This window comes from Vigna unguiculata, chromosome 7 (assembly GCF_037176805.1).
Source record: "Vigna unguiculata cultivar grain cowpea cultivar isolate G323 ecotype 2 chromosome 7, ASM3717680v1, whole genome shotgun sequence".
NCBI classification, from domain to species: Eukaryota; Viridiplantae; Streptophyta; class Magnoliopsida; order Fabales; family Fabaceae; genus Vigna; species Vigna unguiculata.
In genome coordinates, this window is record NC_140798.1 from 2,852,956 (window position 1) to 2,997,134 (window position 144,179).

The 144,179-nt window shown below is 31.3% G+C and overlaps 9 protein-coding genes, 1 long non-coding RNA gene and 2 pseudogenes across 24 annotated transcripts; 4 read left to right on the plus strand and 8 right to left on the minus strand.

Annotated features, from left to right (window-relative positions):
• Positions 1–8,580: 8,580 nt before the first annotated feature.
• NRPA1 (nuclear RNA polymerase A1) lies at positions 8,581–24,568 on the minus strand. Its single transcript, XM_028078809.2, has 21 exons — positions 24,382–24,568; positions 24,121–24,290; positions 23,152–23,311; positions 22,764–23,036; positions 21,686–21,901; positions 21,359–21,529; positions 20,238–20,400; positions 19,584–19,768; positions 19,052–19,315; positions 18,618–18,706; positions 18,329–18,476; positions 17,277–17,495; positions 16,748–17,068; positions 16,505–16,649; positions 13,268–13,476; positions 12,494–12,696; positions 12,030–12,228; positions 11,684–11,943; positions 10,817–10,957; positions 9,928–10,708; positions 8,581–9,440 (listed from the first exon to the last, which is right to left on the minus strand). Exons 1-21 carry the CDS (start codon positions 24,397–24,399, stop codon positions 8,844–8,846), a joined length of 4,932 nt encoding a protein of 1,643 aa, XP_027934610.2. The 5' UTR covers positions 24,400–24,568; the 3' UTR covers positions 8,581–8,843.
• Positions 24,569–27,714: 3,146 nt separating this feature from the next.
• LOC114191689 (1-acyl-sn-glycerol-3-phosphate acyltransferase 2-like) lies at positions 27,715–36,362 on the minus strand. The gene is made up of 11 exons (XM_028081035.2): positions 36,130–36,362; positions 35,728–35,850; positions 34,967–35,006; positions 34,718–34,791; positions 34,384–34,443; positions 34,070–34,147; positions 33,608–33,766; positions 30,295–30,420; positions 29,231–29,323; positions 28,925–29,011; positions 27,715–28,278 (listed from the first exon to the last, which is right to left on the minus strand). Exons 1-11 carry the CDS (start codon positions 36,199–36,201, stop codon positions 28,039–28,041), a joined length of 1,152 nt encoding a protein of 383 aa, XP_027936836.1. The 5' UTR covers positions 36,202–36,362; the 3' UTR covers positions 27,715–28,038.
• An 11,871-nt stretch (positions 36,363–48,233) lies between these two features.
• Positions 48,234–60,941, plus strand: LOC114191821 (exostosin family protein). Its single transcript, XM_028081229.2, has 15 exons — positions 48,234–48,595; positions 48,875–49,310; positions 49,506–49,599; positions 51,765–51,951; positions 52,043–52,298; positions 52,868–53,083; positions 53,185–53,271; positions 53,362–53,496; positions 58,438–58,551; positions 58,663–58,910; positions 59,026–59,106; positions 59,336–59,567; positions 59,862–59,960; positions 60,082–60,267; positions 60,379–60,941. Exons 2-15 carry the CDS (start codon positions 48,957–48,959, stop codon positions 60,475–60,477), a joined length of 2,388 nt encoding a protein of 795 aa, XP_027937030.2. The 5' UTR covers positions 48,234–48,595; positions 48,875–48,956; the 3' UTR covers positions 60,478–60,941.
• A 3,608-nt stretch (positions 60,942–64,549) lies between these two features.
• On the minus strand, positions 64,550–66,245 carry LOC114192789 (dehydration-responsive element-binding protein 2F pseudogene; annotated as a pseudogene).
• Positions 66,246–66,748: 503 nt separating this feature from the next.
• LOC114191711 (uncharacterized) lies at positions 66,749–74,352 on the minus strand. 12 transcript variants are annotated; one of them, XR_014996657.1, is made up of 8 exons: positions 73,992–74,350; positions 73,709–73,899; positions 72,970–73,077; positions 70,738–72,869; positions 68,787–68,874; positions 68,651–68,696; positions 68,237–68,485; positions 66,749–67,178 (listed from the first exon to the last, which is right to left on the minus strand). XR_014996657.1 is itself a non-coding variant. In XM_085675822.1 (7 exons), exons 1-7 carry the CDS (start codon positions 74,083–74,085, stop codon positions 68,457–68,459), a joined length of 2,688 nt encoding a protein of 895 aa, XP_085531948.1. In that variant the 5' UTR covers positions 74,086–74,350; the 3' UTR covers positions 67,402–68,456. The 12 variants fall into 12 exon arrangements, 3 of the variants coding, with proteins under 3 accessions (XP_085531948.1, XP_027936868.2, XP_027936866.2); XR_014996656.1 differs by lacking the exon at positions 66,749–67,178 and adding an exon at positions 67,402–67,708; XR_003606003.2 differs by lacking the exon at positions 68,651–68,696 and having other exon boundaries at positions 68,237–68,481.
• Positions 74,353–76,966: 2,614 nt separating this feature from the next.
• On the minus strand, positions 76,967–80,289 carry LOC114190471 (putative disease resistance protein RGA3). The gene has a single exon (XM_028079368.2). It carries the CDS (start codon positions 80,192–80,194, stop codon positions 77,657–77,659), a length of 2,538 nt encoding a protein of 845 aa, XP_027935169.2. The 5' UTR covers positions 80,195–80,289; the 3' UTR covers positions 76,967–77,656.
• Positions 80,290–81,628: 1,339 nt separating this feature from the next.
• LOC114189803 (protein DETOXIFICATION 42-like) lies at positions 81,629–91,816 on the minus strand. 2 transcript variants are annotated; one of them, XM_085675530.1, is made up of 15 exons: positions 91,677–91,816; positions 91,436–91,562; positions 85,826–85,960; positions 85,533–85,654; positions 84,935–85,150; positions 84,639–84,808; positions 84,101–84,236; positions 83,776–83,872; positions 83,552–83,652; positions 83,213–83,376; positions 82,972–83,043; positions 82,770–82,886; positions 82,581–82,676; positions 82,182–82,303; positions 81,629–81,993 (listed from the first exon to the last, which is right to left on the minus strand). In XM_085675530.1, exons 3-15 carry the CDS (start codon positions 85,855–85,857, stop codon positions 81,933–81,935), a joined length of 1,506 nt encoding a protein of 501 aa, XP_085531656.1. In that variant the 5' UTR covers positions 85,858–85,960; positions 91,436–91,562; positions 91,677–91,816; the 3' UTR covers positions 81,629–81,932. The 2 variants fall into 2 exon arrangements, with proteins under 2 accessions (XP_085531656.1, XP_027934302.1); XM_028078501.2 differs by lacking the exons at positions 91,436–91,562; positions 91,677–91,816 and adding an exon at positions 86,086–86,292.
• A 13,583-nt stretch (positions 91,817–105,399) lies between these two features.
• On the minus strand, positions 105,400–107,288 carry LOC114190194 (uncharacterized). The gene is made up of 3 exons (XR_003605775.2): positions 107,199–107,288; positions 107,034–107,105; positions 105,400–105,608 (listed from the first exon to the last, which is right to left on the minus strand). It is a non-coding gene; the product is annotated as an uncharacterized LOC114190194 (long non-coding RNA).
• A 3,584-nt stretch (positions 107,289–110,872) lies between these two features.
• On the minus strand, positions 110,873–114,541 carry LOC114192783 (putative disease resistance protein RGA3). Of its 3 annotated transcripts, XR_003606146.2 has the most exons (3): positions 111,859–114,541; positions 111,385–111,443; positions 110,873–111,307 (listed from the first exon to the last, which is right to left on the minus strand). XR_003606146.2 is itself a non-coding variant. In XM_028082596.2 (2 exons), exon 1 carries the CDS (start codon positions 114,457–114,459, stop codon positions 111,895–111,897), a length of 2,565 nt encoding a protein of 854 aa, XP_027938397.1. In that variant the 5' UTR covers positions 114,460–114,541; the 3' UTR covers positions 110,873–111,443; positions 111,859–111,894. The 3 variants fall into 3 exon arrangements, 2 of the variants coding, with proteins under 2 accessions (XP_027938397.1, XP_027938398.1); XM_028082596.2 differs by having other exon boundaries at positions 110,873–111,443; XM_028082597.2 differs by lacking the exon at positions 111,385–111,443 and having other exon boundaries at positions 111,859–114,540.
• Positions 114,542–118,351: 3,810 nt separating this feature from the next.
• Positions 118,352–121,367, plus strand: LOC114190424 (putative disease resistance protein RGA3). The gene is made up of 2 exons (XM_028079299.2): positions 118,352–121,076; positions 121,164–121,367. Exon 1 carries the CDS (start codon positions 118,510–118,512, stop codon positions 121,072–121,074), a length of 2,565 nt encoding a protein of 854 aa, XP_027935100.2. The 5' UTR covers positions 118,352–118,509; the 3' UTR covers positions 121,075–121,076; positions 121,164–121,367.
• A 7,119-nt stretch (positions 121,368–128,486) lies between these two features.
• On the plus strand, positions 128,487–129,791 carry LOC114190086 (disease resistance protein RGA2-like; annotated as a pseudogene).
• Positions 129,792–139,238: 9,447 nt separating this feature from the next.
• Positions 139,239–142,168, plus strand: LOC114192387 (putative disease resistance protein RGA3). Its single transcript, XM_028082093.2, has 2 exons — positions 139,239–141,883; positions 141,975–142,168. Exon 1 carries the CDS (start codon positions 139,316–139,318, stop codon positions 141,863–141,865), a length of 2,550 nt encoding a protein of 849 aa, XP_027937894.1. The 5' UTR covers positions 139,239–139,315; the 3' UTR covers positions 141,866–141,883; positions 141,975–142,168.
• Positions 142,169–144,179: the final 2,011 nt, after the last annotated feature.

The following is a 144,179-nucleotide window of genomic DNA, read 5'->3' on the forward strand; positions in this document are numbered from 1 at the left end:
ATCCACTGTGACACTGTTACAAGTATCGATTTCACATTTGAGATGTACTTATCTAACATATTGATTTTTGTGATGACAATGAGTTATGTTTAAAATTTACTTAATACACATTTCCGATGTTTTATGTTTTTCTCAAATAGATGACACAATATAATTACACACTTCTCTTCCTATACTATGATAAATGTATAAACAACATCATTCTTGTAGCATACATATATATTCTACAGAATTTGGTGTGGAGTAGTGATGACATGGCATGAGATATGTGTGTCAGTGAGACCATAAATCTAGGCTTTATTTATTCATCTCTCTATTCACTCGATAGCGTGCATGGCTGTAACATTCAGGACCACTTTCTTCTTTCTCATTCTTTTTTTCTTCTTTTCTTCTCATGTTTATCAGAGTTCCAACTCACAAATTTATACTCAATTTTCCTGTTACATTCTCTTTGAGATCAACACATGCATGCTATGACCCTATGATTCTCTTGTGTTACACTGCAACACAATCTTATCCTTATAGGAAATGACATTATTACTATTCCCATTCAGACCTAATAAGAGTACAATGTGTGTCCACGTGCAAATTCTCCAAGTGATTAATATATGTGTACAACATTTGTACCCAATAAATCAAGGAACAAAACCTTATTTCAATGTTCTTTATTGTTTAATAACTATGTTAAGTAGAGATTAATATGTTTAATATTATTAACACACACAAAGCCATAATATGTGTACATAATTGTGTTTGTAAGTATATGTTGGTTATTGTTTTAATGGGTCTATGATGTCAAACTTTTACATCTATGTGAATAGATGTTGTTTTTTTTAAAAAAGATTAGAATACTCCAAAAGTATTTTTCTTTGATTATATTTATTCTTTGCTTATAAAAAAATAGTGTGAAATTATCAAATTTTGTCTTCAAGCACTCTTTCTCTTTAATTATAGTAGTACATTGTTTCAAATCATGTATTTTGTTAAGAATTTAAGTATGAATCGAAAAACAAAAATTTTACAAACATTAAATTTCTTATATAGATAATTTATAATTCAAAAGTAATAAATCTCTTCGGTCTATTCAGTAAAAAAGAAAAAAAAATCTCAAGTGTTATAGACGGTGATTCTTAGTATCCGATTCAACCGAAAACATCATTATGGTATAAACCTCTTGAAGGTGGTATTATCTCAATCAAAAAAATCAACACCTATTAATTTATAGAAGCTTGAAAATCTTAATCATAATTGTAGATATAAAACTTATATAATTAAAGTGATCTTTCACATTTGTTTAGAAAAATAATACAACGTTTATTTCTTCACGCTTATAAAAATATAGTGCCAATGTTTAGAACTCTTTTTATTATAAAAAAAATGATGTGAAATAAAAAAATTCACTCATTGGTGAAGGTACAATAGATGGCGTAGGAAGAGAAGCAAGTGAAAGTTGAAAAGTGGCTATCACCATTAATGATTTGGTAAATATACCACTGTTCTCTTATGAACATTCAATATTTTGAATTATGATGTGCACTTTCAATTTCACACGCATGGTTTGATATGCAGAGTCTCCAAAATAATTGATGCATATGAAAGAGTTTTTCATCATTTTCTACCAATTTCTACAAACCCTAGTGACTACTTATTATAGTGGAAGTTCTTCATTTTACACTAATTATGGTTAAGGTAACAAAAATTGTCACTGAGCAGTATTAATCTCATATTAATTATATTCAGTGTAAAAAATGACTTTTTTTTTCTAAACATTAATGAACAAAACATTCCTATAAGACAATATGATTCAAAAGTCTTACATCAAATAAAAAAACGAAAAAGTCAAGTGGTATATAAAGTTTTATATATCACAAGTGTTAAGTTTTTTTTTTTTTTTGGTTTATTCTAGTGAAGAAAATTTAATAATATTTAAATTAATAACTCAAATGTCACCTTCACCTAGTACACTCTTTCCCTTTCCCAACATTATTTAAAACAATGCATATTATTTCTGTCTCTCTCTTTGAGAGGTGAAGATAGCACCACGATGCTCAAAACTCTTAGAAAGTTAAGTTCTCCAATTCAAGTTAGGTTTTTCTTCTTCTTTTTTTTCTTGTCGAAATTTGAGAACACATAAAAATATTTTTGAGAAGAGAAAACATGTAAGTTGAATTTTATACTTGGATAACACGAGTGGGGAAGCACTATACATAGGTTTGTCACTCATGAAAAAAATAATGTAACAATGTAGAGTTATAGCATAGTTTAGGGTACCTTTAACATAGATAAAAGTTAAATTTTTGTGTACGATGAAGGGGACACAATGAAACATTTTATAGGAAAAGGGGAATTTGTGTTGACCAAGATCCCATGCATGCTTTCTTTCGTCCTTTGTATTTCCAAGACACCACGAGTGACTTCATAATATTATTGCAATAACATTACAATAATAGTTAGTAACCAATTAATTAATCAAACATCATTTCTAGGTTATGCTTATGTTCCTTGTCTTCTGAAAGAGAATTTTCTCACTTAATTTATAGAAGTTTCATTGTAGAGAGTGAATATCGATAATCAATTTAATTGTATGTCCCTGTCTTCTCCTCAAAACCTCCAAAACTATTAATATATGCATATATATATATATTTATATGTTCTGAAATGTATAATCCCTATGATCATTGCAAAGCATAAATTAATAATAGTGTCCATGATTTAATTTAATTTAGTTGTCCTTAATTCCTTGATAATATTCTTTGGAATTTCGTGTGGTCCCGTTGGAACTTATACGTACTTAATTATTAGTGGTTTGAATCTAAATGAAGCATGTGATGGTAGATTTTGAAAAGATATGGTGTAAATTGAAAAATATTCCAATGTGATTCACAAAATGATGTATCTTAAATATACGTAGTTACAAGTTTTGATCAATGGTTTGTTTGTACTTGTGGAGGAAAAAAATGTATGTTGAAAGAGACCATTCTCATAAGTGAATCTCAGATAATTTTAGTTGCTATCTTTCAACCAATAGTGAAAAAAAAATAACACATATTCCTATTGGTTAAATCAACAGCATATAGTGCACGCATAATAAAAAAAATGCATGTACTTGCATAAAAAAAAAAGGTGCATGTACTTGCATAATAGATTGTGCAAGTATAGTTGAATATTTAATTTTTAAATTGAAGACTTCGATTTTTGTTTTACTTTTTAGAGTGGATCTTTTCTTTGGATTTGGATATTTCTAATTTTTTTTCAACGTTTTTTATATGAAAGACAATAATGTGGTATACTTCACCTAATAAAGTTGTAATAGAAAATTATAATGTCAGGATATAGAAAAATGATATTTTAGGATGATGGTGTTTTAAAAATACGAACACTCAATTATTTTAATAATAAATATTTTAGTATAAATAATTTGGTTATAAATGAGTTTCATTATTTTAAAACACATTATCTTTTTATACACCACTTTTCTAAAATTCTCTACATCCTCTTTTCTATATATCATTTTTTGTTCATTTCTTTGAAGATGTGAGATTATTGGAGTGATTTTCTCAACGGAGTTCTTTCCATCCAATCGTTTAGTTTCTTTATTTGAGTAAGTCCTTTTTACTACCCTTATGTAGGACAAATTTATTTTCTCCTTGCATGCGAGTTTTCTCTACTTGCATATGTCATCTGAGTCTTTAATGTGAAAATCAATGATCATAATGGTATAGCCTGATCATTTTTGTGATGTTTCTATGTGTAGATAGAGTATCTTGTAGAGTTGAAGGTATATTGGTTCTTATAGCAATTAGAGTTGTCTAACAAAGAATGGAAGCTAGTCTATGTTCTTAAGTTTTGGTTTTCTTGACTTGAGTTGAATAATGTATGTTGGTGGATGAGATTTGAATTGGTATGGTACTGTTAAATTTGTGATCAATTAGTATCATGTGTTGAAATAATGTATTGTTTTATATGCTTAATTTTAATGTGTTGTGATCATGTGATTCCTTGAATTGTGGATTTCAATGTATGATTAAACGAGGAAGTTGGGAATTGAGCAATTGACAAATTGATACCAATTAGAAATTGTTTTTGAGTGTTGTTTGAACTAAGAAAAGAGTGGAAAATACCAATTTGTACCATTTGTGCACAAATATTATTTGATTTATAATTCATTAGGGTGTGCATTGAGGTAAGGACTTTTTCATTTTGTGAAGTTATCATGAACTCTACTAATCATTTATACTTATGTAGAGGATAATTGTTAGATGGTGAGAGTGGCACGAAGTCCTATCATAAAGATGATTTGAGTGTTCTTATGACTGTGACATGGACTAATATTGTGTGTGGTGTCTCAGTAAAACAATGTCATATATACAATTATTTACTATGTATTTTAGTTATAAAATGTCTTTATTTTGAAATTTTCACTATTTAATAGATGTTACATATAGATTAAGAGAAAAGGAGAAAAATGTCTTAACTGTTTGATTTAATTTACGAGGTTAATTTGAAATCTGATTTTAGCATGCCACTTAAAACCTAAAACATTAAAATTATCCTCGTCATCTATTAATAAATTATTTACATCCAAAAAAATCGAAAGACAGAGTATAATCATTTAAAAAATTACTAGTTTTTCGTTAAAAAGAAAAGTAGCTATGATTATTTTTAAAATATATGAAAATTTGTTTTAGGCTGAAAAATACATTTGACTGTTGAATCATAATTGTTATTCATTTATACACTGTTCGTGTACGTAGTGAATAGAATAATGCAATGTTGTATTGCATTTTTTTTTCTCATATTTCAATTTCATTCTCATACATACAACAATAGTAAAACTCATCCTGAACTACAACTTCTCCTCTGAATGAATATTTTAGCTTACAAAAGCTTAACTTATAATCAATATCAAAACAAGTGTGTGAAAACTCTAACTTTTCATTAGAAACTAAATTTGTAAATTTAAAATAATAAGAAATATTAAATTCATATTTTATGAGTGAACAAAGAGAAAAATGTATATAACGAAATAAAGTCTTAACTACAAAAGAATAAAAAACAATAGATATTTTTAAAAAGAGAGAATATATTTTAAAAAAATTGATTCTTTTTTAAAATTTAAGAATTTAAAAAAAAAACATTATTAATAAGGTAAATCAAACTTTTAATTAATAAAAAAAATAGAAATCATAGTTAAATCGAATATAATCTAAATCCCTTCATTATTACCTGAAATTTTTTGAAATTAAATATCACCGAATTTGAAATTAAAGATCTCATCTTCATTCCTCTCTTTATTCTCTCTTCTCTTTCTTTCATCTATACTCTTCCAAATCTTGCTATAGACTACCGAAAATATTTTTTTGACACTTAAATTTTGACAACTTTCACTTATAAAATGAGATGTCATTTTTTAAGTGGTTATACATTTTTATACATTTTTTCATTTTTTCATTTTTTTTATATTTCAAAACCACTTAAAAGATGATATATCATATGGTAAAAAAAAATTGTTAAAATTTAGTAATCAAAATATAGTTCTCAGCTATGAATTATTACTATATATGGAGACAATATTCATTCATTGAATATAGAAAAGTAGACACCATATCTAATATTATTGCATATAATTAATATTTTTTGTGAATCACATATGTTCTATCTTTCTTTCTAATACACATAAGTATCTGAAAATGCACTCTCCAAAATTAAAAGGTATAACTTTTGTTGTCTACATATATGATTGGTGTTAAATAAATAAAAAAAAAAAGGTTTATTATGTTGAGCAAAAGAATAAGTAAAGAGAGAATGGAATGGAACAGATCCTAATTAGATTGTGTGGTAGGCATAGATTAGGAGTGTTGGTGGCACTTAATCTTGGGAAGTTTGAATGGCCATAGATGATTGAGAGTCACTGTAGACACATACTTCTGACATCACCTTTCTCTTTCTCTCTCTCTGTAAATCACTGTTCTTGAGAGAGACATTCACTCCACCACGCATGCATGCATCAACCAAAATACACACCTACTTCATCTATTATTATTATATATCTACTTTATCACACACCGTTGCACATTACATTCCTGTAAATCTATTCTCAAAAGAGCAGAAAAATAAATAAAAACATACAGAAAATTTTATATGGTTCTACACTTTTATTTTAAGGTCTACGTTTACAAACTCAACAAGAAATATTAACAAACTCAACAAGAAATATTATTATATAAGTACTTATCACTCAAGTGCAATTTTTCATGCAAAAATTACAAACTTTTTTACAATTTTTATATAAGTCAAAACTGTAAATCTTTTATAGTGTAATTTTTTTTTAGACCAAGATTGCAAACCCTTCAAAGTGCAATCGTTTTGATAAAAATTACAAATCTTCTAATAACACACAACTACTCAAACCCCTCATACACCTAAGAGATTTATTGAGTTGTGATGACAACTCTAAAACCAACTCTTTATTTTTATAGTACTTTTTTTGCTGTTCTCTTCTTCACATTAAGTAATATGAAACTTTGATAAATACTCATTTGATAACCAACACAAACAATCCTCATGCATTTTTTCTTTGTGTTAAGGTTATTGTCCATTCTACGAATTAGCTGCTTTAATCCTTTTCAAAGACAAAAAAAAAAAAAACATTAAATATTGAACAGTTTCTGTCAAAGAAAAAACTATTATCAGAATGTTTCACATAAGTTTGTTGTTTTGATTTGACATATTTAAAATAGCAACATTAATTGTTTTGTGATGTTTAGAAACGAAAGATAGAAGATGATGAAGAAGAAAAAGGGTGTAGAGAAGGTTAGATCGATAGAGAATGAGCATCAAGAGTGAAGAGATGTAGAAGGAAGGACCCTACTGAGTTAGTGATAAATTATAAATAGAAAAGAGAGAGAGTTTGATGCATTTTCTCCATCTGAGTTTCTGATATGATGATGAGAAAGAAGGGAAAATCATAAATTAAGGGACAACAGTTTCGAGTGTCATTACTGCTCTCTCTCAACAGTCCAAAAATAGTGTCATTTTCATTCGGTGGCTTTGGACAGACCACAGTTTACCTGTTTTGAGACCATAATTGCTAACTTGTCACTTTGTGTTCAATCTTCCAAATGTTTTTTTGGGACCTGTAATACACATGCACACTTTTTATTACACACTTTTTTCAATAAACGTGTCTCTGTGTATATATATATATATATATATATATATATATATATATATATATATATATATATATATATATATATATATATATATATATATATATATATATTTTGGTTCATGATGGGATTTTTAAACTTTAATCAATTCTTATCATGTTTCAACACTAGACGAATTGACTTGACAGTTCTCAACTTTTGTTGATTATATAAGTAATGATGTTTAACCGTTTTTAATGAATAGTGAGACAATCATAAGACTCGTTTATTTTATGTTCTTAAAAATTGCAAGGAGAGATAAATTATTAAATATCATGCATACCATAGAACTAGCCAAACTGTTCTAAGTATCAGATAGTTTCTAATCATAACCATTAGAGAGATCATAATCTCTTTTTTCTTTTTCATCAGAAACAGAGAGATCATAATCTGATATGCCCTAGCCATGACCTATGTTAATTATTACGAACGAGCTTATTAAACGAAACTCTGGAAAAAGACTATATCTTACACAAGAAAAAAAATCAAGAACCAGGTATTTTGAATATAAAATCGATTTTGCTTGCCATTAACAAAAAGCCTAATTTCTATAAACATGTTAGCTTGTTCTAGAGAAACATTTTGGAAGCATGTTCTAGAAAAATTTATTATGGAGATAATTTTATAACCATGTAGAAACATTTAAAATACTTAAGTAGGTTAATATTTACGAAATTCTAAGGAGTTATTTTTAATCATAAAATTAAATGTGTTAGTAAACTCCTAACCATTGTTTTGTGAGGAGCCACTAATATAAATAAAATCGTGATGATTGTCCTAAAATTTGGATCAGACAGCAAACACAATTATCAATTGTATAAATACTTCCTTCCTCTAAAGTTCTATTCTTTCTCATTCTCCAGCTAAAACCGCATTCCAACAATTTCCAAGCAGTGAAAAAAACTGATGCTCTATTTGATATCATTTAGAACAATGGATTATGATTAGAAGGTACCTCGGTTTTTTGTTCATTAAATTTGATTTGACTCATTTTAATGAAATCAATATTTATTAAATCCAGTGCCTTGAGGAAATATCTTCCTTTCTTATTTACAGGAAAAAAATATATACACAAACATTTTGTATAGTGAGTTAACATAATTTTCCTATAAGAATATCACTATTTTGGTAAATGTTTACCACAGGAGGTAATGATTCTCTAAAATCAGTTCACATTACCAAATTAATTATCCCCTCCATGATTTTTTTATCAGCCAAAGCAATATATATTAAAAGGTACCGGAAGTACCAAAAGAACAATTATACCCTCACTGATGTATATATTACCATTGAACAACGGAGTAAATACTAAAACCATGGCATCATGTATTTGTCGTAAGTTGTAACCTATTTCACTTGGTAAGACATGTTGAAGAAAAACAATCAAATTATATTAGACCAAGCGGAAAATCGAGGCCACAGAAACACTAGTCATTATAGCAGCTAAGTGTACATATGGGACAATGAATGGCATTTCAAACTATGCTAATTTTACCTCAAACAATTTAATTTCGAACCAGACAAAAATGGACTCAGAAATTGTCTTAGTAGTACAGATATGGTATCAAAATTTGGCATGACCTGCAGGCATGTGGGGGCCAAGGTCTGGTGCTGAAGAACATGCCAGCTACATCATATCTCAAGCTTCTGTATCAAATCATGGCACCCAGTTCCCACCTTCACTGGCAAACCAAGACAAATTCTGGAAGATGGTGTCTCTAAGTTGTCCACCTGTCCATGATAAGCTGCCTCAACAATAAATTTGGAAGCTGTCTCAAAGCACATCTTGATGAAAGGGGATGTGCAGTCTGCTATGCTCCCCGTTCTGTTCATAGGACGATAGCCACCAGAGTGAGTCATAAAGTCAGCAATGAGTGTCAAGTGCCGGATATTTACTGATATCCCATAAGATTTGAAAACATTTTGTACTTCCCTAATGATGGTCTCCCTGGCTGCTTCCACCCCATAAGCAGTTAGCATAGCATGCACGCTGTTCGAATAAATATACCTAACATCAAGATCATCTTGCAACTCCCAGAATGTTTTAAAATGTATCCCTGATGTCTGCAGTGCTGGTATTTTTTCTTTTACAGAGGCTGGAATATCATCCCTACTCCTTCGTTTTTCACCATAGTAGATTACTCCACTTTCTTTGCATGTAACAGCTTTACATTCACCAACCCTTCCAAAATTTTGAATGCAAACCTTCTTGGCTGTTCTCTGAGCAATCTGCATAGAGTTAAGTTGAAAACAGTTAAGTTTTATAAGCAAAATAGGGAGTGACATATATATACTCAACAGGCAACAGCAGCCCTATTTGCTTCTAGACCATAGTTCACTTCACAATTTCCTTAGAACATATACATAGGATAAGAAAAAGATGGAGGAATGGCCACGTCTGCTAGCACATTTTTAACATCGCCAAGATTTTGAAATGAAAAAGTAACCGACACTAGCTTCGAAAAACCATAATTTACAAAATGGCAAGAATATAGTGTTGGTAGAAGAAGGTGCTGTTTTTCTAGGCAATTATAATGCCCAAGGTACCTGACCAGCGTTGAAGGTACTTTGCTTTTAGCATTTATATTACCCAAGAGTATAAAAATAAACTATTTTTAGTTTTAAGAAAATAACAACCTAAACTTTGATAGCAGTATAGAAAGGCATCAACCCTAAAATTTATATAGCATAGTAAAGAGAAATGAGCTAAAAGTACCTGAGCTAACAAAATATGAGGTTCACCGGTAAATTTAAAGTGGATCTCGAAATGCTTCTTTTCAGCTTTCACAAAAACTGCCCTGTCATATTTTTTTATTATTGCTCTAGATTTTTTCTTTTCCTGTTTCAAACTATTTTTTTCAGCAATGGACTTGGAGGATTTTTCAAGTCCTTCAGAATTATTAGCATCAAGTGTCATGGCATTATCATTCTCATTAACATCCACATCACTGCCATCCTCATCATTTTCAATTTCCTCTGACAGCTCACCATCATGTACTTCCTCTTCCAGACCATCCTCATAATCAACCTCATCAGTACCTTGCCTTTTTCTTTTTTGTGCATCTGATCCAAGATCTTCGAACCCTTCAGTGTCTTCAACAACACCATCTTCATCATCATCGTCATTATTTTTACCTTTTGTCTCTGATTCTGATCCATTGTCGTGAGCATCTTCTGAGCTGTTTGAATAATTTGATTGTGGATCTGTCTTGAATTTTTTTATGCCACTAATTTTAGAAAGCAATGCCATGTGACTTTCAATAGCATCCTCCAACTCTCTCACAAAGAAAACTCTTAAAGTGTCCTCCCAATCTTCATAGGTAATATCAGTGTATCTTGGATACTGTTTAGGTTTATATAGCTTCATCACAAGTTTATATATACTGCAAACCTGACCACCATGAACGGCTACTTGCACAACAGAAACCTTCATACTCTTAATTATGTCAGCTACAGTGATTTTCTTCAATTTGTCGGCAAGACAAATAGCATCTTCCCTGCAAATAACAATCGCGTCAAAAACCTATACATGTCTGTGTACAAAAAGCAATAAGTTTTCAGGAACAAAAATAATATACACAAAAACAATAGGCAATGTATCTCACATAGATTTTTCCGTTCTCAAGGGGCATGTCATAAACGGCGTTTTGATATCACGTGAAGCAGCCATAACAATTTCTTGCAAACGTGGAATTCCAAGTGTCACGTTCATTTCACCTCGACCAGCAAGGTGGAAAGTATTCAAACTGAAAAAAGAAAAGCCAAAAATACAAGTAATCGGTCACACACCGGTCAACAAATCAATCTTACTCTACCATTAACGCGAATTTTGTAGATAACAAAAACAAACCTATATAAACACCAGACACGAATAACGTCATTGTTCATGTTAGTTTTGCTTACTTTCACCAGGAATACATACTAAAAGTTGTCCAAATCTCAAGATTTTGCTACAAATATTTCAATATGTGATCATCAGAAAGCACAGCAGCTTCTCTAATACCATAAAGGTCAAACTTATACTTGTTAATTAAGATATAATTAGTTTACCTCATGGCCAAGTCATTCCATAAACTCATTACACCCACGTTGAAACCCTTTGAAAGCTTTTATAGAGTTTATATCAAACACAAACCATTAAAGAAAGGAAAAGACTTCACAAATGACTTGCTTTGTCGAATAGTTATCCCGTTATCCTATGTTTAGTGCAGGTGAAGTTGTAAGAAGGTATTCCAGTATTCATCTTCCACAAGTGCTCAACTAAGAATTTCGTTCACCCACTTCCAACCTTACAATTAATATTAATTGTGTGTTTGCTAACTCTGGTTCAAGTATCGTTCTGCTAACAAATTCATACTCCTCCATGTGTTTTAATATTGAAACAGTTTGGCCATAAAGAGCACCCCAAGGGGACAACGGATTATATTCACATAGTAAGGATCAAAGTCCGTGACAATGTAAAAGAATCTTACGTCATCTGTGTTGCAGGTTCGCCAACAGACTGAGAAGCTAATACACCAACTGATTCACCTGGCTGAGCAAGACAAGAGACATACTTATGCTCCATCAACTCTAAGAATTGTTCTTCTTCCAAACCAAGATTTCTTCTCTGTTTTAAGGAATCACGAAAGAAATTCTTTGCTTTTCCTTTGAGCGCATCTGGTAATTTGTTAACATATGGACTTGATCTGTCTAGCTCACGGCGACCATTGCTATAAACCAATCCTTTATTCTGAAAATAAAAATAGTTAAACATATGAACAAGCTACAAGTTGTAGATGTAATTTATGGTTTTCTCAAAATAATAAACACTCGTACACTTGACAATGCTTCAAATTTGTTGATAAAGCTAGTCTGATGGACGTCAACACCATCTTCTCCATAGTGAAACTGAATAATTGAACCATCAGCATCTCGGACAGTATGATCATAACAAACTTTAAGACACTCAAGGTTCTTCATCAAGCATCTTTGCAGGTACCCACTACGAGACGTTTTGACGGCAGTATCAACTAACCTGTGGAGCAAAAAAGAGATCATCCGCTAGGATCTGAACAGTCTTTCAAGGTTGCCATAGTATTATTACTCACGTAAATTATTGTTCTAAAAATGCAAATGACAATGACGAGAAATGATCTAATCATCATTTCTTAAGAAGCATACATATATGCATCTTGAAATTAGGAGGCCATTATATCTACTATGTCTTGAATTTAAAAAATGAAAAATAGACAATAGAATGAACTTTTTTTCTATCATGTAATCCAAAAGTAATTTTATACCCCTCACGACCAGCCATGCAATGAAAGTAATACTCCTGCGGATGAAGGCCTGTAAGAAACCGGTCAATAATGAACCCTCCTGCTCTAGGGGAACAATCCCAGGGAGCAAAGCAGGGCAAGGTCTTTCCAGAAACCATGCGTGGGACACGTTTTCCTTCCAACTCTTGCTGACCTAGATGAGAAGATATCTGCTGGAAATTGACCTGTTCAAAAGAATATGAAATCAAATTCAAATCACTAAAGCCATGAACATGGTGCATAAACAATTTACCACACTAAATTTACAATCTTGTAAACTGCCAATGGAAATGAATGAAAACATAAAGAAATAATAGATAGAAGAAACAAAAAGATAAAACTTCAAGCTATTCTTTCTATAATTTGGAATGTTGAGAATAATCTACTTACTCTTCAATAGGATCTTGTATTTCAAAAACTGTAAAACACATAATAATGGTTGCACTCTCGTCATAATTAAAATATGTAGCACATAATAATGGTTTCAATAGGATCTTCTAATGCACAAACATAATTAAAATGTGTAGCCCATAATAATAGTTTCAATACGATCTTAAGGCCAAAATTTTAGGACTTTAAATGTGTGTAGCATCTAAGACACTTGTGCCAAGCTCCATTCATAATATTCACAGAAAAGTCATAGTTTTTCTAACAAATCATATGCAGTATCTACAGTGCTCTGAATCATACAACAATACACCCACAACTAACAAAAAAGAGTTATGCAGACAAAAATTTAGACAACAGTGCACTTACCATACTACCCTTAGCTCCAGATGTAGTCATAAGAGAAATACAATTTTTTCCTGAAGGTTTCAATATTCCTTCAGATAGTAGCTCCTTTAATATTCCTGAGCTTGTTCTTGAGTTAAGACTGCTTATCATTTTCCTATCCAAGTATGTTAAGGCTGCTTCTCCATTGCTGCGTACCTTTTTCTCAATATTCAACTGCATTGTAATTGTATCTGAAATGAAAAATATACTAAGCCATTACAATTTCGCACAGAAAAAATCAAATGGCACACTTTTTCTTCAGTTTTCTAGTATTGCATAAGCATGTATGCTTGAAAACCTATTATATGAAACGAGTATTGTCACAGCTGATTATGTCATGAGCAAAAAAAACAGCCCCAACCGATGATGGTCATTCAGGGCACATTTGGAAGACATGCTTCATTCAGAGTAGTCACCGAATACCAATGCTTGCAAATTATATTGATAGTCAAACACATGCACCCATCTCCATATTCCAGCAGTTACTTTTGCTCGTGAAACAATAGGTAAAACAAAATAGGCCAATTTTAGACAGTGAACATTCTTCCAAACTTCAAACTTAATCCAAAATAATGAACCTCACCTCAAGGATGGCAATAGAAATTTCTTGTCAACTTATTCTAGATCAGTTAAAAGTTATCTTCATTTGTAACTGAAGAATATGAAAATAATGATTCAATTAAAAAATTGCAAGTCAATTTGAGAGAATACACCTGAAGGAACACAAAAAGATCCCTTAAGACTGATAGTATAAATACATCCTTTTTTAAGAAAAAAGAAACGGTAATGATAATGTGATAGTATGCATACAGCTCGTCTTAGTTCATTATGTAAAAATGCTTTCTACTGCCAGCTCAGAAAAATTATTACTGCCAGCTGCTCTTCTATTAACAGTTGTAACAGATCTCAACCTACAATAAATCCTGATCTCTTAGTTTAGAGATTCATAAATTCAATAACAAACTTTTCAGTTTACTATCTTCCTGTCAAATTCTCTGAATTTTTTATATACTAAGATATATAGGCACACAAAACAAGCCAAAGATGAATTAGATTCAGCTAGAAGATATATGGTAGTTTGCCAATAAATGCATTAGAAGATACTCTTCTGTAGAAGACTAAGCTTTTTAAAAACTCAGGCATCTGCAAAACAACAACCCATCCGTCTACAGTATTATTAACACTAGTCCAATTCAGTATGTTTTACTTGAATTTGGATGTGATGAAAAATCAGTAACTAAGCTCAGTTTATGTATATTTTATAAGTGTTTATTATTAGTACTACGACCTCCTCTTCCTATTAGTGCAACCATTCCTTATGTTTTAATAACTTCAACTGAATTTTCATCTTGTAACAAGGTGACCTGAAGAAGTCTAGCGACTAAGTAATCTATTGAATGAATCTGACCACCAGCTAAAATTTGGTCTCATACATGATCAAAATCTGAGTGTAGACTTTTCAAAATTAAAACCATGTATAACTTATCAATTTTTTTGTTGATATCATCCAATGCATCAACTACAAGAAATCTCCTTAATTCTTCTATTGCAACTAAACCCTTTGCTACATGTGAGATCATATCATTACTAGCTTGTGTGAGATAGGTTAGTCTTTGATCTGTATCAAAGAGACACTAAGTTTTTAGCCAAAATATTTTGGGCCTTTTTTCCAAAAAGAAGAGCCTGTCTTAAAGGATCAGAATATTTCTAAGACATCTTATTCAACTAACTATTATAAAACAACACATAACAGGAAGTCTTGTTTCTACCATGGACATTTATCTTCATTCGAAACCATATTGACTTCCTTTTACAGATGATCATGGTATCCATGACCAAGGAAGGAACCATAACTCAATACTTTTGTCTTGGTAGTAGAAGCAGCAGAAAAGGGTGCAGAAATGGTAGAAGACACAGATTTGAGAGAGAGAAAACAATAGGTCATGAGGGGAGAGCCTTGACCAGCTATCTAAGTGCAACTAACCATGAGGACAACGGCCGAAACTTACCCTGAAGATGTCGACAAGAGGAACAGTGATGGTCCGATGTGATTTTGACATCAAGGCGGCGGCTTGTTAGACACTCGTGCCTGGTGAAATGCTTTGTGCTGCACTTCTCGAGGCACACATATACCTGACTTTGTCAGACATAACAGTGGTAGGAGACACAAGACATTAATGGTCAAACGATGGGACTTTGATACCAACTTGAATTAGATGTGATAAAAAATCAGTCAGTACTAAGCTCATCTTATGTATATTTTATAGACATGATTAAGTTTTAAGTTCTACATAAATTTGAATATGTATAATTGAGTACTCAAACTTTTTATTTTCAATTGACATCTACAATTTAACTTTTTTGTTAATTGAATGACGTGATTGTTATCTTGCTTGGTAATCTTGCTTACTTGCCTTCACGTACAGATGATGACATGTAAGCCATTAGGAAGTATGACCATCTCATTATCCAACATATTTTCAAATTTTCAATTAAAGCAGTAAAGTCACTTGTTTTATATTAACTACATCACATTTCTTAATTGGAGAGAAATAAGCAAGATGACAGAATAAAATAATAATCACATCACACAATTAACAAAAATATTAAACAGTAGAGATTCAATTAAAAAATATAAAAATTGAGTACTAAATAGACAAAAAAAAATAATAGGAACTTAATTGAAAATATTCAAAATTATGAGGGACTTGAAACTTAATTAAACCTATTTCATATATATGGAAAAAGGAAGAGTGCATTACAAGGAAACAGTATATCTTATAACACCCAAATTTTAGACAAGGTACATACACCCAAAAATGCAGCTTTATGAAAGTTGTACAAATATAACAACAGTCATAATTTTACCTGTTTCAATTCAAAGATATGTATTCTACAGCACTGAAGAAACTAGAGTCGTGACGAGCTCAAGGGAATATGTTAAAGGAAAGAATAATAATTCAGAAGACAGAAGTTACTTCTGCCTGAGGAACTTCACTATATCAGGAGTTGGAAAGCAAAGAATTATATGAGAGTTTAAGTTGCAGACATCATAAAGTCAAGGCACTCAACATACTATAGTATTAAATTCGGGGGTTAACATATTAAATACAAACCAGCAATTCACAAATTAAAACTATCTAAAAAATATTATCATATCTTGAAATAGAATATTATTTTAGAATCCTTTTTTCTATAAAATTATTTTATTTCAATTACCTATATTATTTTCATCCAATACTCCAATGAATTCCCGATGAACAATGTCACCAATTTCCTCACAACTGCTGAGTTGATCCATTCTTTCAACATCCTTTTCTTCTATTATCATAAGATCATCTACTCCACATGTGAACCCATGCATCTGAAAGACAAAAACAAATCAGAACCATGCAAGGATGCATGCTAAATAACTACTGACAAAAATATAACAACAGAAAAACGAATAAATTTATCGGGAACCTGTAAAAAGGAAGTAAACAACCGACTTAATGCTGAGAGTAGGTTACCAGCAACATTCGATCCATAAAATTCTTGCACTGTATGTATTATACCATAGTCACCAAATTGAGCCTTATCAACCACACCTCGCACCAAATTATTTTTATATATCAATAATTTATCCTCATCAGGCAAATCCTTGTTTCTTGACTTATCACGACGTGTATATCTTTCTCCCTCCCTGACCTGAGTTTTGAAAAAATTTGATGGGATTTTTGCATTCTTCTCAACTGTAAATGGTGGTGCATCTCTGGTGATATAGTATAGCAATGCACTGATAACCTAGAAAAAACATAAGAGACCAAATTTATAAACCATTATATCATTCAATCATACTGATTCCTTAGTTTAATATATCATAATGAAATAATACACGGGGAAAAAAACATTAAATGAAAGTGAAAAACTTTCTGCCCAGTTTATCCAGAAAGTAATTTGCTAAAACATCAAAAGAGTGAAAGTGTTAAGCATAAGATTAACGGATAGCAACCTGTTTTCCTGTCCATAAGGGTTCAGGCTTCCATATTGCTGGAGGAAACAAAAACATGTCACACTCAGAATTTGTCATGAAAACTTTCTGCCCGTGTTTGCCAGAGAATGAGCCCACCCCAGCCATAGATACACCAGAACTATAGAGTAATTGATTGAACACTTCATAAGTTATGAAAGTATCCTTTTTGGTAAGAAGAGAAGCACTCACAATATGGTCCTGGAAAAATAGTGCAAAATTGGAGGAAAAAAATATTAGGAACCAAAAGAAGAAAAGTTTTGTAAATAATGTAAGAATAATTAAATAAGCAAACAGAAGGTGATGAGGCTCTGAAACAATGTTGTTACATTGAGACACTTAAGAAAAGTGAACAAAACTTTAGAATGAACTGAATTTTACTATCACATCTCACACAATAATAGGAGTACATAATTGTATTTATAGGCATCTCTTACAACAAAGGCTATTGTTAGAAATAGCTAACAGCTGTACAAATTATCTTTTTCTACTAATAAAGTCTGACAGTTTTACCCCCCACCCCTTAAACTTGAGGACAAGATTTTTTAGAAAAACAAGTTCTTCACATTGAGTTTGCTTTGAAAAAAGTAAAACAAGCCGAAGATAGAGGCTTGGTCAATACATCCTCCCACTGGCCATAACCTTCTCTCTAACAAAGAAAATATCAATCTCCATGTGTTTAGTGCGATTATGAAAGACCAGATTGTTTGCAATAGACACAGCACTTTGATTGTCGCAAAGAAGAATTGGAGGTGAAGAATTTGCAGTCCTGTAAGCAATGCAGAAATCCATAATAGTTCACTAGAAATTTGAGCCAAACTTTTGTACTCTGCATCAGACTAAAAGAAGCAATAACTTGTTTCTTTCAAGACCACCAAGATATTAAATTAGGTTTAAGAAAACTGGCTGCTCCTGTAGTAGATCGTCGATCATCAACATCAATGTCCAATCAGCATCACAAAAAAGCTTAAGGACAAAGGATGAGCAAGAGATGCAGTTAAAGGTGCAATCCGTGAATAAATTTATGCAAATACCTGAATTAAAGCTCTGATTGGATCCCCACTTGTAGGTTTCACATATTGATTGTTAGCATTTACAATATTGTAAGCTTCAGCCCGAGAAATTTCATCTTGTGGAAAATGTACATTAATCTCATCGCCATCAAAATCAGCATTATAAGTACTGAGATCAAAAAGGAGAAAAAACAAGAAACAAAAAGTTATTGACATTAGCTACCCTATATGATTGTCAGATATAGTCAAATGTATTGATACATAATTTATAGCACAATCACACAAATCTCAAACATAAGCTACATATTACCTGCAGTTTGCATAGTGCATCCGTACAGTTTTTTCCCCCTTCAGAACACGAACTATATGAGCCATTATACTAGGTTTATGGAGTGTTGGCTGCAATGGAATATAAAGTTCAATCAACGTCAGAGTGTTGTTCATATCACACATTTCCTAATATTATCTTTACAATTTTTCCATGTTGCAGAATATACAAGTAATACAACCAATGCGAACTTATGATAAAACAGAATTTTAACTCAAAAAAATCACACATTTTCAAGAATCACATCAACTTGACAGTTTCCAATAGTGGATGAGAATAATCAAAAGCATACATCCAGCATTCTGGTGTGATACTAGATTTTCAGTTTTTTCCTTACCTAAAAAATTCATTAAGGGTTCCACAATAAATATAAATTGCATTATTTCTATACAACATCAGATGAGAAAATGCATTACCTGTCGATTGACGAGCACAACATCACCATCCCTCAAGTGGCGATACACAACTTTCCCTTCAAATTCCTGATCAGAAATCTTCCCTTGATCCAAAATAACTCCTCTTGATGATGGTAACTTTCTTGATATCATAGAAAGCACCTTCCCATTTCGTGGAAGCTTGACTGTTGCTTGTTTATCAGCATAGTGTGTAGCACCAGGATGGGATTCAGGGCCATTAAGAATAGCATTTCTTAACTTCATGACATTCCAAGGAGTCACTCTCTGAAAGGTATTAACATAAAGGCATTGGCAGGAAACAAAATGAGATATGAAGGTAATGGCTAGTAATAACCTACTCAAGCTAACCACATCACACCCAAGCTATTCCATCCTGTCTCCCTCCAAATTAAACATAAACACTTCACAAGTGTATACAGTAAACATGTGATACTATACGCTTATAGCTAAAATGAATAACAGTATAACAGTATTAAAAAACAAAGAATATAACAAACAGACATTGAATGATACCCCTTGTTCCAACCCTTACCTCAGGATAGGATAATCTTAAAGCAAAATATGGGGGTATCCCAATTTCATTGACTGCCAAATAAGGATCTGGAGATATGACAGAACGGCATGCAAAATTAACCCTCTTTCCCATCATTTTCTGGCGAAAGATGCCTTCTTTCTTCTCTAGCAATTGACAAATGCCAGCAGCCACATCTCTCTGGCCTAGACCAAGCAAGAAGAAAACATAATTCTACGTATGAACCATTAACAACATTATTCCATATTTGTAATGATTCCTTCCTCTGTTTTATTGTAAACTATTCATCAAAACACAAAGAAGATTTGCTTAAGATATGTGAAGGGATTAATATGTTAGAATAGGTTAACTCGTCTTTGTATTACCTATTCGACATATTTTTAGATCATTATATTATTTTATTCATGTAAGGATCCATATAAATGAATAAATCAGGCAAGAGAAAATTAAGCTCTCTTTGACCATTGTTATCACAAATTAACACTTATAAGATTAATTTTATTTTCATTTTCTGCATTTGCTTTATTATCTATTAATAACACTATTGGTCAATGATTTTATTGACAAATTACAACCAACCCAAACACAGGCAGTTCCGAATTACCATTCAAATCTTTAACAGGTAAAGAAAACGAAACAATAAGAAACTCTTACCAGAAGCAGTTTTACTGTCGAATAGCAAGTTAACAGATTGCTGAAGATCCATCCACCGGCTTAGCACTTTAGAGGGATCTAACTTATTTATATGGGCATCTCCTAAGGATATGTTGCCTTGTAAAACCTTAGTCAGCAAAACAGTTTGAGGATGTTCCATCACCTACATAAGCATTGACTACACAATTAAAACAAGTATAACATAAAATAGAGATACATAAGAAAATAAAATAAATCAAAATCAAAAGCTACAATCCTAATTTCTGCAACCAAGTCTCACTAGGTGGATTCAGCTCCATGATAAATTGGCCGATTCGAAAAAGCCAAATTTTCAACAACCCATGGACAATAGGTCTTTAAAAATGATATTCCCTAAATTTGGTAGGGTTCCATCCCCTTTAATCATACTACTCTGCATTTGATCCACTTTACACATAGGAACATTTACAGACCTTCTTTTGACAAGACAAACCACCCCAAGTGAGTTTCTTCCATCCTTAATTAAACAAATGCTAATCTAAATTTCACTTGCACATAATCATTATCATCCCTACTCTTATCCTTCCCCGTATGCCCACTAATTTCCATCTGTATTATCATTTTTACTACTCTATTTGTCCTCTTATCTATTACACTCAACTATACCATTAAGCAACGCAAGCAAATTCTAGGATATATTAGAATTAAAAGTTAGTTAATCTGTTGGGTAAGATGTCAAAGTGGTTTTTTCACCAAAGACCAGTATGAAGATGATTTGGAAAGAGAAGAAAAACACTTAAGAATAGCAATTATAGTAAACTATTGAGGATGTAAAGGAACAGAATGAACAAAATGTAAATGCTCTATTTTCAAAAGCTGGACTTTCCCAGCCATTCATGTCACCATATGCCAACTGCTGAGGAAAAAAAGAACAGAACAAAAAAATAGAACATAAACATCCTAAAATAAAGAAACATCCATAAAACTCATCTCCTCTACATGTGTTGTATTTTTTCTCATGAAACAATAATCAGAATAAAATATAACATAATGAAATTTATTCTCAAACCAATGTTACATAGTTATCAGAGACAAAAGAAATCTATAAATTCTTGTTAACAGTATATCTTAAGCATACTTACGTCATCACCTGCTCTAGCTGGGGGTCGGAATTTTATTGGTGGCACAAAAATATTCTCTAGAAAGAACATTGAGTGACCAGCTTTCTTTCCAAACCCCTGATCTTGAATATCAGTGATATAAGAGCAGAGTTTGGTCTCGTTTTCCCACAAAAGCTCTAAAATACCTTTAACCTGAAATTCAAAAAGAATTATATGAAAAGATCCACACACTTTTTCAAGCAACATCTATTATTACATTAAACATGTCATTAGCAATCAGACAATTGTCCTACAAAACAGAATACGTTATAAAAGACGGTCTTAGACCAATATGTACATGAAACCAACCTGTGATGGTAGCAACGACCCGGAAAGTTTATTTTGTGCAGCTAGCTTGTGAGACAAATTCCCCTTTTTTATTTTATCTCTTTTAGCAGCCCCAGCAGACGATATATCTTCTTCATCTGTAGTCTCCCCAACACCTAAGGACATGTCATCATTGTTTATTTCACTTTCCACAGCTCTGAAGGTATTTGCTCTAGCCCCATCAGCAGAGAGGACATTCTTGAGTCATCAACCACAAACAAAAAAAGGAAGAATAGAAAGGAAATGAAATGAAAGTAAGAATTAGGCAATGCAGCTAGAAATACCAACAAGAATGAACCTTTTCTTATGACATGAGCATAAACATAAATACTTCATATAAAAAAAATGCAATATCTACAGTAGAGAGATATGGACTTTGTGGTATTCATATTTCAAGCTATCAAGTCATCATTCATCTTAAATACAAAAAAAAAAATCTAAACTGTACAAAATTGTTCTTTTAATATTTGAAAAAGGAAATCATTGCAAGAAACAAAACCAAGAAGTGGAAAAAAACATGCCTATGAGAAAATGCAATATCCACAGTAGAGATATGCACCTTATGATATTCAAATTTCTAACTTTACCAAGACATCATATTCCAAAAAAAAAAGAGAGGAAAAACTCGCAGTTGTAAACATAATGATTGAGTATGGTAAAGCACAGCTAATCAAACCCAGCTATAGAGCAGGCACAGTATTGCAAGTATGTAGCTCTATTAATAATAATGCTAAAAAACAAAACAAATTGTCATCTATTGAACTCTAAGGTAGCATGGTAGTTGTGGAATCATATAGACAACCCACCAGCTTTACAATAAATGTGGGTGTGGATATACATAAAAGAATATATGTGTAATATGTAATATGTAATATATAATATTGAAAGAATAATATAACAAAAGTATTATTACATCTAAAGAAAATGTGGCATAAAGATCTAAAAGAAAGTAACTTGGAGCTAACTGACAACAAACTATTTTTTATTATTAGAATGATTTAAATTCTACAATGAACTAATTTCTAAAAATAGACCAAGTAACAAGAAAAGATGATCTTACCATATGAAACCATCCAAAGGTTGGTTTACTGATTCTAGGATTTACAACTCCACAATTTTGACACTTCTTATATTGTCGCTTCAGAAATTTCTTTAGAACAGACATTGCCTCACTGAATTGAAGGGAGGTCCAATTTTCTCCCAGTTGCTCAGCACTATGACAATGGCTCTCAACATCATCACCTGAGTCATCTGAAATAATAGAATCCAAACTTTTGGCCCTAATAATATCCCCTTTCATTATGAGCTCCAATTGGGTAGTACGCATATCCACCTTGCATCAACATAAAACCAACCAAACAATAGTCAATATATCTTTCAAAAAGCAGAAGTATAAGGACAAACACATAAAACTACCGCTTTTCTGCAAAATATTGACATAAATTTACCTCTTTTCTGCTAGCTTGAAAATGATGGCAAGAGAAACAAGTTCTCTGTATAATACTGCTAAGAATATTGAACATCAAAGGATTGTAGACAGGGGAAACAAGTTCAATATGACCAAAATGACCTGGGCAAAGTTTAGAACCTTGACCACATGACTTACAACTGCATCAAACAAAAAAACATGTCTCAGCCACCCACCCTCATTCAAGCCATGAAACATAGGTACAACTTGAATCAAACATCTTCAGTCATCAAAAAATGCTCAACTACTACTCCATATAACTTATCTCCCCAACCAATTCAAAAACAATTCTAGAACCAGAGAAAAATAAAACATAAAAGCTCAATCAAACTCTACAATAAAAACAGATAAAGCCATGTCTGTATGGATTAGATTCCAGTCTGAGAGATCATTAATGGAAGACAAGTATTTGATTACTAACTTCCAAAAAATTCCTTATAACTCGGTGCTTGAAAATGTAAAGCTACATAATTTGTTTTTTACCTTGAATAACAAGTTTAATCCATTTTTGCATCTTAATTCATTTCATTATGTTCTCTGTGAGTACCTACTGATAAGTTTATCCAAACCAAATTAAATAGTTAATACCTAATAACACCTTTCATGAACCTCTAGCACAACAGTGATAAACTCAATACCCTGTCTTTAAGAGACAAACTTGAGTAAGACCCCTGTCTAAATAAACTTCTCCAAAAAAGAAAATGAATTAATCTTCTGTTATAAATTAAAATTAACTAATTCTCCTTATTTTTCCTTAAAATAAGATGAGAAAATTTCTACAAACTATATAAGTATATTACAAATTAAAAATATTTACTTTCTTCTACATTCTTACTTTCCTCTCCTATGAGTATTCCCGAAAAAGTTTATACTAACAAGGTCTGAACAGATAACAATTAATATCTGTGATCAAAATAATAGATTGAAAATTGATGAAAAATGAACATACAGGGACTTATCATCCAGCGGGCCCAAAGCTGGGTCGTATAGTCCACCAGGCACAGGGTGAAGCAAAGGATTGAGCAAAATGGGATTTGTTATCTTCACTAGACTGCTCCGCCGCAAGTCGTCGCTAGTTAAAAAACTGAACGCCACCGCCTTAACGGAATTCGTCGCACTCTGCGAGGTCACGGAGTTAGAAAATTTTATTGGAAGAAAAAGAGTTACACTGTTAGCCAGATTCATGTTAACATTGAGAGAGGGTTGTTACCTCGGTGGAGAGCACCATGGTGGCGCCGTCAAAGCAGGTCCTAACGCCGTCAAGGGTTTATCGGAGTGAGAAACAAAAAGAAGAACAAAGGTTCAGTGTTAGAACAAGAAATAGGTTTTGATTTGAGAGGTTTTAGGAATGAGGGGTTTTATTATATGAAACAGAGCACACCCCAATAATAATAATCTTATTCAATCTTGTGCATATTTTTAAATCGGTACAAAAATAATATCTCTAAATAAGATCATTCTTTATTTTACATTTAAGGAGTGTTTGATAAAAGTAACATTTTTATAGTATTATAAGAATATAAAGTTTGAAAAATTATTTTCTCACTTTTAGTTTATCTTTAAAAAACAACAGGGAATAACCTAGTTTCCTAGTTTTTTTATTATATTATAGGTTAAATAATTGTAGAGGATCTCATTTTTTTTTAACAAAATTTCAAGGAGATCCTCTCATTTTTAGTTGATTCAATTGAGTTCTTATTTTGAAAAATTTGCTACAATCAGTTTTTTGTCATTAGTTGTTCAGTAACGATGTTAATTATGTGTCATGTGTAAGCACGCGCTTTTTTCTTTTTAAATTTTAAAAGAAATGTCACGAGTCAATATGACATTGTGTCATACATGATATGGCTGTCATGTGTCACTATTAAATGTGAAAAATCTCGATGTAGTCCATGTATTTGTTATTTTGTCTCAATTTGGTCCCAAATTTTTTAAAACGGAATCAATTTCATCCATGTATCAAATTTAATTTTTATATAAATTTTACAACGGTATTTTTATTATAGTTGATATTTTTAACAAAATTAAGTTTATTTAAATGTATATTTTGCACTAATATTTATTTAAATTTTGTTTTAAATATTTATATATCTATAATTTATAGATAAATATTAGAGTTGCTTTAAAAATAAAAACTTTATAAATTCAAATATAAAATTTTTTTAAAAAAAATATAACAATTCTAACATTTGTCTATAAATTATTGATATATAAATATTTGAAACAATATTTAGATAAAGTTCAATATAAAATATACATTTAAATAAACTTAATTTTGTCAAAAAATATCAATTATAATAAAAATACATTGTAAAATTTATATAAAAATTAATTTTGATACATGGATGAGATTGATTCAGTTTAAAAAAAATTGATACGAAATTGAGACAAAATAACAAATACAAGAACTACATTGAAACTTTTCACATTCAATAGTGACACGTGACACTGTCATTGTCACATCACACTATCTCTGTCACGTTACACAATGTCATATTGACATGTGACAATTCTAATTTTTAAAAGAAATTATAAAAAAATTAGAAATTAAAAAAAATCAAAAAAAAAAATCAAAAATATCACGTGCTAACACGTGTCACATAATTAACACCATTATTCTACAACTAACGGACAGAAACTGATTGCAACGAATTTTTCAAAATTAGAACTCAATTGAGTCAAATAAAAATAGAAGTACTTACTTAAGATTTCGCTAAAAAAAATGAAAACCTCTATAATTATTTGACCTGTATTATAATTATAATCAATGATAAATTACTTCATTTTTAAATATGAACTGATAAAAAAATGGATTTCTTTCAAAAATTGCTACATGATTATGAAATTATAAATTATAATTATGATAGGTTTTTTACTAATTTTTTCCTAACTTTCAAAACCACTAAACTATTTATAAAAAAAATAAGATAGAGATTATTCAAAATTAAACAGTGTAATAAAAGTTGTGAATAAGATTCAAATAGTGATAAACTTCAACCATTTCCACCCTGCATGTTCATTCGTACATAACTTTGGACCCACAGCAATGATTTTTTATTTTTAAAAAATTAATAATAATCTTTTGTCTTTTTCAAATTTGTTTTCTGCAGAAATATTCTAACATGAAATTGTAATAAAAAAAAGACCACTTATTTTTTAAAGACAAAGAAATAACTAAAATACGAGGGTATTTATATTTAAATTGATAATAATTAAATATCTTTAAAGAAAATAGTGAGAATACATGCATTTTGAATGATTATAAGAAGTAATAAAAATATTATTATTATTGTAAAAAATAAATATAAATAAAATTTAGATTTTTATTGCAAATGAATTTTATTTATTTTGTAAAAAAAATTCTTAAAAATAGTTATTTTAGATTAAAAAATTAGTGAAATCGAGAAAGGGAGAAATAGTAAACTAATTAATAAAAACAGGATAAAAAAACAAAATGTAGAAGAAAAAAAAAGAAATAGTATACATGCATCTTTATTTAAAATTATTATTATTTAGAAATGTAGGATTTTTTTCGTATTCAAAATTGTGTACAAAAATGTTAACAAGTGATTACAATTTCTCTCTTATATGCAGAGAGAATATTAGATATTTATTGAGAATATTTATTTAATATTTTTTATTTAAATTATTATTTTTTTTAAATATTTTAGAAATGTTTTTATATAAAAATTAAAATATATTTAATAATTATTTCGATTTAAGAAATCAAAATTAAAATATTAAAAATATTGATATTTAATTACATTTTATTTTATATACAACATATATGAATAAAGTAAAATAATAAATTTCTATGTATAAGATTTATCTTATATTTTTCATATATTTTGAGAATCTTTAAATATCTTCAAGAGTTATGTTATAGTAATTTTTAATTTAAAATTAATATTAATGTTAAATATATTTTTTAATATCTAAATTTTAACGTGAAATTTGAATTTAGTAATATATAAAAATTTTATATATTTTAATGTCAAACTTTAAAAATAATAGATATAAGTGTCAAATGAATTTTGAAGTTGATATTAAAGCAAGAATGAGTCAAATTTAAATGCTAAAATGAAACATGTTGTATAGTTATTTCAATTTTTTACACTATGATATATGTATAATCGATCATATCATTTTATATCCAATACTTGGTTTAATGTGTATGGCTCATGTTAAGTCTTGAGATGCATTGAGATAAAGCTTTACATAGGAAGGTTGTCACTTCTCTTATGTATGATTAGTTCCAACAAGTTCTATCTAGACCACTCATAAAGACTCTAAAATTATTGTAGTAAAAAAAAGTTACAAAGAGTTCAAAGCACCTCCAAAGTGAAAAGATGTGTACACTTTTATACACAGATTTGATAATATCTTAAGGAGCAAACAATAACTCGTGCATAATTAAAGCAACAAAATCGTTACATTATACTAAAATAAATAATTAATAAAAAGTATAACAATGTATTGCTTCAAAAACAATTTTTAATTTAAAAAATGAAAGAGCAGATAAAAGTTGAAAGACATTTAGAAATTTGAACAAAACCACAAAAAAATAGTCCAATAACAGAAAGTGTACAAGTGTCCAAAATAGTGCGATGTTAGGTAGGATTTAGTACACCTTTCCTATATATTTGTCTATACAAATTCATCCTAATTAATTTGAAAATAATGAGTAGTATATGCGTAGTAATGAACACATAGGAGGTGGAATTCCAAAACAAACAAATAGTGAGTACCTAAAGACACGTTAATGCAACCTTTTTGATAAACCACTGAAGTGCAATTTTCAAGTTCAAGATATGACCTCTGAAGAATTCCCTATCTATGTATAGAATATTCAGATAACTTGTGTGAACTAGTCTTGTTTGTTATCTCTAGCCTCTAGCTCTTCCCTATTCCTGGACTTTGCTGGGGCAACCTTGGAAGGGGTTGAACGTTCAGCTTGTGAAAACTGAATCAAGATGTGCATGAGTAGAGTCACAACTCCCAAACCAATTCCAGAAAATGCAACACCCTTCCAAGAAGACAGTAGTGAAGACCATTGGAGGAACTTTATGGCCCCCGTTACAACCACACAAGCCCAAGATATGACAACCTGTTCCCACAGTAAAATAGTTTATCAGAAAAAAATGATATTTTTTACAATGTAAATGTAGTTAACAGTGTTAAAAAGTGGACTTTAAGTCTAATTCAATCCCACAGAACTAAGGTGAGATTTGTACTCACATATATACTCTAAATAAATTGGCCTTATCTCTAGACTATGTGAAACTTTTAACAAGTAGTACTAAATTTGTCTATAATTTATGTATATTTTCTAAAATTACCCTTAATGGTAATCAAACCTACTTTTATTGCTTTTTAAATATTTTTTAGTTTTGATTCTGCTAGATGTCCATCGTTAAAACATTTATTGTTTTAATTTTTATTGGCTATATGTGTGAGTGTTAAAGTTTTTTCAAGTACTTTATACATGAGTTCGAGACTGCAAAGAACTTAAAGATCTTAATGCATTCCACTTATAATATATTGAACTTAGAAAATTACTTGAAGTTGAGAGGGTATTTTTGTGAAAAACATATTAAAGCAGGAGACATTCTAGATTGAATTATATAAAAGACCAACCTAGACTCTGATTTGGGTCTTATGAAAAGGACAGAAAGTGTAAAATTTATGCAATACAACAAAGCTGAAAAATAAGGAACGTGCAAGATTAGACATAATGAGAAGAAGTATCTCACCACAAGAGACTTTACAGGACGACCGGCATCCTGCAGCTCTTGGTTACTAAATGTGTCCTCAGCTATATGTTTGTCCAACAATGCATCCTGGTGTCCCAGAGGAATAAGGGAGAAGAAAGTGCAAAAAGTGTAAAACAAGAATTAGACGCAACAAAATATACCAAAACATTCTTGCAAATAGACAATGGGAACTAATACATGGTAACATTGTTTACACAGTTATCAATAAAAAAAAAAAAAACTTGGACTACTACTACAGAGTGACTTACATGCTCTAATTAACAGCTAAAAATTCAATCAACACACCTTAGCCACAAATATATCTCGACACCATTGAGCAACAGCTTCACTTTCTTCCGGCAAATCCTTCATCAAATGTCGCTTAATATGCACATGTACCTAAGGTGGTAAAGTGAGTAAATGTTTAATTAAACTATACATTCTATATAAAAAAAAGAATATATATATATATATAAGATTATGCAGGAAAGATAAGAAATCCTCTTGAGGAACAAAAGCAAACTAAGGAAAAACAGCATAAGGAAGTAGTGTATATTGTTCGGTCAGGCAGCTATACAGAAAACTCTTAATCCTTAAAAGCTTCTTTATTCTTAAAAGTAAAAGCTAAAAACGTACGCACCAAGTAGCTTAGGTGGCTACATAGATAACTATGGATCCTTAAAAAGCTCTGCTATTCTTTAAAGTAAAAACGTAAGTACCAAATTGCCCAGTCAAAACTCTTATTCCTTTAACAACCAACAATAGTGCCTCCAAATTCCCCGGCAATGCCAAGGTTTTCATAAATACAAACAAGCCTACTCCAAATCTCCAGGATAAAGTTCTGTTAAATAAGATTATCAGGTGTTCTACAATGGTGGTAAGACAACCACAAAGATCTTCCATTTGATTCACTTTTCTTACTATAGTCACTGTTAGCCTTCACACACCATCAAACCAAAAACCAAAGAAAGAAACTGAAATCTTATTCCATACACGCTACAAAAAATATGTTCTGGAAATAGCATACAATTTGGGGAAGAAAAGAAATCAATTCTATCCACATGCATTGGATTCCTAATCTTAATGCGCCTTCTTCATGGCTTCCAAATTACCAAAGCACACAGATTGATCAGAAAGGCATTCATAAATCAAGACCCGCATCGAAGGAAATGCTCTCCTTTTTCTGCCTCTTGACTAATTCTTATTTATAGTGAAATTATTAATTTCTGCAGTTAAAATACCCTGTACATTAATTACTTGTAGGAGAACAGTGAAGACAATGAAATTAAGAGAAACTTGGTGGAAGTCTGATGTTTGATAGTATCTGCTTTTATTTTGTTCTTTCTAAATGTCTACTTTGATAGGCTCACCACTGATGATTTTCCTCTGAAGAGTCTTAGCATTGTAGGAGCAGGTGAACTCTTGGGAATTGCCACTGTTACATCATAAATGGCAGGAACAAATGAGCGCATATGGCTTACTGCGGAAACAAAACCCTGAAAGCAACATAGCTGAGTAAATATTTCAGAGCAAACAGAAAAGAACAATAAAACCTAATACAATGCTTAGCACTAGTAGGTCATATACGTGACATTGAATGTGTCAAGTAAATTAAGAAGAACAAAGAAGCCAAATCATGAAAGTAAAATCAGAATGAAACGGGGTATATCTACTTTGAAATCACATTAAAATCATGTGAACTTACTGTAACAGGTAGGTTATACCATTTCAACATTTTTACAAGTAATTTGAAGATTTAAAGAATGAAAGTACAGCTACGAGGAGACGTGATATCTTCCCAAACAGAAAAACCCAATACATGAGAGAACACAAAATCAGAAAGACAAAACACCAAAATGGAAAACACAACTATCTCCATAGCAAGGTAGTGTGACATTGCAAGATTGCATGTTTCTCAAACAAAATACACCACAGGGCAGCAACAACTAGATTTTAAAGTCAGTTGCATTGAAGAGTACAGGTACTTTGTCACTTGCACACATATTTTTTAAGAGACAACTGGGTACCTTTAATGGAAGAATTTGTATAGTTTTTCATTACTTTTTATAACTTAAGCAACAAAATTTAAACCCAATTTGGACAAAAAAAATTCGTATTATAGTGTTATGATAATGCAAAAGAATAGTTTTTCTGCATTTGTTATTTCTTTTATGGCCACACGTGGTATGATTCAAGTTGTCTACACACTCCACGATGAATAGGATAGAAGAAAAGAAAAATTGTAACAATTTTGACACAGCCCATGCCCTTTTATTACATGCTATACCTTTAAAACTTTGGGGCAATGTTGTTCTCAACACTGGCTACTTGATATATCAATTTTCATTTTTTTAATTATAAAATATTGTATTCCATTCTGTTTCCTACAGATCCTCTGAGCATTATTTTCCTTCACATTTTTACTTCTACCTATGTTGTTCATTATCTTTCTCCAGATTTTGATAAATTATCAGCCTGTTCAACAAGTGAACATTCCTTGAGATTCTCAGATACAGGAAGGATATTGTTGTATTACCTTCCAATATGTTGCTTTTAAATGTTGCAAATGTCACTTTCTTTGAGGACTCTCATTATTCTCCTCACCAGTTTAGCCTAATACTGCCTCAGCTTACTGTTGGAAAGCTACCTTTGTTATGGCCTCTTTGGGGGAATCTTAATTGCAGCCTCAAGGGTGTGATTTACAAATATTTTATAAAGATAGAGCAGATCTCATCTTTGAAGTTGGTTTTGTGGGGTTGAATTGGATCTCAAATCCAAATCCTAAAATGGTATCAAGACCTATCTTAGATCACTGCTGGGCCACTTGCATTTCCCATACTCCAGGCGGTAGCCCTATGTGTGAGGAAGAGTGTTCGAAAATTACTTTAATTGCAATCATCCCTAGCCCACCTTAGTTGTGGCCTCAATGGGGACTACCTTGAATTGTAGCATAAAGAGTGGTGGTTTACTACCACATTAATTATTGATAAAACTTAATAAGCTCTACAAAGCTTAGGTAGTCCACACCTTCAAAGTCAATTTTGAGAGCTTGAATTCGGCCTTAAACCCAACTTGTGGACCAATTGAAACTCTTCTTATGCACGTAAAGGTTAAAAAATATATAATTGACGAATGTGTTGCTGCAGTGCTGCTCCCTTTCCTTGCTTTACACATACTACTGCTGAATGAGTTTTCTGCTGGACTTTTGCTTTATAATGGGTAAATCAAAAAGGGAGCCTGATATTACTTGGAACTATTATGAAAGCCTTCCTACAAATAGACTACAAGTAAAATGTAAGTTTTGTGATTCAAGTATATGTTACATTTTTTTCAAAGTCCGTGAATCTTATGATTCACAATAGGAAACAGTTCACAATTCAAAATATAGCTGCCTCTATGATACATCATTAGTATTACAGAATATTTTACATTCTTAATGTTATTTATAACAATTACTGTATAATGTTTAAAATGTTTAGTTTACTACTATATTAAATAAGTTTTAATCTGAGAATTCTACTTTTTTAATTTCTATCTCAAACATCCAAGCAACATAATTGGAATGAATCTTAGAAGTCTAAGTTTACATCCAAACTCTTTGAGTGGGGGCGACTACAAACCAAACATAGAATCTATGATTGTAAACCGATACCAGCACTGGTAGAGTGCAATTAAAAATAAAATTGTGAGCCATAATTCCAATTCTGTCAAAGAAATGGATCCTAACCACACAAATAAACACCCACCACCAACTGAGCCTAACCCCCATCCAACAGCATTGCAAATTTCCCTACCTTTTGAAAACCTCCAATTTTCTTGTTTTTATATGACTCATCGTTTCAAGAAAACCCAAATAAACATGTTTCTGCACAGACCAAATTTAAATTAAGAGTCAAGAAAGCATGATGACAATAATAGAAGGTTAAACAAAGACTGAAATGAGGACACCCTATTTAGATTTAAAAAAGGAGCTCAGGTTTTCTTATTGAAAGATAGTTTTATATTGTAGTACAGCAATAAAATTGATATAGGATTAAATCAACTTTGATGAAAAAGTTGTATAAGAATATTCCACAAAATAAGAGGCTTATACATTCAGGGGAATCTAAATAGCTCATGTTACACATGAAACACAATTTTCATAATCCTCAAAACATCAGATAAATCAACGGCCAATTGTCTGTATTAACCTAGCATATAATTCGCAGAAGTACTATCCAAAGGATCACCATTCTGAATCATTAAAAAGTGTTGAAATGTAATGTTATTTCTATTCATTTTTCCTTTGTGTGTTCCCAGCTTTAGGGTTAGGGTTTTAGGCAAGTGCTATGACTCTTCTTTGTATCCAATATCCTATATATACATCAATAAAAACCCCACGGTGTAGGTTGATTACACTGTCTTCTATTCTGCTTGTTTGTTTAAGTTAGTATAGTCCTTCACTTTAAAAATAAAAATTGAGACAACCACATTAGCCACCCTTGACAGGTAGAGTGATAACAACTAATTATTAGCAGTAGAATAGAAATTATTTAACAGAAAATTCCACCAAGAATATGCTAGCATGGATTAGTTGAGCCTGATAATTGGCTAGACAAGAATCATGCAGAACTTTCAAACAGTGGAAAGAAAAAAGGGAAGGAAAAAAGACGAACAAAAAAATCAGGGAATTTAACATTCAACCTTAGTTCTTGGAATCAAAACATTTCTAGGAACAGGCAATCCAACTGAGACTGCATACTCCTGAGCAGCTAATAGTTTGGCCTGTGTAAAGCGAGTTCCTTCTACAAATAGAGCCAACCAAAAGGGAAGAGGGAAATCCCTCAGTTGCTGTAGGCCCGACTGCAAATACAATATTGCAAGACTCAAATGAGATTCAAAATAGCAAAACAGTTAACATTGAACTGATATAGTGTGTTTCTGGTACAATGATGCTTCATTTGTATTGAGAGAAAGAAATTAATACAATATATAGAGAAGATTTGATATCCTTTAATAATAAAGATATGATACAAGAATAAACAAAAACATTCTTAATAATACATATATACTCTATATACTACTGATTATACAATATATGTTTCTTATTTCTATAATTAAAACAAAAACAAGTTCAAATATCAATTATATTAGAGTATCCCATACCTTTAGGGTGCTTTCATCCTTTGCCCAACTTCTCTCCAGGAAAAGATATTCAGAAAACCACATTGACCAACCAATAACCTGCACATTTGAACTTAGCTGATAGATCAACATTGACATAAATGATGATATGATGATATTCAGAAAACCACCAAACAGAACATCCCATCCCATTATTATCAATCTATACAAACAATAAATGCCCCCTTCATAATTCCTTCCATTACAAATCATATCATTTGTATCACCCTAGTCAAAGCATTAAAACATAAGGATTGGAAAACAAGTACCATTCAACAAGCTCTCACATAACATACCGGTAGAAACTTAGAGGATTTCTTCATCACAGCAAGAGTGCTGCCAAGGCAACCTGAACGCTGAAGAATAATAACGTTCAATAATCATTCAGTAGTTGAAGCAAAATCCAGATGAGTCAAGAAACGCATTTCAAATCTAAGAATATCACATTTATGGTGAAATAAGTCTATAAGTAGACCCCAACTATGAGTTATTTCGTCATAGTAAAGATAATATTAAACATTTCAGAATGACAAGTAAAATATGCAACTGATTGTAATACATATGCAAATTCCAATATTAATTTTATTGAGTTGAATATGTGAAAGAGGTCATACTAAATAAGACAATCACCTGAGCTAAAACCCATCCAACAAGCCAATCAATGTCACTTCTGTGATTGGATATGACAAGAGCATGTTCTTTACCTGATAAATTCTAGAATGAATCAGAATTCAAGTTATTCAGAGTAAGAAAAGTGCAGAGACCATATATACTCCCTTTTTCTTTCCAAAACACATGCACAACACAAGAAGAAACAGAATGAAGAGGTGAGATGTAGGATAGCCTAGAGCACCAAAATGCACAGTACAGGAGACTTACCCATTAAACGAAAAGTTTCACTATCTGTGAATACTTGGACCTGAAGACAGAAAGTTCCAAACGAAATATTTGATTATTCCAAATCCAACAATAAGAACAATTAAGTCAAATTCATATATGATGTCTTTTAAAATACTATTTTTTCTTGATAGATGAAACATCAATTTTACACAATTGTAATATGCTACAAAGAAGTTAGTACAAATAAGACTTGAACACGAGACAGGATGATCAAAAGCATTAAACAACAAATAATTATGTTCTGTCTGCTCCATTAAATTTCCCCCATTAAAAAAATGAACACGAGCTAGAACAGCTTCATTTCAGTAGAAAGTCCATATCATACAAGCCAAGCATCAACTTTCTCATTTACTTCACTTTTTAGTATCCCGCACATCATGACCAGGTTCATTCCCCAATTAAACAACCTTTATTTAAACGAATCCTAGGGTCTACTTGTAAACCCGCCTACAAATACCAAGCTTTAAAAATTCAAATATCAATTCAAGAAACAGGCCAAAATTCAAATATCAATACATGCCCAATCACAAACCATCATTTATAATAACTACTTCAAAAGTCATACCAAAGATAATCTCTGATTAATTGACAGTATAAAAACTTTTACACCGGCATCGCATGCCAGTTAAACTCATTCAGTACTCCAAAATCACATCATCTAGCAGGGCAAGCAAGTAAAGCACTAAACACTTTGCTCCAGTGAACTTTAAATCAAATGAACAAGACAAGAGAGACTACACCTTAACACCAGCCCACCAATCAATAATCCACACGAGTTCCAACCACAGCAGTTCCGCCACCACCCGGTTCATCCGCCGGTACAAATTCTTCGACACCGGCCGCACAAACACGTAGCATACTGCCTGAGAGCATCACACCACCACTTGTCAACACTCCACAGTACCAATTATCATCAATTAATCGATAAACAACCAATAGTCAGTGAAGAACACTTTCTCTCTAGTTGAACAAAATGAAGAGGGTTCCAACAATAAGGGGCGAATCGAAATCTCCAAGAATAACCGAAAATGCAAAAAATTAAATAAATAAATAAAAACAGTGACAAAGGGGTCGGTTCCTGGTGAAAGAATAGGGATTCTGATTTATATAGAAATAAAAAATAAATAAAAATGAGGTATGACCTGAATGAGGTTAACGATGAGACCAGAGGAGAAGAAGAGAAGGCCGAGTGGGACGACAACAGCTGCAGTCATAGCCAAGTGAATTTCTGAAACTTCGATTTTTCGATGATATTGATGATGTTGCTTGCTTTCACTGTTGTCGATCTTGTTTACGCTGATGCTTGCTATGGCTACCTAGGTGCGTGTATCTTACTGTGTCTGCTTCTGATAACGTGCTCTCTATTAGTTACTTTATTTTATTTTTCAATTCCAAATAAAACCACATGTTTTAATAATTGAATCTTTACAAATGCAATGTTATCATACGAAAAAGGTATAAATTAAATGCTAGATTCTAGATTTAATATTTTTTCTACTATCAAGATGATTTTTTATTTAATTTTTCAAGCAAGTTAATACAGTCACTTTCATCAGATTGGTAATAAAGATGAACATCACTAAATAGTATGTTATTAATTGAAATTGATTTATTGATAAAATATATGGCATTAGAATAGTTTAAGAACATTTAAAAATGATAAATCGAGCATAAAAAAATCATTATAATAATAGAATAAAAGGATCGCAAGCCACCTAAAAAAAATAAGAAATAACTTTCACAAACTATAGTTCACAATCAATCATTTGTGAAAACAAATTTTCAGATTGAATCAAACAAAGAATTAGAGTCACACAAGGGGTTTAAGAATTAATCATTGGTTTAAAAAAAATGTTTATTTTAAACTGTGTGAAGTTAGTATTATGAATTAATCAATTTTAATACTCATTTTTTGTTAGTTAAGTTGAAACATTGCCACGTGATTTAGGTGTTAAATAATGATATCTATTAAGTCGTTTTATTTTATTACTCTGACTGACAGTACACGTTATGCTATGACGAAATTATAGAAGTATACAATAAAAAAAAAAAAACAAGATGAAGAACCAAAAGAGTGATTAAAAATATTTCAGAATCAGTTAAAAATAATATAATATTAGTAACACGATACAAATAAATGTTATTTCTTTTGTTGAGTCTTATATCGAAATTCTGTAATTTATTATATATTCAATTTGGAAACTTAATTTATTGGGTACTCAAAATAGGTAATAAATTTGGGCCTAAAATTTATTTAAACAAACATGATTTGAGTTTTTGCTTTATGCACCCCATCATTGTTAACATCACCCATACTAACTTACCCTTTCTCATTGCCACTGCACCACGTTGTTCAGAAAAGGTTCATTTTGGAAAATACTTTTCGAAATGTGTATCTTGTTTTTTGAAAAGTTTGTTTAGAAAAAATTATTGAAAGATAAATCCTTTTCAAAATGTATTTCATGCATAAATCCTATTTCATGCGTTACAGAAATTCTATTCCATAAATCTGAATCCATAAACCTCATTCTAAAATTCTTGATTTGAAAATTTCAAAAATTTTGTTTCAGAAAATCTCCACTGATAATCTAAAAAGAAAAATGTTTTTAACAACTAAATTTTGATAAATTTTTTTTATAATCTAAGGTAACATCTTTTTATTAGTTTTTTATTTTCTTATTTTCTCCCTTTTATATTCTAAAATTATTTACAAGATATTTATCATTTTATATTCTAAGAAAAAATTGTCAAAAAATATAATTGTGCATTTAAAAAATCACTTTTACAATAGAAGAAATAATTTTTTTTGAAAATTATGGAGCATAAAGACTGCAGGAAGAAAAAGTCTTTCATCAAATTTTGAATGTCGAATTATATTTTTTCAAATGATAGATATTAAAACAGACTTTACATAAATAGACCTGGTCTTTTTTATAAAATTAAAACTTAAAGCCTAACTTATTATTTGCCAAACACATTTTGTAGAGTTTATTTGTGGTTTTTGAAAAGGTGAGTTTCACATATTAATTTATAAACAATGATATTTTGATTATTAAATTTTCACAATTTTTTTCACAATATAATATATCATTTTTTAAATAATTTTAAAATATTAAAAATTAAAAATTAAAAAAATAAATAATTATTTAAAAAATGCCACTTAAAATTATAAGAAATTTCTTTTCAAATTTAATAGTCAAAATGTTATTAGGACAAACTAATATGTCAAACTTGCCTTTTCAAAAACCACAGATAAACTCTACAAAATACGTTTGGCAAATAATAAGTTAGGCTTTAAGTTTTAATTTCACAAAAAAGGCCAGGTCTATTTATGTAAATTCGGTTTTAATATCTATTATTTAAATACTTCAATAAGATAAAAAGTGATGAAACCAAGATTTCAATATTCCAGACAAAAATCACAGTATTTTGTTTATAATCAAATTCTTTACGGTACACATAATCAAAGAAAAAAAAAATCTCTCAACTTTTTCAATTTTTACTTCTCTAATGTGATGTGTTTAATATAAAGAAGTCAACTTATTCCTAACCTAGCATAATTGGTGTACTAGGGGCATTAAGATACAATAAATTAAATTTTAGAGTTAATTTGTAGGTGCATGACTTAATTATAATCAAAATACTTATAAATTTAGATAAACACATAAGAATAAGGATTAATTTGAGTATTAAAACATTTTAAAAGACTAAGTATTACTAGAAATACAACCACTTTTAACCAAGATTTAATAATTTTTGGAATTCAATTACTCTTAATAAACTAGAGGATATTTTTAAAGTACAACCACCTAATTAAAAAGCTTTGATTACAAATGAGTGTGATAAAAGATCATTGGGTTGTTAAGTAAAAGAAGTAAAATTTTAAGATGGATATGAGATGATAAGAAGAATATTTTTTTTAAGAATTGACTATATCTCATTGTGGTTATTGTTCTTTAACCTTTATTTATCTTGAAATATTCAATATATAAATGCTTGAAGAAAGTAGTTTTTAGAAATCTAAAAAGCCTAAAACAAAAGTATTTTCTTTATCTTGAATTTATCCACACATAACATCTTAGTAGTAAATAAGGGATAAAGACATTTTTTTGAATCGCGTTAAAACAAACACAGGAATATTTCGAATTGTATAATGTTAAATTACAATTGTGAACTTATTGTTTGACACTACGAAAAATGTTCTTTGAAACGAATAAAGATCACAATTGAATTTATTACACAAAACACTTATATTTTACGAAATTACTCAAAGTATTTTTTTTTTTAAACATAATATCCTCTTCCACTTTTTTCTTCTCCTTATATACCATTTTTTTTAGTATTGAATTTAACACCAAGATATATATATATATATATATATATATATATATATATATATTACTTTTCTTTTATATATCGTAATTTTAAATTTTAGTTTGAATTACTCGTATATTTAGTTTAATTAAAAGAAATAAGAAATATATGAAATAATCATTTAGTGTATACACACATAAGTTTACAATGAAAAAAGTTTGAACTACAGTAACCAATGAATGGTCAGAAAAATGAAAGTATAAATGACTCCTTCTTTTGCGTTTTGAAATCTTCGTCATTCCTTCAAAAGAAAGAAGAAATGTGCATCACTAGATATTGATTTTTCTAAAGGGAATCTGCATTTGGATATTAAAAATGGAATAATAAAAGGATAGTGTCATTTTTTTTCTCCCTTCTGCATAATTGAATGGGTCCACCAAATGGCCAAACCTATGTTATAATAATAATAATAAAAAATGAAAGAGTTGAATAATTTAGTTAACATTTTATTGCTGTCATTATACATGCAATTCTATTTGTTTAATTTGATGCTAACAAGTTATATTTAATTGCAAGTGTTACACTCTACAAGATTTTATTTCACCTCCTAAAAGATAATTAATTCTTATTAAAATACAGCTACATGTTAAATATAATATTTATTTATTTTTAAGTTAGTAAAATTTGTTTTTTTATTGAAAAAGTATAATTGTGTTACGAAACTTAGTTAGACACTACATCATTGAATTATTCTGAGCATAAAATAGTGAAAACCCATAATTGCCCTCACCGTCCTAATGTGAAAAATAATTAATATGTTTGGGAGAGCATTGAAAATTTTGATTTTGGAAGAATTAATCATTAGACGCATAGCTTCTCTTTGGACTTAAATTTTGTAGTTCAAAATCAATTTTATAACCAAACAAAACATGATTTTATTTTAAAAATTAAAGTCAATCTGACATGAAACCAAAATCACTCGATGTTTGTTTCATAATTTTATATTTATTAACTTTAGACTACTTTTCCAATATTACTGTGATACACTTTTTGAGAATTGTTTTTTTCTTCTTTACCAATACTACTGTGCCACGTGCAGCGCAAGCAATTATTGGTTCTCAAATTACTATTGCTTTTGCTCTAATTCGAATATACTATTACGTTTGGGAGATATATGACGTGTTTATAAAATAGTAAAATTACTAAACAAAGAAGCTCATAATTAATAATATAAAATAGATAAAATTTACACACTATTATAATATATTTATAAAGTCGTCCAAAATAATTATAATTATGCAAACATAAGAAAGGAAACTCAAAAATTTTAACTATTATGGATTTTTACCTTGTACATATATCCTATCAAATATTTTCAAGCCTTAAGCTAAAGGTTCCTCAACATTCATTTATGCATTAATTATCCTCTCCTCACACCACATTGTGATTATAGTAAGAAAAAGAAAACAAAACATAAGACCAACAATAAGGCAAGCTAGTTGAATAAATGATACAAATATATTTTTAAATATTTTATATGTGTATCAGTTTCATTGCAGAATATAAAACACAATCATTTAACATATCATATTATTAACCAAACTATTGTAGACTCTATATTATTCGAATAAGTGCACATGATTTAGACTTAAGAAGCCAAACACTTCTGGCGATATAGACGGTAAGACCCGAGAAAATTAATTAATTAATTAATAAATGCGGGTAGAAGACACCTTTATGGCATTAATTGTTGTTTATTGTGATGTGGAAAAGTACTTATGGGCGAGGAGTCCTTAGTATGGTGATTGCATGTGTCGGGCACACGATGGGCAAGGAACTATGATGTTTCTGTCGGCTACTATTGGGCGAGGAGTCCATAGTATGATGATTGCGTGCGTGCCAGGATCCAAGTGTGAGACTTGGATGTTTTTACTACGGATAAGGAGTCTGTAGGTCAGGACTATGAGCGAGATAGGCTCATAGGGTTAGACCACGAATGAGTCAGTTTCGTGGGAGCACAGGGAAGTCCCAAGACCTAGTTCATGCATATGACTCATGAAGGACTATGAGGTCATGGTTGGGTGTTTTGGAAAATTGAGTTTTGTACTTATAATGTTTTGGGTGGGGAAGCATATTTACTTCATATATATCTGTTATGTTTTATTGTGCATAGCTCACCCTATCTGTATGTGTGTGGCGATGATCGGATAACTTGTTATCCGGGAGCAGATGATGTGACAGGTGGGCCAGGAGATGCGTAAACTCGGAGCGGGGGCTATCATGGGATATTTTGTAGATATATATATGTATACTTTTACTATTTTGTTTATGAAAATATTATGTAAATCCGGTTGGAGCCGTTGACTTTTATTCTAGTTTTTATGAATCATGGATTCTTGGATTTACGGATTTTAATTGTTAAAGTTTTAAAATTTCCCGTGTTTTTGGGAAACAGTTCATAATCAATGTGGAATTTAATGAAATTCGAATTTTAATTATTTTGTATCAGTAATATTACTTAGGGATGTTACATAGACTACTCTAATGAGCTGCTTTACTGAGTTACCACACACAAGATTAATCATTGTTACAATCATAAGAATAATGGAATCATCCTTGTGACAAGACCTCCTACTACTCTCACCACCTAATTATTGTCCTCTACTGAGTATGAATAGCTAATAGAGTTCAGGATAGCTTCACAAAATGCAACCGTTATAATCTCAAGACACACCTTAGTGAACACACTTCAATAATGGAATTTCCTCCGCAAAAAATACCTTACAACAACTCAAAATATACCTTTCTATCATAATATAAACCAATCATATACTTTATTTCACAATTCCACGACATTCAAAGAAAGCAAAACAACCAAACAGTGAAAACTAGCAAAATTGGACATGTGGCGCTCAGTGTAATTTGCCTCGTAAAGACCCATGCTCAACACCCTGAAATTAAATCACTCTCAGACCTATAGTGAGCACTAGCGCTCAATGCCACCTAGATGTCGCTCAACGCTAATTAATTCGTAAAATGTGGCGCTTAGTGATGGAAAATGTCCCTCAATGCCATATCAGAAAACATCAAATGCATTTTGTGGTTTTTAAGTGATCCAAACCTAATTCATAGTTCAAATTGGTACTCTTATTTCAGGATTGATCTTTAACAGTTTTTATAACATAGAAATGGGTACCAATTCAACCAATGACTCAAATTCATTTTTCTTCTAAATATCACTAAATATCAACAACATACAACGAGAATTACAATTCCAATTAAACATGATCATCCAAAATCATACCAATTCAAACTTTACCAATCCAAGCAAATGCACAAATCATAAACACTCATTTAAATACAAGTTTAATGATGGTTTCCCTTACATGGTGAAATTTCTCAATTGACTCTAACAACGCCAAAACCTACCTCAAGTCTCAAGGTACTCTATTTACAAATAGAAATACCATAGAGACGATCAAATCATACTATCATGACAATTGATCAACAGAAAACTAAAAAGAATACCAGAAGGACATATGTGATCTTAAAGAGAGACACATGCAAGGAAGAATAGAAATCAACCAACAGAAGGGTTGAAAATCAACTTACTCAAACGGAGAAATTGATCGGTCACACTTGAAAATCTCACACGAGAATCACACAAGCGGTCTCCGATCTTCAAACAGATGATCACACTATTAAAATTTGTATAAAGAAGAAAAATGGTTTTATAGAACTTGTTGTTTCAGAGATTAAATGTTTTAAAGTGATGAAACTCATTTATGAATTTTCTATTTATACTTAAATATTTTATTATTAAAATAATTGAGTTTCATTATTTTAAACACAATACCAATTTCAAAATATTATTTTCTAGGCCTTTCTATTTGAAGGTCATTAAAGTTAATTAATAATTCAATTGGTAGATTATTTTTACCAAGACTTGTTTGTTTCAATTTTTGACTCGTAGTTTGATGACGGAGTAAGATTTTCTATTTTTTTTTTACATATTAAACCACTTCATTTTTTTTTGACAATGATTGAGTGAGCCAAAACAAGTTAGATTGACCCGTTTTGTCACCCTAAAACTTAACACAAATGTTACTGACACATTTATTTCTTAATTTTGATTCATGTTTTTTTTTTAAATCATTGTAGTGCAAATTTATATTAAATAAATTAAGCATTATATTTATATCAAAATAAATTTTACAAACTACTAACTAAAAGAAACATAATATTTTTGCATAATAGGAATAAAAAATTAAGAAAATTGAACAATTTTTTTTTATAAAATATTTAAAAGTTTACATTGCAACACTTAAAAAAATTGAAGGAGAAGAAAAAATAAAATAGAAAAATACTATGAAAAAAATATACTGATAGAATTATTCTAATAACGCTTAATAGTATTGTTTGGTATTGGTTCTTTATCATTAAATCCTTAAAATATTTGTAATGCAAAATTATAACATGTCATATTTAATAAAATTAGAAATATACTTATGTCAAAATATAGTTTATAAAATATTAAAACTAATAAAAAGTTAAAATGCAATAACAACATAAAGAGATAACAAAATGTTTTTAATATTTATAAATATTAATATCATTTTAATCCTTAAAACAATATATTTAATTTTATACTGTCTAAAACTTAAAATGCAAACAGTATGTTCACTACACTACCAACATTCGACGTTAATAAGGTATCTATGACTTGGTTTCAGAGATGTCATAAAAATCCGTACTCGTGGGTATCTACGGATCAAATCCACAACGGGTAGGAAAAGAATATTAAAAATGGATACTCGTTATCCGTAGATACAAATATTTTTGATACCCACATGTTAACGGGGCGGGTACGAGGATCATAATATCCGTACCCACCAAACTTTAATTCACAAAAATACCATTATATATATATATATATATATATATATATATATATATATATTAGTAAAAAAACATTTTTACCTAATTTTTTTTAAGCTGCATATCTTGTCTTGTCTTCATTCTTCAGCTTCAAGTATTGCAATGCTGTCTTCTTCCATGTACACTCCTTGACATTCTTCTCTTTCCTTCCTTTGAAATTGGGCATATACATCAAATCCTATATAGACAATGATATTTATGATATGCTCGTTGTCAAATGATGTAATCAAGATAAGAATACTTGACACGTGACAATTGAGGTTTATTATTTGTTTATTTTGTTTATTTTTTAGGAATCAATTCGAGAAAGTGGGATTGTTGATTAAAGCACAAATTAAAGAATTTTCACTGTGTTGAACGCCATTTTATATTTACCTTTATAATTATTTGGACTTGTATGAACTTGAGTTTATTTAAACTTTATTTAAAATTTATGATAGTGATGTATTTTATTTTATTTTATTTTATTTGAATTTATGATTAAATATTTATTTTTTAAATAATTTTGTAAATACCCGCGGGTACCCGTAAATATCCGCGAATATGAAAAAAACAGATGAATACCCGCATAACAGATATCCAACGAATATAACTACAAGTACGAGACAAATATTTATGCAGCGGGTAGGGTACGGCGAAACTACTACCCGTCGCCCAGATGACATCCTTACTTGGTACAGTAATTATATCATTAAAATGTCTGTGACACAAAAATTGCAAAAATTGCAGTCTGTCATCTTAAGAAAATAAATGTATATAAGGATCATATGAGAAACTAACGAGGTGTTATCAATGCTAATATATAAAAGAGACGCACTATTTGGTAACTTTCTCCAATGTCATTTTAAATGGAGAATTTTATCCTCTGATACATAAGAAATAATTTATTTCTTTATTTAATAGAACAAATAATAAAACATTTTTATTTTAAAATAACTAAATAACTTTTTTTTTGGATTAATCCACATCTTTGGAATAACTTTTCTGAAAATGTTTTAGATTTTACTTTCCAAAACTTACAATACATTTATTTCGGAACTATTGTTCCGAAATATAAATTCAATAATATAAATATAGAAATATTATTTGAAAGTATTATGTACGGTTATGTTTCGGATGATTTTTTTCAATATTATATTTTACTCTTCTTAAAATAGACATCAACTACTATTTCATCTTCGAAAACAATTAAGAATAAAAGTGGAATTTAAAAAAAATATCGGATAACATGTGTTCCGGTACATGTATCATATTTCATTTAAGAGAAAGAATAACATTGATATAAAATATATTTAGTGAACTTAATGTAATTAATATTGTTGATTGTTTAAATCATAATAATAATATTATTATGGTAGTAATATAAAAAAAATAAAAATAAAGAGTGACTATAGTATAATTACTTTTGGTATTTGAACTATTTTAATTTTAAATATATCTAAGAATAAGATAGAAATATTATACATTTATTCTCTTTATATATTATTAGTGGAAAAAATGTGCTTTCACTGAGTCATAATTATAAAAATAAAAAATAATTATATATTTACACAAAATAATCATAAAATAAATAACTTTTAGAAGTTATTGTTAATCGTTAATTGAATTTTAAAAAAAATTCGATAACGTAAAAGCTAATTAAATCGGTAATTAAATATATATACTAAAAACAGTGTTCTCTAATTTATATATATATATATATATATATATATATATATATATATATATAATTTTCTTTTTGAAATATAAAGACAAAGTTTTATTTATGTATTTTATATTCTTTCTTGACTTTGACTTTACTATATATATATATATATATATATATATATATATATTTATATTCAATTATTTTTTGTGTGAAATATAAAGACAATATGTTATTTATGTATTTTATATTCTTTCTTAACTTTGACTTTACTACGTGAAAAATAAAATTTCAACTGCTTTAGTTAAAGAGATAAGATAAATAATATAAATATGTAAAAACTAATATTATTTTTATTAAATTTTGAGTTTTTAATTTAATATTATAATATTTTATTCAAAAAATTATTTGTAGTTTTACTTTATAAAAATATATTTTAAATAATAGTATCCTTAATAAAAACGTATTAGTAAATTTACAAAAATAATATATGCGTATGTATAAATGTATATATTATGTTTTAGTTTACTTTTCTGAGAAAGGTCACCGGAACTGAAAATGAAAACATTATTCGGTTTAATATGATTTGATTTGAATCTAATAAAGGGCATTAGTTCAGAAGAATTAATATCCATTAGATTGTATTAATATCCATTAAATTGTAAGATTAAAAATAATTAATATGTCTTGAATTTTAAAATAATACATACTTAAATATAATATTAAATAAATATTCTTTTACTTCTAATTTTATTTTAATTTTTAATAATATTAAAATATAATTATTTTATTATTTATTAATTTTTTATTAGTAATATATCAAATAAATTATTAATAAAAATTATATTTATTTATCTTTTAAATGAAGAAAATTTCATTTCATTTATTTAATATTATAGTTAATCATGCAAGCTTGTAAAATTTAAGACACATTAATTATTCTTAATTGGTGTCGATTTTTGTTAATCATTCAAATTAATTTCTTTTTTTACGTTTTAATTATATATTAATTTTTAACGATATTAAAATATAGTTATTTTATTGTTTAATTAATTTCTAACTTTTTATAGATATATATCAAATAAATTATTAATTGGAATTATATTCAATTTTAGATATTTTATCTTTTAAATAAAATAAATTACATTTATGATAATTATGTCAATATTCATTTAATATTACAGTTAACTATACAAATTTATAAAATTTAAAATATATTAAATAAAATAAAATAAAATAAATTATTTGAGGCAAAATTTGTTGACACACTTAATTATGATCTATGATTAACATTTTTTATTAAGAGGTATAACTAATAAACATTAAATAATATAAAAGTCCATAATTAAATGTAATATTGCAGTTTTATTTTATTTAGAGAAAAAAAAATCATAAATAATATACATTCATAATTGATGATTTATTCGATACACACAAAAAGGTAAAAAGATAATTAAACAATAAAATTATTATAATTAGTCATAAAAGAAATTAATTGACAGAACTTAAAATATGATTTGGATTTTTAATACTGGTAATATTATTTTAATCAGTTTTCATTTTCTTTATTAAAAAACAAATAATAATTTATTTTCCATTAATTTAAGTTTGTTTATATTTAATTATATTTTAATTTTTAACAATATTAAATATAATTATTTTATTATTTAATTACTTTAAGTTTTTTATGTAACAAATAAATTATAATTATAATTATATAATATTTGTGAATAATTTTGTTTTCTAAATAAAATAAAATTGTATTAATAATTATTTAGGTTAAAATTTATTTAATATTTTAATTAATTATAAATTTTTATAAAATTTAATGTTCATTAATTATGCATTAAATAATATACTTAATATCATTAAAATAATACCGTTAAGTAATAAATGTATCACTAAATGTATACTTAAAAATATGTTAGTATGTGTGGCTGAATTTATCTTTTGAATGAAAAGTAGTCAATAGATATAACATTTTGTTTAATAACATTTAACTTGCATGTAAGATTAAACTTAAACAAATGAAGACGTTCTTAGCTAAATCGGTGACTAGCTATAGCTGAACTAAGCATAGTTATGTCATTGGATTGTTTTCACATTCAATAATTTTACACTGTAACTATTATTTCAGTTTCAATGTTTTTCTGTGTTTATAAATACAAAAAGTTAATTTTTTTAATTGCAAAAAATATTCATAAAATTGTGTTGTATATGAATCAAAACATTTTCCTAGGTAATCATTAGATGCTTCAATGCCGGAAGGGCAAAATGGTCTCTTACATTGACATGCAAATCAGTGGGTCGGGACCTGATTCATTTCCTAAAAGGATAAGAGAACCTTGGCGGCTTCTTAATGGGAAAAACCAGAAGATTCCATTCCAATCTCTTTAAATGGGAAACCAAAATTGAACTGAGAATGTTACATTAAGAAGAACGAGCCAACGACCACGAAGTGGTCCCATGTTCACAATTGAAGTGTTGACAACGTGGGTCGAGAAAGTTGCCGGAGAAAAAAAAAAAAAAACAGAAAAATTAAAACAAACAATTAGTTTTGGTATTTTCGTTGACCCTTTGTTGATTTGAGGTAGCTGGCATTTTAAAGGAGCAACCTTTATAATTTAGTTGTTGAATTGGGCAAACTGGTTCTTGCCCACGTTGAATCTCCGAATGAGGTTCTGTGTTTTGGTGATTCAGATCCGAGAAAGGTGAGTCAACGGTCTGCAGATGTCAGAATACTAATGTAGGGTCATGTGATGGTTGCCTTTGTTTATTGAACTTGTGATTCTTCAGATTTTTGTGTTTAAAATTCAAAATGGGTTTGTGCTTTGCAATAGTAGTAGTAAATTGTTTCCATTGTTTTATTCTCATAATTTAATAACGAGGAAAAAAAAAAGGCTTTCGTAGTTTTAAGCGATTGGACCTAGTTGAGCTTTGTATGATGTTGATCATTGTGAGGAATAGTGATTTTATTGATGCTATTTCAGGTTATGATGTCAAGGCAGCCTGGTGAATCAGAAGGGTTTGAGTTTGTTTTGTAGTGTAGTGTTGTGTTGTGGTGTGGTTAGTATGGGAAGGGACATGTTAGATTTGTTCTCCGTGAACAAATGGAAATGTTCTTGGTCCCTTGCGGCGACAATTGCTTCTGTTCTGGCATTGGTTTCTGTAGTGCATTTGGTTTCGTTCCCTTTGACACCTACTCTCAATAATTTTAAGATAGCTCAAGACTCTTGCATCTCAGCTAATGTTTCGGCGGAATTTCCGAGCAAACGTGATCAGGAACAACCTGCAGTTGATTTCAAGCTTCAGTTTCCAGCCGACTTGCACGGAGCAGTTGTTTATCAGGGTGCACCATGGAAGGCTGAAATTGGCCATTGGCTTGCTGGTTGTGATTCTGTTATTAAGGAAGTCAACATTACTGAGGTGACAACTGATGCCATTTTCAATGATTTTGGTCTTTTTTGTGTAAATTCTTGTTTTCTTCGAGTTTTTAATTTAGAGGCTTCATGTTTCTGCCAATTAGTATTTCAGAAGGGGCATGGTTGTTACTGGCATTGACTTGATATCTTGTTATATAAAGTAATTTTTGGCCTCCGTAATAATATTGTTGATTAACAGATAATAGGTGGCAATAAGTGCAAAAATGACTGCAGTGGCCAGGGAGTTTGTAATCGAGAATTGGGACAGTGTCGATGTTTTCATGGTTATTCTGGTTAGTTCGCTTCTCTCCTTATGTCATTTTATTAACCTGATACATCATGCTTACCTCATGTTTAATGAGAAGCGAGTGTTCTAGGATTTACTCTGACAACCTTGCAGTTTTAGCTTTATCATATGATATATTAACTCTCTTAATAATATAGCTATGATGAGGCATTGATATTCACCCTCATGCTTTGGTGACTGGTAAATCACACACACTCATTACCTCCAGGATACTGAGTATACTTTAATCCGAGTGCTCTAGAAGTCATTTTTCTAAAATGAAGAGGTGTTGCTACTAGATAGAGTTAATATTTAAATCCAGGATATATCTCCAGTAACATTTATTTTACCAGCTAAAGACTGGTGTGTTTTTTCCTGTTTGTGGACTTATACTAGGTTAAATCTAGAATATATATGTTATTTGGTTGTACATTCTTCCTTGATGGCTCTTCTTCCATGTCTGAACCTTAGCTTTGTTCACTGGGTTACGTTGCTCTCCTTCCTTCTGAAGGACCTTTGGCAACTTTATTGTGCCTCTGCTAGCCTGTTTGCCAATGTTCAGATCAACAGACCCACTGTTGGGAGTGCTATCATTTGTAGACACCAATAACTTCTCTCAGGATTTGCACATTAGTACCAAAGTCTTGAAGGATGAGAATTGAATTCAAGCCACAAATGAGGAAATGAGTGCATCACAAATTAGTCAGATTGATATAAAAAGTGCCATTGTACATATAGTTTTGGGAAAGAAATGTATACAAGATCCTGCCTGGATATGGTTCTCTAATGGAGGGAACACAGTACAAATTGGAGAAGATTTTGTTTGGACTCAAACTGTCTCCATGTGCTTGCCTTGAGAGATTCAATGAAGCCATGATATACTTGGGGCACGGGCAGAGACAAGCTAACTATCCCCTTTTTCTAAAGTATTCACAAGGCGGTAAACTAACACTTCTCTTAGTGTATCTGAAGATATGGTTATTGCAGGGTGATGATGCTGAAAGCATATTTTGTAGAAGTTAGTATCACAATTTGAGATGAATGATCTCGGCAAACTGGAATACTTTATTGGGAATGAGGTTGTTACTCCTATAGACAATAATAATCAGATTGGGAGTGAACAAGGAATTCCAACAGTTGACAAACGCCAATATGTGAGGCTTGTTGGAAGCTTATTATTTAGTCCACGCCCAACAAGGCATAGTTTATGAAGTTAGTGTAATTAGCCAGCTTATGCATGATCCATGGTAGAGACCTTTTCAGGCCATAACTAGAATTCTTCATTATTTGAAGAGTACTCAAGGATGAATTTCTATTTAAGAGCAAGGGTGAACTATCATTAGAGGTGTGTACAATTGTAGATTATGTTGGATCCATTGTTGATAGGAGATCCACCTCACAATAATGCATTTTCTTAGGTGGTAACTTGGTGAGTGGAGGTGCAAGAAACAACATATGGTTGTAAGGTTAAATATCAAGGGTTGTGGATGAAGGTAATTCTGGAAGACCTCAAGAAAAAATGGAGCATTAAGAGATTTTCTACGTAACTACAAATCTACCATTATCGTTGTTCATTAGAATTCGGTCCAATATGGTATGACAAAACACAAATGGGCTTACTTCATGGACAATGGCGTCATAGCAGCAACATATTAACTAACAGTTATATTAACTAAGGAGCTTTCCACACAATGCTTCCATGATCTTTCTTGCAAGCAAGGAATAATAGATATCCATTCACACACTAATAAATGTGATGGGAGATATTTAATGTGTTATTTGTGCGTCACGTGAACAAAATATTTCCAAGTAAATTTGTTTCTGTTTTATTTTCTGTAAATAGTAGGTTAGAACTACTATGTGTGTGTGCGTATATATACATATATATATATATATATGTATATATATGTATGAATGTATTATTCCCCTTGTATACTAATCAGAAAAATTTTCAGCTTTTTTAATATTCCAAATCTCTTAATTGTCACTTCTAAGTTTTAACTGATTATTTTTGTTGCTATTGACAACAGCATTTTCTGGTATGATTAAAACAGAACAAAAAAAAAAACATAACTTGTCTCTACCGTTTCCTGAATATATTTGGTCATTGCACAAAAGCATGTTTAATTCACTAGTTGGTCTGAACTCATGTGATAATTTGTGGGGTGACAGGGGATGGATGTGCTGAACAACTGCAACTGGAATGCAACTATGAAGGATCACCAGATCAACTATTTGGGCGATGGGTAGTCTCTATTTGCCCTGCCAACTGTGACAAGACAAGAGCAATGTGCTTCTGTGGAGAAGGCACAAAATATCCTAATAGACCATTGGCAGAGACATGTGGGTTTCAATTTATGTATGTAAAATCAGATTCCTAGTTTTGAGTTTCATTGGTGAAGTTTTTAAATTCGTATTATTCAAGACTCACTCCTTTTCATCTGTTTCAGTCCACCTTCTACTCCTGATGGTCCCAAACTAGTGAATTGGACACTAATTGACCAAGATGTGTTCACAACTAATGGTAGCAAACGGGGTTGGTGTAATGTGGACCCAGATGATGCATATTCTGGAAAGGCAAAAATTAAAGAAGAATGTGACTGCAAATATGATGGTCTTTCGGGCCGACTTTGTGAAGTGCCTGTAGAATCTGTTTGTATTAATCAATGCTCTAGACATGGTCATTGTCGTGGTGGATTTTGTCAGGTGATTCTTTTATTTATTATTGGATTGGGGCACTTGGATTTTGCTGTCTGTTTACTGGAAGAAAAACTTTGTCAATCCTCTATTGTTTTCATTTTCTATTTGTAGGGATTGACTAGTGGTAAATAAGTTACTACTAAGGCATATATGATAAAGGAAATTATTTTAGAACATTTGAGCCTATAGTGAATAGTCTCTTTCTTCGAAAAGTTGGACTGACTATGTTTATTTAGAAATCAAATACTTGAAGCTGAAGGAGAATAAGCCAATCAAGAATCAGTTAAACAAGACAAAGGAATGAAAGATCAGTGAAGGATTAAAAATTCATGAACAAAAATGTGAAGCTAATTGACATTAACAGTTACTAGAATGGACTCTGTTTGAAATACTAAATGCCAGTTATTACTTGTCCAAAACATTGTGTATATGAAACTACTGTCATCTTTTGGTGCTGAATAAGTTCAATTTATGTCCATTCATTGTATATAGATAAAAACATTGTGTATATGTAGCGTGAGAGTGCTCACTTCCATCCAATGTCAGTAAATAAGGTGAATATAGTGTATTTTCAGTGTGACAATGGCTGGTATGGAGTAGATTGCAGCATGCCATCTGTCATTTCCTCTATAACAGAGTGGCCTAATTGGCTTCGTCCTGCTCGGATTGATATTGCTGACGATATTCATGCCAACGGAAAAATGATTAATCTCAATGCTGTGGTGGCGAAGAAAAGGCCTCTTATATATGTTTATGATTTGCCCCCGGAGTTCAACAGCTTGCTTCTTGAGGTCAGAATAATCTGAATGTCACTTTTTGGTTACATCTAAGATCAAAACTTTGATTCTTTTTATTGCTATTTTGTTATCTTATTCATTTTTGGTTTCTGCAGGGACGCCATTTTAAGCTAGAGTGTGTAAATAGAATTTATGATGACAAAAATGTAACAATATGGACAGATCAATTATATGGTGCCCAGGTATTTCATGACTTCATATAGGAGCATTTCATTTGGTAAAATATAACACTTATAAGAGTATATTTATCCAGTTCGGCTACATGTCTGCAGATGGCAGTTTATGAAAGTTTGCTAGCTAGTCCTCATCGAACATTAAATGGTGAAGAGGCAGACTTTTTCTTTGTTCCTGTTCTTGATTCATGTATCATAACTCGTGCTGATGATGCTCCCCACTTGAGTATGCGGGTATGTTTTACTAATTGTTGTTTTTACCAGAATGTATCTCTAGAGTGTCTGTTATTGCATATGGCATGTGTATAAAGACTAACTGCATCGGTGTTTCAGCCTGTCCATGCTCACAGAGCTTTCAGATCATTCTAAGATATCTGTGATTAATTGGATGGCGTGTCAGTCAACACTAACATCTATGTTATTAAACGAAATGCAATACCTCAATTAGTTTTTTTTCTCTCTTCTTTTCTGTTGTAACTGCATTCTGTTATCAGCATTCTAGAATATGCTGATGTGTTACTTTCTGTTTTCCTTTTTTTGTCTTTTCTCACACCATAACGTATAGCTTGTATATATATCCTTTATCTTTGGTAAATAAAGCAAGTCATTCTCATCTTTTTATGCTTGAGCCTTCCTGCAAACCTTCTTTTCTGGTTCTCTTTTATGGTATCAGAGCTCCCACCTGGAGCTCTGCACATTGCCTGTCAAAATGTCAGATGTTTCTGATCAAGCTATCCCACTATGGTCTGATCCTTGTCTTGACCCCTCCAGTCCCTATCATATCCACCCCAGTGAGAATCCATCCTCCATTCTCTGTTGTTCGTTCCCAGATCTTGCTTCTGGATCCTCTTCCTTCCGTTAACCGCGTCTTCTCCATGATTATTCAACAAGAGCGTCACAATTCTTTGCCGTCTCCCACCGATGAACCCAACATCTTTGTCAATAGTGCTTCCGAGAAAGGACGAGGAAGAGGCCACCCTACAGGACAATCCAGCCGCAATAATCGCAATTTCTCCACCAAAAAATGTGTTTATTGTGGGCGTAATGGACACACTGTTGACATCTGTTATGCCAAGCATGGGTATCCCATTGGTCATCCCCGATATCCTGGACGGCCGCGCTTCCACACTAAAGATGATTCCTCTTCTTCCGCTAATGTCAACAATGTTACGCAGGAGGCGGACTCACTACACTCCTCAATGACCTTGAGTTCTCCCTCTAATGGGCTAGGTTATGGTTTCACTAAGGCCCAATATCAAAGTCTTCTAGGTCTTCTTCAGCAACAGAGCAACGGATCAGCAGCCTCTTCTCAGCCCAAACACGCAAATCTTACCCACATTCCCAGCATTGCCATTTCCGAGCCCAGTAATATGGATTTTGGTATTTTTTTTACCATCACGGATCACTTAATCAATGCACACACCTCACACCCATCACACAATACCTCCTGGGTTATTGATTCGGGGGCCACAGATCATATCACTTATTCTTTTGACAACTTCCAAAATTTTTCTAAAATTAAACCTATCCATATTAACCTCCCTAATGGCTCTACAGTTATTGCTCATATTTCAGGCACTGTTCAGTTGTCCTCTCACCTCACCATTCATGATGTTCTTTATGTGCCTAACTTCAAATTTAATTTGCTTTCAATTTCTAAACTCTTGACTTCTTCTGATTACACCCTTTCTTTCTCTAATTTTCAATGTCAAATACAGGAAAAGAAGTCATTGAGGATGATTGGTTTGGCTAAATTGAAGCACGGATTATATCACTTGGAGACACATACCAACTCCAGACACAGTTCTCCCCAAGCCACCTTCATCAATAATTTCTCTACTCCACCTGTCACCAACACCAATCTTTGGCACTTCAAACTAGGGCATCTCTCTGGAAATCGCCTTAACATTCTTCATGCTCATTTTCCTTTTATTTCTAAACATGTCGATGAGAATTGTGATATTTGTCACTTAGCCAAACAAAAGAAATTATCCTATTCTCCAAGTGTCAATAAAGCTTCAAACCCTTTTGATTTGGTTCATATGGATATTTGGGGTCCGTTCTCCCAATCTTCTGTTCATGGTCACAAGTATTTTTTAACCATTGTGGATGATTTTAGTCGATATACATGGACAGTTCTTCTTAAAACTAAAGGGGATGTTCGCACACACGTTCAAAATTTTGTTTTTTTTATTGAAAACCAATTCAATCTTTCCATTAAGTGCATATGCTCGGATAATGGTCCTGAATTTCTTCAAAGGGAGTTTTTTGCATCTAAAGGAATTTTTCATCAAACAAGTTGTGTTTACACTCCTCAGCAAAATGGTAGAGTTGAGAGAAAACATCAGCACATTCTTAATGTTGCTAGGGCTCTTATGTTTCAATCTCACCTTCCAAAACCTTATTGGTCATATGCTGTTAAACACGCTGTTTATTTGATAAATCGCACTCCATCCCCAATTATTGACAATAAAACTCCTTTTGAAATATTGCATAAACACAATCCCGATTTTTCCATTTTAAAAGTTTTTGGTTGTCTGAGCTATGCTTCAACAAATCTTCCCCGTCAAAAATTTGATGTTCGTGCTAAACGTGGTGTGTTCTTGGGATATCAAACAGGAACAAAAGGATATCTCATCCTTGATTTAAATAACAAAGAGATTTTTGTCTCCAGAAACGTTTTGTTCAATGAAAAAGTTTTTCCCTTTACAAAAATTAATTCTCCTCCCCAGCCCATTAATACACAACCCATCATTTTTTCTCAACCCACTCCTCTTGACAATTCACGTTTTGATAATATTAGATCCAACTTTCAGCCCACTAATAATCAACCCCTTCCCTCTTCTCGTACGTCTCCTTTGACCGGTCTACCTTCATCTCCTTCGCCACTTTCCCATACTCAATCATCTCCTTCCTCTGCTCAAGACACTTCCAATTCCTTACCCCCTACCCAACCACTCCGTCGCTCCCATCGCCCGCATATTCCCCCTTCTTACCTCGCTGACTACGAGTGCCACACTTGTCCGAGTGATGCAATCCTTGCTTCAACCCCATCCCACCAATCTTCATCAAAGGTATCTTATCCTATTCATGACTCTCTTGATTATTCTCGTTTTTCCCCTTCTTATTCTCATTATCTCCTGAGTCTGTCTTCTGAGCAAGAGCCCAGTACCTACCGCGAGGCTGCTACCCAACCCTGTTGGCAAGAAGCCATGAATTCTGAGATACGAGCCCTAGTTTCAAACCACACCTGGGATATTGTTCAAGCTCCCTCAAATGTCCGACCCATTGGTTGCAAATGGGTTTACAAAATCAAGCGTGGCCCTGATGGTACTATTGAACGGTACAAGGCTCGATTGGTAGCCAAAGGCTACTCCCAGGTTGAAGGCATTGATTATCTGGAGATTTTCTCCCCTGTTGTTAAGATGACTACCATCCGTGTTGTTCTCGCTATTGCTTCTATCAACAATTGGTACTTGCAGCAACTTGATGTTAGCAATGCTTTCCTATATGGAGATCTCACCGAAGACGTCTATATGACTATCCCTCAAGGTCTTCACGGTTACTCACCTTCACAGTGTTGTAAGTTGAAGAAATCTTTATACGGCTTAAAGCAAGCAAGTCGTCAATGGTTTGCCAAACTTACTCATCTGTTACTTTCATTTGGATATATGCAAGCCCATGCTGATCACAGCCTCTTTACCAAGGCAACAGGTTCTTCCTTCACAGCAATAGTCGTTTACGTTGATGACATTGTTCTGGCCGGCAATTCCCTTGCTGAAATTGCTCATCTCAAAACTTCTTTACGTTCTCACTTTAATATACGAGATCTTGGCAAATTGAAGTATTTTTTGGGATTAGAGGTTGCTCACTCTTCTTCTGGTCTCTATCTCTGTCAGAGAAAATATTGCTTGGACTTAATATCTGATGTTGCTCTTCTTAATTCTAAGCCGTCTTCTACACCTATGGATCCTTCGCTGCGTCTTCATCAAGATTCCAGTGCCCCTCTCGATGATCCTCTTCCCTATAGACGCTTGGTTGGCCGTCTAATTTACCTCACCAATACTCGTCCAGATATCGTCTTTGCCACTCAACAACTTAGCCAGTTCATGGGTGCCCCTACTCACTCTCATTTTCAGGCTGCACTACGGGTTGTTCGTTATCTCAAATCTTGCCCAGGCAAGGGCCTTTTCTTTCGCCGGTCATCTTCTCTCCACTTACTTGGTTTTAGTGATGCTGACTGGGCTACATGTGTTGATACCCGTCGTTCTATCACTGGGTATTGTTTCTTTATCGGAAGCTCTCTAGTTTCTTGGAAAACAAAGAAACAGTCTACTATCTCTCGCTCTTCCTCTGAGGCCGAGTATAGAGCTCTAGCCTCTGCTACTTGTGAGCTTCAATGGCTGATTTATCTCTTTCGTGACTTACACATCTCTTGTAACAAATGCCCGGTTTTATACTGCGATAATCAGAGTGCTCTTTACATTGCTGCTAATCCTGTCTTTCATGAAAGGACTAAACACTTAGAAATTGACTGTCATCTTGTTCGACAGAAACTCACTTCCGGTTTAATGAAACTTCTTCCGATTTCTTCTTCACACCAGCTTGCCGACATGTTCACCAAGCCCTTATCTCCGAAGTTGTTTCAGTCCAACCTTTCCAAGCTTGAGCTTCTTGATTTGTTCGAACCTCCAGCTTGAGGGGGCCTAAACGAAATGCAATACCTCAATTAGTTTTTTTTCTCTCTTCTTTTCTGTTGTAACTGCATTCTGTTATCAGCATTCTAGAATATGCTGATGTGTTACTTTCTGTTTTCCTTTTTTTGTCTTTTTCTTTCCTCACACCATAACGTATAGCTTGTATATATATCCTTTATCTTTGGTAAATAAAGCAAGTCATTCTCATCTTTTTATGCTTGAGCCTTCCTGCAAACCTTCTTTTCTGGTTCTCTTTTAGTTATGTTCCTGAATAGTGATACTTTCAAAATGGGAAAAGACAGTTGCATGTGATGTTCTTTTCCCTTTTAGAATGGAAGGATATTAATATCCTGAGTTATCTATTACTTCTTTGTTATATGAGTGTGTGTGTGTATATATTTATGAAGCATTGGTTGCAGATTCCATGTTTTTACTGCCATTTTTCTCCTTTTGCTACATTTTATTTTATGACATTCAGGAGCATATGGGATTGAGGAGCTCTCTCACTTTGGAATATTATAAGAAGGCATATACTCACATTGTTGAACAATATCCTTATTGGAATCACTCATCAGGAAGGGACCACATCTGGGTAATGAGAATTGTTTATCCCATGTTGATAATTTTTTTACTAAAAATTTATATACTGCATTTGCATGTGAGAAGCATATGCTAATTAGTTTGCATTTGTTTCTGAAGGCAGTTTTTTTCTTGGGATGAAGGTGCTTGCTATGCTCCTAAGGAGATATGGAATAGCATGATGTTAGTTCACTGGGGAAACACAAACTCAAAGCATAATCATTCAACTACAGCCTATTGGGCTGACAACTGGGATAAAATTCCTTCCGACAAAAGAGGCATTCATCCATGTTTTGATCCTGACAAAGATCTCGTGCTTCCTGCTTGGAAAGTTCCTGATGCTAATGTGTTGACTTCAAAACTTTGGGCTCGGTAACGTTTAATTTTCACCTCAGTCATTTGCTTTTTCTTTTCATGGTTGATTTTGTATTCTATTCATTTGTGTTCTTCAAGTGAAACAACACAACCATCTACAATTTGTTTTCAGGTCCCACGAGGAGCGAAAGACACTGTTCTATTTCAATGGGAATTTAGGACCAGCATACCATAATGGAAGACCAGAAGATTCGTAAGTTTACTGGAGAAATATTTTTGAATCTGTAGAAGGAAGCAGTTATATAGCATATACATGTTCTCATTTTCCTAATTATTAACCTTGATATCTTGTTTGCTTAATGTTTTTATGAAATTGAATAGCTTCTCACTTTGTTGTCATCAAACATTGTTGGATATGTTGCTTAGATATTATTAAATGTTATAGAAGATATCTGGTTTCAATTTTTCTGGAAACGGTGCAGGTATAGCATGGGTATCAGACAGAAGCTGGCAGAAGAGTTTGGATCAAGTCCTAACAAGGATGGAAAACTTGGGAAACAGCATGCCAAAGATGTCATTGTGACTCCAGAGCGTTCTGAAAACTATCACCTGGATATAGCAAGTTCTGTTTTCTGTGGAGTGTTTCCTGGAGATGGTTGGAGTGGTCGTATGGAAGATAGTATTTTGCAAGGATGCATTCCTGTGGTCATTCAGGTACTAATTCAAGCTCTTTTTCATTTCTTAACATTCACGATTTCAATGTCCATTGATGAGCTTGTTCATAATGTATTGGATATGATTTCTTATTCATCTTTAGAATGTTCTCATCACTTTAGATCCACGAGTACATTAGAAATGATTAACTCCTATTGATTAGTGTTAAAAGTAGCTTATATTCTGTTTTCATGTTAGTAGTCTGTTATATGTTTTATCAGTAATTATTTAATGACTAAAATTACCAATGATGATAACCACATTCCTTTGGATCTTTGTTTTGTTGTTCTGTAGGATGGGATTTTCCTACCATATGAGAATGTGCTTAACTATGATAGCTTTGCAGTTCGATTATCTGAAGATGAAATTCCAAACTTGATAAAGATTCTCCGGGTATTTATTTTCCCAGTTTTTTCTCTAGTTATTGAGTTATTGCATAATTTATGATATACACTGCATAAAGTTGTCATCCTAGGAAACATTGGTTGAGTGATTAGAAATCCATGTCTTGCAGGGATTCAACGAGACAGAAATCAAATTCAAGCTAGAAAATGTTAAAAAAATATGGCAAAGATTCGTGTACCGTGATTCTGTTTTGCTTGAAGCTGAAAGGCAAAAAACTGCTATTGGACATGTTGATGATTGGGCAATTGAATTCTTAAAACTGACTGAGGATGATGTCTCCACCACTTTAATGCAGGTACTTTTCTTCATTTGTCAAAACCATTTGACAAAGTGTAAAATAAATAATCTTTTAAGTGTGATTATATGTATATAATGTTTTGACAAAATGGTGTTTGTGTTAAACAAGATTTTGCATTACAAGTTACATAATGATCCCTGGAGGAAACAAGTTCGTCACAACAAACAGTTTGGATTACCTCACCAGTGTCTGGTAAGCACCAGCTGAGGAACTTGGTTGATGTGAAGACCAAGATCAAGATACTTGTATAGGAGCAGGGGAAAGGATAACTTTTCTGCTTCATTTTTGCGATCAATATTGTGGACCAAGACCAAGATCAATTTTCTGCTTCATTTCTGTTTCATCAAGTTCCTTGTAGATGTTTCCATCTCCAGTGCAGAAAATCATTCAACCAAGTTGAACATCATACATCATTCTTTGTTCCTTTTCACATATATATAATTAGTGCATTTTACAGTTCTTTTTTCAAAGGGTGCTACCATGTGCAATTGTAAAATTATGTCATTCACATGAGATTTTTATGGTGAAAGAAAGAGGAAGAAAAATGGTTACATATTTGTTTTATCTGTTACATTTTTGTTCCCTGGATAGTATCATGAAATAGGGTTGGCAAGGTGGTGTTATACTGTACTCAGTAATGATATGTTTATGCTGATTACATATTTATTGAATGTTTTGGGTTTTTCCATTTCTTAATTAAGTTTAATTATTAACAAATAAGTGATATAATGATGTTCAGTTCACTCAGATAGGACAATGGAAGAGACATTAATACTTTTTGGCTAAGTAGAAATTTGAAAAGTACCAAGAAGATATTAACCTTAAACTACACTTCATACGTAATGTTGAAATTTTTACGCAGAAATTTACCCTTTGGTGACTTGATTAAGACCTATTATTGGAAGGAACTTGATTATATGTTTGGTAAGATCATAATGATAATAATCATAACCATAATTAGTACTCTCCAAATCCCTTGAAAACGTGATCTTACAAAATTATCAAACTTGTATCTTTAATTTTTTTTCCCATAAAATTAGGAATTAAATCTTATGCTTGCTAAATAAATTGAATTTTTTGATGAATGTATTTGGCTTAGTAGTACAACACTAACTTTAATTAATCCCTCGCGAAGACATGATTCTGAATTATTGCTGATATCAAGATTGTGGTTCTAAACTAAGGTTGTCATTATGTTTAGGGTTGTGACCTTTGTAATTATGTACATTGTCGTCAGTGGTGGATTTTGGTTATATATTAGGGGCCTGGATCTCCTAATTTTTTAACACACATAAAAATTAATATATAAGTAATTTTCTTATTTTATTATCTTTTATATATTCAGTATCTTAAAAATATGTTTTGAAAGTTTGTGACTGATTGTCGCTAGGATAACGTGAAATTATTATGGAGAATGATACTTTGCCACTCAAACAATTTGTACACTCATTAGGTATTATCTTTCATTACTTTTCATTTTTTTTCTTTTTTCTTTGTTAATACTAAAATTGTTAAATGATAGTTATTAATGTCAAATCATATTTTTTTCCAATTATTATTATATATTTACAGTACTTATATCAGGAGCTTGCAGTGTAGTTGGTGCACTTTTTGGTTTGGACATTTGAAATAAATAAATTTGTGGGGTTTAGTTTGATATGATTTGGACATAAAATAGAAAAAAAAAGTTAAATATGTTTTTTTTTTTCTCAAGATTCATCGAAATCTGGAATTAGTCTATTTTTAAATTTTTTGATCAATTTAGTCCTTCATCAATAGAAATACGTGAATTTAGTCATTCTAATCAAATTTTGTTAAGTACGTTTCAAACGTCTCTCATGCTAGTATTTGAATTGTTTATAGCGTTTGACATATTTTCGCTTTAATGTTAACTCAAATATTATCATAAAACACGTTTGAAATGTCAAATAAACTTAACAAAATATGGTTAAAAATACTAAATAAACACATTTAAAGATGAAGAACTAAATTAGTCAAATTTTTTTAAGAAAAACTAATTCCAAATTTCATTGAAACTGGAGAGACTCAAGATATATTTAATTCTAAAAAAAAAAAATCAAAGTTACGTTAAACCAATTTTTATGGTTTGTTTTAAATCAATTTTGTGGTTTTGTTGCATAATTTTTTATTTGTATATATAAATCTTGCTTTTTTACAACAATGCTATATTATGATCAATAATTTTATTTCTTATTTTGTTATAATTAGTTTTCTTCAATATTGTGTACGATATTGTATAATTTGTTTTATATATCAACTTTTTTTTTATCAGTATAAGAGATAGAATGAAATATAAAGACCGAAGGTGTCTATCCTTCGCAACAAAAGAAAAATAAAGAACAAAAGTGATTTATATTATTTATATTTATACATTGTAACATAAATATTGTGGAGTTACATAAGTCTAACAAACTTCGTGAACACATTTATATAATATTACACAATTCTAAATAGAAATATGGAAATAAGTACCTTTATATTTTAATTTGTTTCAATACTATTTCCTTCTGCAACTATATGATAACTCTCTCATCGATTCATTCATATGTTAAGCATATTAAACTACTTCTCTGCTACAAATTTATATGAATAAATTAAGCTAGATATACATTTTTTTCCCACACATATCTATATAATATAATAATATATGAATAATTAGTTTTAACTTTTGAATTAGATCGGAGATGTTAAACCGCTAAAGTGCAAAACTAATCAAAGCTCTCTCGTATCTAAATAAAAAAAAATCAAAGTCGATCCAAAATTTTTGTGTGCTTTAAAACGATTATAATTTGTTTGGATCAATTTATTATTATTATTATTTTAAATGAGTTATGATCTGATCACTCTTAATTTATCCAAGACATTTAAAAAAAAAAATATTTATAATCATGTTCTACTAAATTCCACAGTCTTCCCCGACACACCCTCGTGCACTTTCGGGTTATATAACACAAAAAATTTAATTATTTTAATATATAAAATTTAATTATTTTAATATATAAAGATATAAGTACATGCTCCTAAACTTTTTTTAAGTATATGCTCCTTAATATTTTTTTCTAATCTATCTATTTGTTTTTTTTTCTCTCACATATTTCTTTTATGGCTTACTTTGAAAGAATTTGTTAGAGAATCCTAATCTCCTCTTATAAACTAATATCCATCAAGAAGTTGGGTTGAGTTTTATTTTATCTTTTAATTTATTTTATTTTATTATAACTTCACATAATTAACCAATAGGTCTTTATATTTTATTAAATCAAATTTGGATCAATCATAATAATTCAAACGAGTCATATAATAGAATTAATTCATCAATTAATTTCAACAAATCGTGTCAACCTGAAATGATTTCATTATAGATGAACTAAAGTTATGTTAAGTTATGAGGATAATGATACTTTAACCTACTTTTTTTGACCAATTTTTAACCCACCACTCTTAGATCATCATATCACATCACTACAAAAAATTAAAATAGATGATCTCAGGATGATGAAAGTGATGGGTTAAAAGTGGATCAAAAAAAGTGGGTTAAAATATCATTTTCCTAAGTTATGATAACTTCTACGAAAAATGATCTTGTAGTAAAGTTATATTATGTTGGCACGATTTCGGTTCTTGAATGAAATGAATTGAAATGATGTGATGACTTCAATTTTGAATGAAGTGAATTAAAGCCGTATTATACTGCGACGACTTTAAGAAATTAATTGAAGTCGTGTCATGCTATGATGACTTAAATTCTCCATAATTGAAATTGTAACAACATGACAAGACTTCATTTATTTCATTCAAAAAGTGAAATTGTCTTGTTATGATGACTTTATTTTTAGATATTTTTTACCGAAATCATCATAACTTTACACGATTTCGGTTAATAATAAAGTCACTTCAGCTTGACACGACTACGTCGTGAAGTCGTACCAACCAACTTGACATAACTTGTTTACATGTAATTTTTTTTTTCTAAAAATTACACAAAAATGGTGAAAATACTCACAAAAGTGAATATAAAGGTGCTAAAGCTGTTTTACGACTCCATTATTATTATTATTATTATTATTATTATTATTATTATTATTATTATTTTACTAATTGAGATCATGGACAACAACTAAAAAACCATGCTTCGAAAAGAAAAAAACAAAGTATTATATGCCTTTAACAATTCTTTTATTCATATCTAAAGATTAGATCCCCTAAATCAAAAACATGCTTAATTGTGATCTTCGAGTTAAGAGAGCAAAACATAAGATGAAGGAAACACAAAAGCAAGCTACACCTTTTTAACCAAAATCCTTTTTTGTTGAAGACTAAACTGAGCTCCGTTTTTCTATGATAAACTATTTTCCCTCCCTCTAAACATTGCTAGCTGCCAACACAAAGAAATTTTATCCTAAAAGACACAATCAAAGTCCAACACCTTCTGATCATAGCCATAATATTGGTTGAACACTTGATCCACTCAGAACCTATTTAAAGTAGGTGTATTTTCTTCAGTAACTTAGTAGTTCCAAATGGAAGAGGAGAAAGTAAGATCCTCGTTTGTGTCATATGCTTCAAACTGAATTTCTTCTGATGCAAGATAGTTACACACAACTTCATGGTCATGCATCTCAATCAGTTCCTCCCAGTTAACACTACTCATGTCAGAAAACACTCCTGGTTGTTCATTCTCATCTCTTGATGCAGCTTCTGACACTGTTGAACTTCCCGAGCTATCAGTTTTCTCATCTTTTAGTATTCCCATCTGTTGAAGAAACTCAAGCAGGTCTATCTCACGTTTCTCCTCAAAATCACCATTTACTTTTTGCGGTGAAGCTTGAGAATCTTGGGGAAGTGAAGGGAGAATCTCTGAATGGTTTTGGCTGACCAAGTTCTCAAGTTCCACCACCTTTGAATGTGGTGGTTGAGTTGGTGCAGGCACCCCATTGTGCTTAAACTGCTGCAGCTTCTGGTGGATGACATGGAGACTCGGTTGAGCATTGAGGTTGAGAAGTCCACGTGAGGGGAACATGGAGATGAAGTTGTTGGAAGGGAACCACTTGAATTTTTGAGATTTGGTGGAGTTGATGATGTTTGGTTGCATGTGGGGGAGGTTGAGGTAAGCATCAGGGCCATAGAGTCTCCTTGCAGCTTGATCATAGGCCATTGCAGCTTCTTCTGCTGTGGCAAAGGAGCCAAGCCAGAGTCTTGATCTTTTCTTAGGCTCTCTTATCTCAGCCACCCATTTGCCCCATGTTCTTTGTCTCACACCTCTGTACTCACAGGAAGCATTTTGGGGGCCACCTTTGCCTCTTGTGGGGCCTTTCTTCCATGGTTTCAGAGGGGAGTTTTTGCAACTCTCCATGGTTACAGTGATGGGAATTGAGCAAGGAAAGGTGGTGGTGGTGGTGGTGATGACACACTTGGAATTGATGCATGATGAGGGAGGAATGGAGCGGGATATGTAGGAGCAAGAGTCAAGTTTTGTGTTAAATGTTGTCACGTTTGGAGAAGTGGCCATGTGACCGTTGTGCTTTGTGAAGACACAGATATTGCTTCAAGTTTTCATTTTTATTTTATTTCTTTTCATTTTCTTCTTTTTACATGGAATTTTCTGGGTTGAATGCATTCTTTTGTTGTTGTTGTCAACTTTGTAAATTACACGTGTTGGTTACTGTGACTAAGTGTTGCATGTTCTTACATGTGGTGGATAATCATACTTTTGTTGTCAGTTTTGTATACAATACTTTAGCTGTCTAAACCAAAGATATCTTGTCTAACCGAAAAGTTGAGCAAAGAATAAACTTTTTAATAACTTGTGCTCTTGGAATTAAGGTCAAACGCTTTTTAATTGATTCACCTAGTTGCTTTTGGAAGTCACGGATAAAGGATTGTTATGGCAGCATATATGCCAAATATTTTTCAAACAAAAAATAAATGGACATCTTAGAATAAATGTTATTTGGTCTTCTGTTTTTTCTTTTTTTTTTTTCATAATTTTGGTCGCTCTACTTTTGGATTTTGTCATTATATATATATATATATATATATATATATATATATATATATATATATATATATTATAAATGAATATTTGTTAAAGTATAATAAAACTAAAAAATGAGTGTTTCTGCAGTATATATTAAACTTTGAATATATTAAAAATAAGTCAGGAAAATATAATTTATATACAAATAGAGACATTTAAAAATAAATACTTGGAAGTGCAGATATCTTAGTATCCGTCATGGACCGGTTAACACTCGAATATCCAATTGACTAGTCATTTTCATAAAATAGCAAGTCCAAATATTCCATTTAGGAACTTGGTTTTCATCCTTAGTTCTTAGTAGGATCGATTATCAACTGTTTAAAACTGAACAACCTACGATTTTGAAATTGAATTGACAGGTCAAAGGGGTTTTAACAGCACTTCGTCTATGTTGTCACCTAAAAAACAAATTATACAAACACCAGGCAAGAGAACCATCTTGAATTATGCAAATATACATAAGTTTATCAGTTTCTGATGTCTAAACACTTTAATTAATAGCAATGTTACAAGATAAGGCTTTGTAAATGAAGAGCTCTATAATTGATCCGATGAGGAAAATGGAAGAAAATATGGTTATTAAATGTGGAGGCAGTGACTACAGTATACATGGAAATAGTTTTTCCAAGTAACTGTGAGTGCTTTGAATGAACTCTGACACTCATCTTTGGATTCTATACATTAGCTGAATTTGACCTCAACGGAAGGATTATAAGAAAGATCCACCTCAACATTTTCCAATATCACGAGCCACATTTCACATGTTTTCCTGCTATACACAGCCTGATTCTCGAGACCTACTTCACCTTTATCCCATGCTTTTCCTCTATTTACCCAGCTATGTCATCTGTGAATTACATTCTTATCATTTAAGTCTTAAAAATTACCACTTAAAACCAAAGAAAACGAATTTAGAAATTACAATGAAGTGATGGCAATGAAAAATTGACGCTGAAGGCAACGGTATGACACAAATATACATCGATTACGAGACAAATTAGAGACAGACTATTTGAGGAAAAGAATGAAATCAAACTTGTAAGTGAAAAAGAAAATTCACATGAAACATCTGGGTAAAACATATTGAGATATACCATGAAGATTTCACATTTTCACTAGAACCTTATAATACAAGCGACTAGTTTATGTGAACATTTACACCGAAAATTGATTCAAAATGGTAGAGCTGAATCAACAACATTGGCAATCAAAAGGTCTGGGCTGATCAACCTAGTTGTTAAATGGCATGTAAGGCACCACTTCAATGATTCCCTTCTCTTGGCAAAAGATTGTGCAACTTACTTGTAAGGGTAAAGGCGATGCCGTAAATGTAATAGGAGACTAGCTGTGACAATATAAATATCATCTGCCAAGTTTCTTGAGGGAATAACAAAATGCAATGCATTAGATAAGCAAACAACATACATACATAAACTAGATGTCGTACACTTGATTCAACCAGAGTAATCTGGTAAACCAAAATGATCCTAGGATACGAAGTAAATATCGAAATTTGAGCACATCCAAAACCAGAAAATGAATACATATTCAACTACTGAATTTTGAAGGTATAAATAAAGATCCATAAACCATAATTCTTGTGTTTTGAGGTCAAGATATTATGACACAAAACCCTCGTTTGAACCATATATGTTGGTATGGATACTGTGTAGATATGGGTCCTGTCCATTATATCAATTAATAATATGTTACGAGAGGAATCAATGCAACATTTTCTCCTTTTTAAAAGGACTAAAATATCCCCTGAAGTGAACGAACATGGTACAGACAATTCCCAAAATCGGTAAGGGAGTGCATGACACAGGCGCATTTCAGATTTAATAAGATAAAATTTGAAGTAGTTTTGGTAGAATTGGGACCATGTATAGAGAATACTAATTTTACCTAATTTTCGACTACTGCCAGTCATATGAGAATGAGGAACAGCGGCAGACAGATGACCACTCTTTCAAGTATAACTTGAGATGAAGCCCTTCATTTTTATTTTGGGGAAGCTTTGCACATGTTCTTCCATTTATCCTTCAGGTCTTGTGGTGTACGACGCTTACCAAATTTCTCAAACACATGAGAACCAAATGCCAAAATGTTTTTCCATTTCTTTGGGTCATCCAAACCAAACTTCTGTACTCCTTCCTTCACAGAGAAAACAAACAATTATTACAACACACACCCACACGTGCGCGTACACATACACACATATATCCTTGAGATACATTAAACCTCAAAAATCAAGGTGAAAGAAACACACAGAAGGTCCACATCCTTTAACTTTCTATTATGCTATAAGATTGTTCTTACTCAAAGAATTGTTGTGGAAGCAAATGAAATACATGCTCGAGGAATGCTATTTACACAGAAACATATGTAATTAGATACTAATAAGATGTGAAGTCATACTAGTTGGAAGAAGTGATGGAAGAAAGAAAAATGATACCCTTAACATCTCTTCCTCCTCTTCTGTCCACAGAATTTTTTTTCGTCTTAATTGATTAGCCAGAAATGCAGGGTGTGCCTCAGGTTTGCTGTCAGTCAAAATAACCAAATAAATTAGAATTAGAATAAATACAATAGTATAAGTCCTTCAAACGTAATTATTACTATAAGGCAGCATTTGGTTCATGAACTATTTTTGCATCCCCAAAATCTTAAGGTGAGATGACACATTCGCAAATTTAGAATAAGATATGAAAAATTGCCAGTAAAAGACTTATTCTCAGAGATATTTTATAAATTAGCATTCCCATAATCATTTCCACTGGAGAAAGGGGGACGAGATCATTCCCATTTTGTCATGGGAACAGTTCTAGATTGTTAGAAATTGAGGAATAGTTCAACTTGGCACCCCATCATTCAGCATACAATCTACCAATAATGAATCTAAGGCATTGTAAGAGAGAGGTTATTAGTCATGGGATATTCAGGATTTCCGATGGGATAATGATGAGGTTTTGAAGAAAACTGATTACAGATTGCAGAACATAACGAAGGTGGGATTTTTCATTTTGGCTTTTGTTAATGTGTGTATCAATGGAAATCTTGTTACATCATATTTGTTATTGTAAGGAAATTATCAGTTCTCTTTGGAAAAGTTGAATTTGAATACAAAAATTCATGACACCCACTAGCACTGAGAAGGAAGGAGGTGAAAATTAGAGATCATAAAATACCACAAGTATAGGTATCTAGGATCTATCATGATTTCGTAAAAGGTAGTGAAGAATATAGAGAGAGATATAAGTCATTCAAGCTGGATGAAAGAAACTAAAAAAATGCATCAGATGTTAATTGTCACAGAAAGGTGTCTCTTACGCTTAAAGGAAAACTTTACAACAGCCACAAAGCCAGTGGCGTTTTATGTTGGAAAACAGCATTTACTGCAATTCATGGATGGTGATAAAGTTCCACAATGAATTGTGATATGATTAGAATGAAGTATATAACCGAGATGTAAACCTTATCTTATAGGTTAGTTTTGTGAGGTTAAGAGGGAATAGAGATAAGATTAAAATGAAGTATATAACCAAGATGTAAATCTTATCTTATAGGTCTGTTTTGTAGGGTCGAGGTGGGGTGTAATTTATTCTCATTCACTAGTGATATGGCTAAAATAAAGTATATAAGGTACAAACTTCACCTTACTCATTGGTTTTGAAGGGTTGAGTTCGGTCCAAATCCCAAATTTCTAGGACTATATTTTTAGTACTGAATATGTCGCAACAAGGGCCAACAAGAACATATGATCCAAGTCGTAAGTTGGATGAGTGTTCATACAAGAAAAGATATGAGTGAGAACGGATATTAGAGAGAAATTTAAAGTGTAATAGAATTAGAGAATGGTTGAAAGAAGTATTTCTACTAAACTGAATCAGAGATACAATAGTCTTTTATACACTAGATCACTTAGAGCTTAAGCACTCAACTCACTAGATAGGGATTACATCAGTCAAATATGAAGTTGTACAGGACAACTGCTGTAGAAAGAACCAAAGAAAAACAGAGAGTAAAACAATTCTAATAAAGTGATACCTACCGAGGAAAAGATGGTAAAATTGTGTTGAGCCTAAGATAGTTTAGACACATGTAAAAAAGAAAAATGACAGACTAGTTAAGAAGAGCTAATCTAACTGAAGATAGCCAAAAAAAATTGTAGATGTTGAGTTAAACCATTGGTTTTGAAAAAAATACATTGGCATCTTTGGATCCATCCCCACAACATAACATAAAATATTCATGGCATAAGAAACAAAAAATACATCCTTACAAAAATATTTTGTTGCCAAAAGTATTTAAAACTTGGCACTTAACCAAATACGGTAGAACACCTTAGCCACCAAACTACTCAGATTTTAATAATCACATATGGTAGGGAAAGTGTAGGAACTTACCATTGCATTTTGTGTTTACGGTGTCTCAAGGTGTATCCAGAAATACTATCCTTTTCACAATCATTTTCAGACATTTCCTCTTTTCCAGTATTATGTGCACAAACTGGTTCAGTTGCTCCATCAATATCTAGCTGTTTTGTTGTTTCTTGTGAACTTTCATATCCAGAGTTGCTTTTATTAACAAGGGCAATATTTGTTTTTTCACTAGTACATGTGTCACCAACAAGTCCATCTACACAGTCAGTTGGCACTTCATTTTCTTCACCTCTTACACCAGTTATGTTCTTTGCATTTGGCATTTGACCTATTTTCTCTTCTCTTAAAAATTCAACTGATCTATTGCTTATATTTTCCTTTTCTCTGAATGATGAATGGGTACATGATATAGGCGCTTGTTGCTGACTTCTTCCAAACTGAAGATTATTGGTTTCATTTGCATGCTCACCAACATGATCTTCTCTATTGTCTCCACACCTTGTTAACTGTTCATCTTTGTTGTTTTTGACATGAATATGTTCATACTCACTACTCTTTCTTGAAAAACAATGTTCTTGTGTACGAAATTCATAAAGAAGACTCTCGGCAGCTTGACTCATTTTACCTTTACTAATAAAGATGGCCAATTCCTTCCTTGCCAAGGAAGCTTCTTTCTTAGCTTCAATATATTCTGAAATAGTGCGAGAATATGCACAAAATGGGCAAAAAAAGTCGCCATTTGCATCGAATTGTGCAGAGGCACCTAGACAGTTTTCATGCACCATGATTGGGCAAGTAGTTGTTTTACAAATCAATAATTGGCCACCTTGATTATTACACTTCATGCAAAGATTTTTTTCATTTGGTTCATTCATTGCTGAGAAATCTTGATCAACCATGCAGTGGGAGTGCAGGAATTCATGCTTTTTTGCTTCAAGACATTCTTTTTCGTTGTGATATCCATCACTATCACTTGATAACTCTGCTCCACAACCATTAACCGCACCAACTATAGTTTCATCACAAGCAACTGGCTCTTGGAAGAGATTTAACGTTGCGATATCTGGTTCCGTCTGTTTGGGTTGGTGTAGATTAATTGTTTGCTGATTTTTTTCTGCATTAGCATCATTTGTTGGCATGGTAGTTGTCATACCGAGACAACATTCAGTAACCACTGGTTGGACGATATTTACATCACGAATTGGTAATTGGTCACCTTCATTACACTTCAAACAACGATTTTGTACTGTCTGCTTCTTCATTTCAAGGCTAGTTTTTTCACCTTGATACCCAATATCACCTGATTTCTCTACTCCACAACCATTCCCACTATGATCTAGTGCTTTAACACCAGCAATTTGATGCGGTGAGTCATTTGGATCTTCAAGTTGTAAATCTTTTTCATGTTTAGACGTGGGTTTACCTTCTGAAATCTCATGTTGGATTCCATCTGCAAGTGCTTCATGTGGAATTGACTTAACCAGCAGATGCTGAGAATTTTCACCATCAAATATATGTTGATGCATCAAAGCATCATTAAAAGGAATATTTGATTCATCAGGGGGAACTTCAATATGGCTGCTGGGTTGGCACAATTTTGAAACAATGCATCTATTGAGAATATCCTCTAAGGACCCACAACCCACAGTTTCCTCGTTATTATTTTCTACAGGATGATCTCCCTGTTCAGAAACTAGAAGAATTCTTTCAGTTAAATGTTCCGACACTTCCTGTCTTTGTTGAGAATCTAGCTTCTCTTTCTTAGGCTCAAAACTTGTAGATGCAGAAAATTTAACCCTCTTTGAAGTTCTAAAGAAATCATCACATTCCTTCTGACAGACTTGCTTTCCATAAAAGTGTTTTTTAAGATAATCATCAACTGAGTAAACCCTACTCCTCTTAGAGGGTGAAGGATTATCATCACGCAAGTGTTCTCTCGAAGATCTATTCCCATTCTCTAAAGTCAAGGACACTGAGTTATCTTTTCCTAGCATGTTTTCTGTATTGGCAGAGTTCCCAGCTTCCTTAGCTGAATGATCACCACGTTTGACATCATTTACAATCACTGAGTAACTGTTATTCTGCGGAAATAATCCACTCCTTTCTTTCAAGTAATCGGTATGAGGATGAGTACCTTCCAAGATTGTTTGTCTCAGCTATTCAGCATCAGGAAAAGAAACAGATCACACAAAACTGGTATGAAAACGTACAAATCTCATACAGGAGAGTTCTCAACAAAAAGGACACTTTCATTACCTGCTCTAAGTGACATTTAGAAGTGCCAGCTCTTTTGTGATTTATAAACGGGTAAACATCTGATTTCAAAAGCTGCGCTCCAGTCATTTTCAGATTTGATAATGGGATCTGCTTCATACGTTACATTAATAAAAGAGGGAGATTTATCTCAATTAGCATATTCATGAAGATCCATCTTCAAATATTAAATAAAAAAATACTAGTCTGGAAACAACAACAATCACGTTTTCATTATTTCCAATATATATCTTAAACAGGAAATAAAGTAAAAATGAAGTGCCACCAGTGTAATTGTTTATACAAACACAGCAAAGGAAAACAGGAAACTATTTTCAAAACAAACATAAACACAGTACGAGTATTCAAATTAGTTCAAATATCTTCCAACATTATACGGAGTAAGTAAACTATGTCATTCACATATCAAAGGTGATTTAGTGTATATTTGGGTGAACAATTATAAAATTGAATTGGGTTAAACTTGACATTAAAGCTAAGTAACTTATGCTTGTATATTTTATCCCAAAAGCAAATTTCAAGTAAAACCTAAGCGCAAACTTTTCACCTTAACATAAATCACCTTTTATTAGTTCTAGCCAAACCAAGATTTAGATGCAAAATCAATTTTACCCAACAATAACCAACAGCCATGTCTACATTAAAATCAAACCAAGGTAAACTCAATTCTACCGCTTCCTACTGTGATATCAAACACACTTAAAATTTGAAATTGTTTTACCTCATCCAATATTTCCTGGAGGACATCTTGACAACTCCGCGAAAAATCAAATCCAGCTCTGGAATCCGATGTAGAAGAAGCTACACGGTCAACCATACTAGTGGACAGTTTCTCCAAGCACCTCAAAGAAACCATTTCCTTTGTATTTTCACCAAATTTATCCTTCGCCACAGGTGCTGCATCAATCAAACCTACATAATGACCAACAACAGCTACAGTATTCATGAAATTATTCATAACAAACGAAATTAAAAGGAAAATAAACGAGTATGATTCCTTTTACCCAGCAAAGTGCTATCCGGGATTTCTTTACAGGCTGATAGGGCTTCAATGACCCAAAGCCATGCCAATGCTGAAGGGTCATCGCCACCGTCCATGGACAACGGTGTTTTCAAGTGCACCGAAACCCTATATGGCTTTGAATTGTGGTTACCAACGCTGTTCGAGGGTGTTGGAGAATGCGAAAGCGTTCATTCCTAACGCGAATGCATCATGGGAGTTGCGAAGAGGAATTGAAAAGTGCGATTTCTATTTGAACTGGAATCGCGTTTTGGTTTCAGAAACGCTGAAGTGGTTCGAAGAGGAGGAAGATGGGAAGCACTTCTGCGAAAGCTTTCTTAACACTCTTCCGCTATTATTGTGTGCTATTTCAAATCTCTCTGATTTTAATTGGGATTCTCTCCACTGTAATTTTGTCCCTACCCTATCCAGCCAGCATATTATCCATTGGATTAATTGAACGGCTCATATTTTTTTAAAAGGAAAAAAAAGACGAATGCTTAAATTCCTTCCATTTCATAATAATAAAATAATCACATTTAATATTTAATTCTTTTAGAATAGTAAAATTTTATAGGTGGTCCGCTACAAAAAGAAATACATTCATCCAATAAAATTATACATGAAGCAAATTCAGCATAAAATATTCATAACAACATTTTGAAAAATAGTTAATTAGATAAATTAATCATGAAAAAAATACAAAAAACCTGATAATTTGTAGGTATCAAATGTTAACATTAGGAAAAATAATGGGTTGGGTCGAGTACAGATAGTGTTTACCCGTAATCGATCTAAAAAAAATAATTCACCTGCTATCCATCGTTTACTTCTCAAATACCCATTTAAAAAATATTTATGGATTTTTTTAAAATTCGCGGATACACATGGATACCTGCATACCCACGAATATTTAAAAAAAAATTATAAGTTTTTTAATTAAAATTTAAATAAAATAAAATAAAATATAATGTAAATTAAATTAAATTTTAACTTTTAATTAAATTTAAATTAATAAAACATAATTTTAATTTTAATTAAATTTAATTTAATAAATATAAATTAAATTTTATTTTTATTATTTTTGCAGATAACAAATATTTATACATACCGTTTATAAATGAGTATTAAAATATTTTATTTCTAAATATTTACATGCACAAATATTTTTATTATCTTTATTTAACATTTTATATGTACTATTTATGAATGAGTATTAAAATATTTCATCTCTAAATATTTGCATGCACAAATATTTTTATCATCTTGTTTAACATTGTATATCGAAAAGAAGTAACATACGACCTTTCGCTAATCATATATGTTAGAAACAAAATTTCAAGTTTTTTTAAAGATGAAAACTAAAGAAACTTTTTTAATAGTAACTAAAGTCAAATTTTACTAATTATATATATATATATATATATATATATATATATAATATAGTCTTACAATATTTATATATAGTGCATATAAAATACATAACAAAATATATATATATATATATATATATATATATAATATTTTATACAGGAAAATTTTAATACTAATATATTATATGTTAAACTTTCAATCTAAAAACTTTAAGATGTTTTTTCTATTATATATAACCGGTTAACTTTCTCATTCTGATTACTGGTTCAAAGTAGAATATAAAATGTTATAAAAAACTTATTTTTTTCATATTTGGTAACGAGTACAACATGAGGTACAGAGTGGTTAAAATTATAAATATCAACAACTAATCTTTAACAGAAAAAGAACTCCCGAGAAGTCGGTTGAATATCTATTCCTACGTAGAATCGAGATGTATTTTAAATTCAAATGATTACATTAGATTTTAGAATCATTTATTTTTTCAGAATTTTATTAAATTTTTTTTAAATTCAGATTTAAATATTTGGATAAAAATTTAAATTTAGATCAAAATATTTGAATTAAATTCAAAATTTAGAATCTAATTTTTATAAAAAAGATTTAAAATAAATTTTTTAATACTTATATCGTCAGGGATGATATTACTAAATTTGGCAAAATTTTAATCACGGCTCACTCGATTGAAGCTGTCTTGGTCAAATTTTGGTATGGACCAACGCAGTTAAATTTCATCGAAATTCTATCATAGCTAACTTGCTTGACTTTTGACTGGGACAACTTGGACGAATTTCGTCCGTGACAGATTGTATCAAATTTTGGTTAGAGTAAGATTTTCGCCAAACCAAACTACAATTTTAGATTGAAATTTTGGATTAAATATTTTAGATTTTCTATATTTGAAAATATTAATTCAAAAAATGGATATCTAATGTAAAAAATATATAAAAAATATAGATTAGATTAAAATCCAAATCGAATAAAATAAATTTTAAATGAAACAATTTTTTTATAAAATAAATTGGATTGGAGTAAAAAAATCGGATCGGGACTAATTGTTAACTATTTGGCAAGTGTACTAATTCGTTACAAGTAGTAAAATGGAAATCAAAGTATCGTTTTTCCAAAGAATTTGTGTTTGTTTGTCTAATTGTAATTATTTACTAATTTTAGCAATGATGTCAACATAAAAGATTGATTTAAATTAAGAATAACATGCAAAATTAGTAAACACTAAAGTTATAGAAGAATTTAGGAAAAACTTCATCAAAGTTGGATTTCATGAACCATACTAACGCAATATTTCCTACACAATTTTTCTATCTTACTCAAACATCCTCATCATAAGCATATTAGCTCCTAATTCCTTATAAGCAAGTTCTAAGTCAAATATGCCAAAACATTAATTCCTTAACTATTTTAACACATGACTTGACTTGCATTAAGATTTGATGTATAAAATGACCTAGAGATTACGTCTATTCCTAGAACCCAATCTCATAGTTGTTCTATTCCAGGTTAAGTTCCTATTCATTTTCCAATAATTAGATACAACCAAATAGCAAAGATTTTCATCATGCACATTAATAATTGAGATAGAACATATGAACAACGAAAGAGATTACATTGCATAAGAAAATTACAGAGAGTATAAGTTCGTTACATCCAACCCTAATGAAAGAGGAGTTTAGTCACTCTTAGGCATCTAGAGAACAAATAATGGATGAATTTGATGGAATGGATGAATTGATGTGAGTTCTCCTTACCCTAGAATGGCGTTTCTCGTATTTTTCCTGGTTCTGTCGCGTTCCCACACTCTAGCACACAACAATTTTGTGTAACTTTCGAAATTATAACCACTTCAGAAAACCGTCCACTCACTAGCGACCAAGGCTATCTCGCTGGGCTACTGGGCATGCTCGTTGGGCTACTGGGCATGCTCGCTGGGCGACTGGGTCCTTCCAAAACAACCTCACTTCTTCTCCAATCCTTCACTCCCCTGTACAATAATCTCTGATAAAACACAAAATATACCTAATCTAAAAGAAATCTAAAAACAACCTAAATCTTTTCACAAAACACATGAATAAATACAATTAAGATATCCAACCAAAAACTTATCATTAATGAATTTTTTTTCCATCCCTGCTGCGAACTAAAGTTCGTAAAATTCCTTAAGGGTATTTATTTTCCCAAGAAAGTGGTGGAACCAGATCTTAGATTATTGGAATTGAGAGAAACAATTTAGTCAACATCCTTAAGAAACTCAACTATCTCTTATAAAAAGCATTGTCATCACTCTTCCAATTCACCAACAAAAACTTTTTTGATGTGAGATATTTTGTGGTAATCCTGTCCAACCCCCGGCTGATATCTTTTGCATAATTCAGGACAGCTATTAATCAGTAAATTTTCAAGATTTATGAGGTTATCAGGGAGTGACTGCAGGGATGAACAGTATTCAATTACAAGCAGTTTGAGAAAAACCGCAGATGAAAGCCACTCAGGAAGCTCTTTAAGATTGTTGCAGTCAGCAATCACCAAAGAATGCAGAGTGTTCACAGATCCTTGCAACCACTGAGGCAAAGTGACCAACTGTTGCAAACTTTTAAAAGCAAGAGACTTCAACCTTAAATCAGGGATTTGGTTGCCATTGCCAAAGCCCATTGACAATTCCAACTCACAACAATTGTCGATAAGCAAATGCTCCAAATTTGCTATGACATGAAAGGACAAAGTCTTCAGTTTCCCGCAGTCATGCAAAGACAAATTTGTAAGACTAGAAAGTTGTATCCCTTTCAACAATGACTCCAAATTATCACAAGAGTTGAATGTTAAAGTCTCTAAAGAAGTCAAAGTTGAGATTTCTTGGTCTGGAAAATGAAGTTGCTTTGTGGTTATATGCAGCTGACGCAGGCTGATAAGTTTGCTTATTCCTTTGGGCAATTCTTGTAGCTCTGTGCATTCATTAAGGTTCAAATTTTCCAAATTTTGCAGGTTGCATACTGAACAAGGGAGACCCTTAAGGTTTTTATTCCCAAAGAGACAGAGATATCTTATTTGTTTCAACTTTCCAACGGACCGAGGTAAAGTCTCGTATTTAGAGTTACTCAGTTCCAAAAACCTCAAGTATTTGCACCTTGACACCAATGTGTTCAAGAAAGCTTCATTGGTGGCTTCATCAGGAAAAATTATAGTTCTCAGACCTGTTGGAAGAACAGCTTGGTCTAGCAGATTATTATCACTGAATGCCAAATGTCGAGCATTGGGAGATATTTTTGAACTGCGGGGGTATATTGTCTGAAACTCACCTTTGGCAGCATACATAGCAAGATCATGCACTAAATCATGTAATTTAAAAATGTAGCAATGGCTCAGTTCAATGAAATCTGTGAGAAAAGATCTTGACCAAAGCTCACGCAGAAATTGAATGGCAACATCATGCATTGTCTCATTTTCCTTTGGTGGTGGAAGAAAACCAAGTGCCTCCCACAACTTAGCAACATAAAAGCTGACAAATTCAGAACCCTCACCGAAAAGGGAGAAGCAAACAAAACAGGGTTTCAAATGTGAAGGAAGTTGATTGTAACTTATCTCAAGAGCAGGCAAAATGTCCTTTTCTTTTTGTGGCAAATTCCAAATCTTATCGTCCCTCATAGCTTCCCACTTGGTTTTATCAACCACAGAGAACAGTGAACTCGCTAAGGTTTTCACTGCCAATGGTATTCCTCCACACTTGTTCACAATTTCCTTCCCAATCTCCAGCAACTGTGGATATCTTTCCTCTTTCCCTTCTTTAAAAGCCGTTTTGACAAATAAAGAGAAGGAATCCTCTTCAGAAAGGCGTTCTAGAAGGTAAGAGTTGGAGGATTTGGTGCACATAATGGTAACTGTCTTGTGGCTACGAGTTGTCACTATGATTTTACACCCTTCAACACCTACATCTAATATTTCCTTCAAATCATCCCATCTAGCTTGATACTCGTTCCACACATCATCCAGCACTAGCAAGAACTTCTGGCGTTGAAGTGTGCTTCTCAAACGATTTTGAAGCTGCTCCGTCTCAAAGTTTTTGAAGTTTTCGTTAGTTGGGTTTAGAGCAGAATTGAGAATCTTAATAAGCACATTCCTAAGCTCAAAATCACCAGAGACACACACCCACATCTTCAACGGGAAACACTCGTCAATGGTGGTGTCATTGAACACCAACTTTGCCAGTGTGGTCTTTCCCAAACCACCGAAACCCTGAATGGAAACAACCGAGAGACTTTCGCCATGACCATGTTGTAGTAAAAGGTTTAGTATTTCCTGTTTTTCATGTTGTCTTCCAACAACGTTGGAAGGGTTTACGTGGGAATGAGTAGTATCCGTCACATGAACGACACGTGTATCTTGATCAATGATTTGAAGGCCGAACGTGTTCCCATCAGCTGCAACTTTCTGCAACCTCTCCTTGATGTCTTTTATCTCATGTGCCATTCTGATTCGGTAAATGAGAGGATTACTGGTTGAGAAAAAGCGACGTACCTTCCCTGTGAGGCCACCGTGAGTGTTGACAACGTGCTTCCGCAACGCTTCACACTCGAAATCATCAACTATGTCTTCTGCGTCGGAGAACACTTGGTTGATCTGTCTCAGCCATTCACTCAGTGAATTGTTCAGCGGCTTCTTTTGCTCAGCGTCTAATAGGAATGCTTTGATGAGTGACATGCTCTCTTCCATCTGTTGAAGATCTGCGTGCACACCGAGAGCAAGAGAAGCTTCATGAACGGCTCCAGAAGCAAGCTTCCCTATGAGTGATTCTGCGAAGCTGAAAAGAAGTGATTCGGCCATGATGTTTTTTAGGGAGATGTGTGGGAATGCAAGGTTTCATGAGCTTGGTCTAGATGTCATTGTTTCGATGTACAAGTTCAGTGGTTGAGAGAGTTACTGGTAGAAATATCTATGATAAGTAGTTCAAATAGTGGTTGCATAATAAATACAATGGGTTAGTGTGGGACACCCCTATTTGATTACCTTAGATAGACAGTGAAGCATAAGTACTTTTCATACACAATAATATTTTAATTACTAAATTTTTAACAACTTTTTTTTAAGTATCGTCATCTTTTAAGTGATCTTAAAATATTGAGAATAAAAAAATGAAAAAATAAAAACTACTTAAAAAATGACATTTAAATTTATAAGAAGAAGTTATTAAAATATCGTATTAACAAATTATTACTATATATATATAGTTTATATACGAAGATATTCTCTCGATTGATAATATTTTTTTTTATTTAAATTAGTTTATAAGAAATTTTATAATTGTTTATAAATATCTTTTAAATAAATATGAAAAAGTGTGACGATTAAGGAATGCACAGATAAAGTTAGACATTGCTATCAAAATAAGATTGTTGGGTAAGGAGTTTCTTGATTCCACACTAGTTGAAAAAAATTGTGGTATGAGTACTACTATGTGAGACTATTACTTTGTTGAAAAACATAAAAACTTTGTTTACAATTATTTTTTTCTAAAAATGGTACATGCCTCAAGTAAAGGAGCTCACTTGTTGAAGGCACTTTACTTGATATAGTTAAGTTGGTTTCAAAGTCCATAACCAAAAAAGAGAAAATACAACCAAAATAACACGTGTTGGTGGAAGAGAAAATTTGTTTAGGTGTGAAATTAATGTTTTATATCTTATATATTTCTACATTAATAAAAAATTGTTAAGTGTTAAAGAAATGTTATAAGTTGTTTCTTGAAAATAAGCTTTGCGTGATTAAAGACGCAAACAATCTAGTGTTAGATTTCTCAAAGAGAGACACCAAATAAATTTTACACTAATGAATGGTAAACAAACCCGTATAAGATACCAAGTCACTACCTTCAAATCGAAACCTTTGGACAATAAATTTAGAGGTCGTTATAATATTATTCATCTTACTCATTTATAACCAAATGTGAGACTTTTAAATCTCGTTGAATTCCTAAATATCTCACCTCAAGTGTGAATCTGTTTCACATTGAAAAACCTCCCTCTCAAGTATAAACATGTTTTAAGTACTTGTATATTTGTGAAAATTCATTCTTTGTGCTGTCGCTCTATTATGGGACACATTTTTTTAAAATAGAAGACTTTCGATACAAGGAATTCTCAAACTTTACGCGGAGTGTTGCAAGTTATCTTTTGAAAACAAACTTGTCTAGTCCCTAGCATGCTATCAACACTTCTTTGCATCCTTATGCATAAACAATTTAGATACAGGTTCAAGATCTTCCAATTGAGAACCAAAACATTTGTATTCAATTAAAAATGAAGATATAGTTTGCTCTGTTTTCCTAAAATCTGATCTATACACAAACGTTGTCTTTCATATACATATATACACGTGTAATCATGTGTAGTATAAAAAAATCACTTCAAATAAAAACTATCATTTGAAAGGAGCCACCCCCTAGAAGAGGAAGAAATAGCTGAAGTAGTGGTACTCCATGATAGGGTATCTCTTCAATGTTGCTTGTGCTGTGCACGTTAGAATCAGAATACCAAAACTCACAATGGTTAAAAGCCGCATGGAACTACTGGCACAAATTAGAGTTTTCAGTAAGGAAGCTCCAAGGTCCTGATGCAGTACCAATCCTGCATACCAAAGTTCATAAATGTTTACATCTTTCAATCCAAGTTCCAACGTTATAATTTGTTATGTTAATACTTCTGTTGTTGAGTTTCTTTTTGTTTGAAGAGAACAGTGGTCTCAAATGAAATGAAAGGAAAATGTCTCCAAAAGTATTGCTCAGAGGGTGTCTTTTATTTGTAGCAGAAGTTACCTCCAAAATCCTGCAAATATCCTTAGAGCCATGTAAATAGACAACGCAATCCAGATACCAGTGAAGCCAAAGCTTGAGGACAGCACATATAAACTACATATGCTCACCACTGCCACCATAATCTGGGAGAAATAGCAAGTTCATATAAGCCATAATGGAAAATAAACTGATTCACAGCACAAAGGAGTTGGGGGTTGGGTAAACTTTGCAATAATTCTTTCAAAGTACAAATTATGAAAAAGGAAAACATAATAGGAATTAACTGGTTGGTCAACATTCACAATATCATTTTTTTCCTTGTTTCCTAAGGCAAAGGGTTGATCATTATTACGAATCATGAACACAATCTAAGATACTTGCTTCAATCTACAGAAGAAGTAGTTTTCCTAATTAACTTACCATTGAGTAAGCGGAGTATGTGAAATCTGATGCCCCATAGTTGATTCCATCAAAAACAAAAGCCAAAGCATTGATAGGTTGAGTGGCAGCAACATACTGACCAAGTATTCATCAAGTAAAAGAGGAAAAACAGATGAGAAACTATGAAATCATTGGAGTGTTATTTTCTATTGTATTGATGTTACTTACTGGAATGCCAATACTGATAAGTTGCAGAACACTTCTGTCATTTGTAAATAACTTAGAACCAAAGGGCAATAGACTGATAAGAAGAACTGAGAGCACCAGCCCAAGAATCAAACCAAGCTGCATAATAATATTACTCAAGACAGGTGAATTAAGAGCATCAACAGCTAAATAAATAATATTAAAGTAGCAAGTTGAAATATACCTGCAGCACACGTGAGGCAGATTCGATAACCTTTTTGTAATCCCTTTTAGCAAATTCACTTGCAATAATAGCCTGAAAATAATCTCATTATTATCTATATTGACTTGAATGTACAAAATGAACTTACATTTGGTTGTAAAATTAATGAACCATAAGACTCTCCAAAATTATCTATTGCTTTTATTTTGACATTTAAAATAAGCTTTTGAAATAGGTTTTGGACTTATTATCAACTACTTACTTGTCCAGCAACAGCCAATCCATCAGCAAGCAAAGATGTTGCCATCCAAATTTGTAAGCAGATCTGAAATGCAGCCATAGTTGTTGATCCTTTCCTTGCTGCTAGGGATGCAGACAAGGTCACACAGAAAGTCGCAGCTCCAACTTTAACCAACAACAGAAACCCTACAACCAAGGGAACAAAACTGAGTTACAAACTTGTCCTTAAGAATGCATAAAAAATATTCACACAAGACTACAAGAGATTGATCAAATTCAAGCAGTAGGAAGAAAAGTAATTATAAGAAATTAGGAAGCAGGAGATTTTAAAAGCAGAGAAGGAATAGATAAAAATCATAACCATTTTTCAGAATCTTCCCAAATTGAAAGTCTTTCATTGTCGGAGGCAGAAGAACAACTTGCTTCATCAAACTCCACAATAGCAATATGGATATCAAGTACCTGTTAAATCATGTCACCAGTTAGTGAAATGAGAAATAAGAGTGCAATGTGACTTCAGTTGAATATCTTGTCTGTGTGATGATATATCCTTAATCATAAATGAATCTCAAAAGGTGAACTTACTGGGAGAAAATGTGGGCAATGGCTGCTCCACTGACTCCCAACCGCACTACGAACATGAGCAATGGATCTAAAATGATATTTGTTGCATCTCCCATTACTGCAATCAAGTTTCACAAGTTACTGAATGAGAATAAGGTATTTCTCATTTTTTGTGTTTACAAATAAATTTTAATTGATCTCCACAAACCCTCTAGTCTCTATCAAGATCTGATTCAAGAAATTTGAATTGATGCACATGAAACAACATAAAGAATATACAAAAATGCTAATTAGTCCCTCTTGTATCTGTAGCATACTGATCCAATGTATAGAAGACGTGAAGTACCTGTAGCATACAAAGGAGTTTTTGTATCTCTGATTCCACGAAAAACTCCTTGAATTGCCATAGAAATAATAACTGCTGGTGCACCGAATGATCTCAGTGTCAAGTATTGCTGTGCTGGTTTGAACATAGGAGAATTCTGCATGAAAAGCAATATGACAGTCATTTAAAGTCTTCTAAAGCTATAAACCAAAAATTAAAGTTACCTTCAAACAATTATTAAAGGGTTAATAGTGTTTTCACTTCTTGGAAGATGGGCCATCTTTGGTTATATAGTCCCCTACTTTTAAAACCATAAGTTTTCGTCGCTATAGTTTTGAAATAGCCAAACTTTAGTCTCTAAAACTAATAATGCAGAGGACAAAAACTCATGATTTTAAGGACTAAACTCTGTTAAACATATAGGAATGAAAACTAATAGTTTTGGAAGTCAGGGAATAAAACCAAAGATGAGTCACTTTCTAGGGACTAAAAGCAGCATCAACACATCATTAAATCAGCCTAAGTGATTCATTTCATGATTTTTCCAAAAAGTACTCACAGAATCAACGCCCATGTAGTTCAACATCGGTTTAGCTGTAAAAATGAGAAAGAGAGTTTGTAGGACCCCAAGAACACCGCCAATAACTATTCCTGAGGATGCTGATGGAATATAGGCTTTGCCACGGCCAAGTGCATCCCTTTTATCAACATTTCTTGAAAAAGTATTGCCTTCAAAACACAAATAAAATTAAAATTAATACTTATAGAGTAAACAAGAAAAGCTTCAATTGAATGAACCATAAAATACAAATTCATAAATTTGAATGGTTTTTTATCCTTGAAAAATATATATACCAGGTTTGTCTTCTTGGCCTTCTATATCCACCTTTACACTCTCATTTACAACAGATTCCTCTAGCAGAATTTCTTTTTCTGACTGATGTCTCTGTTCAGCAGCATCTTCCTCTGCAACCAAAGAGGTTGTAACACTGACGAGTGGAATTATTGTAATTTTTGAGATTTGATTGAAAATAGCAATGGAGACTCCCACAGCAGCAAGCTCCACAGGACCTACAAAATAGCAATAAATGCAGTCAAATGGCAAGCTGGTAACTGGAAAATGGACAAAAAAATTATGGAAGGGTACTTCCTACAGTAAAAGCTATAGTTCTTCTAACGGTTCATGGAAATATTTAGCATTGTTTCATCCCTAATGGGATAACCTTTTGCTGTTCACCACTTTAATTAGTTATGAACACAAGGACACAAGAGAAGTCTTAAGACAATAAACATAATTAGCCACATTTGTAACCCTTCTATAGGCCCCTCAATCTCCAGGACATATCCTACTAGATTTTAATTCTATGACTTGTGAAAATGTTACCATTGTGACCATTCATATAGTTACATATGTATCAGTCTAACAAGTTTTCTGGGAAAATGTAAATCAAACCTATATGGCCGATGAATGCAGTATCAATTAGAGAAGCAATAGGATCTGCTGCCAAAGCCAGAGTTGTAGGGAGTGAAATATGCAGTATTTCCAGGCCTAATTCATCATCTGCCAGAGCGTTCCTGAAAGCATAAACAACATGGCCTCTTCAATTATCATGAATCCAATTTCAACCAAAACAAGTACAACAAAGAAAACTTGATCCAAGTTGAATCAAAGTCATAAAACATTGCAGACCTAAAGAAACACAGTTAAATTGAAAGAACAAATACAGTGCAAGCAATAATATGTACCTTATGCCCGAAAAAAACATTAAAAGGGACATGATTCTTGAGAACGATTTCCTCTCAAACAATGGAATTCGCTTACACAAGTTTACCACCTTTCTTCTGGTATTCAGTAGTTGATCAACCGACAACCAATGGAAACTAGAAACAGTGAAAGAGCACACAATGAGGAATTGGATCAACAATCAACACCACTTTGACACGAAAGATAAAACTGTGAATATATCAGAGCTAAAAGAAATTGAAAGGCTTCCATGACTCCATACTTTTCTCTCATAGAAAACCCAGATGAAACATGATCTCGAAGCAAACAAGCAAATCAAATCATGTTACGTTTATCATATCACATGATTTGATTCAATATGAAAAAGAAAAATCAACTTAAAGTGTTGAACAGGTTGTATCTGTTTGACCCGAGATGGGTGCACACTTCACTGAAGCCTCCCTCAGTTGAATAAAACCCAGATTGTACAAAGTTTAATGTATATTACTTTATATATTATAACTAGTACTTTTGCACACTAAATGTTTAATATATACTTGTAAATTTGTGAATAAAATAAACAACCTTTTTAAATATAAATTTTAGACTTAAATAAATTTTTACTATCCAGTAATATATGAAATCCTCAATGAAAAGAATGTTTTGTTTTATTTAGGGTAGCTGTAGTTTCCATTATCAGTCAAAACAGTGACGTATATACATATTACTTTACAATATTACTATTTTTGATGAAAAGTTGTAATAATAAAATTCTAAACAAAACATTTTTTTTATTGAAAACTCATTATATTATTTTTTTGTTGGGTATTGAATTTAAAATATCAGAATTTATCTGCTACTTAAATCTTATGTAAGTCTGAATTTTAGCTTGCAGGTGTCAAATCTGGGCTATTTTTTAAAATTATTTATTATATGAAATATCAATTATAATTTGACAACTACTTCAATGTCAATTAGATGACCACATTAATATTTCAATTATGAAATTACTCAAATAATTTTTAATTCCAAGTTTAACGATGACAGTTAATTATTTTAGATGGGAAAAAAAGACTAATGTTGGTCAAACACATTTAAACGTAATATCGCAGAAAAAAAAAAAACATATCTTTAATTTTTCAGAAAAGAAGGACTTTTGCATCTGGTTATTATTTTCGTTTCATTTTTTGTCTAGCTTTGTATTTCACACTTACTTTAGGGGATTCGATATTTAAGTGCATTCTCAAACATTTATACGGTAGTTGGGGTTTAACATTATTTTATTGTATTTGAATTTTATTGAAGTTTATTTATATTTTAATTGGACAAAAGATAAAAATTTGTATTTTTTAATTAAGTGAGTCACTGAGCCTGTTTAACCCATTCGTGGTGGGTCAGACCAGGTTATCATTTTTTTAGTCACCAATAAATGAGTTGAGTTGAATTGGTTCATTATGGTGAACCGAGTTGGGTTGGACTGAGTGACCCATTTTGACAGCTCTAAAAAAAAAGATAAACTATTCATGTTAACTAGTAAATCAATGATTTAAGAGATTGAATACCAAGAGTCAAACATTCTTATAAAGAAAAGGATATTAAAAAGGAGTAGAAACAATTAAATGTGAGTATTGTATCTAACAAGATTGAAGTTTGTGTTTTCTGTTGCACTACACCATTTAACCAAAACACACAAAGTAAAATGTATAATCATTTTAATAAAAGTAAAAAATATATCTTAAAAATCTTAGTGAACTTTGTGAATTTTGAACAAGTTGAACAATTGAGAGAAAATATAAAGAATTGTGTAGAGAAAGAAAATAAAGAAAGGTTTGAAATTAAGGAAATTGTAGTAATTTAAAATAGAAATTACCATATGGATAAGAATGAATGTAAGGATGGGATGAGGATAAGGACAAAGATAGATATAGAAACTAGGACAAGATGATGTACATATTATCTCCATTCTTGTACCCAATTTTAAAAAAAAAAATCAGATATTACCTATATCCAAATTGATGAATACATGAATTTTTCATCAAATTTGGAACAAGTTCCACCAATACCTCCAATATTAGAATTACTTTTCACGCCTATTTGTGAACCTCATCATCAATTCAACTCATTTTTGTCGAACTTGTTAAGGAAGAATGATAAGTAGAATCATAAATTTTAATACGAAAGATAAGAGTGATAAGGTGACTTAGTTGGTAGATGGAAGGGAAGGGAGGAAAAGGTTATGGGTTTGATCCCTTGCTAACAATTTGGAGAAATAAGGTTAGTTTGGTAGATTTAATAACTAACATTTGTCGATAAAAAAAACATATGAAAGACACTTTTATTGATACTTAAGCATAAGTAGAATGAGTAGAAAAATATGTAAAATGAAGATACTTTTGTGTGCTAAGTAAGAAAGCTCCTTCAAATAAGACAGTAAAAAATAGAATAAAAACCTTGAAATAGATGTTAAGAGACAACCCTTCCAAAAAATTATTCACAAGTAGATGAAAATGGCACAAAACATTGATGATATATTGCTAAGAGACCTTTAGAAAATGTCTCAACTTAAAAGCTAAGATCGTTTTTGGTTATGTACTTCTTTATATTCTTTTTTGTTGGCGTAATTATTTGGATTGAGATCTTGTTATAAGTGTGTAATCCTCTTAATTTTGTCCAGGATTCCCTCATCCACTTGCGTTAGCTAATTCAATTTTAGAATGCCATGTTGCACTATAAGAAAATCTCTCATTAACAATCAATTTTAGTGATAAAAAATTGTTAGTCACTATTGTGACCAATTGAGATACCAAATTATAAAATAAAAAATTAATGATTACTAAAATAATCATTATTATGAATAAAAAATTATAATTGGTCTCTAAATTGGTTTACAAAATTTAGCTACCAAAATTTTGACTACCAAAGAAAATTGGTCAATAAACATTAACGACCAATGTTTTTGCTACCAAAGAAATTAATTTTTAAATTAGTGTCTAATTAAATAGTGACTAATTTAGTGACCAATTATGATTTTTTATTAATAATAGTGACTATTTTAGTAACCAATAATTTTTTTATTTAATAGATTGATATCTAATTTGGTTATTATAGTGACTAACTTTTTTGGTCACTAAAATTGTTGTTAATGAAATTTTATTTGTATATAGGAGTAGGTTAAGGATCTGCATATAATTAATACGTCATATTTAATCATTAATATCAATGTTTATTTACATACCATAAAAAGGCGTGATAATGAAGAGAATAAACAAATATTTTAAAAAATACTAATATAGTGGATGATATCCGTCGATAAATTTGAATTTGTATTATTGAAAAATATTTTCGCCGGCGATGTATTAATTGGGTAAATTTTGTTGGTAAATTCTTTCAATTTGTGCAAAATTTATTAATAAAATCTGCCAATATTTATATATCTTTAAATTCATCGGTAATTTATATTTCTTATTATTTTTTGGTGAATCCCTAAGTGTAAAAAATGGTCAACTTCCCACTCGATCTAATGAAATATTTTTATATATTAAGTGGAGATGAGAAGAAGAAAAGAAGAAAGAAGAAGAAAGGGAGGAGACGAAAGAAGAGGAGAAACTAGAGTTGGAGGCGATGACGATGATGTGAAGATGGTCCAAGGGCGAGCAGCGGCAGAAGTGGCAGTAGGAGGTTGGAAAGAGGTAAAGAAGGATGAAGAGGAAGAAAAAGGAAAGAGGAGGAAGAGGAGGAAGAGGGAGAAGAGAAAAGAAAAAAGAGGAAGAGGATGATGAGAAAAAGAAGAAAAAGGAAAGAGGAAGAGGAAGAGGAGGAGGAAGAAAAGAAAGAAAAAAAGAAAATAATGAGGAGGAAAAGGAAGAGGAATTGGGGAATGATGAAACTAAAATGAAGATTATTTGATAAATTTAAATTTGTTTGACTAAAACAAAGGAAGAGAGGTCATGAAACTAAAATGAAAAAGACTCTAAGCGAACCAATTCCGCTTAACAATTATAAGAAAAAAGAAGTAAGGAAATCAAAATGCAGGAAGTTCGTTGTGAGAATGAAGGAAACAGGAAACATGAAACATTGTCCTTGAAATGGAAAAATCGTTTAATAAATCAAAATTGGCTTATGTTTGGATGAGACAATTTAAGAGAGTAATTCATTTATTTGAAGGATTTGAATTTCTTTTAAGAAAAATTATACGTTTGGATGAGAAAATTAAAAAGGAAATTGAAATTTGAGGAATTTTAAAAAGGTATTTCAACTAACTAAAATAGTAGAATTAAAAATTCACTCAAAAAAGAAGGAAATTAAAATTCCTCAAGTTGTGGAATTGCTTATTGGTTAGGGCACAAAAAGTCTACAAGTCCAAAAAGTTGAGTTGAGTAGAGTAAAAGGTTGAGATGAGCCAGTTCCAGACGAGTTAGATCGAGACGAGTCAATTCGAGTCGAGATTGAGTCAGGCCGGTCCGGGTCACGTTGAAGGTCTAGCTGACCAAGCCCGAGTCGCGCCGAAGGTTGAGCCAACTAGGGCAAAAGATCTTGTCGGGTTAGGCCGAAGGTCGAACTAGACTGGCCTGAGCCGAAGGTAAAGCTGGGCTAGCTTGAAACGAAGGTTGAGTCAAGTCGGGTTGAGCCAAAAACTGAGTTAGGCTGAGCCAAAGATCGAGTCAGGCTAGTCCAGATCGAAGGTCGGGTCGGGTCGGACTAGGCCAAAGGTCGAGTCGAGCTGGTCTGGGTTGGGCCAAAGGTCGAGTTGGGTCGGTTCGAGTCAAACTGAAAGTCGAGTCAGGTCTGGTTGGGTCGAAAGCTGGGACGGAACAAAGGTCGAGTTGTGTCGGGTCAGGTCAGGCCAAAGGTCGAATCGGGTCAGCGGTCGGAAGTCTAACCAGGTCGAAGGTCGATTTGAACCAAAAGTCAATACGAGTTGTACCGAATTGAAGGTCGAGCTAGGTTTAGTTAGACTCAAAGTTAGAGTTGAATTCACCGTAAATTAGATATTAAATTTCTTTATCCAAATAAGAAAATTGAAATTTAAAATATTTCAATTATTTCTTCCAAACTACTTATTTAAAAAATGAAGAGAATTGAATTGCAAGTAATTTAATTACTAAATATTTTAATTTTTTGAAATTGTTGAAATTTCCCTCAAAAACTAGGTAAATGAGTTCTTCTAAACATTTTAATTTTTGAATATTCGCTCAGTAAATCACAATTTACTAAGTGAAGTTTATAAAGATTAAGTTTATAAAGAATATCTCCCGAAATTGTAAATAAGTTTCTATTTAAAGATTAAGGTATCTACAGTATTGTAGTTATACTAAGAGAGAGAAAATTGTGGAGTGAGAACAGGCAGAAGAGGGTATCTATATGGAAGCTAGAAAACAATTATAGAAACATTTTCTTTCTTTCTTTGATGTGTAATCTTCGTTGATTATGTTTTATATAACCAAACATTTTTTTTATTAGAATCAAATGTAATCAAATTACAACTCATTCATATAACATTATCATACTTATCATATTTATATCATTTTAAGTAAGAACTAATTAAAAAAAATTAAGTACTTCACCACATTCAAAATATATGAGTAAAAAGTGAAAGAATTAAGATTTTGATGAAGAGATTCTTAATTAACTACCTCTTAGAAGAAAAATTCTTCTATGCATTCTTCTGTATAGCCATAAACAGATCTTCCTCTTCACGTAGTTTGGAATTCAGGTTGTTCAGAATTAGGGTTTGTGGACAATGTTTGGCAAGCACATGCCCTGTTATATATAGAAAATCAAATAATTTTGTAAAAGACAATAGAATTTTTGTAGGAATCATGCAGTTTGATAAAATCAGAGAAACTCAGAAACATAAAGAAAAGAACTTTATACCTCACCAGTGCTAAAGTTTGGAAGCCTTGAACCCTCTCATGTTAACCTTGTTTGCTGTGATATATATTGTGCAGAATGAGAAATGATGAATAATGGGGTCTTGTTTGTTAACAATGGTAACTTTTTGAGGAGAGGTTGGAACTGTTTTTAACAATGAGAAAGATTTGAAGGAATATGTAAGAGGGTGAAAGAATGTGAGTGAGTCAATGCATATGTAAGATAAACAAATTGTCTGATTAGGAGAAATTTAAGGTCTCTTAAGTTCTACACTTCAAGCTTATTAGGTTATAAATAGATTTTCTCCATTTTTGTATAAATCCATGTGGCCATTACCAATTCTAGCATAAATGGTGCTAGTTTGCTTCTCCTTTCATTCTGTGTATTCTTTTCTACTACACACTATAATAACTTTTTTAATTGGATTTTGTTTCCTCAAACTTCAATGTTTAGTGTTGAATTCTTCTCACATGTACTACTTAAATAGAAACTTATATTTATCTCAAATTATTTTAACTTCACATATACATTTTTAAGTATAAATTATATGGTTAATTATTATTATTATTATAACTAATGAAATCAAATGCACTTAGGTGCATGTGTATCCATTTTTTTTATTAATATAATAATAAAAAGAATTAATTTTTATCATAATTATTTAAGAAAAGGAGATATAAAATAAATATTTTTTTATAATTTTATTATAGATAATTAATTAAATTTAAAAAAACAATAATTATTCATTTTTGTTTCATTTAAAAAACTATTTTGTTTCGCTAAAACAATATTTCATTATTTTTCAACCATTGAGTATATATATGTTGATATTTGAAAAGTTTTCTTATATCTCTAAGGTATTTTTAATCTTATCATACCATTAATTATACATTTGTTTTTCTTTGTGCGATTTCTTTCGATCGTCTCTCAAATTGTTTCTAAAACACACATTTGTTAATTTTTTTAAATTTTTATTTGTTGTTTATGTTCATCATGTAGAATACTATTTTGATATATTTTATATAATTATTTTATTTTTCTAACTCATTATTAATTATATTGTAATTTTTTCACTATAATTGTATAAATAAATTTTATTTACTACAATATAAAAATTTAATGTAATTACCATGAATATATTTTTATCACCATCCAACATATATTGGAGTTCAAAAGATATAATATCTATGTCAAAATTTTATTATTATGTTTATTATTTGTTCTTTGCATCATTTTGATTAAGTGATGTATTATAAATTTTATTAGTGTATAAAAAAGAGATTAATTAGAATTTAAAAAATTGAAGTACACAAACATTTAAAATATATTTTAGTTTGAATATTTGTTTTCCTTTTATATTTTTAATTTTATCAATTAGGTTTCATTAATGTTTGCAAATTTAACAAATGTTTTGGTTTTCATAAAATTACATTTGGTATTCTAATATAAAATGTAAACAATTATAATTTATTTCAAAGTATTTGATATCGAAAAAACAATCATCCTCCTAATATTGAATATTTTATAATATTATGTTTCTTTTACCATAATTTTTTATTATTTTATAATAATTAATTAAAATTAATATTGAAGTAGTAAGAAACATATATAGGTATGAGTACGATATATTATACCCATGATACGGTAAGGATGTGGATGAGACAAAAATTTAATATCCGTTGAATTTGGGTATGTGAATGAAGTTTTTCTACAAAAATAGGTATGAAATAGCGAAACACATCCTCATTCTGCCTTATTGTTATCCCTAATCATCCCCTCATCTCCTATGTTGTCTTTGTAAGGTGTTATGTTATTCAAATTTTTCTCAAAGGAAATTCACATCCTTTTTAATATATTAAGAAATGATATTCTAAAGATATATCAAGATGTGTACAATTGATAACATATAACGGAAAAGACCTTTACCAAAATTTTCTATTTATTAAATATTTCATTACATGAAAAACTTTATTAGGTCCAGGATAACGAGGATTTAAAACTTGATTAAGCTTTTAATTTATATTATTTATAGTAGAGTTATGAAAGTTTATTTTTGAGGTTAAGTTACCTCTATCAAAACTATCATATATTACTTTTAATGTAAGTTATTTATCTCACTTAATTGTGTCATAAGATACACTTTTATTATTTATATTTATTTCAATTGTCTACATCATTAGGCAGTCATGCGTCTGAATAATATTGTTATGAGGCACATTCGCATAATTATATTTGTTCACATTATTGAATAAACATTTATTTTATTAAATATGTAGATGTAAGTACTCGTCTAAAAATATTAAAATGAGTTTCAACATGTGAGTCAACTCAGTTCATCACAGAATTGGGTTGGATCGAAAAAGATTCAATTTTTTCAAAAGTGGGTTGAACTCAACCTGCCTCATTTAATATACGGGTTGAAGGTGGGTTGACCCACCTAATCCACCAACATTTTTTTACATTTTTTTATAACATGATAAAAATGTGTAATTTTTTTTTTATATTTTGTTGAATAAAATGATAAAAAATGCGTAATATTAACCATGTTTTTTTGGACTATATGATACTTTCTTGGAAACAATTTATCATATATTGGTGGTGGTGAACATTATGAAAATATTTGTTCTTAATTTGACTGTAATTATCATCTCATGAGTTGTTTAAAAGTTATTTAAATATTTGAATATTTAAAAATAAATAAATAAATATTTTTTTATGTGGGTTGGTGAGTCAACCCACTTAACCCACCAACCCGTGACGGGTTGACAAAATTTCTGACTCGTCATAAAATAAACTGGATTAAGTTCACTCATTTTCAACCTGACTCGTGATAAGCCAACCTGAGCTCACTTTGACATGTCTACTCATCCTTGTTGAAGGATCGAATAATAAAGAAGGACATTCGAATGTTTTGGATGGTATATTTTTTTAGTTCATCTTAACTTTGTTTATGATTTTATGAACGTTAGGATTTGCCCTGTGTAGCATTACATCGGTGGACCGTTTAATTTTTCACTATGTATTTCAGAGCTTTCAAATAAGGTTTATGACCAATTTTAAAACGATATTATAATTAAAAGGTATTTTTTAATCATTTATTTGAGAACTTTCAAATAAGGTTTTATGACCAATTTTAAAACGGTATTATAAGTAAAAACTTTTATATATAATACTTATATTAATTCAAAAAGGTAACTTTTAATCTGATTAATGTGTTAAATTAAGTTTTTTAAATGTGGCTTAAATACCTTTTTGGTCTTCATTCTCATCGTGTTTGTTGCGGATGGTCCTCATTTTCACAGAAGGTTTTAAATGGTCCTCATTTCTACCGAATGTTTAGAATGGTCCTCATTTTCGCAATTCGTGTTTTATTTGGTCATTTTCTGTAATGTCGTTTAAATCATTAACAGAACATTGTACAGGTGGCACAGTTTGTATTAGGGTGTGTTACGTGTACTGTACAAATGGCTAATTAACGTTAATTTTTCAATTTAGGAAAAATTTTGTAATTAGGGAAATTTCTTTATCTTCGTCTTTCTTGAGTTCAGATTTGCAGAGGAAGCAACTAATACTTGCCATTTCATTATTGGATTGCAGTTGCACTCTTCATTTCAATTTTCTAATTAATCATCATCAACGAGGTAAGTGGGTTCAGGGTTTTCTGGGTTGTGTTTGCTCGTGGGTTAGGGTTTTCGTAATTCTATTTTTGGGTTTGTTTGTCTTTCGATTGTTGTGATGTTCTGCATGGTTTCTAAATTACTTCTATGATTTTGTGTAGTTTGTGTCAGTGGAGTATTATTTTAGTTGGTTTGTTTGTCGGTTGTCGATGTTGATGTAATGGTTCCCATTATTTTATTTGTAATTGATTGTAGCAGTGGTCTCCCATTGCGTTAAAGTAGGCTTAATAATACATCTTTTTTATCTGTTTAATTTACTTTAGGGCAATGAGTGATGATAGGTTCAATGTTATTGTCCACCACGGTGATGAAGTAGAGGCCCATGAAGAGGCTGTTGAAGTAGAGATTGAGAATGCCAGTGGTCTGAATAGTGATGTTGAAGTGGAAGGTGAAATTGAAGTGGATGGTTGTTTTTACTCCTGTTTAAAAGCATGTAAAGATTCCTTTGTCTTCTGTAGACCCATCATAGGTTTGGATGGTTGTTTTTTAAAAGGAAAATACTGAGGTGAGTTGTTGAGTGCTGTGGGTAGAGATGCTAATGATCAGTTACTGCCCTTAGCGTATGCTGTTGTGGAAGTTGAAAATAAAGAAACTTGGACATGGTTCTTGGAATTGCTTATTGGTGATCTTGGAGGTATTGACGTGTGTAGGACAATGACCTTTATGTCTGACCAACAAAAGATATGTTTAATATATGTTCAATTTATTAATTTTTGTTTAATGTTGTAAGTACTAATAATCTTATCATTGCACAGGCATGAGTGACTGCCATTCAGGACCTATTACCCACTGCTGAGCACAGGTTTTGCATGAGGCATCTGTATGCAAATTTCAGAAAAAGATTCTCTGGCCAAAAACTAAAAATACTCATGTGGAAGGCTGCTAGGAGTACACACCCAGCAGTTTGGGAAATAGTGATGTTAACAATTAAAGAGTTAAATATTGATGCTTACAGATACCTTATTGCTATACCTCTAAGGTATATCTCTACTATACAAATACCTGATTTCTATACAAATACCTGATTTCTGTACAAATACCTGATATCAATACTGACGTTATTATTTATGCAGGTTCTGGTCCAAGTCTAGATTTAGTGGTCGAGCCATATGCGACACAATTGTCAACAATATGAGTGAAGCTTTTAATAGTGTCATAGTGGATGCAAGAGGAAACCCATAATCACCATGCTCGAGGAAATCAGAGTTTATTTAATGAAAAGGTGGGTCACCAAGAGAAAAAAGGTTACAACTTTTGAAGGAAATATTTGCCCAAAGGTCCTTGACAGACTACATAAGGAAAAGGAGTTAACCAAATATTGGATCCCAAGGTTAGATTTTTGTCTTTTTTTAACACAATCAACTTATTTGTGTACTGATATGTGTAATGATATTTGCAGCTGGTTAGGAGAAAAAATATTTGAAGTGAGGCACATATCCATGGTTGGAGATAAGTACACAGTGAATGTGGATGCTCAACATTGTAGCTGTAGGAAATGGCTTCTGACTGCTATCCCTTGCTGCCATGCTATTGCAGCAATAAATTTCATCAATGTTGCTGCCATGCTATTGCAACAATAAATTTCATCAATGTCAATGCTGAGGACTTCATACCAATATGTTTCAGGAGATCCACCTATGAAGAAATATATCGATCAATCATCTTTCCAGTCAATGGTGAAGTCTTATGGGAAAGAACTCCCTACCCTGACGTCCATCCACCACATAAGAGAATCTTATCAGGAGACCCAAGAAAAAAAGAAGGTTGGAAGAGTGGGAGTTGAGAAAGGATAACACACAAATCAACAAAGGAGGTCATAGAAAAAAATGTAGCATATGCCGTCAGATTGGACATAACAGGAACAATTGCCCAGATAAGCCTGTGGATGAGCAGACTGCAACACCTGCTGCGACTGCACCAGATGTCCAAACTACTGAGAATGCACCAACTGCTGAAACTCAAACAACTCAACCACCAAGGAATGAAGTGGAGAGTCAAGCAACACCACTACCAACACCAGAAGAACCATCTCAGCAGTTTAGGATGAAATTACAGACTAGGAGGAGGCCATGATAGCAACTACAAACGTCTTAGTTATTTTTTAGAATTTCTGATGTAGAATTCATTATTGATGTACTGCATTTTGACTTTCCTTAAACTTCGTTCAGTTTCACTTTTGCCAAACATTGATGTAGTGCATTTTGATGAGGATGAATTAATGTTATGAATTTAACTTCTTCCAGACTTATATCAATTTAATTTTTCCCAAACTTAAATCAATTTCACTTACTTCAATGCTCAGATTAAGATGTCATTTTGAACATGTTGGGACTAATATCAACATAATCAAACTAATTCATTTCTTCATTTAACAAGAGTACAAAACAGATTGGACTTTAAAAGATTACACACAATAACAGTACGAATAATACAATAACAACTCAAGTGAACCATATTACTAATTGCAGCCTCTTCTCAGCAACCTTCAATGACTTCTCCAAATCATTAATCTGCCTCATTTGTGTCATGATGATGACATCCTTTTCATTAACACCACCATTTGAAAAAGTTGCAGCCCACATTATTGGAACCACCACTCTGTAAATCAATAAACCAAAAATTAAAATCAATTTATTATTAACACAAAAATAAAAATAGATTGTACCCAAAATTTTTTACCAATATTCTTTGGAGTTCTTGTCATCCTCAAAGCAGCCATCTCTCCGCAACTACAAATCGGGGTTAATTCGTTTCTCGTTGAACCACCAATAGTGCACGAAGTGATACAACACGGTTGCCTCCAACGATTACAACCAGAGGTAAAGGAAGAAGATTGGGATCGTAACATACCTATATAATGGGATTGTAGGAAGAAGAAGATTGCAGCAATACCAATTGGAAATGGAGGAACAAGATTGCCAAAACTCACAAACTGCCCAAACATTCCCTACCAAAACCCTAGCTCACTTATTTATCCCCAAATATCTAATTAAGCCACCTGTACAGTACACGTAATACACCCTAATACAAATCGTGTCACATGTACAATGCTCCGTTAATGATTTAAACGGCGTTACAGAAAAGGACCAAATAAAACACAAATTGCGAAAATGAGGACCATTCTAAACATTCGGTAAAAATGAGGACCATTTTAAACATTCTGTGAAAATAAGGACCATTCGCAACAAACACTACGAAAATGAGGACCAAAAAGGTATTTAAGCCTTTAAATGTAGAAAGTTGTATTACTTTAAACAATGACTCCAAATTGTCACAAGCACAAACATATAAATTTTCTAAAGAAGTCAAATTGGAAGATTAGTTTGTGTGGTGATAATAGCCAAGTGACGAAGGGTAATTAGATTTTGTATTCCTTTGGGCAACTCTTGTAACTTCATGCATCCACTAAAAAGCAAAGTTTGTAAATTTTGAAGTTTGCATATTGAATTAGGAAGTTCCTCAGGTTCTTCATTGCTCGTATTTAGAATTCTGTAAGTCTAAAAACCTCAAGCATTTGCACATTGACAACAATGTATTCAAGAAATCCTTATCGTTCCCTTCGTTATGAATAATGGCAGTTCTGAGACCAATGGGAAGAACACCTTCGTCATAAATATTATTTTCCACAAATGCCAAATGTTGGGCATTCTCAGATATTTTTGGATTGAGGAGATTTATTCTTTGGTTTTTTTTTTTTTTACTTGTAGACAAGTTTGTTTCCGTTATTACAAAATGGACAATTTTTTTAAAAATTATGAAAATAGACAAATTGTGCAATTCCACGCATTTTTTAAAAGAGAAATCGTGCACCCCTCACGTTTTGCTTTGCACCAAGTAGTCAAATGGTCAAATTAAGAAATCGTATAGGTGCCACACATTTTTAAATCAAAGTCATGTAGGGAGTAGACGATTTCAAGTTTAAATCATGGGGGTTTAATGATTTTTTTTAAGATTAGGAAATATTCGTAATCGACTACGACTTTGATTAAGGGAGTGCACAAATTCAAAAGAAAAAACGTGTGGGGAGCAAGGTCTTCTTTATTAGAAAACATGCACGGTGTGACATTTTTTACTGTTTCTAGTTGCACCCCCTTTTCCCTTCCAAATAACTTCATTTGTGCTATGTGAATGACATATGTACAGTATTGGTTAAGTTATACATATCCTAATCTTATGCCAGACACTCAAACCAGTAAGACTTTCGAATAACCATCCACTACAAGAATCCATAACAAAATAGATCAATCAAATTCGAATAAACCATGAAAATGTTCTAACTATCATGTTGAAGGTCATTATAGGGTCAATATCCATATCGAAAATAAATTGGATTGTTTTATAATTCAATAACAAAGAGTATTATGGACATGGATTACAAGCATACAAAAATTAATCATATAATAGATTACATATCTATTGTAATCAATTACAAGTACATAAAACTTGATAATATCTTTTAAAATATTTAATCATATTTATATATTTATTAATTATTAAAATTTATAAAATCTCACAAATTTAATTTCCTTAAATTTTTATTATGCGTCTAATGATATAAGACCATTTGCCTTTATTATATCAAATGAATGACTAAAGATGAAGAGGATACAAGTAGGGATGGCAACGGGGCGGGGCGGGTACGGGTATCATGATCTCATCTCCATCCCCATAATAAAAATTCATCCCCATCCCCATCCCCAAACCCAACGGGTATACAACTTTTGACCCATCCCCATCCCCACCGGGTAACGGGTATTTTCTTATACCCATACCCATACCCATTTTTTTATTGTTCCATATATCAATTAAATATTTTTTATAAAAAAAATTTAAAAATCACACCAACGGAATCATGATACTATCAAAATATTCAATATTAAAATAACATACTCTTTTTGATTTTCATGATGTCAAATATTAAGAAAAATATTATAATAGTATAAATCTCAAATTAAAGTATCAAATAACAACTAAATAAAATTCAAATAATTATATAAAAGCTAAAAAATTACACATTACTAAAATTTTATAATAACCAAAATATTTATTAATTTTACAAATGATCAGTGGTTTCATTTGCATTCGATCCACCTACACATAGAAAAAAAATGAAAAATTAGATATGATATAATAATTGAAATTGAAAATTTTAATTACTAGAATATAATGTACCTTCTTCATCAGATTCATTTTCACTCATGAGAACATCTTTTCCTTATAATTTTTTAACACCTACAAACACCAAATGTAGAATATTAGATGAGAATTCACAAAAAATACTAACAAAAAATATTAATAAATTTGAGTAACTTACCTAGATGGTTTGAGTTCCATATCCAACTTCTTGTACACATCAAAGCCTCTATAGTAATATGATGAAGTCGACTACGGTGAGAAGTTAATATCTGACCACCAGTACTAAAAGCAGATTCAGAAGCTACAGTTGTTATTGAAATAGCTAAAACATCCCTTGCAATTGCTTGAAGGGTTGGAAACTTTAACCCATTTGTTTTCCACCATGATAGGATATCAAATTCTTGTGTAACTGGCAAATTATCTTCTTCCAAGTAATAATCCAACTCTGTTTTCATAACTGTAGTTCTAGATTTTTTCTTTTTTGCCATAAACTCTAAAAATTCATTCGCATCATTATCAACATCCTTTCCCAACTCCAATGATGTAGCTCTATAAGAAGAAGTTTCATTCTTTTTTGATTGATATTCCAAAACCAAATCATAGCACATTTGACGAATCCTACTAAGTTTCAGATCAAAATCATTACAATACAATTTATAAAAATAATATTCTAACATGTCCATCTTGTACCTTGGATCTAAAACTGAAGCAATTGTCAATATATCATGAATAACACTCCAGTAACTTTCAAATTTCTTTAACATTTGTATTGCCATATTTTGAATGGTTATCTCAGGAGATTTAACCCAATCATTTATTGCAATCTTGATCTCACAAATCTTTGGGAAAAAGATGTTGGCAGTTGGGTATTTGGAGCCAGAAATGATTTCTGTGATGTCATTAAATAATTTTAGCCTTCGACAAACATCCTTTGCAAATTCCCACTGCATATCAGTTGGCAAAGAAGTGTATTGAGCTTCACGTTGCTTTAACCTAAAAAACACATCCTTATAACATATGGCAATATCAAGCATCTTGTAAGTAGAATTCCATCTAGTTGGGCAATCCAAACTTAACTTTTTAGTGAAAGAAATTCGCAATTGTCTAGCTGTTTCCTCAAATTTTTCCATTCTTTTAGGAGTTGCTGTCCAATATGCTACACTTTCTCGAATTTTTTCCACCCCTTCTTTTAGGACGGCTAACCCTTCTTTCACAATCAAATTAAGGATATGTGTTGAACAACGCATATGAAGCAAAGACCCTTTCTTAATGAGTGTGTCCAACTTCAACTTATCCTTAATTTTTTCAATCATGCTATCATTTGTGCTGCAGTTGTCTAAAGTGATAGTAGACAATTTTGTATCAATATTCCAATCGAACAAACAATCAATTAATACATTGCAAAGTCGATCAGCTGTGTGAGGTGCGGGAACATAAATGAACCTATAAATTAAGCAATATTTTGTAAGACATATAATCTTTCTAGAGGTGCATAAAAAAAATTACTGGAAAATTTATAAATTAAAAAAGGTGTACCTCAAAATTATATTTTGCAATGTCCAATTGTCATCAATATAGTGAGCTGTGATAGACATATACCCTTTCTTTTGATTGCTTGCAGTTCACATATCCGATGTAATTGTTATTCTTCCTTTATTTGTATCTATCAACTTCATAACAACTTGTTTTTCATGTTCATAGATGCCGAGTATCTCTTTCTTTATCGTATTTCGTGAAGGAAGTTGAAATAATGGTTGAATTATTGTCACGAATCTAATAAAACCAATATGGTCCACTATTGACAATGGATATTCATGCAATATAATCATTGTTGCAAGTTCCCTCTTGGCATTTTCTTCATTATAAGCTCCACAAGCCAATTCCTTTTTGCCACTTGAAATCTTAGAAAAAAGTGTTTTTTGTCCCCCTTTTCCTTTTGCTAAAGCCTTCTTTTGAATACATATGTTTGTATGATGGTGCAAGTGCTTTGTTCCATTCTTTGTTTCTCCACCAAGCAGTTTCTTGCAATAGTTACATTTAGCTTTGTATTTTCCATCAACTTTTATCTTTTCAAAGTGTTCCCACACAACACTTTTCAATTTTCCTTTCTCAGGCTCTACTTGTGTTGTTGAATGTATTTCATCATGAACTTCTGAAGGTGTTTGCGTAGATGGATTCAATGGAGATTGACTGTCATTATTGGAACTTTGAAAGGGAGTTGGTTGTTGTGAACACTGTGGTGGACTTGGTACCTGCAAATCTTGATCTCCTGTGCTCATTTTCTCTAGAAACTAACATACGTAACAAAAAAAATCAAACAAAGTAAAAAGGTTAATTTCTTTTTTAACAAAATATAAAAGGAAAACCAATAATCAAGTTTAAAAATATTTCAAATATTTTTTATACTATTAAAAATTTATATTATACCACTTAAACGAAATAGCACAAATAACAAAATTAAATTAATAATAATTCAAATTTAAACATAGATTCTTCATCTTTTGATCTTGAATTAAATTAAGGATTTATGCAATTGAGCACTTAAAATTGAGAATTAAACATTATCATGAAACAAAAAATAAATAATAAATAAAATTATCATAAAGGAGTAAAGATAATTAAATGTGTGACCCAAATTTGAGAATATCCATTTGAACATAACATAACGGAAAAAAAATGTATAATTAAGATTATGATAAAAGGAAAAGTACCTTGAAGATCTGCTTAAACCTTAAAGAACAAGCCAAACAATTAAAAGAGAGTAAAAAAGTGTATAACCAAAGTAACAAAAAGAAGAGCTACAAAATAAGAGTCAAACATTTTCATGAAAATAAATAAATAAATAAAGATAATCAAATGTGTAACCTAAAAATTATTTCATAGAATGAAATTGAGGAACACCTATTTGAACATAACCATGTACAGAGAGTAAAAATTATGTAATAAGAAGAAGAAAAATTACCTTCAAAATTAAATCTTGAAAAACAAACCAGACAATTGAGAGAGTAAACAAAGTGTATAACAAAAAACAAAGAGAATGAGAAATATGTTATATATATATATATATATATATATATATATTATATTATATTATATTATATATTATATTACTATGTATATATATATTATATGTGTGGATATCTTATGTTTATATATATATATATATATATATATATATATATATATATATATAATTATTTATATATATTATATTATATTATATATTATATTATTATTACTATGTATATATATTATATGTGTGGATATCTTATGTTTATATATATATATATATATATATATATATATATATATATATATATATATATATATATATATATATATATATTTTTATAGATATATATTTATTTTAAGTATATATTATATTATATTATATAATAATATAAATATAATAATATATATTATATTATTATGTATATATATTATATGTATATGCGTAGATATTTTATGTTTTTATATATATATATATATATATATATATATATATATATATATTTCTTTTAAATTTTTATAAATTTGTAATGTTATAAATTTGTTTATAAAAGATCTCACTAGTTAAATGATTAATTTGTTTTATACGTATATATTATATATATTATATTATATTATTATGTATATATATTATATGTATATTATATTATATTATATTATATTATATTACATGTATATGTGTAAATATATATATATATATATATATATATATATATATATATAAAAGTATATTTTATTTATATGTATATATACTATATTATATTATATTATATTATATTATATTATATTTTATGTGTAAATATATTATTTATTTATATTTTTTTTTTAGATTATTTAATAAATTATAAATAGTTTAGTAATTTAAGCGGGGACGGGTATTTGGGCGGGTATATATATATCCCCATCCCCATCCCCATCCCCAGTTGAAAATTTCGGGTATTACCCATACCCATACCCATACCCAGTCAAAGCGGGGATTCCCCGTCAAAACGGGGATTCCCCGTCAAAACGGGGACGGGTTCGGGTGATACCCACGGACACGGGTTTATTTGCCATCTCTAGATACAAGAGTCAAGACGCCGTGGCCTCCCAAGATTTTTAAATACTTTATTTCATATAATGAAAAATTATCTTTTGTACCGAAAAACTAATTAAAAATTTTAAAATGTATAATTATAAAATTATAAATTATTGTAATTTTATATTTTATATTTTTAATTAAATTTAAAAATAGTTTCTATTAAATACATCAAATTTTTAAAAGAGATTTAATCATTATGATATCTTGTAATATAATATTATGTGATAAATTATGATATCACATTAAAAAAAAAATCGAATGATTCAATTGAAATTTTTTAAAATTTTTAGAAGTTACTACAATATAAAAATCTAATAAGAAGTTGCACATAAAATTTAATAAAAATTAATTAAAAGATTCTAAATTTATCGTAACACGTCGAAAAATTTTAAAATTTTGAAAATTCATTAAAATATAAAAATTTAACCAGATCTCAAATATAGAAAATTTAATAATTTTTTTTCAAATTTATTATAAATTTAAAACTTAACTAAACCTTAAAACTAAAAAATATATAATTTTAAAATTCAAATTATAAAATTTAAGATATTGAAAATTTAATAGTATCTTTTTAAAATAAATTGTAAAATATAGAATTAAGTCAAAACTATAAATATCCCATGAAACAATTTTTTTTATATTAGTCAAAATATATGATATTTAAAATGTCGAAATATAATGAGTTATATATATATATATATATATATATATATATATATATATATATATATATATATATACGGTAACATCCAATTTAATTAATAATCATAATTAAAAGAAACGCCACACACACATAGTACAATAGCGCAGTCCTGGGGTCCTTAACACAACCCCTATAAAACTAGACACACTACGATGTCAACAAAAAAAAAAACAGATGAAAAGTCTAACAAATGAATGTAGAGTATTAAAGCATAAAGCAATACATGGGCCATAGCCCTAAAGAAAACCCATTAAGAAATTAAAGTCCAGCCCATGGAGACTATGCAGCGGAACCATCACCTCCCTATTGCCCACGGGTGTTCCTCACATCTGTTCACATCAACAAGTTGATGATCATCGCAAAAGAGAGTACCACACAGCAGAACACACAATAATAAAAGTAGGGTAAGCTAGAGCACAAAAGATTTCATCCATGCAATCAGATATATTTTCACAATCTCATGCACTCATATCAACCAAGCATGTTATGACTTCCCAGACAATACACTAAGACATGACTCGACTCATCCGGATACGTATAACCTGGTTGGATTCAACGGATGCTTGCACTTGTGGTGGATACCTCTACTCACCCCTAAGCTATGTGTTATAAGTGTTACAATGAATCAATTTCCCTCATCACAAGGTTAGCCCTTAATGAATTTCAGGCTTCCTGCTACTCTCACCACAGGAGTCAGTCCGCTCTAGGTGAGACTAACTGGCTCCTTAGAGTGTCAGGATGCAACCTTACCTTGAATCCTTACCAAGTTATACAGATGGGGCACCACCATGGACACCCACTAATAGGGGCCATGGAATTATGTCCCGACCACTGAAGCACGACCCTGGAGTCCTACCTAGAGACTTCAAGGATTTACGTACTGACCCCATACTAATCATAAACAAACAACCAAGTAATAGTTACAGATATCATGTATAGGAACCTCATACCAACATTCGTAACCAACCCTTATTTATCACAGGTTAAATCAATACCAACTCGTCATTACCAACCATGAGTAAAATGCTTCCTCTCATACCAATACCATGCCACTGGATTACCAATCATCAAGGTCCATTGTTGCTCATGCCAAATTCGTGACCATACACACACACACACACACACACACACACACATATATATATATATATATATATATATATATATATATGTATCCAACTTCTCATATACAATTCATATAGAAATCATGCCAAGCTCACAATTCCCCACATATAATCCTCTCCCAATCATGCATATTCATTCCCATTAATCCATCATACAATAACTCATATAAGCACAAGTTAAACATCAAAGCACAGAGGGAAAACAACTCGGGACGCATCCTCGCCCAGCTCTTCGCTCAGGCTGGAGGGTCTCGCTCAGGCGAGCTCCCCTCCGCCTAGGCGAGAGCTCGACAAAGAGGACAGTAGCCCCTGTGCAATCTTGCTTAGGCGAGACCCTCTCCGCCTAAGCGAGACATTCGCTCGCTCAAAACGAGGGTTTGGTCGCCTGGGCGACAACTCGCGTAGAAAACCCTGGGCGAGCCTCTACTCATCTCGCCTAGGCGAGGCCAGCTCGCTTGGGCGAAATTATCAGTGTTCGCCACTGCTCGCGCCTGCATAACACATACACACATACCAAACAACAACTCCAGACAATACAGGCATTCATGGCAGCACACAAACTCAAAAGAATGAAACTACAATGGTACAAGTCAAAATCACATCAGACAAGGAGGTTCTAGCTTCCCTTACCTGGAACGAGCTAGTTTTAATACCTCAACAGCGAACAACGGAGTACCACATCTCTAGGAGGAGATCACAAAGCTGGAAAAAGTGAACAAAGGTCGTTTACTACTGAAGTTCTAACACTACACACGAAAATAGGACCAGAGATTTAGAAGTATGGGTTGGGAATACTTATGTGAGTCAAGAACGGAGTCAAGCGGAACGTGAATTGAAGTATGCTTCGGAACCCTAGCAGAGGCGGCAACAGCTCTAAGAGAAGGGGATCTGTTTTTACGGAAGTGAACAAAACGTTTAGGGTTAGGGTACATTAGGTCTGATTTCGTTTTGGGCCAACCCTCGGGCCCATTAGATTGGGACAGTCCTTGAAAATTAAGACAACGAAAAACTGGGCCTTACATACCCACAATGTATATCATTTTAAAATTAAAATAAATTTGGCATCTATATAAAGTTTCTAATTTTAAATATATCGTTGCTTCGTTTGATGTTTTCTTTTTTAAATTAAAACGCATTTCTTTAAGTTGTCCTAAAATTTAAATACAGTTACAAGTTTTGGTTAAATAATGATGGGAGACACTCACACATTTATAGCCAACTATAATCATTCAAATTATAAACGTTCTTATCTTTTATCTTATTTTCTTTGTTTATCCTTATTACTAATATGTCCTAAAATTATTTCTAAATTTACAAAGATAAAAATAAAAAATATTCACATAAATATATTTAGAATTTAACAATATATATATATATATATATATATATATATATATATATATATATATATTACAATACTTTTCAATTATGTAATTTTTTTATCTAAATAATCTTTTGTAAATGTAATTAATTTTGTATAACTTAGATATATAGAAACTTTTAATTGAAATATTAACAATAAAAAAAGTTTTGTTATAATAGTTTATAAGTATGAATTTATGTTGAAGCGCAAGAAAGTTTTCTTTGCCGATAAAAAAAAAAATTGTTTTCTTTTGTCATAAATCTTGGGGAAAGGAACAGTGTCATGTGGTTCAAAACATTTTTCTTCGTATTGCTTGAATTTGATCAATGTCTTGCAGTGTTGCGTAAATATGTTGGATACATTGTTACGGATGACTTTCTGACAATAATGGCTACACTTGTCAGCATTAATTCAACAAAATCTTTCCTACAAAAATGAGGAGTTCTTTTCTTTTGATGTCAAATGTCGATATTAATTTAATAGTTGAAAAAGTGAAAACTTTGATTAATCCAATTTGAAACGATAAAATTGTTGAGTCTACTTCTACTGATTTTTTTTATATTATTTTTTTCTGAAACATTAAAAATATACTGTATTAATATTTTAAATATTTTTTTAATATATTTTTAAATATTAAAATTAGTGAAAATTAATGTATTATGGAGATACAATAAAAAAATAACACCAAAAAATTTAATAGAGAATCCAAATTTCTAACTCACTCTTTTACAAATTGAATGATAAATTTAATACGAGTAATTCTATATTCACTTTTATATTTGTGTTATGGAGAACTTTTATATATATATATATATATATATATATATATATATATATATATATATATATATATATATATATATATATATATATATATATATATATATAAAAAATTAGTACTTAACTTATTATAACCTACTTAAAACTTTAAATTAACTTTTGCAAAAATTAATTTATTTCTAATTAAGTTAATACTTAAAAATTACAATTTTTAGCAATGAAATGCTTTTCAAAATAAGTTTTAATTAAGTTGGATTAATTGGGTTTAACATAAAAAAATGCATAAAAACTTAACTCAACCTGAGATCCTTTCAGTGGATTAAGAAATAAGTGTGTTCAACTTATATCCAACCCAACCTATAAACAACCCTAATAAAAGAAGCAACTATATTTTTACATAATTTAACACAATAATCAAACTAAAAATTACCTTTTTATAATTAATATAAGTATTATATATATATAAAGTTCCAAATTATTAATTCGAAATATAAATTTAAATGAATAAAAGCGAATGTTTCCAAATTTTTTTTTCTTCCAAATGTTAAAATTTTTGGCAACGAGGATCTCAAGAAACATCTAATTGAGACGTATACTCTTCATCCTTATTTGATCTACACTTGATGTTTATACACTATATATTACAAAATATTAACTTTACCAACACTTTATTTTTGTATTAAAAAACATTATTTTGAAAGTTCAGAAGTGAAAAAATTGTACAAATTTATAAGAAGTACATATTCTGTATGTAAATAAGATATTCAGTAGCTTCTTGCTAGATTAGTCTGGTATGAGGTGGAGAGATCAAGAAAGTGGTATAACCTGTGAAATAAACAATCCTTTCTTTTAAAATTAAAAAATAACTTGTCAAAAACCATAATCTAATAAAAAGTCAAAAGGTTAAAATTAGAAAGGTAACATTAAACAGAAGCTTAGAACATTCTCCGTTCTTTCCTTTGCCTCATCCGAGACCTTTGGTTTTGGATATAAATCAATCATCAGGTTCTATTTCACATCTATCTTAAATATGCTATGCTTCTCTCAAGTTCCAAACCTTACACACGCAACGTCTATTCCTGTCAAAAATTTCACCTGCTGGCTACCAAAGTATTTATGCATCATGCATCAACAATTTATTTCGATTTTGGATTCTAGATTTTTTTAGTGCTGTTTATTTGTTGTGTTTTCATAATACATTAATTTCTACTAATTTTGATATTTTAAAATATATTAAAAAAATATTTAAAATACTAACACAAGTGTATTTTTAATATTTAGTAAAAAACAGCAAAAAAAATCAATAAAAAATCTTTACTCGTGAATTAGTTTATATTGTATCATATTTAACCTAATGATAAATGAAATCCAACTCAATCTAACTAGATTAAACTATTGACCCAGTATTGAGTTATGGATAAGACAACCTAATTTTCATATAATTTATACCAAAGGTGATTCAAAATATTTTTTACTTTTATTTTTCTATACAAATCGAATGTTAAAAAGTTGCATTTTTAAATTGTTTTTCAAAACAACTAATTTAAAACGTAAACATTTTGTTTTAAAGATTTTGGTTAATTTTTTTAATATTTTCTAAATTTGAAAAATGTAGTTATTCTTCTATATATTTTTCTAACATTTTAGTTATTTATAAATGGAATAAAATTTTCACATAAATTTAAAACGTGTTCAATCTATTAACAAACACGTTTACACTAACACAAAAATTGCTGACCATGTCACTGGATCTACGTTTGACATATAGACAACAAATATAAAAAAATAAAATATTTTTATAAATAAATGATAAATATTTGAGTTTAACCTATAAGAAACAAACATAAAAAGAAATTTTATGTATGACATGTACAAACATGAATTTATATATATATATATATATATATATATATATATATATATATATATATATATATATATATATATATATATATATATAAAGCTTTTAGCTGATTCTAAATCGTCGTTAATCCAACCGTCTATAAAGAGGAGATAATTTAGAAATAAAACAAGTTGAAAAATCCACATAAAGTTAGAAAGAATTTTTCTAAATGTTTCTTTGTTTCTTATTTTTGATTTCTAAGATAAATTTGTATTTTTCATAGAATACAGGAGCTGTACTGAATATTTAAATATTGTATTTTTCTGCTGAAAAACTATATTTTCATACATTGAACTCAACTTATTATATTTGATTTATTATTATTATTATTATTATTTTTACTTTAGATTGAGCTGATTCTTGTTGCAATGTAATCTTGACTCACAGAGTTTCAGTTAGAATACTAAAATTTGAATTTTGGAATTGGCAGCTAATTGGAATAAATAATGAAAGTTGCGGAAGAAAAGTAGTTTGTAGTTGATTTTACAATTGGGAGCAATTTTGTAAATTCCCTCATTTAAATGGGCCCAGTCCAATGCACTTTGGCCCATAACCAATCCTACATTTCAGAAATTTCTTTATCTATCCCATGAAATAAACTACCGGAAAGTAAAAATTTCCGGAATTGCTTTTGCATTCCAGAAAACAAATTCCGGAAGTGTTAGAGTGAAGGACGAAAATTGTACGGGTGTTGGAACCAATTCCCTTCGGAACATTATAAATAAGTGATAAATGAAGAGACAAAAATAACAATTGACTTGGCCCGTTATTACCACTTTTAAGAATCTTCCCAAACTGAAACTGAAACTCTTAAATCCTCAGGAGGCAGAAGAACACCTTTGTCCATTAATATAGCATCTGGATATGGAGGAATGTTAAATAAACAAAAGTGAAACACAACTAGAATCTGAAAAGAATCCCAGAAGTGAACTTACTGAGAGATAATGTGTGTAGTAACTGACTCCTAACCGCAGCATGAACAGAAGAAATGGATCTAAAATGATATTTTTAGTATCTTCATATTTAAACCAATGTTCTTTTCTCAACATCAATAACAACAGTACCAATAACAAAGAATGAATATAATGACACGAGTTTTGAGTTGGTGAAAAAATCTGTTAACAGTTAACAATACCCTATGATATCTCAGACAAACATACATATAAAATCACTAACATCATCTGTGTTAGACTGAACATGAATCATGCAGTGATATCTAATCTCAATTTTAATCATTGAAGTTTTCTTTGCTTATCATTTACTGCAGCATCTTTCTTCTTTTCAATATTTTACAGAATCTCTTTTCCATGAATTGTGTTCCCTTGGTTTTTATTGCAACAGATTCGCTTCTAATACTCGTGCAGATGGCAAAATAGAAAAAGAAAGATGTCAAAACCGAAAGTTAATACCTGAAGCTTTTTGACTGTGTAATCCAAGAGTTCCTTCTACTCTTCTGGTTCACCAATTATAACTTGCTTGATGTGGGATATTTTGTGCCAATCCAGTCCAACTCCTGGCTGGCATCTTCTGCATAATTCAGGACAATCATTGATTTCCAAATGTTCAAGGTTTCGGAGGAGATGCGTGGTCTCAGGGAGTGAGATCAACCTTGGACAATGTTCAATTATAAGTAGTTTGAGACAGGTCAAAGTTGACAGCCACTCAGGAAGCTCCTCAAGATTGTTGCAGTCAACAACTAACAAGGAATGCAGTGTGTTCACAGATCCTTGCAACCACTCAGGCAAAGTGACCAACTGTGGCAAACTTTGTAGAACAAGTAATTTCAGCCTTGAATCAGGAATGGAATTAAGGTTGCTAAGGCCCATTGACAATTCCATCTTACTGCATTTGAAGATAACCAGACTCTCTAAATTTGTAATGACATGAAAGGACAGAGACCTTAAACCCCCACAACCAGAAAGATGCAAAAACTTAAGACTTCTGGGTTGTATAGCTTGGAACAATGACTCCAGATTATCACAAGAATAGAGTTCTAATGTTTCTATAGAAGCCAATTTTGAAATTTCTTTGTCTGGAAAGTCTGGTTGCATAGTGGTTACAAGCAGACGACGAAGGCTGATCAACTTTCTTATTCCTTTGGGCAGTTTTTGCAGCTGTATGCAACCTCTTAGGTCCAACGTTTGCAAATTCTGGAGTTTGCATACGGAATCTGGGAGTCCCTTAAGTTTTTTATTACCTGAAAGACTGAGATATCTCAAATGTTTCAACTTTCCAATGTAGCTAGGCAAACTCTCGTATTCAGAATAACTCAAGTCCAGAACTCTGAGGTATTTGCACCTGAACACCAACGTATTCAAGAAAGCACCATTCGTAGCTTCCATGGGAAAAATTATAGTTCTTAGACCCATGGGAACGAGATCTTGGCCAAGCATATCATTTTCAATGAATGACAAGTGCTGGGCATGCTCAGATATAGTTGTACTGTGAGGATACAGTATTTGAAACTCACCTTTGGCTACATACACTGCAAGCTCACGGACTAAATCATGTAATTTAAATCTGCATGTGCTCCCCATGTCAAGAAAATCTGTGAGAAACGATCTTGACCATAGCTCACGCAAATATTCATTAGCAACATCATGTGTTGTTTCATTTTCCTTTGGTGGGGGAAGAAACCCAAGTGCCTCCCACAGCAGAGCAACGTAAGAACTTGAAACATCAAAGTCCTTCGAGGCAAGAGAGAAGCAAGCAAAACATCGTTTCAAATGCGAAGGTAGTTGATCATAACTTAACTCAAGAGCAGGCAAAATGTCATTTTCATTTTGTTTTAAGTTCCAAATCTCATTGTCTCTTATACTCTCCCACTCTTTTCTATCAACCCTTGAGAATAGTGAACTTCCTAAGGTTCTCACTGCTAATGGTATTCCTCCACATTTTCTCACAATTTGTCTCCCAATCTCCATCAACTCTGGATGCTTTTTCCCTTCTCCATCATCAAAAGCAGATTTGACAAACAGAGACAAGGAATCCTCTTCAGAAAGGCCTTTGAGAGTGTAAGAGTTAGAGGATTTAGTGCGCATCATGGCATCTATTGAGTGACTACGAGTAGTCACCAAGATTTTGCTTCCTCTGTTACCTACCATGTCTATGATTTCCTTCAACGCATCCCATTTAACACGATTCTCGTTCCACACATCGTCTAAGACGAGCAAAAACTTCTCACGTTGAAGGGTATTTCTCAAACGAATTTGAAGTTGATCCGTCTCTAAATTTTTGAACTTCTCATTGGTGGCACTGGGAGCAGAGTTGAGGATTTTGATAAGCACATTCCTAAGTTCAAAATCATTAGAGACACACACCCACATCTTCAAAGTGAAAAATTCCTCAACTTTGGTGTCATTGAACACTACCTTTGCGAGAGTGGTCTTTCCCAAGCCTCCAAATCCCACAATGGAAATCACTGAGAGACTTCTGTCACGATGATCATCTTGCAGCAAAAGCTCTATTATCTTCTGCTTATCATGCTCTCTCCCTACAACATTTGAGACATTTACATGTGAATGAGTCATTTCCCTCGCATGCAAAACCTTTGTATCTTTGTCACTGCTTTGAAGACCAAACATGTGCCCATCAGCTGCAACCTTCTCTAACTGCTTCTTGATGTCGTTTATCTCACGCCCCATTCTGTAACGGTAAACCAAAGGATTACTGGTTGAAAACAAACGACATACCTTCCTGGAGAAGCTGCCGTGAGTTCTGACAACGTGCTTCCGCAACACTTCGCATTCGAAGTTGTCGACTATGTCTTCGGCGTGGGCGAACACCAGCCTAATCTGTCTCAGCCACTCACTCAGGGCATTGTTTTTCTCCTTCTTCTGCTCAGCGTCTAACAGAAAAGCTTTGATCAGTGCCATGGTCTTTTTCATCTGCTGTAGCTCTTGGTACACACCCAAGGCCAAAGAAGCTTGTTCGACAGCTCGAGAAGCGAGCTTGCTTATGAGTGATTCTGCAACCGCGAAAATGAGTGATTCGGCCATGACTTTAGGCATAGAAGTATGCAGTTAGAATCTGCTGGAATGGCTTTCTTTCTGAATCTTATCTTGTCATTATGAAATATATGTGTGAAAAGTCTGGTCAAAATTGGAGTGCTCTGCACGTAGAAATTCTATTTTGAAGACGAAAATTGATGGGGTGATGTTACATAGACCTATTTCGTTTACCTTGGCAATGAAAATCATTTTTTATTCGATGGTTTTGACGTTGAACCAGTTGATTTAAGAAAAGTCAACAAGGTACTTTATTACATGCATCTTTGTAAGGTTGAGATAAGGATCATAGAAAGACGAAATTACGCTGAAGACACTACATAGTTTCAACCCAAATGAAAATTTGTAGTTTTGTTGTTACTATGTATCTTTGGGTTCATGAAATTTCTAAAAGACAAGATGTCCACTATACTATATTGTCGATGATTTCAAGAGAAATATGAAGTCTTTCTAATCCAGAACCAATTCGTCAGTAAAAAAAACAATACTACTTATAAATTAGGGTCAAATAGCACCTCATTATAATTTTTTTTATGTTGTACTAATGTATTTAATTGGATCAAATACCCCAATAATGATTTTTGTAGTCTAGTAGATTGGTTGTTGGGGTGTCTATTAGAATCAATAATATATAAATAATACAATATTATTTTTTATGTACAATTTTGTTTTAAAACCCTTTTCGTCCAATGACAACCAGGTCAACTAGTGAAAACAAACTCAAATAAGCTATACAGATACGAGATATATAATTACTCAAATTAACTTTCTCATTTTTTCATACATTTTCAATATAGAATTTCATGAATACCCACTTAATCTGCCACTGTAAACTCTATCAAATAAATTCCAATTCCAAAACCCTTAAAAATCAACTACAAGATTAACAAGGAAAGATAAAGAAGAATCACACAGACAAAATTAACATCAAAATTTTAACGAACTTGCCCCGACCCGTCCCTGTACGTAAGGGCTGTGTATGCTGAGCAAGTCTATGCGAGTCAACATGTGCAGGCCAACCTGTCTACTTTATTTAACAACTAAAAAATATCAATTGTGTTATTATTCAACACAGCATGTTTTTTACAAAAATTGTCAACTTTTTATTTTCTAACTTTTTCCACAAAAATTATAATTTTTCTCATAACCCACAATTACTCAAATCTCTTATGCAATAATCTACTTATTAAACTACGTGCAACACTTCAATGAAAACTCACTTGATCGATATTATCTTTCCTTTAATAAAAGTCTGGCATACAAAGAAAATAACTCCTCACAAAAATTTCAAAATCATTCTTTCTTCTTTTTCGTGTCTCAAAACAAACCTCGAATATATTGTCGAAAAATATGTTTGAACCGCTATAGTCACTAGAGACCTACATTTATTAATTAACGACGACAACCTTTTCTCTTTGTAAATCCTCGCCACTTTACACCTGAAACTCGTTGCCAACAACTTTCATGTAATTACTGTTGGCAGTTTACCGATATACATGATCGAATCCATCACAAACACTTGACCAAGACAGTGTTTGAGATTTTTGACCAAGACAGTGTTTGAGATTTTTAAGATTTTTGAAAATATGAGATATATGAGAAATATATATGATATATTATATGTGATATGTTATACAATGAACATATTTTTGTATTTTATTAATATATCCTATATATAGAGCAAAATATAACAAATATCAAATATAAAATATTTAAAATATCTCACTTCTAATCTAAAATAATAACTTATTTCTAAAATTAAAACATATCTCTAAATTTAAAATATTTTTTAAAAACTAATTTAAATAAAAAAAAAATATTAAGTAATATTCTGAATAGATAGAGGTCATTACACATGTATCAATGAATTTACTGCACAAAGAAAAAACCAACTACACTAACCTCATGCAACGTGGACTATGCTCATGTCTCTTTCTTCCCATGTTAGAACCTAATATCTGAAGTTATTATTGATAATCATGCAATAGAAAAATAAATTTTTAAAGTGGCTTTTCAAGATTTTCATCCACAAACTTTATACAATGTTTCGATGCCAAACCAAAATTACAAACATTTTGGTACAACTTTTATTGAAAAAAATTTCAAAACTTAAAAATTTAAAATTATGACACACAAGTATCCAAACCTTTTATATAGTATTATATATATATATATATATATATATATATATAACTGGATTTGTTAATATTATTTTACAAGTTATATATGCATTTGAAAAATAATATATTTTATACAATTAAAGATGTTAATTGGTTTATCATTTTCCAAACCTATTAAATCAAATCCATCATTATTCAACACATTATCATGTTTTAAAGAATTTTCAATGTGTAAGCATTTTTCTTTAAAAAATGTACAATGTAGTGACTTTAATTTTTTAACGCTAAATAAAAAACATGAAGATCCTCATATGTTTTAAATTGTTCAAATCTACTTTGAAGTGTGATAATTGTTTTATCTACAATATACAAAAGGTAACCAATTCTAAATGATTCTTGAAAAGATTTTACAATTTCATTTTTATTGTTTTCATCAAATTATTTCTTTTTGTGTCTAATACGTTTTTTTACAAAATTCAAGTTCTTCTCAACTCAATAGTAAGCCTTTTTTTTTCTTTCTAAACTTGAATTATTTTTCTACAGAAAACCCAACTTTGAATTGTGCTACAATTGATCTATTATCTATTAAAAGATTAACCCCTAGTATAATTAATAGTTTTGTAAAAACATTCAAGTTCATCGTCAAGATATATGCAAAAAAACTCTCGAAACTCGTAAATCAAGAAGTACCGAAAAACAAAATTGGACAAAAAAAACGCATTTTTAGTTTTAATACAAATCCAAAACAGAATAAAAACAACAACAACACATATAAAAAGAAAAAATATACTAACAAAAAATTAGGATGAAAAAGTTGATACACATGAACAATATGAGATTTAAGGAATGTAATATGTCAATCCAATACCCTAAAAGAATGACTCTCAAAATAGAAGAAAGTAAGTAGAGGCAAAAGGAGTCACATATAACTAAGAAGATAAAAAAAATAGAATTCACATTGATTATAAGAGAATAAATATAACTAATCATTCTCTTTCTTTCTTAGATAAAATTATAATTTACTAAATAAAGATTTTAACTCATTAATTATCATTTTTAATACTAATAAAAATTCACAAACATTAATAATAATTTAATTAAAATTTATTTTCAAACATAAACTTATAATTAATTCAATAAAGCTATATTAATAATAAAATATTTTGTTGAGGTATTTTTTTTTCTTAAACATAATTTTATAATTAATTTAATAGAAAAATATTAGTAGTAATTTTTTTAGACTTTCTTTGTTGAATGATTTAAAATGAGTGTTTTACTTACTTTATTCTTAAGTTAATTTTGGTAAATTTTCGTCTAATTTTGAAAATAAACATAGGAACATTGATTTTAATATTTTAAAATATGTTAAAAAAGTTTAAATATCAACATTAGTATATTTTCAATGTTCAACACCGTAAATTACCATTAAAGAATTTGTACTCGTAAAAACATTAAAAAAAACATTCAAATGTAATAATTGGAAAAATGCTTGAGACAAAGTTGAAATATTATGTATTTACTTATTGTAGCTGTCAGATTTCAAGGTTGTTCATAATAACTTTTTTTAAAATAAAAATTGATGATGAAGATGATGTCATGTTTTGGTTAGAAATTGTCCAATTGACAATAATTGTGTTTTTAACAACTAAAAAAACTTATCACAATTGTTTTATTTATTTATTTTTTATCACAATTTAGTGGGATACACTTGGCATAAAACTTATCGATAACTTAAAAAAACTCTCTGCGTTACTAAGAACTCGATTAAGAAACAAAATATTGTCTGAAAAGTCAAAATCATTAAAGAAATTAAGTGCGAACGAGTAGAACGAGGAAGAAATCTATAGAACAAAGGAGAAAGGTTCTTTGAATTGGAAAACGGGAACAACATTGTGGTAGCAACTTCCAATTGGGTTCTTCTCTCCGTACACTCATGGTCGAATTACTTCTTTTCAGCTTCGCAGAATCGCTCCTGAGTAAGCTTGCTTCTGGTGCCGTTCAAGAAGCTTCTTTGGCGCTTGGTGTTCATGGCGAGCTACAACAGATGCAAGCAACTATGGCACTCATCAGAGGTGTGCTCTTGGATGCTGAGCAAAAGAATCCGCAGAGCAATGCGCTGGGCGAATGGCTGAGACAGATAAAGCAAGTTGTTTCTGACGCTGAAGACATAGTCGATGATTTTGAGTGCGAAGCGTTGCGGAAACACGTTGTCAACACCTATGGTGGCTGCTCAAGGAAGGTACGCCGTTTCTTCTCAACAAGTAATCCTCTTCTTTATCGGCTTAGAATGGCACATCAAATTCAAGACATCAACACAAGGTTGGCCACACTTGCAACTCAAAGAAGCATTTTTGGCCTTCAAGTCATTGACCAAGATACACGCGTCGTTCACGTCAGGGAAATGACTCATTCTCATGTAAAACCTTCCAGTATTACTGGAAGGGAACATGATAAGAATGAAATAGTAAAATTGTTGGTGCAAGATTGTGATCACGAAAGTCTTTCTGTTATTCCCATTGTAGGAATGGGAGGTTTGGGAAAAACCACACTTGCTAAGTTGGTCTTCAATGACACCACCATTCATGCATGTTTTACATTAAGGATGTGGGTATGTGTCTCTAATGATTTTGAACTTAAGAGTGTGCTTATTAAAATCCTCAACTCTGCTCCAAACCCAACTAAGGAAAACTTCAATAGCTTTGAGATAGAGCGACTTCAAAATCATTTGAGGAATAAACTTGAAGATCAAAAGTTCTTGCTTGTGTTAGATGACATGTGGAACGAGGATCCTGCAAGATGGGATGAGTTGAAGGAAATAATAGATTTGAATGTTAAAGGGAGTAAAATTTTAGTGACTACTCGTAGCCATGCAGTAGTTGCTGCGATGCGCACTAAATCCTCAAATTCGTACCTTCTTAAATGTCTCTCTGAAGAGGATTCTCTTTCTCTATTTGTGAAATATGCTTTTGAAGTTGGAGATGAGAAACAACATCCACAACTCTTGAAGGTTGGGAGGAAAATCGTGAAAAAATGTGGAGGATTACCGTTAGCAGTGAAAACGTTGGGGAGTTCACTATTCTCGAAATTTGACAAGAAAGAGTGGGAGTGTATAAGAGACAATGAGATCTGGAATTCAAAACAAAATGAAAAAGGCATTTTGCCTGCTCTCAAATTAAGTTATGATCAACTGCCTTCATATTTAAAACCATGTTTTGCTTCTTTCTCCCTTTTCCAACAGGATACCCATATTTCAGCTGTTGACGTTTCTATGTTGTGGGGAGCACTTGGTTTTCTTCCACCATCAAAGCAAGGTGAATCAATGACTGATATTGCCACTCAACTTTTGCGTGAACTATGGACAAGATCGTTTCTTTTAGATTTTGTTGACCTTGAGGGTCATTGTTATTTTAAATTGCATGATTTGGTGTCTGATCTTGCAGTGTTTGTTGGGAAAGGTGAGTTTGAAAGAATAGATCACAGCAATCCAAAAATATCCGAGAACGTCCAACATTTGGCATTTGAGGAAAATAATTTTTATGGTGAAACTCTTCCCCCCACTAATCTCAGAACTCTCATTTTTCGTAATGGAGTGAGCAATAAAGATCTCTTGAACACATTGTTGTCAAGGTGCAAAAGCTTGAGGATTTTAGACTTACAAAATTGTGAATACGAGAGTCTACCTCGTTGCATAGGAAAGTTGAAACATTTAAGATTCCTTTGTCTTGCACAAAATGAAAAACTTAAGCAACTCCCCGATTCACTTTGCAAACTTCAAAATTTGCAGACTCTGACCCTTAGTGGATGCATAAAGCTACAAATGTTACCCAAAGGAATAGAAAATCTAATTAACCTTCGTCACTTGGCTATAACCACCGCACAAACTACTTTTCCTGAAGAAGTGATTGGAAAATTGAGTTCTTTAGAAAAATTATATATTATTGATTGTGATAATCTGGAATCATTGTTTGAAGAAGTAAAACTTTTCACATTTAAAACTTTCTATTTGTATAACTGTGGAAGTCTGAAGTGGGTGTCATTCCATGCCATCAGAAATTTAGAGGTTTTAGTAATAAAAGACTGTGACAATTTGGATTTGTCATTTGGTCTTGGCAGCCGAATCTCGAATTCAAGGTTAAAGTATGTTGTTTTCAGTGATTTGCCTCAACTAGTCACTTTGCCTCGGTGGTTACAAGGATGTGCGAACACTTTACGTTCCTTACTGATTAAGCGGTGCATGAATCTTAAGGAGTTTCCCGATTGGCTACCAACTCTAATTCATGTCAGAGTACTTGAAATTGCCTATTGTCCAAATTTGTTGTCATTTCCTGTGCACCACCTCACAAATCTTGAAGACTTGCATATCACTGGTTGTCCTGAATTATCCAAAAGATTCCACCCAACCATTGGACTGGATTGGCACAAAATATCACATATAAAAAGAGTTCATATTAGTAGTAAATTCAAAAATAAACAGTCTCCGAAGAGCAGTCAAAAGTGAAGGTATTGATTTTAACCTGGTTTTTCTATTACGTTATTGTTTTTGACAAGTTTTTATTTTTTATAGAAGAGAATTTTCTACTTACACAGGTTATTGCTGGACCTCTTGGGTATGAAATAGGCTTTTGCTAAGAGATTATTGGATCTCTTCACCTTAAAGGAGACTGTAATCTGAGGCAGAAAGCTACAGAAAAATGTATTTTCTATTTATATTTCAAATATCAATTTCCTATCAAATTTATACATTTCTTTTCCCTTATCAACTCTTAAAACAAATGGTTTATTTTATGCAAAATTAAGTCTTGGTATATTTTTTGAGATCCTCACTTAGAAGCTGATACTAATATATTAAGTATGTAGAACTACAAATGGTATGTTTTTTCAAAATTATATATATGTTACTCTTTTCTTTTCTTTTTTAATTGGAAATCAATTTTCTACTGGGTGATTGTGTGATCAGTAACCATGTTATTTCATGCTTGAGTTGATGAGTTATGATATTTCTATATTGTGGGGCACTTGTTTTCTTCCACCACCAAAGCAACGTGAAACAATGATTGACGTTGCCACTTAATTTTTGCATGAACTTGGGGCTTGGAGCGTGAGTGTACGTTTAGTTTGCACGATTCGGTGATCTAATGGTAAAATTCACCAGTCGTTCAAATCAAAGAAATAACTCCATTAGTATATATGAGCTTCAATTAACTGTACAAATTAGTGGCAACACCCAATCTAATAATAAAGCAACAAAACTTTCAAATAAAGGAGAACAAAAAAAGAAAAACATATAAAATCACTGTTGCAGTACGAAATTAATTTCTTCCAACTCAGACCTCGTATCGACGATCCGACCGATCAGAATGAAGAACAATGTGTTCCAAACCTGCTGTAAAATTTTCATCCTGATACAATGGTAAATGAATATGTGGTGTTGATTTTTCGGTGGCAGCTATGTGAAAAACGTGAATAGATTTTTCATTCTACCTCTCCCTCAATGTGTTAGGGTTTTCAGTGAATTCTGACTCTATTGTTCTGCCTCTCTAATTATTTTGCAGCCTGCTTTCCATTAGGCTAGATGAGACATGAGTTTCTCAAGTTTTGAATGTTTTCTCCACATAGAGAGGGAGCCCTATACCCAAACATGTAACGAAAGGAACAATAAAGATTTTTTTAGTACATTATTGTCAAGGTGCAAATGTTTGAGAATTCTAGTCTTACAATAGTCTTACAAAATTCTGAAAATAAGAATTGTGAAATATATGTGTGAAAAGTCTAGTCAAAATTAGAGAGCTATGCACGTAGAAAAATTCTATTTTGAAGACGAAAATTATCGGGTGATGTTACATATATTAGTATTATGGATGGTGTTTGATTTAGTCTCACATCGCTTAGAATTGTGAGATGTGGTTCTCTATTTTACTATATAAGAGACTTTATGTAAAACTTTGAGATATATTAAAAATAAAAATACTTTCTAGTGTAGTCATGGATGTAGGTATACATATTGTACGCCGGACCACGTTAACTTTTCTGTCTATTTGATCTTTCACATCAGAAAAGATTTGGTTCTTTTTTTTCTTCTTGGTTCTTTTTTTCTTCTTGGTTAGAGAAGTAGTAGCAGGAACTTTGGTCAATATCTATTTACTTCAATTTTTTAAATTCTAATGAATCACTTTCTTCACCAATAAAAGTTATATCACACAAAGAAAAAATATTAAACTAAAAATAATAAAATTTTAACATAGATTTCTTATATTTTGAACTCCAATATATGTTGGTGATAAAAAAAATTATGGCAATTACATTAAATTTTTATATTATAGTAAATAAAACTTATTTATACAGTTATAATGATAAAATTATATTATGATTGATAATAAGTTAGAAAATAAAAAATAATTATATAAACTATATCAAAATAGCATTCTAAATGATAAAAATAAACAACAAATAAAAATATTATCAAATGTGTGCCTTAGAAATGATCTGAGAGACTATTGAATGAAATCGCACGAAGGAAAACAAATGTATAATTAAGGGTATGATTATATGAAAAATACCTTAGAGATATAAGAAAACTTTACAAATATCAACATAGTCACATAGTCAATGGTTGAGAAATAACAAAAATTGTTTTAGAGAAGCGAAGGAGTTCTTTAAATGAAACAAACATTAATAACAATACACTAAAGAAGGTAATTTTTTTGTTACCTAGAAAATGAAAGGTTTATGATATTAAACACTTAAATTGAGAGTGTTAAATATTCTCATGTGAAAGAAAAATATACAATAAATAAAAATATTAAAAAAGAATATAAATATTCAAATGTGAGACATAAAAAATATTAATTGACATACTTCATTTGAACATAAATGCATAAAGGTTATGATAAAATGAAAAATATATTGGAGATACAAATGAATTTCATGACAAACCAAACATATATGAAAAATAAAAAATAGAAAATGTGTAGTAATATATATATATATATATATATATATATATATGTATATATAATGTTACTTAATTATTTGTGAATATTTTAATAATTTAAACGAGGATGAGGATATGGCTCTTAAGACGAGTATGATGACAGGTATGGAAATGGAACGAGACGAATATTTACATCTTCATATAGAGATTCTCCGTCAAAATGGGAAACAGGTTCAATTGAAAATATAAATAGGAAAATTTCAATTAAAAATATAAAATTTGAGTATTCCATAAACTAGAAAAAAATAATAGAAACTCAATTGAAATATATAACATTTTTTAATACTCAATATAAAAAAAATAACTGTAATTCAATTAAAAATATATAAATTTACGAAAAAAATTTTGAAACTTAATTAATTCAATTTAATATAAATAATTTTTTATCTTTGTATCATACTATCTATTCATAAAAAAATGAACTCGTGTTTTTTCATATTTCAATGTAAATTATATATTTACAAAATAATATATTTAGTTTCAGTATTAATTCAAAAGTGATTTTTACTCTAATATTAAATAATTAAAAAAAATTAGGGAAGATGATAGTTTAACAAAAAAAATTGATAAACTTTTGAGAAATTACCTTTTTAAGTAAAAAAACTAAAAATTTGTCAAAAAGATAATTTTCCATATGTAAAATTGCACTCATTTATGTCTTTTTCTCTGTCTGCGAATACAATATACCCAACATCCATAATCCAGCTCATTCGTACTACGTTCACACACACATACATACATACATACATATATATATATATATATATATATATATATAATATTGTCAACATCCATTTTTTTCGAGTTATAATGTATTTTAATTTTTTTTTTCATAATCTTATTTTACTTTTATTTTGTTTTCTTTTCTTTTCATCTTATTTTACTTTACTTTACTTTTATTATTATTATTCTATTCTATTTTTTATTTTATTTTGTTTTATTATTATTATTCTATTCTATTTTTATTTTATTTTATTTTATTTTATATTATTATTATTATTATTTTCTTTGATTTAATCTTATTTTATTTATTTATAATTTTCTTTATATTTCTTTTTTACTTTTTATTATTTAAGAAAAAATAAAATAGATTAAAAAAAATAATAAGAGAGAGAAGATTGCATAGATCAATGGAAAGATAATGTCTATGATGGACAGAAGATAGGGTAGCCATGTTGCAGGAAGCAACCCTCTTTCCACTTCTCACATGGCTCAAGAAATATAGGCATTAAGAATTCATGATGAACCACACAGAGGAGAATCAAATTGAAAAAACAAACACAGGAAATATTACTACAAAAGAGGAAAAGTAACATCTTTGAAAAGGGGAAGAGAGATTGAAGAGATCGGCAAGAGTCGTCCTCACAATGTCAACAACACATAACCCCAACCCAATACCACCGACGCCATTCCACCTACACAAATACAAACACCACCCGAATTTGCATACACCACAAACAACACAATACAACACTCCAAATTCATCATCACAACCCAGCACAATTCGGAACAGTAAAGCACAAGTCGAAAGGGGATAGTGATGGTGGCTCCGATCACAGTTGGAGCGCGACAGTAAGGCTCGAAGGCGTAGCTTCCAAACCCGGTGTGGCTCGTGCGGGAAGAGGCTCAAGAACCTTGGAGCACCTCGGAGGCCGGCGTCGCTTCTGGTATGGTTTAGCGCCGTCGCCGGCGGCTTTGAAAGACCGGGGAGTTTGTGTCTCGCGTAAAGGGAAGTGGTGACGTCATGTGGTCGCGCAGGGGGAAGAAGGAAGAAAAGAGGCGATTCGGGAGGCTTGTTCTAGCCGGCGACACCTTCGACGGTGACCGGCGGCGGCGGCGGCGTCTTTTGCCGGCGGTGGGACGTGCAGTGACGGCGGTTGCTGTTGGAGTCGTGGTGGTGGTCTGCGGTGATGAAGAAGGAGTTGTTTGTGTTTGTGAAGGAGAGCTCACTTCATTAGGGTTTGAAAAATTGGATTTGTTTTATTCTGCGCACCCCTTTTTCTTTTATCTTGCACCCTGTTTTAATTTTATGCTACGAGTGCCCCCTGATATTTACTAACGTCACACCCCTTTACACACTTGTTTCATGTTTTACTCTGTGCACCCCTTTTTCCTTTATCTCGCACCTCTGTTGTAATTTTATGCTGCGAGTACCCCTTGATATTTACTAACCTCGCACCCCTGCCACACTTGTTTCACATTTTACTCTACGCACCCCCTTTTTCCTTTATCTCGCACCCCTGTTTTAATTTTATGCTGCGAGTACCCCCTGATATTTACTAACCTCGCACCCCTGCCACACTTGTTTCACATTTTACTCTACGCACCCCCTTTTTCCTTTCTCTCGCACCCCTGTTTTAAATTTTAGTGCGAGTACCCCTGATATTTACTAACCTCGTACCCCTGCCACACTTGTTTCATGCTTTACCCTGCGCACCCCCTTTTTTCTTTATCTCGCACCCCTGTTTTAATTTTGTCTGCGAGTACCCCTAATATTTACTAACCTTGCACCCCTGTCACCCTTGTTTCATGTTTTACTTCGTGCACCACCATAATTAATAACCTTGCACCCCTGTTTATGTTTATCTTGTTTTGGGCCTGTGTTTTGTGTTTACTTCATGCACCTCACACATTACTCATGCACCCTATTATTATTATTAATCTTTTGGTTAAAATACTTTTTTGGTCCCAATTTTCGTCAAGTTTTTTCAAATAAGTCCTAATTTTGGTTTTGTGTTCAAATAGGTCCAATTTTCGTCAATTATGTTCAATTGGGTCCTTTTTTGTTAACACCGTTTAAATCATTAACGGCCATGAACAGTGACTGCCACGTGTCATTTCGTGGTTTTTTTGAATTTTTTTATTTTAATTTTTAATTTTTTTATAAAAATATTTTTAATTTTTTTAAATGTACACGTGTCAACCTATGAGTGTGCCACGTGTCACTTTGTGGTTTTTTTGAATTTTTTATTTTATTTTTTTGAATTTTTTTTGAATTTTTTTGAATTATTTTTTAAATGTCCACGTGTCAATCTAGTAATGTGCCACGTGTCAAAGTTAATATTCTATATTCAATCTGGTCCTTATTTGTTATTTTTGTTCAATTAGGTCCTAATTTTTGTTAAGATTAACCAATTTGGTCCCTATAGAAGATGTGACCAAATTTAATTTTTATATCAAAGTTATAATGATGTGAATTTTAATATATTAAATAAAGATATTTAATAAAAAATATGAATTTTAATATAAAAATTAAATTTGGTTTTAATTTGGAGAGGGACCAAATTGGTTAATGTTAATAAAAATTGGGACCTAATTGAACAAAAATAACAAATATAGGGACCAAATTGAATTTAGAACATTGACATTGACACGTGGCACGCTACTGGGTTGACACGTGGACATTTAAAAAAAATTTAAAAAAAATTTTAAAAAACTTTTAAAAAAATTCAAAAAAAATTCAAAAAAACTACGAAGTGACACGTGGCACACTCCTAAGTTGACACATGTACATTTAAAAAAAATTAACAAAATTTAAAAAAAAAATTTAAAAAATAAAAATAAAAATAAAAAAAATTCAAAAAAACCATGAAGTGACACGTGGCAGTCACTGTTCATGGCCGTTAATGATTTAAACGTTGTTAGCAAAAAAGGACCCATTTGAATAAAATTGATGAAAATTGGGACCTATTTAAACACAAAACCAAAATTAGGACTTGTTTGAAAAAACTTGACGAAAATTGGGACCAAAAAGTATTTTAACCTAATTTTTTTTTCTTTCTTTCACTTTTGTCCTTTTGTTATTAAATTTTCTTTTATCCTTTTATGTCATTTATCTATTTTTTTTTCTCAAAAAAAAAAAGAGTAAACAAAAATGTTTTAAATTATAAAAATTACAAAAAAAATAGAAAAATAGAAAAAACAGAAAATGTTCTTTTTTTGCTTTATTGTGTCTGTCTGGTCGCCTGCACCGTGTGACACTCATTTTCAAAAATACCAAAAATAGTTTTTTTTTTCTCTTTTAGTGTTTGCCCGACCGCTCGCGTCATATGACACATATTTTCAAGTAATTCATAAAATACCAAAAAAAATACAAAATTTTTTAAAATACAAAAATATCAACATTTTCAAGCAAAAAGTCTTTTTTAAGAACTACGTGATCCTTGATTCTCCACCGTGAGATACCTAGGAGGAAGGCCAGTCCTTGTCAGGTTCACTTCCACAAAAATCAAATCATTTTCTCAAATTGTTTTCCAAATATCTTTTAAAGAACTACGTATTCCTGATTTCTCATTTTGAATGAGAATACGTAGGACCAAGGTTAATCCTTGTCGGACCCACAAAATTAAAAAATATTTTTGTTTCTTTTTAGCATTTTTGTCTTATTATTTTTGGGGGAAATTAATATTTTGAAAACCACATCAACTTTGTATTTTTAATTAAAGGTACCGCCCTTAGGCGGGCGCGATAGGGTGCTAACACCTTCCCTACGCGTAACCGACTCCCGAATCTAAAATCTGATTTTTAGCATACTTGTTTTATTTGTATGGTTTTACATAGTTTTCTAAAAATAAATGTGGTGGCGACTCCCAATCTCTTTTTAAAACCCGTTTTCTTTGTCGATTCGTCTTCCCGTCGCGATTTCGGTTGTGACAATAATCATAATTAATTATCCAAAAATATAATTTTATCTCGTAACTTTTCAGTATCTAACCTATAGTTTTTTCATACAATCTTAGTCAAATATTATTGTATATGTAGCGCCTTCCATTGACCAGACTACAATCATTACATGCATTTTACTAAAATAAATAAAGCTTAGCAACAGACTTTTATAAGTACCATAATGACTTGAAATTAATGATTCATCAACCAACTATTCTAGTTACCATCATTTCAATCGCATTCTTTTCTCTCTGATGGCTGAATCGGTTCTTTTCAGCTTCGCAGAATCGCTCCTAGGGAGGCTTGCTATTGCCGCCGTTCAAGAAGCTTCTCTGGCGCTAGGTCCGCAGAGCAGTGCGTTGAGCGAATGGCTGAGACAGGTCAAGTGCGTGTTCTGTGACGCAGAAGACATAATCGATGATTTTGAGCGCGAAGCGTTGCAGAAGCAAGTTGTCAACACCTATGGTAGCTTCTCAATGAAAGTGCGCCGTTTCTTCTCGACAAGTAATCCTGTTGTTTATCGTCTTAGAATGGCGCATCACATTCAAGACATCAACACCAGGTTGGTCAAACTTACAGCTCATAGGAACATGTTTGGCCTTCAAATCATTGACCACGATACACGTGTCGTCCACGTGAGAGAAATAACTCATTCTCATGTGAACCCTTCCAATGTTATAGGAAGGGAGCATGATAAGAATGAGATAGTAAAGCTTTTGGTGGAAGATGGTGATCGCGAAAGTCTTACTGTTATTCCCATTGTGGGAATAGAAGGTTTGGGTAAAACCACACTTGCTAAGTTGATCTTCAATGACACCAACATTGATGCATGTTTTCCCTTGAAGATGTGGGTCTGTGTCTCTAATGATTTTGAACTTAGGGATGTGCTCGTCAAAATTCTTAATTTTGTTCCAAACCCAAACCCAACTATAGAGAAAATTTTAATGACTTTGAGATAGAGCAACTTCAAAATCATTTGAGAAACACACTTAAAGGTAAGAAGTTCTTGCTTGTGTTGGATGACGTGTGGAACGAGGATCCTGCAAGATGGCATGAGTTGAAGGAAATAATAGATTTGGATGTTGAAGGGAGTAAAATCCTAGTGACTACTCGTAGCCTTGCTGTAGCTGCCATGATGTGCACTAAATCCTCAAATTCATACCTTCTTCAATGTCTATCTGAGGAAGATTCTCTTTCTCTATTTGTGAAATATGCTTTTGAAGATGGAGATGAGAAGAAGCATCCACAACTATTGGAGATTGGGAAAGAAATCATAAAAAGATGTGGAGGATTACCATTGGCAGTGAAAACGTTGGGGAGTTCACTGTTCTCGAGGGTTGATAAGAAAGAGTGGGAGTCTATAAGAGACAGTGAGATTTGGAGTTTAAAATAAAGTAAAATAAAATAAAAAAGGCATTTTGCTTGCTCTCAAACTGAGTTCTGATCAGCTTCTTTTATATTTAAAACCATATTTTTCTTCCTTCTCTTTTACCCAAAGGACATTACATAATTCTACCTTATGGGAGCACTTGGTTTTCTTCCACACCAAAGGAAAGTGAATCAATGATTGATATTGTCAATCAACTTTTGCATGAGCCATGGTCAAGATTTTTTCATTTCAGATTATGTTAACTTAGGGAGCATTTACTCATTAAGTTATATGATTTGGTGTATGATCTTGCAATTTATGTTGCAAAAGTTAAGTTTGAAAAGTGTTGATAAAGTAGATATTTTGTTATACATTGTAGATCAAACAAAGAAGAATTATTAAAATACCCATCCCTGCCATGTCTCCATTCTCGTTTAAATTATTAAAATATTCACAATTAATTAAGTAACCCTATATATATATATATATATTCTATTTTTTATTTCTTTTAATTATTTGGTTTGTCATGAAACTCATCCGCATCTCCAATATATTTTTTATCTTATCATAACTTTTATGTAATTATGTTAAAATGATGTATGTTAATTAAAAAAATTTATGCCTCACATTTGAATATTTCTATTATTTTTTAATATTTTTATTATTATATATTTTCCTTTCACATGAGAATGTTTATACTCTCAATTTAAGGTAATATAAAAAAAATTCTTTACTTATTATTATTATTATTATTTTTTAATTTGAAGAACTTTTTTGTTTCATTAAAATATTTTTTGTTATTTTTCAACCATTGAGTATATATGTTGATATTTGAAAAGTTTTCCTAGTTCTCTAAGATATTTTTCATCTTATCATACCTTAATTATACATTTGATTTCCTTTGTGCGATTTCTTTCGATAGTCTCTCAAATTATTTCTAAAACACACATTTGTTAGTTTTTTAATATTTTTATTTATTGTTTTTATTTTCATCATGTAGAATAATATTTCGATATATTCTATCTAATTATTTTTTATTTTATAACTCATTATTAATCATACTGTAATTTTTTCACTTTAATTGTATAAATAACTTTTATTTACTACAATATAAAAATTTAATGTAATTGCTATGAATATTTTTTTGTCACTATCCAATATATATTGAAGTTCAAAAGATACAAAATCTATATCAAAATTTTATTATTATGTTTATTATTTGTTCTTTGTGTCATTTTGATCAAGTGATGTATTATAACTTTTATTAGTGTATAAAAAAGAGATTCATTAGAATTTAAAAAATTGAAGTAAACAAACATTTAAAATACATTTTAATTTTAATTTGATAATATTATGTTTTCTTTACCGTAATTTTTTTTCTTTTATAAAAATTAATATTGAAGTAGTTAGAACATGGATACGGGTATGTGTACGAGATTATACCCGTTACCCGATGGGGATGGGGATGAGACAAAAGTCTGATACCCGTTGGGTTTGAGTATGGGGATGAGGATGAATTTTTTATGCGGGGATGGGTATGGGATAGAGAAACCCGTCCCCACCCTGCCCCGTTGCCATCCCTAATTGTTGTTGATCACAGGATTATTGAAAATAAAACATCATTAATATGAATAGATCAATATATATCTATATATATATATATATATATATGTATATATATACATATATATATATATACATACATATATATATATATATATATATATATATGTGTGTGTATATATATATATATATGTATATATATATATATATATACACACATATATATATATATATGTATGTATATATATATATATATACACATATATATATATATATATATATATATATATATATATATATATATATATATATGTAGTGCTCTTTATCAATTAAATATTAAAAGATTTCATTTTTTAAATTACACATATAAATGATACATGTAGATAGAGTTGTCAATTAGGCCTAACTCATAGAACTTGGTCCTATGGCCAAAAAAACCTACAGGACAAAAAGGTTCCATTAAAGAAGCTTACAAAGTCAAAAATTCCACAAAAGCCTGGAAGGCCAAATTTGACTCCAAAAATCCTCCACCCATGTAAAAATTGACTTCACAAAATAAGGTTTAATTAATCTTAAGGTACCCAGTTTGGTACTAGTGTGTCAAATTGGTACCCGCTTTTAAAAAAGTGTCAATTGCATCCCAACTTTTGAAAATTGCTTCAATTAGGTCCCTTTCAAACAGAGTTGACTAACGTCGTTAGTCAACGTACCACGTGTCAATCTGTGGTTTTTTTGATTTTTTTTTGATTTTAATTTTTTTTAATTTTTAATTTTTCTTTTAAATTTTTTTTAAAAAAATAATAATAAATGCCACGTGTCAAGTCCTTGTGTGTGACACGTGGCATTGTCAGTGCCACGTGACATTGTTAGTCCTCATTTATGTTTTTTCATTTCAAATTAGTACCTACTTATGTGTATTAAAAAAAAATTGGGACAAAATTGAATCAGATACACATACTTAGGTACTAAATTGAAACAAAAAGACATATGTGGGGACTAAATCGAAATCAACACAATGACATCTAATAGTGACACTGACACGTGGCATTACAATGCCACGTGGCACTAACAATGCCACGTGTCACACACAGGGACTTGACACGTGATATTTATTATTTTTTTTTTAAAAAATTTAAAAAAATTAAAAAATTAAAAAAAAATTAAATTTAAAAAAAAAAATCAAAAAAACCACAGATTGATACGTGGCACGTTCACTAACGGCGTTAGTCAACTCTGTCTGAAAGGTACCTAATTGAAGCAATTTTCAAAAGTTGGGATGCAATTGACACTTTTTTAAAAGCGGGTACCAATTTGACACACAGGTACCAAACTGGGTACCTTACGGTTAATTAAACCAAAAAATAAAGAAGCAAACTTTTCAATGTAAAGTTTACTGGGAGGTGGATGAAGACGGTGGGAGGAAGGTGGAAGAAGGAGGTGGAATTTGGAAGGAGGTGGAAGAAGATAAAAAAAAAGGTTTAAATGTAAAAGATAACCCAAATTTAGACATATGATATTCTCAAACAACGTTAGCGTCAACTTAACGAAAAAGATAAAATTGACTCTATTAAACATATATTGAAACTCAATTGAGCAAGAAAAAAAGAGAGTATAGGAACAATAGTGACCTTAATACGTGAGAGACCAAATTATTAATTAAGTCAAATATTAATTAAATATTTATTTTATAAAAAATTGAATTCACAACAAATATATAAGCATCATATTGTCATGTATTAAATGTGAAAATGATACATATTTTATTTTCTCCAATTTCATATATTACAAAAACTTATAATTGCATAAATATCAAATAACAATTGGACAAATGTCAAATAATTACTGTACACAGATAAGAATGGTCACATATGTGTCTTAAAAATAAAGAAAATGATATATTGACATATAAACTTTGACAACTTATTTCACAACCACACGTGACACTGACACTTTATTATTTTTTTTAATTTTAATTGAAAGGTAGAAATGGTTGATAAGACTAATTTATTGGAAAAAAGTGTCATTTTTAAACCCTTTTTGAAGTGTCTCGGTCTTCTTGAACTCGTCTTCGTCTTTGTCAATGTCGCACTAACTTCTTGAAGTATTATTGTTGGTTTGCATTGTAGTTGCGCCGTTCAATTCGTTCTTCTTCTATGTCTTGAAACCCTTATTTTTGGATTGATGTGTTGAACTTTGATTATTATTGATGTTGTAGAAGTCGTTGTTGTTGAAAGCCGTATTCATCTTGGAACCTTTCTTTTCCAAAGATTATTATACCTAGTGTGTGGATAGTGGAGGTAAGTTTTGAAATCCCTAATCCTAACTTAAATTTGATGTTCTATTTGTAATGAGACTATTTATTTGATGCTTTGTTCTTAATGGGGCTATTTATGGCGGATTTATTTGGTTAGTTTTGTGAATCTGTTAGGGATTTGGTTGTTGGTATTGTAAGACTGATATTTGGTCATTTTGTATATGTATGAGTTGCTATGTTTGTCAGTGTTCATTGATGATTCCTTAGGAAGTGTGAAGTGGTTCAAGTTGTCGTTTTTAGTCTTGGTTTCATTTTAGTCGTAGGTGGTGTTGTTCATAAGTATGTTACATACATTTTTTTAGTAGATTTATATGCTTGTAGAGTAGAGATGATATTCATTGATTGGCTTACTGAGTAAATGGTAATGCTAAATCGAAATATGTGGTTAAGTAGGAGTTTTTTACTATGAACCCATGTTATAGTATTTGAACATTACATTGAAACACAACATTACCATGTGCGACTCAATCATTCATTAAAAGGCAATTCCAGGATGAATACATTCATGCAAAACGTGACGAAGTTCAACAAGAGTTAAGAAGTAAAATTAATTGCAATATAAAGAGTCTCCAACCGAAGAAATTCTGAGTTATAGTATACAATGTGCTTAAATTAAAATAGAGACACATCAAATGTTGAGAATACATTTGATGAATGTGTTCTTTCCTAGCAGAACATATTGTTTTCAATGGAATGCTTAATTTTGGATAGTGTTTTGTCCAGCATAGCATAGACAAACATGAGCATTGGTTCTCTTTTTCGTGTTTGTTGATGACAAGGTCACTCATGGTTATAAGGCCAGTACTGAATTACATTTCCTCATTGTTTACTCGTGTTTGTGTATGATATTCATTTAATGTGAAAAACACATAGTATGGGTCATACTATATGTACTCCCTGGTTTGAAAATGTTCGACAGACTTTTTCTATGTGTCGACAGTTAAAAGGGTCGTTAAATAAGGCAAAACACGTGAAAGTGTACATTTTTTTTATAAAATGTGTGTAGGTTGATGATGTTCAAATGACATGAAGTGGGTTAGCAATTATTTACCCAGTAGTTTGTAGATGTCTTCTAGACTTGATTGATATGTTTTCCAAAAATAAAAGGAACATTTTTACTTAATCAAATGAATCTTCTAGACACATATTTAAGGGAACCACATGCAATCATTTAAAAAAAATAATGAATGAATGTAGGTTGATGAGGTGCAAATGAGATGAAGTGGATTAGCACTTATTTACGCAATGGTTTGCACATGTATTTCAGACTTGATTTAAATGTTTTCCATAATTAAAAGGAACATCTTTACTTAACAAAATGAAGCTTCCAAGTGCATAAATAAGGCAAACGCAGTGCAAGTATATTTTTTTTTTATAAGATGTGTTGGTTGATGATGTCCAAATAACATGGAGTGGGTTACCACTTATTTACCCACTGCTTGGCATACATTTCCATACTTGATTGATATGTTCTCCAGAATTAAAAGGAATAATTTCACTTAACCAATCGAAGCTTCTAGGTATATATTTAAAGGGAACCACATGCAAGTATTTAAAAAAAATTAATGTAGGTTGATGAGGTTCAAAAGATATGAAGTGGGTTAGCACTTATTTACCCAATGGTTTGAACATGTATTCAAGACTTGATTTAAATGTTTTTCATAATTAAAAAGAACATCTTTACTTAACAAAATGAAGATTCCAGGTGCCTGAATAACGCAAATGCGTCTAAGTATAATATTTTTTTTTTTATAAAATGTGTGTTGATTGATGATGTCCAAATCGGATGAAGTGGGTTAACACTTATTTACGCACTGCTTTGCACATGTCTTCTAGACTTGATTGATATGTTTTTTAGAATTAAAAGAAACATTTTTACTTAATCAAACAAAGCTTCCGAGTACATATTTAAGGGAACGACGTGCAAGTATTTAAAAAAAATAAAAGATGAATGTAGGTTGATGAGGTGCAAATGAGATAAAGTGGGTTGGCACTTATTTAACCGATGGTTTGCACATGTATTCCACACTTGATTTAAATGTTTTGTGAAAGTATTGAATTTCTTTTTATAAAATGTGTGTAGGTTTATGATATCCAAATCACATAAAGTGGCTTAGCAGTTATTTACTCATTGCTTTGGACATGTATTCCATACTTGATTTAAACGTTTTCCACACAATAAAAGAAAATCTTTACTTAACCAAATAAAGTTTTCAGGTGCATAAATAAGGCAAACACTTGGATCTATAAAAAAAAATGTGTACATTGATGATATCCCAAATCACATGAAGTGGGTTAGCACTTATCTACCCACTGGTTTGCATATGTCTTCCAGACTTCATTTATATGTTTACCACAATTAAAATGAACATTTTTACAGAAACACTACATAAACTGATTTTTCAAAAGAAGTGGGTTTGCATTTATTTATTCATTGGTTTGCACAAATCAATTTTACTTACCACCAACAGAGTGTCCAATAAGCAAACCAGATTTCCTTTGACGACGATGACTAAATCCACAACCTAACGTCACTACCAGAGGCAGACCAAGGAAGGGATAGGGGGAGCCGTGGCCCCCCAACGTTTTTTATTTTTTTTATTTATGTTATATGAAATTTTTTTTGTTTTTAATTTTTTAAATTATGTATAAGAAATTTAATGTTTTGAAATTTTTTAAATAATAAAAGTATATATTGGGAATTGATAAGAATTAAAATAGGTATCTTTTTTTTATTTTATAAAATATAACATTTAATGCTAATAAATAATAAAGCATAAAATTAAATTTAATAAAAAATAAATAAATTTATTAAGATATTTTTTATTTTCTCTCTTATTGTTTTTTGAGTTTCTCACATATTGTATCAGTTTTACTTGTTTTGTTTTCTTTTGTTTATGAAGAACAAAAGAAAGTTGAACACAAATTCATTATTTTGGGCTCTCATTTTTGTATGCTTTCTTCTATTATTGAAGAGAAAAGTAATTCTTTTTTTCTCAATTGATAGTGAAATATTAGTTTAATAATTAATATTATTTTTTATCTCACGAGCATTTGGTATATTCATTTTTATAAATATCAAAGAAAAAGCAATGCACTAAGTGTTTTTTAATAACTGGTTTTTAATTGTGACTTGATTATCATATATTTTTCTTTTATTAATTACATATCACAATTTTTATTTAGATTATAATAAATTATCTTTTAGTATTTTTTTTAAAACATAAGTATATTGATGAAGAAATAAAAGAATAAATTAATTATTTAAAAGTGATAAAATGGAAGCTACTGTGAGGAAGAAAATAGAAAAAATCAATCTTTGACAAAAATAGGAAGTCAATTACATCTATTGATTGATTTTTTAATCCGTCTCGTCTTATTTTAACTCTTCTTGTTTCTATAACTATATCAGAAAGATAATTTTCTACAATGAAAATTATCAAAATAAGATTGCAAAATAAAACGGAAGATGAATATTTTTGCTGACGATATGATTATTTACATTAAAAACAAAATATAACTAAAATTTTTAGTATTAATTCAATTATTATTAAGTTAAATAATCTTACGGATCCATAATTAAATATATAAATTAAATATATAAATTTTAAGTATATTTTGGCATCCCATAAATATCGAGCAAGTTCCGCCGTTGGTTACTACTATCATCGTCCCACAACAAACTACAGCAAAAATGGTCATTTCCACCAAAATGGATACTAATGATGAACCACCAAACCTTTCGTACAATGAGTAAACGAAAAATGTTTCTATGAAGAACGGGGAAACAAAAAACACAAGGGGTTTTCAGATAAAGAGGGTTCAACAAGAACAACACAAGTTGAATAACAAGAACACCGATTAAAAATGTGAATTAGCAGTTCTGAAAGGCGAAAAAAGTGCTCTCTACTTCAATAACGCATAATCGCAGTTCTGCCTTTTTGCCTCCTGTTATCATCCAAACAAAGCCAACATGGAATATCATAAAAATAAATAAATAAAGTGTTAGTGCCATATATGATACATGATTGTAAGACAAGTTGTCAAAATTTGTGTGTCAATATATCATTTTCGTAAAATTAAGTATCAAATCTAAGGACAAAAAAAATTTGTATAATTTTTTTAAATTTTAAATTACTTAGTAATTTAAAACATGAACGAGTATGTGAACTAAACAAACATATTTATTTCTATACCTGTACCCAACTTAAAAGATTGAGTATTATCTATACTCAATTAATGCAAAAAGTTTTTGTTAAAATTGAAAAGGGTTCAAATAATATCCACGTATATGTGTTTATTTGTCCTTTCTAGGTATCATTAAGAATAATGACATAACATTCGATATTCATCTCACGTGTCATTATTGTAACTTCGTTACCATCATTTTGCTATAAAGGACTGTATTCATTTAAAAAGCAATGAAGATAATAAAAATAATCGCATTACACAAATTTTTGTAAACATCTATGATAATTTCTGACAAGAAAACAAGTGAAAAAGTCAACACAAAAACAAATTAACACCGTAGGGTCAATAGTGTCAAATTGACACAAAAAAAAGTGAGCCTGCTTTTCCAAACATGATAGTGCATAAGATATGAATGTTAAAACTTCTAAAGTCCACCTATACTAACAAACGCGATTAGGGTCAGCTAAATAGAACCAAACAAAAGCTTGTGGATAACAAAGCTTATCTCATTCATGGTAATGATGGACACAGTTTATTGTCCGCTTTAGGTGATAAAATAAAAGCCATAAAAAAATATGACGACTTCCTTAATCAATGCATTCTAATTAAAATTCATTCATTGTTTAATATTAATTGCATTATTATTTTTATATTAATCACAATTCTTAACGTGCAGAGTTAAGAACGCAAAATTATGGAACTAGATAACATTTAATTAAAAAAACTAAAAAATAGAAACTCAATTGAAAAATATAAAAATAAAAATTTTAAAGTCTTAATAGATAAACAAAAATAAAAACTCAAATTTAAAATAGACATAAAACATAATTAAGCCAAAATTAATGTAATAATTTCTTATCTATTTTTTAAAAAATAAATGAAACCGTGGTTTTCATTAGAATTAATTATAATTTTACATAAAGATACGTTTACTTTTTTAGTATTAATGAGAAGTTATTTATACTATAATATTATATAATTAAAAAATTTAGTGGAAGCAAGGAACGCGCGATTCTCGCCATGGTGGACATCCAGGTCCAGCTACTACAAAGAATTTATATGTCAAATTGCACTCTTTTATATGTCTTTGACTATTCATTGCATAGAGCATTCATACTACATTCATATATATATAATATATATATATATATATATATATATATATATATTAAAAGTTACCGTTCAAGACAATATATCACAAATAACGAATGATAAAACATAATAACCGAAAATAAATATTTAAATTAAATAATCTGTAAATAAAAATTATAAAAATAAGAATTTATGTCAAATTGCACTTTTTTTTTATGTCTTTGAATGTGTGCCAATACAATATACCAAACATCCATAATCCAGCTTATCGTATACAGGCATTCATATTACACACGTTCATATAAATATATACACATACATATAAATACATACGTAACTTTTCATACAATCTTAGTCAAATATTATTATATATGTAGTGCTTTCCATTGACTATGCTACAATCATTACTCCAATTTTACTAACATAAAAATAAAGTCTTCCAACAGACTTTTATAAATACCATAATCACTTGAAATTAATGATTCATCAATCAAGCAACTATTCTACTTTTCTACTTACCAAAGTTCCAATTGCATTCTTTCTTCCCTAAACTCATGGCGGAATCACTTCTTTTCAGCTTCGCAGAATCGCTCCTACGAAAGCTTGCTACTGTTGCCGTTCAAGAAGCTTCTCTGGCGCTTGGTGTGCGTAGCGAGCTAAAAGAGATGACAGAAACTATGGAAATCATCAGAGGTGTCCTCTTAGATGCTCAACAAAAGACTCCGCAGAGCACTGCGTTAAGCGAATGGCTGAAACGGGTCAAGCGCGTGTTTTCTGATGCTGAAGACATAGTCGATGATTTTGAATGCGAAGCCCTTCGGAAGCACGTTGTCGACACTTCCGGTAGCCACTCAATGAAGGTACGCCATTTCTTCTCATCAAGTAATCCTGTTGTTTATCGTCTTAGAATGGCTCATCGCATTCAAGACATCAACACCAGGTTGGCCAAACTTGCAGATCAAAGAAACATGTTTGGCCTCCAAATCATTAATCAAGATATGCGTGTCGTGCGCGTGAGAGAAATGACACATTCTTATGTAAACCCTACCAAGGTTACTGGAAGGGAACATGATAAGAATGAAATAGTAAAGCTTTTGGTGCAAGATGGTCATCACAAAAGTCTTTCTGTTATTCCCATTGTGGGAATGGGAGGCTTGGGAAAAACCACACTTGCTAAGTTGGTCTTCAATGACACCAACATTCATGCATGTTTTCCCTTGAAGATGTGGGTCTGTGTTTCTAATGATTTTGAACTTAGGAATCTACTCGTCAAAATTCTTAATTCTATTCCAAGCCCAACTAGTGAAAACTTCAATAACTTTGAGACAGAGCAACTTCAAATTCATTTGAGGAATAAACTTGAAGATCAAAAGTTCTTGCTTGTGTTGGATGACGTGTGGAACGAGGATCCTGCAAGATGGCATGATTTGGAGGAAATAATAGATTTGGATGTAAAGGGGAGTAAAATCCTAGTGACCACTCGTAGCCATGCAGTAGCTTCCATAATGCATACTAAATCCTCAAATTCGTACCTTCTTGAATGTCTATCTGAAGAGGATTCTTTGTCTCTATTTGTGAAATGTGCTTTTGAAGATGGAGAGGAGAAGAAACATCCAGAACTATTGGAGATTGGGAAAAAAATCGTAGAAAAATGTGTAGGGTTACCGTTGGCACTGAGAACGGTGGGGAGTTCATTGTTCCGGAATGTTGATAAGAAAGAGTGGGAGTCTGTAAGAGACAATGAGATTTGGAATCTACAAAAAAATGAAACAGGCATTTTGCCTGCTCTCAAACTAAGCTACGATCAACTGCCTTCGTATTTAAAACCATGTTTCACTTCTTTTTTCCTTTATCAATTTGATGTTAATATTTTTTGTTATGATCTTACTACGGTGTGGGATTCACTTGGTTTTCTTCCACTACCAAAGGAAGGTGAATCAATGAGTGATGTTCTCAATAAGGTTTTGTGTGAACTAAGGACGAGATCGTTTCTTTCCGATGATCTTGACTTTGGGATTGATAATGTCTATGAGATTCACGATTTGGTATCTGATCTTGCAGTATATATTGGGAAAGGTGAGTTTGAAAGAGTAAATCGCCGCAATCCAAAAATATCAGAGAATGCTCAACATTTGGTATTTGAGGAAAATAGCTTTTATGGTGAAGATCTTCTCCCCACCGGTCTCAGATCTGTTGTTTTTCGTGACGGGGGGAGCAATATAGATTTCTTGAATGCATTGGTGTCAAGGTGCAGATACTTGAGGATTTTAGACTTACGATATTCCGAATACGAGAGTTTGCCTCACTGTATCGGAAAGTTGAAACATTTAAGATTTCTGTGTCTTGCAAAGAATGAAAAACTTAAGGAACTTCCTGATTCAGTCTGCAAACTTCAAAATTTGAAAACTTTAGTCCTTAGTGGATGCATAAGGCTACAAAAGTTACCCAAAGGAATAAAATATCTAATTAGCCTTCGTCACTTGGCAATAACCACTGCACAAACTGATTTTTCAGAAGAAGAGATTGCAAATTTCACTTCTTTAGAAAATTTATCTTTTACTCAATGTGATAATTTGGAGTCATTGTTCGAAGAAGTACAACTTTCAACACTTCAAACTTTGACTTTGATTGACTGTGGAAATCTAAAGTCTGTGTCGCTCCATTGCATCAGAAATTTAGAGGCTTTAACGATCATCAATTGTAACAAGTTGGAAAGCCTTAGCTGCCAAATCCCCGAGTTAAAGTTAAAGTATCTTTTTCTTTTTGACTTGCCACTACTAGTCAAATTGCCTCAGTGGTTTCAAGGATCTGCGAACTCTTTACAACACTTAGCAATTAGAAATTGCGTCAATCTTGGTGAACTTCCTGATTGGCTACCAACTCTAATTTGTCTCAAAGTACTTGAAATTAGCGATTGTCCAAAACTATTGTCACTCCCTGATAACATTCATCACCTTACAAATCTTGAAAAATTAGACATTACTGGTTGTCCTGAATTACGCAAAAGATTCAAGCCAAAAGTTGGACAAGATTGGCACAAGATATCACACATCAAACAAGTTGACATTGATGATTCAGATGATGAAGAAGATTTATCCGAATAACATAGCCAAATGTTGAAGGTGCTAATTTTAGCCTTTTGATTTTTCTATATAGCTATTTTTTACAAGTTCTTTTTTAATTTTAAAAGAGGCGATTTTCTTCTTTGTGCAGGTTATACCACTTTGTGGATCTTTCCACCTCAAAAAGGACAATGGACTGATATTTAGCATGAAGCTAGAGAATATCCTATTTACATATAAAATTTGTATATGTTATAATTTTATGCATTTTTTTTTCATTTTCAGCTCTCTTAACAATATTTTCTTTTATACAAAATAAGGTGTTACCATGTCAATATTAAATAATAGTGATATTAACAATAAGTGTACGTCAAATCAAGAAGAAGAATATCTATATTATCATGCTTTGAATGTTTCTTGAGATCCTTGTTCGATAAATGTAGCTGGAAGTTAAACATTTCGTAAAATATCTTTGATAAAATTGTCAGGGAAAACACATCATCAATTAAGAACATTTCGTCTTTATTCCGAAAAATTACCTTAACAGATAAATAAGATAAAAATAAGGGTACACAAACATATAACATATAAATCTCAAAACCGAAGAAAACCACGACCATTGTCTAAAGACAACCAGAGAATAATATTACGTGAAAATTTGTACAACACATGAATCACTCTCAAATGCCATTTGATCCCAATTACACTTACAAATTTCAAAGCAAGAATTTAACCAAAACCTTATAATACTCCATTGCAAGAGTATAAGAAAAATCAAATATAACTTAAAGTGTTTGATAGCAACTAGAAAAGAGAGAAGGTCAAGAGAGAAAAAACAGAAAGAAAACAGAGATGATGGAGGAATTATTTTCATTGTCCTTCTTGGTCCAAAAACGAGGCATATAAAGTTTGTTGTAGAAAATTAACTTGCAAAATCTAAAAGAAAATACAAAAGCATAATATTGAATATGGTTACCGCAAAATCTAGCAAAATTTATTTTCTTTCTTCAGGATTTGTTGTTATTGCGTTTAGGATTATTGACCACATGATCTTTTATCCACTTTGGCTGCTTCTCCTTCCTTTTGGGTTTCACATACTGAATGTATTGGTATGCTAATTCCTCATTTGGGTTAGAGCACATCTCAATTTCCTCCTCTTGTCCTTGACCCATATCACTGTCTTTAACCGGGAAAAGAAATACCATGAACTTATGATCATGCCGGTTACAATTGCCATTTTTCCTTTATTAAATATGTAAGAAGGTGTCACTCGCTCAGAGCAATTCATCAGATAAAAAGCCACTATCACCGCTCACTCACACACTCTTCATCATTACTAACACCTTCTATACATGTTTTAAGGTATAATTGAATGTTTACTTATCCGAATGCATTAGTGTAATTTATAAAGTTGCTTACGGTGTGCATGTGAATGATTTCTTCTGGTTCACAGATCTTCGATGGGCATAATGGAAATGCTGCTATTTTTACTAGGGAGAATTTGTTAAATCACGTGTTGAATGAATTCTTGGTGGAAGTATTTTCCTGGTTTGCTTATCGAGTTATTAGAATTGCTCAATCACAGATTCTATCATATTCTTTGAAATACTTTGAAATAAGTTATGGATCATTAGTGGTCAGAGCACAGGTATGGTGAAATTGTGAAATGCTTGCAAGATAGGAAACAAAGTTGTGGAATGACTGGTGAAGTGAATGATGCACCTTCTCTGAAGAAGGCAGACATTGGTATAGCTGTTATTGATGCTACTGATGTAGTTCGTGCTAGGTTAACGGAGGGGTTTTTGATTGGGGAGGCATAATATCGATGAAACCTCAACCCAAAACTTTAAGGCAATGGATTTATGGGTCTTTATTCTTATATAGTACTCTACTTTATAATTTTTAGCTAACGTGAGACTTAGACTCAGACCTGAATTTTTAACCGTTCACCGTTCGTAGTGTATCTGATATATCATCTCAGCGACTCCCCATGTTAAATCATCTATATCATTGTTACTTCTATTGTTATGATCCTATATATCATTCGTTAGTGTTTGGGAAATATTTTTGTCCTGATCATCTCTAATGAGTGTTTACTTTACTGACATGTGACCGACAGGTTTCTTCCATCATGCAGATTTATCCAGTCCCAATTACAATTCGTATTGTGGTGAGTGATTTTGCAACTTCAGGGTCTATTTTCTACCTGGCATGCCATTTTGGATGATGTAACATTAGACGGGTCTAACTTTTTTTGCTATGTTCTATTTGTTTGACAAATATTGGGTTTTTTTATTACAAGTATAGGTAACATTTTTCAAATGGTCCAAAAATATTAAATTCACAACATTTCTGT

What these genes read in the sequence shown, in the direction of transcription:
- NRPA1 (XM_028078809.2), bottom strand. An exon ending in TGCATGGCTGGTCGTGAGGG is followed by an intron (nt 12,229 to 12,493) that starts GTATAAAATTAC and finishes TTTGCTCCACAG; the next exon opens with GTTAGTTGATACTGCCGTCA. An exon ending in TTGAGAACGGAAAAATCTAT is followed by an intron (nt 10,709 to 10,816) that starts GTGAGATACATT and finishes TGTTATTTGCAG; the next exon opens with GGAAGATGCTATTTGTCTTG.
- LOC114191689 (XM_028081035.2), bottom strand. Translation starts at nt 36,201, where the DNA reads ATGACTGCAGCTGTTGTCGTCCCACTCGGCCTTCTCTTCTTCTCCTCT. An exon ending in ATTGGTGGGCTGGTGTTAAG is followed by an intron (nt 35,007 to 35,727) that starts GTGTAGTCTCTC and finishes TTCTGTCTTCAG; the next exon opens with GTCCAAGTATTCACAGATAG. An exon ending in TTTTGATTCCAAGAACTAAG is followed by an intron (nt 30,421 to 33,607) that starts GTTGAATGTTAA and finishes TGTTGCTTTCAG; the next exon opens with GGTTTTGTTTCCGCAGTAAG.
- LOC114191821 (XM_028081229.2), top strand. Translation starts at nt 48,957, where the DNA reads ATGGGAAGGGACATGTTAGATTTGTTCTCCGTGAACAAATGGAAATGT. An exon ending in ATCAATTATATGGTGCCCAG is followed by an intron (nt 53,272 to 53,361) that starts GTATTTCATGAC and finishes ACATGTCTGCAG; the next exon opens with ATGGCAGTTTATGAAAGTTT. An exon ending in TCTCCACCACTTTAATGCAG is followed by an intron (nt 60,268 to 60,378) that starts GTACTTTTCTTC and finishes GTGTTAAACAAG; the next exon opens with ATTTTGCATTACAAGTTACA.
- LOC114191711 (XM_028081065.2), bottom strand. Translation starts at nt 74,085, where the DNA reads ATGGACGGTGGCGATGACCCTTCAGCATTGGCATGGCTTTGGGTCATT. An exon ending in CTAAATGTCACTTAGAGCAG is followed by an intron (nt 72,870 to 72,969) that starts GTAATGAAAGTG and finishes GATGCTGAATAG; the next exon opens with CTGAGACAAACAATCTTGGA. An exon ending in AGGAGGAAGAGATGTTAAGG is followed by an intron (nt 68,486 to 68,786) that starts GTATCATTTTTC and finishes TTCTCTGTGAAG; the next exon opens with GAAGGAGTACAGAAGTTTGG.
- LOC114190471 (XM_028079368.2), bottom strand. Translation starts at nt 80,194, where the DNA reads ATGGCCGAATCACTTCTTTTCAGCTTCGCAGAATCACTCATAGGGAAG.
- LOC114189803 (XM_028078501.2), bottom strand. An exon ending in TGCATTCATCGGCCATATAG is followed by an intron (nt 85,151 to 85,532) that starts GTTTGATTTACA and finishes GCTATTTTGTAG; the next exon opens with GTCCTGTGGAGCTTGCTGCT. An exon ending in AGGCCAAGAAGACAAACCTG is followed by an intron (nt 84,809 to 84,934) that starts GTATATATATTT and finishes TGTGTTTTGAAG; the next exon opens with GCAATACTTTTTCAAGAAAT.
- LOC114192783 (XM_028082596.2), bottom strand. Translation starts at nt 114,459, where the DNA reads ATGCCTAAAGTCATGGCCGAATCACTCATTTTCGCGGTTGCAGAATCA.
- LOC114190424 (XM_028079299.2), top strand. Translation starts at nt 118,510, where the DNA reads ATGGTCGAATTACTTCTTTTCAGCTTCGCAGAATCGCTCCTGAGTAAG.
- LOC114192387 (XM_028082093.2), top strand. Translation starts at nt 139,316, where the DNA reads ATGGCGGAATCACTTCTTTTCAGCTTCGCAGAATCGCTCCTACGAAAG.